Genomic DNA, 144,179 nt, shown 5'->3' on the forward strand with positions numbered 1-144,179 from the left:
TTTTACTTTGTTAACCAATTTTTTGTCTGGTTATACAAATACAAATATTTATTTATTACAACAAAATACAAATACAATCAGTGTTTGGGTCTCTTTTTAAGCAAAGAGTTGCCTGTAGTAGGAGGTCCCGCTCTTTCATAGCAAAAACATAATAATAAGGTGTAATAATAAACAAGTTAATCAACTAAGGGAAAGAAATCTACTAACAATAATAACATACTAAAACTTGATTTATTTGTAATCTAAACTTAATGTGCTGTGTTTGTGTGGGTGTGTGGGAGGTAATACGCTGCTATAAACCAGCTAAGCATTAGTTACATAACTTACTTTAAGACTTCTGTCAGAATTTGTGTCGATGATATCAAAAAAAAAAAAATCAGAGATATAGCCTCGAACAATAACAGCGCTGGCTGAAAATACGAAACCCACGAGTACATCTGAAGCCGTCATCTGCTTTTTATTGTTTTAAACATGGAACGCATTTGAAATTTAAATGAAACTGTATTTTGATTCACAGGTTTCTTATTAAGCTAAAAATAACCATTTTCATTGACTTATATTAAATTTTTGCCACGCAATGACAGTGTTCAGTAAAAACTATCCGAATAACAACAAAATATAATAAGCCATGTCATCTACAGTACATGATTGTTTGTTGCCAAAATAAAATTAACAAAATTAATAATAATTTAATAAAAACAGCATATCCAAACTAAATTAATTAACAAAATTGTGTAACTAAGTTGACGTTTTAATGAATTTGCTAAATAATAACGTTTCAACTCCTGATTCCTGCTCCTACTCCTGACACGCCACAAGTTAGGATATTATCCCCACCATCTGGATGTGTGGCGTTCCTCCACGGTGCGGTTTTCAAGGAGCTTTCTTCCTCGTACTACAAACCTGTGGAATGAGCTGCCTTGTGCGATGTTTCCGGGACGATACGGCATGGGTACCTTCAAAAAAAGCGCGTACATCTTCCTTAAAGGCCGGCAATGCTCTTGTGATTCCTTTGATGTTGCAAGAGAATGTGGGCGGCGGTGATCACTTAACACCAGGTGACCCGTACGCTCGTTTGTCCTCCTATTCCATAAAAATAAAATAAAATGTTCCTGCCTCATGTTCCCGTCCGAGCTTCTAATGAGATGATTAATGTTGATATTTTACATCTATGACGACCTTTTAATAGGCGATTGGAAGTCTAGTTGATTATTGTACGGGAATGGTGAAAGGTGACAATAACAATGGACACCTAGTGAATAAAGCGTTTTTGATTCTACAACCTAACGCTGTAATTGTTTTTATTGCGTTGTTTTTTTTTAATCTATACGACATGTATATCTTTAAAAAAAGAGCATATACATAACAGTATATTACGCACCTAGGAACGCACCTCTCACCCGCGGAATATTGTCACCAGAGTCGAAGGCGAGGGTTACAATCTCGGGTGGCAATATCCTACTTATCTCACGTGGTGCGCATACGATATTTTTTACCAACTGGATGACAAGCTCGCTTTAAGCCCCTGGTGCGAGGAACAAAAGTTGTCTTGCTGGGAGAGAATCAGCCACTTTTTTCCCTCGTACCAAGGACTAAAAGTGAGCTTTCCATCGAGGTGGGAAAAAAATGCTTATAGCACTCCAGTGTCTCCTTTGGTATTGCAACAGAATATGTTTTTAAGTGATCACTTACAGATGAGCATTGTCAGCGTTGGATCTCCTCTTCTATTAAAAATAATAAGCAATTTATAAGGCTAAATTGTGCGTTGATTAATAATTAATAACATCCAAAGTAAATTATTGTCACACTTGTGAACTTATGAAAGTTTTAACCTTATTTTTAAATGATATTACGACAATTTCAAAATTATTTTCCTCTGATCTTGCTATTTATTATTAAATTGAAAACTTATTAAGAGCCGTTTTGTGCTGAAACTTGAAGTAATGCAAAAGGGACACTATAACAGACAAACATTATGAATATAACATGATTACAAACAAGTTGTAAGTCAGAATAATAATGTTTATTCAAGTTAGAACTTCTTCAGCATAGTTGGGATAACTTACGACTCTTAAATCTGAATAATAAAATATAAAGTAACTTTTACCAAGCTGCTAATAAGCTGCTCCTTTTACATAAAAAAAGGCTTTATTTTTACTAGAACTGCTAATTTTATTAACTTTTACACAAAACGGTTATAACCATCTGTATAGCCGTGTGGTTAGCGATCCTACCTGCTAAGCTAGAGGTCCCGGGTTCCAATCCCGGTAGGTGCAAGCATTTATATGATGAATATGGATGTTTGTTTCCGAGTCATGGATGTTTATATGTATTTTTTTATTTATTATGTGTATGTTTATATGTATTTATATATGTTTAAGTAAGTATATTGTATTAAATATATCGTTGCCTTGCAACCCATAACACAGGCTATATATGCCTAATTTGGGGCAAGATAATTTGTGTAAAAAATGTGTCAAAAAAAAGTGTGTCAATATTTAACCAGAGTGAATTTCCGATATTCAAAGACAATTCACGCCTTAAAGAAAAAGGATATCGAAGTGATAGTGATTCTTATGTCAAAGAAAACCTGACTATATTATTTGTGTACACATGGAAAAATATCCCTTGTGTTGAGGTGCATAAGTGTCAAAACACAAAATTGTAGTTTGTCTGTTTTAGGATAATTCAATCTTGTAAACTGTAGAAGCAGCATGTGAAATTGTCGCACGTCTACATGTTAACTTACACTTAACTGCACTTGACACCATCTGCTCTGGATGGTCATAACATAGCATTGCTTAGTTGCTTACAAATTCAAATTCAAATATTTTTATTCAAAATAGGATGTGAAATCACTTATTGAAAGTAAAAAAAACTACCACCCATTCCAAAGTGAATGCCTCAGGCCTGAGAAGAATGGGCGCAACAAACTCAGCGGGCTTTTTTTTTTCATCAAAAATATGTTTTACAATTAAAGTAACATTGTATAATTAAACTTATTATTTAATAGCCTGAGGGCGGTCGCTCCATTCCCAATCTGTGGTATCATTAAGAAAGTCATTTATGTTATAGTAACCTTTACCACACAAACGTTTTTTAACAATTCTTTTGAATAACGTAACACCTTTGTTTTGAACATTTTCTGGGATCTTGTTGTAAAATATACATATACATCGCCCCACAAAAGACTTACTAACTCGACTTAGCCGAGTAGTAGGCATCATCAGTTTATGTCTGTTTCTGGTGTTAACATTATGGTTATGACAGTTTCTGGCAAATTCACTTATGCAAAGCACTTACATTTCTAGTTAGAATTTATGTAGTTTGATCTTAAGATAACTAAGTAATAATTTAAATAAGAAATGAAATGAAATTTATCTTTGATGTGCACCACAAAATAATTAAATATAACATTTATCAAAAAACCTAACAAGCAGTAGGCGGTCTTATCGCTTAAAAGCGATTTCTTCCAGGCAACCTGTACTGGCTAAACCAAAATAGTTTAAGTTGACAAGATCAAGACAACAGTAGGTGGTGCAGTAAATAATACCATTTAAAGAACTAATGAATTAATTAATTGTGAGCAGTAGGCAACTACTCCATAAAATCGTGTTAGTAATTTTTTTGTTGGTACATGTTATAAAACTTTTGTGTTGTAAAGATTAAGAAGAAATAAATAACATAAATGACATTCTGAACGATACCACAGATTGGGAACGGATTGACCAACCCCGAGCTATTTAAAAATATTTTTTTTAGAAAATTTTAATAATTATTTAAAAACCCGCTTACTTTCATGCGCCTTTTCTTCTCAGGTTTGAGACATACTTTTTCGAATGCGTAGTTTTTTTGTTCATTCTAAGTAATATAAAAATAGAAAATACGTGGTTTCGCACACTATTTGTATTTTGGTATTAAGAGGAAAGCTTACACAGAACAGATAACATCTAACTGAGGTTTTCAGCTTGAAAACAAATTGTAAAGTTAATTTCCTACGGGATCGCGTTTACAGAAACTCAGCCGATAACTTTGGAGTTCGTATCTTTGAGGTATACGCATGATTACGTTTATGTAATTACGAGTACACATAATATACCGAATGACATTTCACGAATCTTATGAACGAAAGAGAAATATGGTGTATATACGAGGCCATAACATAGATTGTGTGAAGGCGGCCATAGAGCGTAAAGTTCCAAAGTATTCACACGAGACTTATCTATTGGACAGAGCTAACTAACGAAACTGAAGACCGGAGACGGCAGAGTCATTTTGTCTAAATACAAATTTTTGAGGGAAGTCGAGTAGTGCTACGGATAGCCATACACGACCGCATGGGCACGTGTTACCAAAAAGGCAAAAGACCCAAGAACCAAATTAAACCGACACTATGTTGAAAATATCCCAGATGACGGCTGTGCGAGATTATTATGGCCCTAATATAGCTTAAAAAAACAAGGCTGGTGGAATTACAACTGAGCTTCTGAGGGCTGGTGATATTACAGCTCAGCTTCTGAGGGCTGGTGATCAAAATGGGCGATGAAAACGCTTTTGAAGAAGTTTATACTTGTGATTACTATACATATATTTCGGGTTATCACGAGTACTCTCGTGCGCAGATTTGACGACTTCCAGCCTCTAAAACAAGCCGGATTCTGAAAGGGCTTTAGCACCATAGAGCAGATACATACGCTGCGGCAGGTTACACAAAAGACGGAGGAATATAACCAGCCACTATGGTAGGCAATCGTAAACAATGAGAAACCCTTCGATTCGATCGTTACCTGGGCGGTGTTACCGTCTTTCTATAGGTGCCACTTTAATTATCGATATATCGACGTGATTGTATGAAATCGCCACCACCTCAGTCTGTGTCCAGGATTAGATCTCGAAGCCTATCCGACTGCAGCAGGGAGTCAAACAAGGATGTCATATCGCGGAAGTTGTTCACCACTGCATTAGAAGATGTCTTTAAGCTTCTGGCCTGGAACGGACTGGGCATCAATATCAACGGCAATACCAGTGTATGCTACCAGTGATGATATACGAAACGCAGAAAAGCTCGAAGTTTCCCTGCGAAATCCCATCGAATCAGAAATGAGGAGATCCGTAAGAGAACCAAAGTCACTGACATAGTCCTAATGATTGCGAGACTGAAGTGCTAATGGGTAGGGCACATAATTCGAAAGCACTTATGTCCTCAATGGCAACCACGTACCGTAATTCTTAGTGTTGGTAAGCCCCAACAAGATAGACCAACGATCTGATCAAAACCGCCGGAATACGTTGGATCAAGGCAGGGCAGGACCGGATCTTTGGAGGAGCCCTTGTTCAGCAGTGCTACAGTTTTCCAGCTGATGCTCTTTTCTTGAAGGTTCCTAAGTCGTATCATGTCGTGAAAACAGAGCATTGATAGCACATGTCTTTTTATTTTAGAAATTGGTTTTATCAAGGTCTTTAACATTTGATTCAATACCACCTTGAAATTGTAGACTTTTGCAAAATAATCAACAAAGTAATTACAAAGTGAACGGAACCTAACATAATAACAGAATTGAGGCTGGCTCGCGGTGAAGGGCCGTCACTAGCAAACGGTTTCCTAAATCAGATTGCATTTTGCGGCAAAGCACTGCTTAAACGGAATAGCGAATGAGTTTTAAAATAATTTGCATCTAGTTAGTGTTTCTGTTGAATTGCATGAGTTTCAGTTGATTTGTTTCATAACTAAGAATGCAGATATTATTTTTAATGAGGTTTTAAAACACAAATGCAAATAAGAATCGTTATCATATTTATCCTATATTTATTCTTAGCAAAACAATGCTTATAAGCATATTTATAATCCCTACTAATATTATAAATGTGCATGTAAGTTTGTTTGTTAAGCCGGAGCTACTGTAGCGATTTTGATGAAATTTGCTACGGCGATAGACTAGAGCTTGGGGAAAGACATGGGCTACACTTTATCCCGGAAAAATCCATGGTTCCCTCGGCATTTGTGAAAATTTAAATTCACTTCGATAAGCTCTAACTATACCGATAGTAGGTTTAGTTTACCATAGCAGTCTTCATCAAAATAAGATTTATATAATATGTTGGGAACGGGAGTGAAAACGGGAACCGGAACTAGAATGAAACTATAATCTTCAATTCCAAACTTGCTTATTATTTTAAAAGCCCTTTATCTACGCGGACGAAGTCGCAGGCATCAGCTAGTACTAAATATAATTATAAAAACTATCACTTCAAGAATTGTACTTAGAATACTGGCAGCATTTCCGTGTTGGATGGCTAGACTGATCTGTTGACCGAAATAGCTACCAGCATTTGGGTTTCCAGCTTTTGGGCACCACGGCCCAAGTGTTGCAATACCAATTTTTTTCAAATGAAAATAAGGGATGAGACGAGCAGGACGTTTAGCCGATGGTATGGCATTACAATGCAGAGCCACTCAGGATTCTTGAAAAACTCGAAATTTCTGAGCAGCACTACAATTGCGCTCGTCACATTGAGACATAAGATGTTAGGTCTCGTTTGCCCAGTAATTTCACTAGCTACGGTGCCCTTCAGACTGAAACACAGTAATGCTTACACATTACTGCTTTACGGCAGAAACAGGCACCGTTGTGGTACCCATAATCTAGTCGGCAACCTGTGCAAAGAAGCCTCCCACCAAATGGCACAATAATGTAAGACTCACTAAGACCGACATATTTGCAACTGTCTTCGACATCAGTACCAACTGTAGTAGCTTGAACATGAGAACTATATAAATTCAATTATGCCGATGCAGTTATAAGTAACAGGTTCTTAGCAAGAACTAAAAATCTTATTCAGCGGCTACAAAATATCTGCGATAGATATTGTTTTAAAATCCCTCCTCATGAACATGTCTCACCATATCTTAACAATGCTAAAATGCTAAAAATGGAATATCGGACACAATTGCATTTCGCCACTCATCTCTCTGGGGCTATAAAAAACAAAATTCCACAGTATCTTTATACAAAGTTACGATGGTCTGCTGACAAGCATGTGTCACACTAGAGCTTCTCCTTACCTGCTCTGTGTACCCCCACACAGATCAGCGGCATTCGAAGGAGGCTCTTGTCATAATTATTCTGAAATATGGAATTACTTACCTCCTCCCCTTCGTAATATAAAAAGTGTTTATACGTTTAGAAATAAATATAAAATGTATTTGTGTTAAAAAATATTAACGCCGCAAATCTCTTTCATAGTTTTAATGAATATATTTAATGTGTATACGTATGCACGTTTATTATATATATTAATCTTTTTTTTTTCAAATATAAAATACTGTAAACTATTTATTTATTTGTATATTTATTTATCCACTAGCTGAGCCAGCAAACGTTGTATTGCCGATATTAAAACCGCGATACAAAAGTAACTGTTGATCTTAGATGGGTGAAAATTTGAAGTTGTTTGTATTTTGTAATGCTGACTCATAATCAAACAAATTTAAAAATAATAAATAATAATTAAAAATAATAAATTTGGCGTGATCACCCTTAACATTTAGGGGGATGAAAAATAGATGTTGTCCGATTCTCAGACCTACCCAATATGCTGTCAAAATTTCATGAGAATCGGTCAAACCGTTTTAGGGGAGTTTAACTACAAACACTGCGACATGAGAATTTTATATATTAGATTAATTGACCCCTTATACTTTATTTTGGCATAAGAAATAAAATAAATAAAAAAAACGATATGCACACAAAATTTCATACAAATTGGTGCATCCGTTTCGGAGGAATTTGGTAACAACCACAAGAATTTTATATATTAAATAATCAATATGTATCTAGGTAATAATTGTTACGACCTAGCCGTCTACTATAATATTATTTTTTACCTTACGTTTTCAGTACTATATTTATTTATTTATTACATAATAATGATTGTATTTAATAATGGAAGCACTTGTGGCTGTAATCGCGACGGCCGCTTTATTGAAGGTAGCTACTGAAAATCAGTGTTGGGTGATACCCAACTAAAACCTTTTTGGGACAAAACACTGCAAACACCACCTTATTAAGTTGATATAGAATAAGCCTTACTTTAGTTTTTTCTTTGTTTTAATTAGATTAGGCATATTATATTAATTTTTTATATAAGTTTTTCATATTATTTGATATTATAATTATATTGTAAATGTTTACGTGTATTTGTAGTGTTTGTTCCAAATAAAGATATACTTACATACTTAGAAAGAGCCAGAGCTTTTTTTATACCTTAATATATATATAAATTACGCGACACGTTGTTTGTCCGCGATGGACTCCTAAAATAATGAACGGATTTTAATGGGGATTACTTCATCGAGTGCAGTTTAGTCCAACTTGAGAGATAGGATAATTTATATTTCGATTTGGAACCCATAATTATTTTTATTTCCGATATTTGTTTTGTATGGACATATTTTCTGTGAGAGACGAGAGAGAGAGATTTATTGACGCACTCTTTGACAGTTCTTCTGTTAAACAATTTCATTTTAACAACAGGGAACATTTTTTACAAAATGATTCTTGATGTTTTTAAATATTATTGGCAAATTCCTATAAAACAGTATTTTTTTATTATCAACAGAACAACGTTTGTCGGGTCAGCTAGTATAATATAGTTCATATAGGGAGGGAACATGAAGCTCACGTCATGGGGAGTGGTGAGGTAACTACCCATGGACATCCGAAGCATCATGAGAGAGATGTGTGACCTTTAAGGTGGGGTTTAGATCTTTTCTTGAAGGTCCTTATGTCGTATCGGTTCGGTAAAACAGTAGCCAGTAATTAATTCTACAAAGTGGTTTTGCTGGGCAAGAGATAGTTTGCAAAACGCGTGTTTGTTTTGGAATGCAACAAGGTACTATTACTCATAAAAGTTTGGACACAAGTTGCACTGGAAGCCATAAGGGTCGTCCCATCAAAACGATTGCGATGGCCATTTGGCTCTAAGAAACTATCGAATTGTCGCCAACATTCGACGTCACAATATTTTATATGTTGAATCCTGATCATAGCTCGACTGAAGTTTTGCCGGAAAGTAAACGCCACCTAGGGGTGCTGTGGAGAGTCTAGGAGCGTGAATGTCGGCATGCAACGAGTAAGTCTCGACTCTGCTGCCAGTGTCCGTATGTTTCTTTTATTTGTAAAACTATATTGATGGAAATACTTAAGTCATATTTCTGGCTTCTTATATCATTTTTTTTTATTTGGTTAACTAAAAAGGATACACTCTAAATATTGCATAAAACGGGCGAGTGTCTCCTTCTGGAAGTAAACACAGCATGCTTTTACATGTGTTCTAGATTTTATATAAAACTAAATACAACAACTTAAGCTATAGATGAACACAATTCAACCCCCCAGTCTCCAAGCGAATAAACCGCTTTTTCTAGGAGAAGTCATCTGAACCTAGGGATTGGCGGATTGAATATGTCTACAAACTTCATTATACAGAGAACAAATGCGATATAAACTAGAATGTTGACCATAATTTGTGCGTGTTGTGGGTAGACTGTGTAATGTTCCTCGTTTGCTCAAGAGTGAAACAACTAATCTTTACTATATATCACTACACCCGGACACGTCCGCACGCAACCAATAGCCGATTAGAACTGGCCTTCCGCAAAAAAAAAATCTAATTCCAAATTTCTATATTTGATATTAAAATATATATACAAAATTACTTTAATCTACTTATTAAAGCAATTTAAAATTAAGCCTTATATATGTAGGTATCGGAAAACTTATTTCTACAACCCTATCGACGTGTTGGGGGATAAAACTTTATTATTCTTAAAAACTAATACATGAGGTTTGTGGGGGGGGGGGGAATCCAGTAAACTGGGAAAACTTGGCTATTTGCTATGATATCACGTAATATTAATTGTAACGGCTGCAATGCCATGTATCCGCAAAAACTTTCGAAAAGAGTCTCAAAACAATCCTTCTCCATTGGTGCCATTATATTATTCAATTATCAATATTGATAGCATATAAAAAGATATATCTAAACAAAAAAAAATATAGGAAATGAAACTTAGAAGTAACTATTCAGAATAATAATACAAATTATTCATAACTGCATAGCCATTACAACAAAATTACACATTATAAAATACGGCGGGCTTACTGTTAGCACTGAGCAATCCGTCGGATATCCGGGAAACTCGAGATGGGGCAAAGTATCCGGGTTACATGAGATTTAGAACCTCGACGGACAATATTTGCTCGCTCGAAATATGAGTAATGTGTTTGATTTGCGATAAAATCGAGTTATACTTACGTTCAGAGCTTATGTAGTTTGAAATAAGAAAACATGAGAGTTCTGCTAATATCTGGGATGTAGCTATAGTAATCGAGGGAGAAAGCGATTCCAAAAAAAGGTTGTTATTATAAATTAGTTATTTTAAAAAGATATCCCTCTCTTCTGGGATTAATTATAATATTAATAATAAAGCCTTATTTATTCCATAACTCCTGTACCACAAAGCGAATTATAAGTAGTATTAGTAGGTAAGAATAAATTCTAATTGTTTGGTGTTAGTAAGATTAACTAATCTTAGTTGCTTATGCTTCTATATCTTTGAGATTTGAAACTCCAGTTTTTTTCAAGGTATTTTATTTTTGCATTTATACATCCAGTCTTTTCCTGCAATCTCTATTGTTGCGTAGCAACGCTGCAACGTAAATGACGAGAGTGTCAAACTTCAACACATTGTTAATTTCAACGGACCCGTCAGCAATACTCGTAGCTCAGCGGAAAAGTGTTTACTTTAGACGCTGTAGACCCGGTTTCGAATACACCTTACCAGTGTATGGGTTTTATTAAGTTAATGGAAATTTCTAGTAAATTCAGGATCAAACCGAACAGAAAAAAAGGGATGAAAAATGTGTAAGCAGGATAAAAATAGTTACAAGAATTTTCTAGTACAATTTAAATTTGAAAGATGGAATGGGAGAATCATTTTAAAAATAGAACAGATCCGGGGGTATATAAGCCGTACTAAGCGTGGCCTACGGCAGTTCTAGTTCTGACTCGAAAGTGTAAAGAAGAAGAAGAAGAAAAGAAGAAGTAGTGAAAAGTGGAAGTGTTCCAAGAAGAAGAAGATAGAAGAGACTTAGTGTTGGGTGCGGTGTGATGCGTTGACCGCCGCCCACAAGAGGAACAGCGGCAGACCGGCGAAGTGAAAGTTCAGAAAAAGTGAACGCAAATAAAAGACTCGTTCCTATAAGCGGAGTATTATTTCCAATCCCCGACCCACTCCCGTGTCACTATTATGTCATCAGTCGACTATTTGGTTGGTCTGCCAACTCTTCGTTTGCCGAATGTCGGTACGAGTATCATCTTTTGTATTGTCCATCTGCTATCAGTATGTCGTGAATTATATCCTGCCCATCTCCACTTAAGATTCAGGGCTCGTATTAATGCAGCTGAAACTTTTGTTTTTTGTCGTATCGTCTCATTTTAATTTTTTTATGTTTTTTGTTTATTTTCAAAATGCTTATTTCCATTGCTCTCTGTATAGGTTGTACCGTCTGTTTCACTTTATTTGTGTATGTTTGACACCCATAGTAAACTCGGCAGGAGGCAGGTATCCATTACAGTTCTCTTCATGTTCTTACTGAATTTTCCTTTTACAATTTCTGTAAATGACCAAAACTTGTTACATTTAATATTGATTCATCTTTCTGCCTCTTCTTCGTTGTTTGTTTTACAAAACTATTTACATATTCCACAAAGTTGCTATTTTTATCTTAATAGGTATTTTGAGGCTGTTAGTTATTATTTTTGTTTGAGTTTTATTCATTTGTAGTGCTAATTTTTGGCTGGGATTAACTATGGAACTTATGTTTGTAACCAAGAAAATATGAAAGATGCTGGACCCGCACCTCTCGAGCTCCGTCCAATACTTCCACATTAGAAAATTGACTTGAGATGTCGCTCTTTCAAATCTAAACAACAACAAAAATGAACGTTTGGGTCAGTTGCTAAGAGCGCTCGGACGAAACCCCAGGCTCGAGTCCCGCATCGTTCAAAAATTTTGGTTAAAATTTAATTTGTATAATATTGTTACAATTTGCGTTATTTTATTTTGTTATTAACAAAAGCCTTAGTAATAGTTTAACTAACAAATAAAAATAATGCAGTTATTTTCTAAAAGTAAAACATGAACAATTTTAAGCCAAAAATAACACAAAAAGATGGCTTGATCATTTTTTTTTTAATTTTTCATTTTTTCATAGAATATAATATCAGGTGCATAAAAATTGGGATCTGAGTGTTGAGTCACTCAATAATTAAGGCAGTATACAATTTTTCCCACTTATCCCATTTTCGCATATCCGGATACGACTCTATTCTAAGCGTGTTTAGGCTTACGGGAGGACTTAATTACCAAAAATTGTAAACTTAATCAAACCTATCATTACGTTGAAATGTACCAAGAATATTGGCAGCATTTCCGCGTTGGATAGCTAGGCTGATCCGTTGGCTGAAATAGCTGCCAGCCTTAAGTCTCTCGTCATTATTATTATTATATTATACTGACGATGACGACAGTTTAAACTTTATATTTTTCAAAGCTGTGTATTAGTAAATTTAATAAAAATAGCTTCATATATATTTTAAACATCGTTAATCATAATTCAAATAAAATCTCCGAGACCCGCTATCATTATACACCAACCCCATTTACTTCGAGTGTTTGTATATACGGAACAAAATGTGTTTCTTAAGTAACGCAAACATAACCCACTTATAATGATACCTCTTGTGACTCACAGTGTATTTGTGGATGCTGACTCAATAATATAGTAGCTATCTATTCATATGAATGAGCGGGGAAATTTAATGGATAACATTATTTTATAGTACATGGGGCACAGTTATGCACTTTTAGCTAATCGGAACTATTTGAATTTCGAATGTTATATTTTTTGAAACGATGCAACCTTCTTAGTAATAAAAAAAAACAATTGGCGGGAAATCATTTGTCGATTCGTTTTTTATCACAGATCAAAGTTTTACGTACGCAAAGAATTGGAATAAAGTCGAAAAGACTTTAGAGCGATGATATTTTATGATTTTAAAAGTTCTCTCTCTCCGCAAGACTGTGCCGTTCGTCTTCAAAATGGTAGTCTTTTGAGAGAGAAGCACCTTGCGTGAGCACCGTGAGGCGATTGTTTGTTGAATTTGAGAGAGGTCGTGTTTCTTTACATGACGAATTTCGTGAAGGGCGGCCTTCAACTGCCGTCAACGAAGATAATGTGGCTACTGTTAAGCGCCTAATTGAAGATAACCCGCGGATTATCTATGGGACAATTCAAGGACTATTGAGGATTGGTATGAACCAAATTCAGAAAATTTTACGCGAAGAATTGAAAGTTCGGAAACTTTGTTGTCGTAGGATCCTCATGACAGCGGAGCAGAAGCGGGCTCGCGTGGAATGGTGCTCACAGATGCTAATGAAGCTGTTTATGACATTGTCACAAGAGAGGAAACGTGGATTTATTGATTTGAATCCGAAAAAAAACAGCGATCATGTGAATGGGTGTTTGAATATGAGAACAGTCCAACAAAAGTTTTTACATTAGATTTTTGCGTTAAACTTAAATTTTATTTGAGTTAACTTGACGTTTCAAGACCTTTGCAGATCTCGTTTTCGGGGGGACTGAAACGTTACTAACGATCGGAAATAATACTTTTTTTAACTTCAGTCTTGTAGTTTTAAACACACTTGATTTTTGCAATCATAAAAATACATCCGTATAAAAATAATCAATTATCCAAACAATGGAATGAGCTTCCTTACGCGGTTTTTCCAGGACGATATGTTATCCTAGGTGCCTTCAAAAAAACGTGCGCCTTCCTTAAGTAAGGCTTGGGGCTACTGAAAAGCAATGCTTCATTGGCGCCACGTCACTGCAGCTAGATATTAAATTAGCTATTTGTACCTTTTTTTAAAGTAATGAACTGTGTTATTTATTAATTTTATTATGTCTCAGACTTTATAATCCATTTGTTATTCAAATGCGTGGTTTTTTATCAACAATTTTTTAAGAAAAACTTCATTAGAATCGTTGTGATTTGAAACTCAATGAAACGAAAAAGCGAGACGATAGAGACAGGTAAATGTATAGGATTCAGCCGGCGAGAGAATGAGATAGAATACATTACACATTCTCGGTCTCTTACAATGATTTCAAGCGACAGTAAAAGAGACACACATAAATTCATAAGATGTTATGTGGGAGAAAATGAGATAAGCAGCATTATACTGATAACTATGATCATTACTAAAACCTACAAATATCCTCTTCCCGAAATTGTACATTCGTCTCATTATCTTGAAGCTAAAATTTTTTAAAGTGTCACTTCTGACCGGCAACGCTCCTTTGATTCCTCTGGTTTAGCAAGAGAATGTGGGCGGCGGTGGTCACTTAACATCAAGTGACCCGTACGTTGGATTGCCCTCTTCTTTCATAAAAAATAATAGTATTAGTATAATTATTAAGTGAAATTTATTAACTTTATTCTCCCAACAATATTTAAAAGCATTCATTACACAATATGTATTTGTGTCAATAGAATTCACACTGTTACTCACTAGGTAGTTGCAATTGCAAAGAATAGTCGTGGAAACATTCTGAAAATAAAATTTTACAAAAGTTTGCAAGCTTCCCGAGCGTACTGCATACTATACGCCTGTGTGAGTTTCTGGAATTTTCCGCTAGAGTGCGCCGTGTTCGCATCGTTGCAGAGGTGTGTTTAATAAAATTAACTACAATACTCTGTTGAAGTTGTATATAATTTCATAGCAACGCTTTTGTGTTAGGCTTCAATTTAATATGTCTTGATTTATACTGCAAACTCTCTTTGCAAGCTTTGAGATAACGTTTTGTAGAATATATTCAATTATACTCATCCTCTGCAGAATGATTATGCTTATATGATAAGATGCATGTTACTTTGTCAGGCCACCCAGCAGATAACTATGATATTAGCTACTACATCCATCCTATAATTTATGTGGCGCTTAACTGCTAGATAACACTATTTAAAATGAAACGATGAAAAAGACAAATGATGTCTTTATTCGATAGATAAGTAGCAAGTAGCCTACGCGTAACTTTACTTGCACATTGTAAAACTGCACCTTAGACTAGTGCAGTGAATGATTTATTGACAATCATAGACTACCCGCGACATCACTTACGTAGACTTCATTTACGGCCGTTCCCAATATTCAGTCTATCTCTTACTTGAGATAAAAATCGTAACTATCGTTGAATTTTCTGTCCCAATAAACTTATCGACGGTAACACACCTTATCCGTACAGGCTGTCTGTCAATGGAACGACGTATAGCTTACCAGCGATAGAAGTTTGTATGAAAATTGCAATTCACGCGTCCCAATATAAGGCGATAAGAATGACTTATCGGGTATATTGGAACAGCTTCAGATTATTGACAGCTTATTACTGACAGTCGTAGGTAGTAATTTATTTCTCTCTGTAGATAGTATATTGGGAGCGGCCGTTAGTGTATTATATCGGATTCTGTCAAATTCTGTAAAATAGTCGTCTTATAATATGAAGTATCTACGAATAAATTCCCCATAAAGGCAGTATGGACTTAGGACGGAAAAAACAGACAGATAGACAAAATTTACAAAAAAATTCTTATTATATTTCTATTTCCGGTTAGTATTTCTAAATGACTTATATGCTTATAGGATATCGCTTTATAAAACATGATATTTTTTTATTTTTTTATGAAATAGGAGGACAAACGAGCATACGGATCACCTGGTGTTAAGTGATCACAGAGGAATCACAGGAGCGTTGCCGGCCTTTTTTTGATGGTACCCATTCGTTTCGTCCCGGAAACACCGCACAAGGAAGCTCATTCCACAGCTTTGAACTTGTAGTATTGCCGTGCTCTATTAATGACGCCCAGCTTCTTCGAAGCCAATTTGGCTTTGCCCTCCAGATGGCCACGGAATTGGCAATCGCTCGAGATTTCGAGACCCAGTATTCCGATACTAGGCGAGGCTTTAAGGGAAGTGTTGCCGAAGAGCGGTGATACGACAAATGGGTTTTTTTGTGGTAAACGCGCAAACTTGAGTATTCTGGGGGTTAAATTAGACAAGGTTCAATTCACCCCATTCCGTGACCTTCTCGAGAGAGGACTCGATAGAAGACACAAGTTTCTCCCGGCACTGGTCGACGTTTTCCCAAGAGAGACCTGCATGGCCCGTGTATACGGCATCACCAGTGCTGTCGTCTGCATAGCAATGTATATTGGAGATGTCCAACATATCATTGATATGCAGAAGAAATAGCGTGGGAGATAGCACACAGCCTTGGGGCACTCCAGCGTTCACGGGCTTGGGATTCGAGCAAAAACCGTCGACAACGACTTGTATGCTGCGCCCAGTGAGGAAGCTGGAGGTCCACTTGCATAAGCTCTCGGGAAGCCCAAATGATGGAAGTTTTGAGAGGAGCGCCTTGTGCCATACATTATCAAAGGCCTTCGCTATATCCAGGCTAACTGCCAGGCCTTCCCCCTTCCTTTCAACAGCCGCCGCCCATCTTTGTGTTAGGTATACCAGAAGATCACCTGCCGACCGACCATGGTGAAAGCCGTATTGTGGGTGACCCTCTAGATATACCAAACTTTGGCGACTAATTATGCTCTCCATGTTTTTGGAGAGCAGGGAGGTTATAGCAATAGGCCTGTAGTTTGTCGGATCCGAAACGTCTCCTTGCCCTTGTCCATCATTCATCATTGTCAAACGCGTTAGCACCGGCGTCAACTCAGGGGCACACGTTTTAAGCACGATTGGAGAAATGCCATCCGGCCCGCTCGACTTCCTGACGTATAACGAAAACAGAGCTTGCCGAACAGTTTTCTGTCTGAACTGTACTTCCGGCATAGAGCTCTTACACCGCGTGGTCGGCGGTGTTTTTCCATTGTCGTCAAGAGTCGAGTTGAAGGCGAAAAGAGCGCACAGGAGATCGGCTTTCTCTTTTGCCGTATGGGCCAGGGTGTCATTCCTCATGTGCAACGGCGGCATGGACGGCTGGTTGAAGTTACCAAGAGCAGCTTTAGACAACGACCAGAACTTGCGTGTTCCGGTCGGGTAACTGGAAAGCTGCTCGCCGATTTTGACGACGTGCTTTGACTTCGCACGGGCGATTCGCCGCTTAAAAAATCTGGAGGCACGGTTATATTTCCTCTTAAGAACTTTGCAGTTCGGATCCTATGTGCCCAGCGCCACAACCCAAGTTCGATACGCCTGTTTTTTGCAGTCAGATGCTGCTTAAACAGACACATCGAACCAGGGCTGTGATCTGCCACTGATCGGTACTACAGAGCTTGGTATAAAAGTATCCATGCCCTGCAGTATCACATCGGCTACTGCAACGGCGCAGGCACTAGGATCATCCGAAAGGAAACAAACCTTGCCCCAAGGGTAGGATGCAAAAAAGGAACGCATCCTATCCCAATCTGCTGACTTGCAGTGCCAAATGCGGCGGGTCGCAGGTGATCTGCGACGTTGGCGTCGGATGGGCACTACACTCCTGACCAAGGAATGGTCGGATGTTCCGAGAGGGGCGTTGACAGAGACCTGGTAACTATCGGGATGTGTAGTCAGCAGAAGATCTCATAATGACGGCATATGGCTATCCACATCCGGGAGCCGCGTTGGCGACTCAACCAATTGGGACAGACCATACGCCAATGCAAAATTATGCACAGATCCAAGCCATTCGGCATTGTGCCCGTTGAAATCACTCAAGACTACGATTTCAGCTCAGGGGATCTGTGCAAGCACCATAAAATCGTGTGTAACAGTTAATTGCGTGATTCAGAAATGAGATTAAAATATACAATGCCATCTAGCAAAATTTTGAGGATACTTAACAAACTGAATTGGTTGGGTCTAGAAATTTTTCGACCTGAAAACCAAGAAAACACGTTATTCCGTACAAATTTAGAAAAATCGTTCCTTAATGTTCACCTACGTCACTAAGGAAATATTTGTGTAACTTTTAGTGGTTCTACCCAGCGGTTTCTAGTTTTATAAATAATTATGTATAAATTCTATAATATTGTGTAGAATTATAAATTGTTCAGGTAACGCAATAAATATTATTATTTTTGCTAATAATAAATATATTAACACACTTTTACACAAATTATCTTGCACAAAATTAAGCCTGTGTTTTGGGTTACAAGACAACGATATATTTAATACAATATGCTTACATAAACATACATAAATACATATAAACATCCATGACTCGGAAACTTACATCTATATATCATTTTAATGCTTGCATCTCCCGGGATTCGAACCCGGGACCTCTAGCTTAGTAGATAGGAGCGCTAACTACTTATACATGTCGTATATATATGCTATATTTTATAAATATATTTTTATTTATTTATTTATTAAGGAAACAAACAGATACATCACTATAGTACAAATAAAGTTAAATAAATATACAAATTACAATATTGGATATATCCTAGAATAGTTTCACTGAGAACACTTTCAAAATATATGTAAGACGACTTCGAATCTGTCTGAGATAATTATTTTAGTTTTTCAGACATTTTATATTAAAGCCCTGTTTCATTGTCATAGAAAAGAGTTGTGGAACTTTTTGCTGTAACCAAAGTAATCCATCAAAGTGCGATACAGTTTGCTATATGTCAGGATTACTTATACATTCACCGAGTTAATCTGGAAAATTCCGCTTACGTCGTACGTTTTTTGATGTATTGTGTGCTGTTATATACTTTTTGGTTTATACATTATTTATTGTCGAAATACACAGTTAGTACTATGTATTCGGATATGGCTTATCTGGCTATCAATGAAATGCCTTTAAGTAGTAACTAAAACATTTTTTTAGTGACTCAGAAGTGGTTTGCATTACTAGCAAATATTTGGTGGTGAATATTACATATAAATATATCTTTTAATATAACATTTATATCTCGTAATATGTTAGAAACTTTTTTCGCAATAGTAACTTGTTTTCATATAGAACCAAACTGTTGAATGATGCTTGAGGAGTGTTTCCAGTTTGATGGAAAATAGGTAGGCTTCTGTGATTAGCCCATTAGCTTTACATTTACTTTCTTAAATCCTAAAATATATTCGTGATTGTGCGTGTGATGTGATGTGATTCCACTGACAAAGAAACAATGTCAAAACATTCCAAACAAATAAATATTAATTCAAAATAGGATATGAAATCATTTATAGAAAGTCGGAGTCAGTCACGTATTTAGAAATGAATCTCACAGACCAGAGACGAGCGGGCCCAAGAAACTCAGTGGGCTTCTTCTTTTTCAACTTCATGCTAATAAAATTAAAAATATTAAAAAAATCGGAAATATCTATTGGTTTCACCCCGTTTTTCGAAAATTGGGTTTTCATCAGATCTCGACGTTTTAAGGTCCTGGGAAACTTCCCTGACTATTCCCGCGTTGGTGTCCGTACGTCCAGTCGATTCCAAAAACGAATCTTTTAACATTAAAAAATCACGACGATCGCCACCAAGACAGTCATAATCAGTTGATTCGTTCGTGAGTTGTAAGCACAAATTAGTTATCTAATATCGACCGAATTGTACTACATCATAACTAAATCCATTATTTTGAAACAAACGTAGGCAGTAAATTCCACAACCACACACCGTCTATTTTCGTTCGATCAACAGACTGATTACTGATTTGCCTTAATTAATATAAATTACAAATTCAAACTTGGAAGTTTATAAGAGGCGCTGTAATTTCATTAGTTCCGTACGAACAGGCCTAATGCAAAGCGGAAACGCTCCTCCCTTGAGATAAACTCAATTAATTCACAAGTCTCCGTCGATGAAAGCCTTTCAATTTTTAACACATTTACACAGCGATCGGAAGGGCTCTATATACTCGATTTTTCCGATTCAATTATGACTCGGAAATTTCGAAAGCTTTTATAACTAATTTGACTCCGGTTGAATCTTTTTAGTAGTTAGTTACAAAGGGAATGCTATCAAAAATATGCTGTTTAATTTTTGTTTTTTATTGTTATAGGTTTTTCATATTCTAATAATAGTGGACTGTCACGGACGAGTAAAAAAAGAAGAACTCCGCGCCGTGATATTAGCAAGTGAAGCACCTTTACGCTAGTGTGTGTACGGTTACGGGGGATACCATATACACAATTTTTTCTCCCTAGAATAATCATTTATGGCCACAATTACTTTTTTAGTATCGTTTTTACACTTTTTCACAACGCACAACGGCATTTTTAAAATATTTTATTGCGACACAAACTGATCTGTCGGACGATGGCAAATCTCATAATGGCGGCCGATCGGCTTGTATTAGTGTAAGTGTGTGCGTGGGGCTATGTATTTACTCGTTTACCGGCTTGTTTTGGTGCTTCACTATTATGTAAGATGACACGGAGTCCTTCTATTTTTACTCGTACGTATGGACTGTATGCTATATAACGAACGTAGGTATTACTGGTCCAGTGATTTCCTTCAAACTAAAATCACTTTGTATGTGACTGACAGAACAGCACAACTCATATGCCTGTACTGAATTGCTGGCACGAAGAGTTGCTGCCACTACGTGTTCGAGCAGCACTTGAAGTTATTAGTTACTTTATTGTCCAAACACTAAATCGGCCGGTAGAATGAAAGGGATTTTCGATTTTCACACTCGACGGCGAGTGCGGTGTAATTAATTATGTATTGTGAGCAAGTGTGTATGCTTGTATTTATGTGTGTATGTATGTTATTAAGTGTATAAGTGAGTACATTTGTATGTATGCATGTATGTGTGTTTGTATGTTTCTGATTGTCTTTGTGGTGTATGTCAGTCGATCCGTCTGTCTGTGTGTGCCTGTGAGTGGAGTGGTTTGAATTTAAAAAACTCCAAGTGCGAGTCGGAATCGCCCATTAAGGGTTTTTTTTGTAGTTCCTTGTCACGATTTATGACGTATTGAAAAAACTGCTAACTAGATCTCGTCTCGGACACACACATTCTACCACTTTGAAAGTGTCTCTCGCGCAAACTATTCAGTTGAGAAAAAAATGATATCAGAAACCTCAATATCATTTTTAAAGACCTATACATACATATGGGTTTGATGAAAAAATAATTTTTGAGTTTTAGTTCTAGGTATGGGGAACCCCCAAAATTAACTGTTTTTTTTTTCTATTTTTGTATGAAAATCTTAATGCAATTCACATAATACAATACTTACCACGTTTCAACAGTATAGTTCTTATAGTTTCGGAAAAAAGTGGCTGTGACATACGGACAAACAAACAGACAGACGGACATGACGAATCTATAAGCGCGGAACCCTTTTTTGCCATTTGGCTACGGTACCCTAAAAATGAAATGATGCACGAACTACGGTACTATGAGACTATCTCTTAAATAATTATAACATTAATTTATTTATTCTGGTCAACTTTATATTGAAATTCAAACGTAATGGAAGTTGTACTTAGCGGTTTTTCAAGAAGTTTCAAAAACAGGACTGATTCTCAATTTGGCTGTATTTTTTTATATTTACTGTATACTTTGTGCTTTTCCAATGTGGCGGTTAATATGAAAGGCATAAAGGCATAAAAGGCATTTATTTTCTCAAAATTGATTCCTTTAGAATTCTTTTTGATGTCATTTCTTATACTACTAGATACTACTACCGCTTCGGAAACTAATGGCGCTCTAAGAGAGAAGAAGCGGCGCAAGAAACTCTCCCAGCATTCTTTTTTTTGCGCTCTTTTCAATAAAAATATACAATATTGTACAGTCATTTCTATCGCTATAAAATAATCACAATCTAGTCCCAGGCTGTCCGATCATTCAGCAGTGGAGTAATAGGATTTACGACAGAGCCATTTTTTTATAAAACATTTAAATTTATTTATAGATAATGCCTGAACAGTGGCTGGGACTTTATTGTAGAAGTGTATACATTTACCCTTAAAGCTATTATGAATCTTATGAAGCCTACTAGAATTAGTTACAAGCAATCCCTTATAGTGTTATAATAATGAAAATCACTATTAAGAGCAAAAAGGTGACGATTTTTGTGAACATATATAAAATTTTCATAAATGTACTGACAATGACCAGTCATAATATTCATTTCTTTAAATGAAAAGAAATGAAAACTAATGACCTTCATTTTTCCTTGACCTACATGATTAAAATGATTTTGATTTGATTTGATATTCTCATTTAGGTATATAACGATAGCATTAACACTGTTATATAACGCAAGCCAAATAAGTCCGTAAATGCGATATAAATATTTAAACACAATATAATATAAACAGTTATAAAAGATCGCATGATATTACTATGTCTGAAAAAACAGAGTTAATTTGCAATTCTATTCTAGCTACCTGTGTATAGTAATCCGTTATACATTGCGGCTTTAAGCTAGGCTTAATATAGCTACGTTGAAATGCGCATGGCAAGGTATAACTTGTTGGCTCCACGAGTTACCAAACTCGGCAGTGCGATGCGGTATCGCAGCCGCCCGACGCGTGTACGCTTTCCCGCGACAATTTTCACGCCGGCCGGCGAGAGCGAGCGATTCGAAATTCGAATTCCTAATTTATTTTTTTAAACGCATTCGAATATAAATTGCCAGTAATAATATCTGTCATATTTGAGTGATATTTCTTTAATTCTTCTTTTAATAATTGATACAGTTTTTGATTATTATTGTTATGTAAAATTAAATTTGAATTTTAAAGACTACACTTAAAGTAAACGTATGCTATTATGGACGATTATTGATAGACATTTATGGTGTTTTATAGAACTTTGGTACGGTTAAAAAAAATTGAAAATGGATACAACATGAAACTTGAGTTTTTGCCGGTTGAAGTGTAAAAATGAACTGGAAAGTGAAATTGAAAACGTTTGAACTGTGAATTCGTTAGCAATGGCGTCAAAAAGACTGTTATCATTGGTCTGGGCAATTTTGCTTGCGTTGCCCCTGGCAACGGGCCATCTCAACGTACTTATCAGCCAGGCCGAAGTTATGAAACTTTTAGGTAAGAAATTAATTCTGCAAAGCTAATTCAAAAGTTTTCAAGTAACTCTCGAGATAATTGTACTCGACTACAATTGGAGTTTATCTTTAAATATAATAAAATATATTTTGACAAGACGCACTTATCACGTATAAATATAATTATTTTTTAACTTCTGGTATTTGTTTTGAAAGTATTTTTAATATAAAAACATGTTGTTATTCTTTCTTTTATATACTTTTTAATTGATTCAATATTAGCAGATACAAAATACAATAATATTATGGAAATATTAACAGATTCCTTTACTATAGCATTTTTTTTAATTTATATCCATACTACTACTCCTATAAAATAAGCCTAATATAGGTAGGTAGGTATTTTGAACCGAAACCATTGCCAAAAGATGACGCTTAGTTTTTTATGAAAAGAAAGGGCGAGACGAGTAGGAAGTTCTGCTGATGTTAATTGATACGCCTATTACAATGCAGAGCCGTTCAGGATTCTTGAAAAACACAAAAATTCTGAGTTGAGAGAGCTCGTTACCTTGAGACAAGATGTTAAGTCTCATTTGCCCAGTAGTTTCACTAGCTACGGCGCGGCGCCCTTGAGACCGAAACACAATAATGCTTACACATTACTGCTTCACGAAAGAAAATTGCGCCGTCGTGGTATTCATAATGTAGCCGGCATCCTGTGCAAAGAAGCCTCCCACTGGTGAAGACATCTAATAAAAACTTAAGTTAAATCACTGACATTATAAGCTTGGCTTACGTTATGCATTCCGTATTACTAATGTCTGTTCGTCGGAGTGGTCATGTCGTTCTTTGTATGTGTGCAATTTTTCATTATAATTGGGCTTACTGTGCTCGAGTTTGCTGAACATAAACATTCTCTTTTATATACAATTTTCCATCTGAATCTAAATAACATTACAATAAATCATTAATAGTAAATAAAGCCAGTTAAACAATAATTCTACGTCAATGAAATGAACTACTTAATGTTTTAAGGTATCGTAATCTGTTACATCGGCAAGGCCATGCAATTCACTATTCTGTTTATTATATCTGCTAACCAACTTAAAGAAAGGAGGAGGTCAATTCGATGCAGTCATCAAAACCAACTTCACGATTTGGTTGAACCACGGACTAGTAAAAAAATAAGGACTCCGTGTCACCTTACATAACAGTGTAGCACCAAAACAAGCCGATTAACGTGTAAATACATAGCCCCATGCACTTACGCTACTACAGGCCGATAGGCGGCCATTATGAGAATTGTCATCGTCTGTCACAGATCAGTTTGCGTCTCAATTAAGTATTTTAAAAATGCCGTCGTGGGTTGTGAAACAGTGTTAAGACGGTGCTATATAAGTATTTGTGGTTATATATGATTATTTAAGGGAGAAAAAATTGTGTAACAAGTATCCCCTGTAACCGCACACACACTAGCATAATGGTGCTTCACTTGCTAATATCACGGTGCGGAGTGTTTCTTTTTTTACTCGTCCGAGGGTTGAACTATAGATTTGCTGGAGGTCTTGGTCCGCACGATAACTGCTGGCTAACAATACGAGTGTAAGTTGTTCGAGGAGGTTGTTGATTATAGGTTTTATCTTTCTTGTTTTCAATATAGTTAATATATTTGACTCGTTCTACGCACTTCGTGTAGTTTGCCGGATGGTTTTCTTGACAAATACAACACTGTTCATCGATGCGTCCCATCACTTTACACTTAGACCATTGAAATGTTACAATTTAAGGACCGAATACTGCATTTTTTAGAGGTCGCAATTTTATTTTTGGGACATAGGTGAGCTAAGCTTAAATCCAAGTTTGTGGGGTTGCAGCTTTTTTCCCCGGCCGCCATCTTGGAAAAAGGAGTGCAAATACCTTTTTTGCGATATATTGGAAACTATGCGTCATACAAAAAAATCGTAAAGGCATAATTTGTAGCAAACTTTATTACCTATAAATATGTACATTATAACTTTTTGAATTAAAGAAGTTAAAAGCAAAAAAGTGAGAAAACGGCGTTTGCACCCCTTTTTTCCAAGATAGCAGCCGGGGGACAAGAACTACAACCCCACAAACTTCAGGTTAAGCTTTTATTGACACTCCACATACGTCCCAAAAATTAAATTGTGATCTCTAAAAAATGCAAAGCTCATGTAACATTTCAATGGACTAACTTTGTCTAATAACTTGTTTTATATGTTCACTTAGCCGAGCAACTACCAACCAATTTTGTAAACGATCACTGTGTCAAGTGTTTAGGAAGGAACTTTTCATAAGAAAACACAGTCAATATGATATGAGTTCGATGAAGTCTTCCTTAATACTGACACGATAGTGGGTAAGGGATTGGAAATAATACTCCGCTTATAGGAACGAGTCTTTATTTGCGTTCACTTTTTCTTAACTTGCACTTCGCTGGTCTGCCGCTGTTCCTCTTGTGGGCAGCGGTACCTTCAACGCGTCACCCCGCACCGAACACTAAGTCTCTTCTATCTTCTTCTTCTTGGAACACCACTTTTCACTACTTCTTCTTTTCTTCTTCTTCTTTACACTTTCGAGTCAGAACTAGAACTATATATATATACCCCCGGATCCGTTCTATTTCCAAAATGATTCTCCCATTCCATCTATAAATTTAAATTGTACTAGAAAATTCTTTTAACTATTTTTATCCTACTTACACATTTTCCATCCTTTTTTTTCTGTTCGATTTGATCCTGAACTTACTAGAAATTTCCTTTAACTTTACAAAACCCAAAAGATTCCATACACTGGTAGGTGTATCGAACCCGGGTCTACAGCATCTAAAGTAAACACTTTTCCGCTGAGGTACGAGTATTGCTGACGGAGCTGTTGAAATTAACAATGTCTTGAAGTTTGACAACTCTCGTCATATACTTCGAAGCGTTGCTACGGAACAATACCATACTAGCTTAGATTGTGTACTGTTTAAAATCTTTTGTATAAGTACCTTTTTTGAAGTGAGATCTTGCCCTTATGAAGATTTAGGCTGCAGTTTCAAATTTTGGTCTAGATTTTAGTTTCTTCATTATTTATTATTTTTATCTGTATTTTACTCAGTGTAAACAGATAAGGAACGGACAGGAACTAAATATCATACAGCGTTTCTTTCCATAGTGCAGTACCTTCTTTGGACACGTATCAAGACGAGGTAGCCAGTCCATAGTTCGCCTTATCTACCATGTAAAGTGGGAGGCATTAGACAGCGCGGAAGGTCATATGCGATGTACTGCTCAGATCAAATCTGCCGTGAGCGGCTCCGTGCTTAAGTGCACTCGAAAGACCTCTAACAAACACTGATGGCGAAAAATCTGAAATGTTTCATAAAAAGTGATGAAACTGAAACTGTATAAATATAAATTATCCTATATTGGATGCATCGAATTTATTGTTTGTGTAAGGATGCTTCGTGAACATGATGGTCGTGATTACTATCACAATTAGTAATCACATCAATTAGTTGCCTCGTTTTATATTTTTGCAGTATTTAAAGTATTTTTTTCTGGTTTTGTCTATCTAGATCTCGTCTAAATTTAAGTGAAAATTTATAGTTATAGTAGTTTTATAGTCACAGAAGAAGAAAAAAATCAAAATTGTATATTTCTTTGAGTTAATAAGTGAATCTTATTTTCTAATAAGATGTGAATGTAATCAAATCGTTTTACGAATGAATTTAGAATACTGTCACAGCCAACTCGTTATTATGAACGTTTCGAAGAAATAGCGGCAAACTGCTAGTCTCTATTTTCAGCAACGCATGCATACTAAAACAAGTTAACCGACGTTTCGTATGCAGGTGTAAAATGATAACTCTTCTTTTTTAAAAGCTGCTTAGTAAATACATCGGAATTATGAAACTCCTCTATCCATTGTAATTATTATGACGGGTACTCACGATATTTATTTTATTGATTTGATGCCGATATTTGCCTGTCCAAAAAAAAGGTTATCACGGTTCTATCAATACAACCTTAAAAATAGTGGCACGGTAGTTGTCATAATAATTATCCGAAACCTAATTTGACCCTCGTAAGATAGGTTTCGCTAACCTACAGCCAAATATATTTTGTTTAGCAATGCTCTGAACAAAATACTTGATCATATTCTAAGATCGAACATGAAAGAAAAGTTTTTTTTTAAATCTTCTAATGTATAAAATTCTCATGTCTTAACCGATTTGTATGAAATTTTATGTAGGTAGGTCTGAGAATTGGCCAACATCAATTTTCCATACCCGTAAATTAAACTACCTACCTACCTACCCTAAATATTAGTTCTTAATTTTTTTTTTATTTTTATTTTATTATAATTTAAATTTTATCCCATCAACACCTATTTTGTATCGCGATTTTTATATTATTCTATTCCATTCACAGATCCGCAATAGGGGTGCAAGATCGAATACAATAATTGTAGTACGATAAATTTTATGTACGATATATTTGGTAGTCTGAGAATAGTTCGCCATCTTATACCGGAAAAAAACTTACATTTTTTTTAATTACTTTAATCTTCTATTTCTTTATATGGCAATACAACGTTTGCTGGGTCAGCAAGTTATTTTATAATAAGCTAAAGTAAAAGAAATAAATTCAAAGTTACATGAATTTTAACTCTTGGGAGTGTTCTCTCAAAGACTCGTTTGCTCTCCTCTTCTAATAAAGACAAATGAGCATGCGAATCATCCGATGGTAAGTAATAACCACTATTCAGGTTCTGAAGCAACACATGAGGAGTCACAGGAGCCTTTCCAGCCTTTTACGTAAGTGTACACGCTTTTATTGAAAGTCATGTTGTAACTAAACGGGAAACACCGCAAAAGCTAGCTAGCAGTTAGCACATTCCAGAATTTGATTGTACGTGATGGTTGTATGAACATCCTTGGAAACAACATCGTGGAGGACTTTTCGTGCGTATGGCATGAAACAGAAAATACGAAGCAAAAAATCTATTATTTTGGTTCTTGTCTCTGACACTATCAAAACATTGATAGGACCTGTCGCCTTACTATTGACGTCATCCCCCGTTTCAGAAGATCAAAAAATGTAATTATCTACCCCTGATCTACCCCCAACCATTTATATTTGTTGTACAAATTCGACGTATTTCGTACGCAATTGGATTTGTTTCCAATGTTCCACGATAACGTCACGTTGGACAACGTTTTATTGAACGCATTGCTTATTGATATACATAATTTATAAGTATTATATTTTATACAAAAATTGTTTACTTCAGATATTTTATTATGAAAAGACACATAACATGACGAAATAAATACATACAATTCATAACGAACAATAATATAATTAAAAGAATAAGCAATTTTTTTTAAATTTTCGATAAAAATCAAAAGAGGTTAACATATTATATGAATAAATAGCCTTACATGCTACAACTACTACTAGAGTAGGTTGGATGAGGGCGGCGCAGTACCGATCTTTGGGGGAGGCCTTTGTCCAACAGTCTGTGTCTTTCGGCTGAAATGATGAAAAAAATGATGATGAATCTAACTACGAACGAACTACTAGCAATATTTGACTTACAAATTTTAATTAATGTAATCTGTGCTTATTGGTCGAATAACTAAATAAAAAATTAAAAAAAAATATCACTAAAAATATTAAGTAAAGCTTATCAATAACAGCTTCTTAAGTCATACATTATTATAAATCACCTCTCATTAATTTTCATTCATACCAAAAAATTCGTATCGTATCAAACATTGGAAACAGTTAGCGCACTAGTGCTATATTACTAGAGGGAGCATTCGTATTGGGATCTTATTAGAGATAAAAGAAACTTATGCGCTATGCATACATAACACAAGAGACTCATAAACCATGTCCTGAGACAAATGCATGAACATAAAAATAACGGTTTGTGCATGATGGTATGACGTCGTTATGATATTTCATAGTCTACTCTCGTAGCTGGAATTCTTTGCGGGATTGCAAAGCTGAACAACATAATTAAATGGATTAATGGCGTTTTTTTATTATTCTTTTTTAATGTTGTGTTAAGACGCATCAATTTGTTTTTATTAATAATTTTCTTAAGCACGTTTAAGGTTAAATATTGCTATGATAAACTTATTCGATTACTGTTGTATTCATTAAGAAAAAATCAATACGAACCAGTTTTTTATTAAAGTGAAAACTTGTTTAGGCACTGACGCGCTGAGGACTTTATTTAGCCGGTATAGAATGAGACTAACTAGTCACGCTCGGCTACAGGCTACATCATTTAGGTACAGTTGGTTTGAGTAGACTAAAAGAGACTCGAAAGAAGATTGCTCCCGTACCTTATTTTGTAGTGTAGCAATATGTGTTATGCCGCCAAGCTAATTGAGTAACGTTAAGTAACCGCGGTACCGACGCTGGGTTGATTGACGACCTGTATACCTACTTTGCTAGAGGTCCCGGGTTTGAATCCCGGTAGTTGCAAGCATTTAGATGATGAATATGGATGTTTGTTTCCGAGTCATGGATGTTTAAAGGTATTTATGTTGTGTGTATTAAGTGTTATTATAGTAAGTTTACTATAATAATCCTTTTTTGTCATGTATTATATTATGTATTATATATATATTTCTACATCACTAAAAAGAAAACGACTTACTTACTAATGAAGTAAGCTACGTATTTGACCTATCGTAATATTCTTAGATTAAGGATTGGTCTTCGCTGCGCTTGAACTAGGTAACGCGAGCGTAGTAGCAATGTGCGGCAACTTTTACTACGCCCTAGTGGGCGTACTCGAGCCAGTCTCGAACAATGTGTGACGTTGACGTGCCCCATGTTCTGTTAAACTGAGGTAGCCTATGTCCTTTTCCAGGCTCTTGTCCATCTATGTACTAAATTGCATCAAAATCGATTCAGTGGTTTGGGCGTGAAAGCGCAACAAACAAACTTACATTAACACTGTAGTACTCTAAAATAACTCAAATCATACCGTTTTACGATTGAGCTCGTCAATGTATCAAAAACAGATTGAGACTTGGTTAATAAAATATATAAAAGCCCGCACAAATACGGAATAAGTAACCCGATACAACTTCATTTATTTACCAAATATAAATCATTCAAACGACAAATGACAGTGGTACGTGTCAAAAATAATAGACTAAGCGGCAGATGTCGCTCGGGGGGATTAATGGGAGTTCAAACATCAATTTGGAGCGAGTCTTATCAGGAGCAAGCAGGGTAGGGTGCAAGATGCCGCGCGCTGCATACAGTGAGATAATTGTCCTTTTTGTATTGCAACGCCATATTGAAGGATATTGCTAACCAACCTCTTTATTGAGTGAGAGTTCAATTAAATTCTTTAATCATTTGTTCCGTTACAACCAATGACGTTCTATACATATAGAACAAATTACGTCTTAAAAGGCATAAAAGGCATAAAAGGCATAAAAGGCATTTATTTTCTCAAAATTGATTCCTTTAGAATTCTTTTTGATGTCACTTCTTATACTACTACCGCTTCGGAAACAATGGCGCTCTGAGAGAGAAGAAGCGGCGCAAGAAACTCTCCCAGCATTCTTTTTTTTACGCTCTTTTCAATAAAAATATACAATATTGTACAGTCATTTCTATCGCTTAAAAAATAATCACAATCTAGTCCCAGGCTGGCCGATCATTTAGATATTCAGCAGTGGAGTAATAGGATTTACGACAGAGCCATTTTTTTATAAAACATTTAAATTTATTTATAGATAATGCCAGAACAGTGGCTGGGACTTTATTGTAGAAGTGCATACATTTACCCTTTAAGCTATTATGTATCTTATAATTATAAAAACAAAGCCGAAATATGGAAAATTACACCATAATAAGGTTCGACTGCTGTATCTAAGCTGTAAGAGACATTTCTTGAGAATGAGTGACGCTGATCATGGCCACATAATATATAGGAAATGCCTATGACTAATGAGCATTGCGTGAGTGTCTCACTGTCTCAAATTTTCATTATTTCTATTGTTTTTATTGTTTTTTCGAGTTTTGTCTCCTTTGCTATTTAATTCAGTCATGTTATTATATGTTAAATTGTTTTCGAATTTAATTGGATATTTTTAGAATTATAATTATTTAATATTAAAATATCTTAATTTTAGAATAAGTGAACTCGCTATTACTCACATAAACACTTAAGTTTCATGAGGATCGCTTAAATTGTTTAGTAGTTTATTTCTTGTATATTTTGAACAATAAATAAAAAAAATCTATCTCTACCTTAGATCATTAATATGTCTTTAGACATATCTATTACTACCCATGTATACGTATATTCAAATAATAACCGTTTGTGAGGTTTATAATCAGGTGTTATCTTATATACAGACTCTAGAATTTTGATGAAAATAAAAAAGAATTCTTTGTAAGAATTAGTTGTAATTTTCCGATATGACCCACTTGTTGCCACAACCACACGCTGCGTGAACTAAACACATTAGGACCCCGCGGTGAAAGCCTTATTGAGGGCAATATCAATAAAACTATGATCGCCACGCGTGAGAGGTTACATTTATATATTGATGTGTGTTTTATATTTGACTTTACTGGATGGAAGCTTAGATTATGGATTGGTCTCCGCTGCGGTCCAACTAGATACAGCACTACCTAAGAACAATAGCTTTTTTATTACGGCAACTATTAGATGCTTGTGTGCGTGGCACCTTGACACTCAATTTTGTAACATACGGTTCATGTTATTTAATAATAAATAATTAAAAGTTTGACAGAACATGACGTTGTGTCACGTCACACGTTCGCCACGAGACCACACGAGGAAGGCTCGAGTACGCCTACGGGCGTAGTATTAGTTGCCGCACTTTACGAGTTTGCCTGCGCTATCTAGTTGGAGCGCAACAGAGAACAATTATTTATATAAGGATGGAAGATTCTATTCAGTTCCAGCTTCGCACGACACGCCACAGGTTAGGATATCATCCCCACCATCTGGATGTGTGGCAGTCCTCCACAGTGCGGTTTTCAAGGAGTTTTCTTCCACGTACTACAAAGCTGTGGAATAAGCTTCCATGTGCAGTGTATCCGGGACGCTTCGACATGGGTATCTTCAAAAAAAGCGCGTACACCTTCCTTAAAGGCCGGCAACGCTCTTGTGATTCCTCTGGTGTTGCAAGAGAATGTGGGCGGCGGTGATCACTTAACACCAGGTACTCTCTTTTGTCCTCCTATTCCATAAAAAAAAAGTTTTAGTGCACCAATACAAATAACAAAAGAGATATCGTGATCGTATGCAAATGTGAAAGTGACCCCTAACAGATGTTTTTTATTGTTCTTAATGTTTTCGGTTTTCGAATACTTATGTTTCTTTTTATGAAAATAAGGTACGAGACGAGCAGGATGTTCAGCTGATGGTAATTGATACGCCCTGCCCATTTCAATGCAGTGCCGCTCGGGATTATTGAAAAACCCAAAAATTCTGAGCAGCACTACAACTGCGCTCGTCATTTTGAGACATAAGTTGTCAAGTCTCATTTGCCATATTTCTGCCACGAAACAGTTATGTGTGAGCATTACTGTATTTCGGTCTGAATGACGCCGTAGCTAGTGAAATTACTGTACAAATGAGACTTAACATCTTATGTCTCAAGGTGACGAGCGCAGTTGTAGTGCCCATCAGAATTTTTAGGAATCCTGAGCGGCACTGCATTACAAGGCGTTACAAGTACCATCAGCTGAAAGTCCAGCTCGTCTTCTCCCTTATTGTCATTAAAAAAAAATTAAGATTAGTAAAAGGTAACAAGGTGTCTATATTCCATATTAAAGTTATCCACGTTAAAGTAATGTGATAGCAACGGCAGGGCAAAGTCCATACAAATTGGTTTAACGACGGTTAATTAATCCCTTCCCGTGATTAGTGGTGTCTCGTGTTTTGACGCCTTCTGATCTATATCTACCGTCATAATCAACGATTTATGACTTTGTTAAAACGTTGGCGTCCCTAAATTTGAAACTTGATATTTTTGTATCGGCTAATGTGTTAAAAGAATAACAGGGTTTTGTATAGATTTAAAATATGTATTAGCGTTAGTTATCAACGTTAGTTTTTTATATCTAGTGGCCATATTTGATTTTTAAATTGAAAAATAAAATTTATAGTTTATTACTTATAACTAATTACTATGTTATATAAAGAGTTGTGAATTAATATATGAATTTATTATAATAATATTAACTACACATAAGAAAAAGGTAGTTTCAATTATAAATCAGGAAATACTCTTAAAAATACCAAGAAAATGATAAAACAGTTAACAATAGCATAGAATGCATAAAAGGAATTTATTTTCTCAAAATTGATTGCTTTAGAATTTTTTTTGATGTCATTTCTAATATACTAGATACTACTACAGCTTCGGAAACAAATGGCGCTCTGAGAGAGAAGAAGCGGCGCAAGAAATTCTCCCAGCATTCATTTTCTGCGCTCTTTTTAATAAAATTATACAATATTATACTGTCATTGCTTTTGCTATAAAATAATCATAATCTAGTCCCAGGCTGTCCGATCACTTATATATCCAGCTGTGGAGTAAGAGGATTTACGACAGAGCCATTTTTTTATAAAACATTTGAATTTATTTATAGAGAATACCTGAACAGTGGCTGGGATTTTATTATAAAAGTGTATACATTTACCCTTAAAGCAATGTCTCTTTCAAAAAAACTTAGTTAAGTGTATTAGAATAAATTACGTAAGAGTAAATGATTCAATATTAGTATCAGCATCTCTTAAACTATTTGTAAAAGCTTTACAAAAACTTAAATTTTAATAAAGTAATTCAGTGTCTTGTTTTAATGTTTCTGGAATGTTCTGGTGATTACAATCTTACAATCAAACATTACAATCTTAAAGCAATCGCAGTTGATTGCGATATTTACTTTTTAGTTATGAATAAATCAGATAATTAATAAATAATAGATATCTATTTATTTTCTCCTCACAAAGATCTTAAAGCTAAAACAGTACAGTGGTGTTACATTTTTTAACACCTAGTATTTTGTGAGGAGCTGGTGTCTGAAGTAGGTTGACCATGTATTATAGATCACCTCACCCCCAGATATAAGGATCACAATGATTAAAATAGTATACATCTGTACTAGTAGCTAGAAGAGCATTAAACAGATAATTATCATCAATATAACAGCGTTCGATACAGGTAACAAATCTCTTATGAATAGATTCAATAACATCAAATAGATGGTGTATCAACATCAAAAACAAGTGGAGTTTATATTATAAAGGGACAAGGTTTTTTAATATATAAGGATATTTACTCAAGTAAAACACCTTATAAATAAACGAGCTGACCCGGCAAACGTTGTTTTGCCATATAAATTATTATTAGTGTTCGACCGTTTTTTCTCAAACTTATTTTTTAAAGCCCACAACCACGACCACAAAAAAGTATTTTAATTTTTCGGGTTGATATATAATATAGATAAGACACAAAAATGTGGTTTCTATTGGCATTAGAACTCAGACCCAGAACACAACATATTTTCGCCATCGTCATAACTATTCAAATATTTGTCCAAATAACGTAGTGTAAAAGACAAAAATCATCTATTTCTTCTTCTTCTTCTTATCGAGTCGACGGTCACCTCAAATACGGGCAGCCCAAAAAGCCGCAACCATGATAGCTCGGTCGGTAGCCTCGTGTAGCTCCTCGTTCGTACATGTTGTGGGGCACGCAGGGCACCCAGTCATGTGCACAACGGTCTGTCTTTGGTTAGCAATCCTACCTACTGAGCTAGAGGTTCCGGGTTCGAATCTCAGTAGGTGCAAGCATTTATATGATGAATATAGATGTTTGTTTCCATTTCATGGCTGTTTATATGTATTTATGTATGTTTAAGTAAGTATATTGTATTAAATATATCGTTGTCTTGTAACCCATAACACAGGCTATATATGTTTAACTTGGGGCAAGATAATTTGTGTAAAGGTGTGTCAATATTATATTATTATTATTATTGTGTCCTCTCTCATAGGAAAGTTTTGATATAGCTGCGAATATATCTGCAATGCAGTACAGACGTATATATATATGACGTTCATCTATGGAGTATTAAGACCATGTATTCTAATGATGCATTATCATGCGTCATAATTTAATCATAATAACTCATACAGACACAATTCACGCACACATTAATCAGCCGAATAGCCGATAATATCTCCCCGTGGAGCTTCGTTAGCGAAATGACTTCATGATATATACGCGAGGTTTATCATTTTTGGTTCAATTTACCTTTGCTCTTGCCACTGGGAGCCGTTCAGTTCGACGTTTCGAGTTATTACTGTAATTATTTGCTTTTTTGCTTTTAATGGGATTCGGATGTTGCTCTTAAGAGCTGGTAATGTAATAATATTCTAGTTTGTAACGAATTTCTTTGATAACTGTGTATATATTACAAGTACTGACCAGACAAACGTTGTTATTTTGCCATATTTCTTTTCTCCTTCGCACAGGATGCCGGCTAGATTATGGGTACCACAACGGCGACAATTACTGCGGTGAAGCAGTAATGTATAAGTATTACTGTGTTTAGGTCAGAAGGGCGCCGTAGCTAGTGAAATTACTGGACAAATGAGACAACATCCTATGTCTCAAGGTGACGATCGCAATTGTAGAGCCACTCAGAATTTATGGGTTCTTCAAGAATACTGGACGGGATTGCATTGAATTGTAATGGGCAGGGCGTATCAATTACCATCAGCTGAACTTCCTGCTCGTCTCGTACCTTAATGTTATAAAAAAATATTAAATTTAAATATCTCACGCCTGCTCATTGCATGAATAAGTCATATTATGTAATGGAATGTCATTGATAGGTATTGACATATAAATACTACTTACGGCCGTTCCCAATATTCAGTCTATCTCTTACTTAAGATAAAAATCGTAACTATCGTTGACTTTTCTGTCCCAACCAACTTATCGACGGTTACCTTATCCGTACACACTGACTGTCAAAACGACAATTTGTATGGAAATTGCGTCCCAATTTAAATCGATAAGAATGACTTATCAGGTATATTGGGACAGCTTCAGATTATTGACAGCTAATTACTGAAAGTAGATGATAGTAATTTATCTCTATCTGTAGATAGTATATTGGGAACAGCCGTTAGTCAAAAAATATAAGTTCCGGATAAGTATCCAATCGTAATTTGAGTTTATTTGAACCAAACTGAAAATTATGACAAAAATGAAGAATAATAAGCTAATATTATACAACTCAGCCTAAGGAGCAAATGCGAAGCAAGGCTGACTGTTTCCGAACTGTCAGTCAAAAATGGCTACATAAACAATAGATTCGCTTTCTGTTTACAAAAGGCATTTATTTTCTCAAAATTGATACCCTTAGAATTCTTTTTGATGTCATTTCTAATATACTAGAAACAACTACCGCTTCGGAAACAAATGGCGCTCTGAGAGAGAAGAAGCGGCGCAAGAAACTCTCCCAGCATTGATTTTGTGCGATCTTTTCAATAAAAATATACAATATTGTACAGTCATTTTCATCGCTATAAAATAATCATAATCTAGTCCCAGGCTGTCCGATCACTAAGATATTCATCTGTGGAGTAGTAGGATTTACGACAGAGCCATTTTTTATAAAACATTTAAATTTATTTATAGATAATGCCTGAACAGTGGCTGGGACCTTATTATAGAAGTGTATACATTTACCCTTAAAGCTATTATGTATCTTATGAAGCCTACTAGAATTAGTTACAAGCAATCCCTTATTTCTAGTGTTATATATATCTTGTAGTATCTCTATTCTTCTCTCCCACAAGCTTTATTTGTATAAACGCAGTATTAATTCATTTTACAATAGCCATAACATGTGTATAAAATTGTATAACAAATTGCCTGGGGACTTGGAAATACCTAAAATATAGCCTGTGGTTGGTGGTGGTTGCAAGACAACGATATATCTATATAAAAATGAATTGCTGTTCGTTAGTCTTTTTTTTTTATGGAATAGGAGGACAAACGAGCGTACGGGTCACCTGTTGTTAAGTGATCACCGCCGCCCACAAACTCTAATACACGACAACGGCAGGACCGATTTGGCTAATTTTGGTCTTGAATAATTTGTGGAAGTCCAGGGAAGGTTTAAAGGTTGTGAAAAAATATGAAAATGGAGTGAAATAAAATAAATAATTTTGTTTTTCCTTTGATGTGTCCCCCGTTATTCAAAAATCAAATTAAAAGAATAATTTAAAATGAATAACTGATTAGAATTTTTAAATCTTTCTAACTTTCTCAGGAGGTAAAAAATAAACTTAATTTTAGCTAACTATAGTTGGTAGATTAACTACAGTTGTTAACTATCTATCAGATTATTTTTATGTAGATTGATAAATCTTAAGTTTTGTCATAAATTTAATTTCTGAACACAACCATAATATTTGATAACCAACTAGGTATATGTTGATTTATATATCGTAAATATATAATTAACAAATTAATAAAAAACTATATTTTATTTATTATATACAGAAGAACGTCTGTCGGGTCAGCTAGTATTTAATAAAATATACTTACTTAAACACATATAAACATACACAAATACATATAAACATCCATGACTCAGAAACAAACATCCATATTCATCATATAAAAGCTTGCACCTACCCGGATTCGAACCCGGGACCTCTAGCTTAGTAGGTAGGATCGCAAACCACTGGCTATACAGTAGTATAGTAGTAGTAGAATATGTAATACCTAAGTGTTAAGTTTTCGCAAGCTTTTAATATAAGGTGTGTACTCTACACATTGTAATATTTAAGATCTGGACATACCCTATTCCAAAGCAAAAAAAATAAGTTCATTTATATGGATAATATAATGAATAGAAATTAGCTTCAAAAATGAAAGTGTACAAAAAAAAGTATTTAATGAGTAGTTACTAACCCTAGAATAAGATTTCACTGACATTATGTTGGCCACATATAGCCAGAAATAAATTATATTATTATTATTTCATTTACTAAATTTATCATAAAGTATTAAAATTAACAATTTATTCCACGTAGGAATACTTAAGATATGCATTTAAGAACTTATCTAAGTTACTTAAAATGCATTTCTCAAGTTCAAATGTTTACTAGTACACCTTTTAGCGTTCAGAGTGCACTCGTGCGTTTATACTTCAACTAAGTGCACGGTCGTGATAGAAAAACATTGTTTACTTTGACTTAATTAAAAAGTGGAAAGGTAGTTTAAAACTGAGGAAATTTATGGCAGAATCTTAAACAGGCTATTAAAAGTAATAAAGTATTTTTATATATTCATTTAAATGACCAAGATTAATCAAAATACTTTCAAAATAAGTCAGGGCGTGAGTTGAATTAGTTCTATGCACATATAAGGACATATTATCATTCGCAGTCTGATAGCGGAATGGCAAAAGTGTGCTTAAAGACAATGTATGCTCATTTTTCTCCTTAGTTAATCAGAACTGAATTGAATAAATGTTTTACATTGCTGCTTATCCACCAAGATTATTTTCAGCAACTGGAGTAAATGTGGCAATGTATAGACATAGCAATCGAAGCATATTATCGTGTAATTTGTGGCATGTTCCATATTTCGGCTTTATTTTTATATGTCTACTAGCTGACCCGACAGACGTTGTTCTGTACATAATAAATAAAATACTGTTTTTTATGAATTTGTCATTAATATTTTGTAACATCAAGAATTATTTCGTAAAATATGCTCCCTGTTGTTATAATGAAATTGTTTTACAGCAGAACAGTCAAACCGTGTGCCAATAAATTCTCTCATAGAAAATATTATCAAATCAAATCAAACCAAAATATTTTATTGCAAGTCACATTTTACAGTAGGATGGTTGGTACATTAATGGGCAGACAATATGTGACGCCCTGCAAGGGCACAGCAACGTTATACATAAAATAAATAAGTCTTATACATTTTTTACATTTTTATACTATATTGTAACTAATTCTCACACTTGCAATTAAAAAATTCGGGTAAATCGTAGAAGCATTTTGAAACTAAAAAATTTTTAAGATGTCTTTTAAATAGAGAAGGCTTCTCTTTATTTTTAATTTCGTTTGGGATGTGATTATAAATTTTTATTGCCATGTGATGAGGGCTCGATGACACTAATGACATACTTGTTTGGGGAATTTTTAATTTGTTTAAATTTCTATTATTTCGCTTGTTATTTGGTAGTGTTGAGTATAAGTCCGAATGTTTTTTAACAAATTTACATGCTTCTACGATGTAAATTGAAGTAAGAGTTAAAATTTTGTGTTTAATAAAATATGGTCTACATGAATCCATCTGATGAATATTTTCTAAAATTCTGATACATTTTTTCTGTTGAATAAATATATCTTTTATTTCACTACAGTTTCCCCATATTAATATTCCATATGATAATCTAGAATGTGCATATGCATAATAAGCAGCAAGGGCAGATTTGAAATCTGTTACGCGTTTTAGTTGGTAAAGAGCATAAGTAAAAGATGACATTTTGCTTTTTAATTTCTGTAGATATGGCTTCCATGTCAAGTGTGAGTCTAAATCAATTCCCAGTAGTGTATTATGTCCATACAAAACAAATATTAGAAATAAAAATAATCATGGGTCCCAACTCTACACAAAAACTATCATATCTCTTAAGTTGGCCTTTAGCTTCAGTTTACTGCACTCCATGATGTAATCCTCATTAAAATCCGTTCCTTAGTTTAAGAGTTCACAGGAAACAAACATCAGGACAATGGATTTATATATTAATTTTATTAAGATGCCAAACCATTAAACTAACTTTAATATTATATATTTTTTCTATAGTGATGTTAAAATCCACTGACAAAATCACGCACTAAGAATTAAGTTTTTAAAAAAATATGAGAAAAAATTTGTTGTTTGTGTGAAAAAGTGTGGTAGCCATCAAAAGAATAATCAAGTGACAAATACTTTTTTTTTTCTTATTATTCATCTTGATGATCCTGATCTCAGAATCAAAGACCAAAGTTATTTCACTGTTTTGCGACCCGTGCTTGATACGTGCAAATTTTCAATCTAGTCGTACATCTTGAAAATTGATCAAAATTAATTCGAAATATTTATTATCTTATAATATTAACAGATGATAGACGATTTATATCAAATTGTAAATGATTATTCCAATAATGAGAAATACTAATAAATCAAATCAATTGTTTTCATTGAAAATACTCATTTATTTTAAAATATAACTGTTTTTCAACTTTTTGACGATAGAAAGGTCTGTGTAAAATAAAATAAAACTACAAAACAAGTAATTTGCAGTAATTATTAAAAATTGTTTTCCTAGCTTCCATATAAATTTACTAAAATTACTGTAACTATAATAATCACTCTTTTGCTACACATAAAATAATATACACTCGAGCGCGCATTTAAGTCGCTCGGCAAACAAGTGGCATCCAATATTTAGAGATCCCAATAATTATAATTTGAATATTATTTAGTTTATTAGCGGCAAATTCTCTATTTTTCCATATTATTATTTCCCATTTATGTGCTATCGACAATATTCAGATATTTTATGCTTTTTACGACATAACTTTATGACCACATTCTTACCTGTGTCGTAATAAATTCGGAGGTTTCATTTTATATGTATAGATTTTTCAGTGAACTGTGAATAAATGATATTATGCCTGCTATGTTGTCATTTATATTGTTAACTTAAATTCACAATCAAATTACTAATTTTGTACATAAAAAAGTCGGTTGGTAAGTTACTTGTATAATAAAGTTATATTTATTCATTGTTTTGGATCATTTTAAACATTTAATTCTGCCTACTACTCGGCTGAGACGATTTAGTAAGTCTTTAATTGTGGGCGACGTATATTCTTCTACAGCAAGATCCCAAAAAATGTTCAAAACAAATGTATTACGAAATTCGAAAGAACTGTTAAATGAACTCTATGTGGTAAAGATTAATATCACGTTAATGACTTTCTTATTAATACCACAGATTGGAATGGAGCTATTTTTTTAGTAGGGGATTTAGATGCACTTAAATCCTAGGATGTATTGTGCCCCCTGTTTGGGCTAACGCGGCTACCCTCGACTTCTCATGTCTAAAAAAAACAATGAGCTGTGGAAAAATCAAGGCTACTGACTTGGAAATGTGTCGGGATTTAAATTGTATTCTCTAGACCTATTCCTTTTGAGAATCGTAGGATCCTCAGAGGGTCCAGGCATGGCACGTCCTCTGCTTTGAGTGAAGGTGTTTTTAGACATCCCAGCCTGATTCTGGCGATGGCCTCGCACTCCAGAAGGCTGGATAGGAGCTACCACCGTCAGGCTATTTCAAATTATTATAATTTGATGGTATTGAAATTTATTTAAAAAAAAACATAGAACTCAGATCAGAGCTTTCACATCCGAATGGGTAGTTTTTGACTTTCAAATAGTGATCCAAGTTTGAATAATAGATATATTTTGAGTTTGAATAACATTTCCCCTTTTCCGATCACTTAGATATTCAGCTGTGGAGTAATAGGATTTACGACAGAGCCATTTTTTTTTATAAAAATTTAAATTTATTTATAGATAATTCCTGAACAGTGACTGGGACTTAATTTTAGAAGCGTATACATTTACCCTGAAAGCTATTATGTATCTTATGAAGCCTACTAGAATTAGTTCTAGTGTTATAATAATGAAAATCACTATTAAGAGCAAAAAGGTGATGATTTTTGTGAACGTATATAAAATTTTCATAAATGTACTGACAATGAACAGTCATAATATTTATATCTTTAAATTTTTCTTTGAGAGTCTGTCTATAACCAAGCTGATATATAGCACGAACAGCTCTCTTTTGCAGAGCATACACTATATCAATGTCAGCAGCATGACCCCACAGTAAAATACCGTACGTCATGATGCTGTGAAAATAACTGAAGTACACTAATCTAGCGGTCGCAACATTCGTGTACTTTCTAATTTTTCTAACGGCATTGTATTTCAATATAAAAAAAGATAATTCTATCAATCTCAAGACTGTAACAGATGGTCCTCAAATATATTTTACCCTCGAATGACGCCATTATTATGCTGAAAACGGATACAGATATTAAGAGCGACCTTTGTGATGAAATTAACCGGAAATATACAATATTTCCGAAAATCCGGAAGAACGGCTCTTCTTATCCATCAATATTTGGTTAGATTCTTGTCTGTTTGTTGTGGATTCAATTTTATGTTTAGTTAGGATTGTATTAACAAACTAAATATTGATATTATTAACTTATAACATAGCAGATTTATAATGTATTAATCTGTCGCAAAGGAAATTTTCGTCAACAGTGAGTGACATGAACTGTGTTTATTATAAGGCAAGTAAAAATTATAAATAGAATTTTAGAGTTAATTTTATATCTTCACTTGAGTGTGTGAGAGTTGTGGCATATTTCTTTTATTTCCCAGTCTGCAATTTTTTATCACAATTAATCTCTGGAACATATACACACATATATACTAGCTGACCCAGCAAACTTTGTATTGCCGATATTAAAATCGCAATACAAAAGTAACTGTTGATCGTAGATGGGTGAAAATTTGAAGTTGTGCGTATTTTTTAATGCTGACTCATAATCAAACAAATTAAAAAAAAATGTCAAAAAATTTAAAAAACAAATTAGCGTGGACCACCCTTAACATATAGGGGGATGAAAAATAGATGTTGTCCGATTCTCAGATCTACCTCTGCACTCAAAATTTATGAGAATCGGTCAAGCCGTTTCGAAGGAGATTAACTACAAACACCGCGACATGAGAACTTTATATATTAGATATAATAGAATAATAGGTAGAAACCTTAGATCATTCATACGTCTAGATAGAACATGTGGCACGTCAACGTCACACATTGTTCGAGATTGGCTCCAGCACACCCACTTAAGCGTAGTATTAGTTGACGCACTTTGCAACTACGCCTGCGTTATCTATCTCAAGCGCAGCGGAGACCAATCCTTAGTATAATACCGTCACATTCTATTTCAGTTTGATAGTCAAAGAAAGCATCTGATATAAAGAAACTTTAACTTTAAATATACTTTCTGCAACTGGCGGTTACAAAGTTGCAAAAATCCCTAGAACGTAAAAATAAATCTTCTTTTTAAATTTTGCTTATATTTAGATTTAAGTCACATATATTTCAATATTTACTTTGGTCGCTGTATCGGATTGAATTTGTTTCTCATAAATATTCAAATGCAATGTGCAAATCTAGCGCGACCCAACTGTGTATTTAGTGCATCTAACCCATCTAGGCTAGATAGACTATCTGTAGATACAAGGATGTGTACAATACATATAAAATACAATATATGAAATAAAAAAATGCCGTATGACATTTATATAGCAAACTAGCTGACCCAGCAAACGTTGTATTGCCGATATTAATATATAATATACAAAAGTAACTGTTGATCGTAGATGGGTGAAAATTTTAAGTTGTATGTATTTTTTAATTCTAACCACCATTCTCAAACCTACCCAATATGCACTCAAAATTACACGAGTATCGGTCAAGCCGTTTCGGAGGAGTTCAATGTTTAACACCATGATACGAGAATTTTATATATTAGATATTCCATAAAAGACAAATTTCGTTCTGAATTAAGCTTTAATTGATAACTTATCTTACCGTTGTCATGTCTAAAAATTTGCATTGTTTTTAACTGACTTCAAAAAAGAAAGAGGTTCTCATTCGACTCTATTTTTTATGTTTGTTACCTCAGAACATCTAATAATTATTATTATCTTTGGAGTCGGTGTCATCCAAGGTAGGTTTGTAGCTACATTAATAGTTATAGAGTCGCAAAGATAGATATATTTTATAAAGATTTACAAGATGTCTTAGAAACTTCACATAAGAATATTGTTTTAATGGGAGACTTTAATGGACAAATTGGACAGAGACATTTAGGAGAGCAATATACAGTAGGAGAACACGGGATGGGTAAACGCTCTAAAAATGGAGAAAGACTCGTTACATTCTGCATGCAAAACAAATTAAGCATCTTAAATAGTTTTTATAAAAAGAAGGAGAATAAAAAGTGGACATGGCATTCTCCTGATGGAAGCTACAGAAATGAGATTGATTTTATAATTACAAATAACGTCAAAGTTTTTAAAAATATCTCAGTTATTAATAAATTAAACTTTAATACAGACCACAGAATGGTTAGAGGTGCTATATCTTGCACATATATAAGAAAGAAAAGAAGATACCAGAAAGAAGCAACAAGCTTAAATTGCACGGGTAACGCCAATAACCTTCTTAAAAATTTAAATAATCTATTAGCTCAAGGCATTAATACAGAAGATAAATATGATCATTTGGTAAAATTAATTAAAACTGAAACTTTTAAAACAAATAAAGAAAAGAAGACAGTAATTTCGGATAAAACAAAAGAATTGTTGGATGAAAGGAAAACCTTATTAGTAAACAAGAAAGACAATAAGAAAAAAATAACTGAGTTGAGCGAAAAGATTAATGAGAGGATACGAAAAGATAGAAAGGTGAGAAGAGAAACAACCTTAACAAAATATATTGAAAAGAATGGTGGAGTAAAGAAGGCTTTCAAAGAACTGAACAATAAAAAGGATTGGATGTCAAGTTTAAAAAAAATGAACGGAAATCTTACTAACAAGAGACCAGATATCCTGAGAATCGCTACGGATTACTACCGGAAACTTTATAGCAGCAACCAAAATGCAAAACGTGATCGTTGCTTCGAAGACTTTACAATCACAGAACCAGTGCCTAGCATTCTTCAGAAAGAAGTAACAAATGCTATTAAAAGCCAGAAATTAGAAAAAGCTCCAGGGCCAGATCAAATAACTAATAAGCTCCTTAAAACCATATCACCAATTATTACACCACACCTGACACATATTTTTAACAATATAATGGAAACTGAAATGATACCGGCCGATTGGACGAAATCTACAATAATTTTGTTGCACAAAAAAGGAGACAAAGAAAATATTGGGAACTACCGTCCTATAAGCCTTATGTCCAATATTTACAAAATTTTCTCGAAACTACTATTAAATCGTATCTCACCCATTTTAGAAGAAAATCAACCTAAAGAACAAGCAGGCTTCCGGAGTAATTTTTCAACTGCAGATCATATACACGTATTAAGACAGGTTTTACAAAAATATAATGAGTACAACAAAATATATTTCATAGGATTTATCGACTTTAATAAAGCATTTGATTCTCTGGAACATGATTACATTTGGGATGCACTGCGAAAACAAGGAGTAAACAACAAGTACATTCGTCTTCTCCAAAATGTATACCTGAACAGTACTGCACAAGTCAAACTGGAGACAGCCGGAGAAGAGTTCCGCATCGAGAGGGGTGTCCGTCAAGGCGATCCTATTTCTCCTAAGCTCTTCACAGCAGTCCTAGAGATGATTTTCAGGAACCTAGAGTGGGAATGTTTTGGCCTAAATATAAACGGCGAAAAATTGAACCATTTACGATTCGCAGATGACATCATTCTATTTTCGGAGAGTGAAAACTACCTAGAGCAAATGTTGCAACAACTTGCAAATGAAAGTGCTAAAGCCGGCTTGCAAAAAAATGCGTCCAAAACGAAAATCTTGACCAACTCATCCGGCCCAACTGGTTCGATAGTAGTTTACAATGAAACAGTAGAATATGTCATAGAATATATCTATTTAGGACAGTTAATAACCCCTAGAAATAACATGAAGCAAGAAATAGACAGACGCATTTGTAATACATGGAAAAGATACTGGTCTTTGAGTGAAATCATGAAAAACCCCGAAATACCTATAGGAATAAAAAGAAAAGTCTATAACACGTGTATACTCCCATGTATAACATATGGATGTCAAACTTGGGCTCTAACAGACCATCTCTCGGAAAAAGTAAAAGTGTGCCAAAACTCCATAGAAAGAAGCGTAATTGGAGTTCGGAGACGAGACAAAGTTACGTTAGAAAACATAAAGAGTCAGACAAAATTCAAAAAACGCACACAAGCTCTGTCAAAAGCAAAAGTGGAAATGGACTGGACACAATCTGAGGGAAGAGAAAGAGAAATGGACAAAAACCGTTACAGAATGGTATCCAAGAGACGGGAAACGAAGGAAAGGTAGACAGATTAGAAGGTGGGAGGACGATTTTAAAAGAATAGCAGGACCGGACTGGATGAGAGTAGCCAGAGACCGAATAAGTTGGAAGTCTTTAGAGGAGGCCTTTGTCGAGAGACAAATTACTAGTTAAGATAATTTAAGTTTTATTTATAAGAAAAAAAAATTAAGTCACTAGTAATAATAAAGGCTATTTTATTTTATTTATTTTATTTATTATAATAGTTATAGGTGAGATGTGCTTGTATCGCACGCGTGACGTGACGAGGCGAGGGGCGAGAGCGGAGTCGCGGCGGGAGGACACTGATTCAAAAAATAACAACAATTGTAATTAAATTATATTGTCGTAATAATTTGATTGACTTTTAGGTAGTCTAATATTTTTCTTTTAATTTTACTTAGAAGAACTGTTAAAATAAGTTGCTTATTAAGTTGTAGTTGAATACGTAATTATTTTACTTTGTAGTGCATATAAAATTGTTTAGGAATATTTTTATTTTTGAAGTCAGTTGTTTTATAAAAATATTTTGTTATCAGTTTTTTATAATATTATACTTGTCCTCTCTTTTTACTATAGAGATGTAGGAATGATGTTTCCTTAGTAAATAATTAAATCAGATATACAATCAATTAATAATCAAATTAGTTTTTAACCATTCTTTCGATTGGCATTATAAAAGTAAGGGTGTTTTTTTTTTTACATTTCAGTCGTTTCGATTCCCAGACGAGGCAAGTAATCAAAAAAAGTAGAAAATCTTTGAATGCAGAAGTACTAACTTTTAAAAATAACATAAAGTCTTCTTTCAGTAAAATAGCCTATCTTCCATATTTAAGGTACTTTCCCTTCATGTCCCATAACTTTGGGACACCTGTATACTGAAATTTGCTAAAACATACGGTATGTTTGTTGCTTTTTAGTTGTTCTATCGCTAGTTTGCTAGAACTCAAGAAGTTAAAGGCACTTTTTTGATTGAAATTTAATATTTAGCATATCCATCGAAGAAGCGATAGATTCTTGATCCACAAGAATAATTAATTAAGTTATTTTATTGCCTCTGTTTCTTGAAACCCCAGAGTTCACCTAGTGTGACCAACATATACTTTTCCTATACCTTTAGTAGCTATGTAATAGAATTGTATATTGAACATAGAAAATTGAAAAAAAAAAATACTTATTGTTCAAGTTATAGAAATGAAATAAAAACTCTTAACTTAAATTGAATAATTGAAGGTTTGTGTTTTATTTATATATCACAAACAGAATCAATCTCTTGAAAAATGTCTAAATTATAAAAATTTACAAATAGCTTGCGATTGATAAGAGTTAACACACGGTATATTCCACAGAACAGGTAAAGCATATTCAGTAATTTAGTAGATAAAAAAAACAATGACGATTCAATTTTTGGTGTAACATTAAAGAAAAATTATATTTATAATATACCATTTAAATTATTAGTTTAACTAAAATGCATAATATTATAATAATTTTTGGTGTAATTGAAGCATCTACTATACTTGTTACTCTTTTGAGATTTTTTAACCGACTTCAAAAAAGGAGCAGGTTGTCAATTCGTCGGTATGTTTTTTTTTATGAATAATAATCACTTTTTTTTAACTTACACAAGTAAGTTTAATCAATGAGTAATTTCAGTATATCAATTTACATGCATTGTATAAAATAAAAGAAATGTAAATTGCTGACACTGTAAATATAGATTTAAAGGAATGGTAATAAGTTACTTGGCACTTTTTCTCAATAAGGTTCAACTTTTTTGGAATTGGTAGTTAAATATTTTGTCATTCATAAGTGTCATTTTGAACTAAGTTAATAAATGCTTATTCTTTTCTTACGGCCGTTCCCAATATTCAGGCTATCTCTTACTTGAGATAAAAATCGTAACTGTCGTTGACTTTTCTGTCCCAATAAACTTATCGACGGTAACACACCTCATCCGTACACGCTGTCAATAGGACGACGTATAGCTTACCAGCGATAGAAGTTTGTATGGAAATTGCAATTCACGCGTCCCAATATAAGGCAATAAAAATGACTTATCGGGTATATTGGGACAGCTTCAGATTATTGACAGTTAATTACTGACAGTAGAAAGTAGTTATTTATCTCTATCTGTAGATAGTATATTGGGAACGGCCGTTAGGTATTGAAATCATCTATAGTAATACATAATTAAAAGTAATCGCATAAAACATCCATGTTGGAACACAAAATACGTCAAGTTTATGACTGTTTTTGCTCGGGCACAACATTTGACTAATAGCGCACATGTCTCCCACACACGTCGGTTCCCACGGGCTTTTTGAACACCTATTTTATGTGGTTTTGTCGCGTTCCGTACCTTCCACTCACGTTCAAATTACGCGGTTCAAATTTTACTTCATAAGTACAATTTGTACTCGTTCAAAATGTCGTATAAAACGTTGTAATTATGAGTAGAATTATTTATTTCAGTTTTGTTTTTATTATTTACGGGGTGTGTGGATTGATCTATTATACTTTATAACTCTTGGTTTCATAATAAGATATTCTATTTAAAAATAAGTTTTGATTAATATAATAATTTTATTATATATCACCCCTGAATAGCGTCTGGGATTTTAATATAAAAGTGTACACATTTACCGTTAGAGGTATTTTCTATCTTGTAAGCCTGCTCGAAGTAGTTACAAGAAATTTCATATTTATGTGCTATCACAATATATATATACTTATGTATTAATTACATACTCGATATTCTCACAAATTATCTTAAGAAAACGATATACTTGAAAAGATATGTACATACTTAAATATACACTTAAATAGAAATATACATACAGGACTCGAAAACATAAATTATAAAACATCCATATTCATCATATAAATATTTGCACGTACCGTATACGAAATTCAAATTAAAATATATTTATTCAAAATAGGATTTCAAATCACTGAACTTCCAAAACTACCACCCATTCAAAATAGTGTGCCTCAGACTTGAGAAGAACGCGCATGAAGGCGCAAGAAACTCAGCGGGCTTTTTTTTTAATAAAAATATGGATTACAATGTAATATCGTACAATAAACATTCATTATTTAATAGCCTGAGGGAGCTCGCTCCATTCCCAGTCTGTGGAATTCTTAAGATTATCATTTGTGTTATAATAAACCTTTACCACACAAACGTTTTTTAGCAATTATCAAACTTGTAACACATTTGTTTTTTAAATTTTCTGGGATCATGTTGTAAACGCATATACGTCGAAACCGGAGCTTCTAGCTCGATGGCCAGAGTCACTAAGCACTGAGTACAATCCGCCTACATAAGCCTGAAAATTGATATATCATGAAAAAGTAATTACTTAGTAAAATTAAAATGCTTCTGTCGCCAAGAAACTGTTGAGTCACTTTATAAAATGAAGCCATTATTTAGGTGTAACGATTTTATCGTCGAAAAACATTCAAAGGTCTGCCATTTGCACGCCTGGTGTCGACACCTTTGATGGGTTTCTTCGGGATTATTCCTTTGGTACACATTTTTGAACTTGCAAAACATTTAATACGGAATGAGTGATATTAATTCAAATATAATCCTATTACCTATAGGAGTGAGGCTAAAAGCAGTGAATATGTATTGGAACATAATTTAGATGTGTAAAATCTATAGGTACAAATATATAATGAAGAGCTATTTTTTTTATGAAAATAAGGGACGAGACGAGCAGAACGTTCAGTTGATGGGAATTGATGCGCCCTGCCCATTACAATGCAGTGCCGCTCAGGATTCTTGAAAACCTCCAAAAATTCTGAGCGGCACAACAACTGCGCTCGTCACCTTGAGGCATAAGATGTTAAGTCTCATTTGCACAGTAATTTCACTAGCAGTTCGAAACACAGTAATGCTTCACGGCAGAAATAGGCGCCGATGTGGTTCCCCTTAATCTAGCCGGCATCCTGTTAAACGGAGCCTCCCATTGGTTCTTCGGTTATACTGCAAAAACTACTGAACCGATCGGAATAATACTTATACCAAAAAATGCAGCGCGCTTCTGAGAAGAATTTTATCGTGATTACTCATCTGGAACCTATATTTTTTGACATAGACATACCTATATATTCGATGTAATATAATTCAGTCAATGACATTTCATTACATATGATAATTCATACAATGAGCGGGCACCGGGTAATTATTCATATCGCAAGACAATGTTTGCCGGGTCAGCACTTGTGTTTTATATTTAAATAATAATTTTAACATATTTCTACGTTTTGTGTTTTGAAGAATATTGCGTATAAATAAATCTGTAGCCTGTCGTATCCTTGAAGTGACATTTGGTACAAAATTTTACATTTGCCCAACAGAAGAATAAGACCGCTTTCGCACTACGTCCGATCAGAAGTCGATCCGTACCCGTAAAAATACAGGTAGTAATCTCATACCGAATTCGGATATTGCTTACGCACTAGTCCGATCTCTGATCCAATTCCAAGCAATTCAGGGGCCTTTTTTTGGCATTTTACGCGAAGCATCACCAGAGGTAATGCTATTTGTACATACGAAGGCTCAGAAGAAGTAAATAATTCTAGGTGTATCTTCTCTTGGTGGACCGACGTTTAAAAGGAGCTTTTTACAACCACCAGGCAGTGTTACGTCAATACGATAGGCAATTTTATAATTACTGCGGAATGAGTGAGCTTTCGATTTTACTTAACAATACATAAAAAATAATATTTTACTACAAGACACAAAATTTAGACAAATTATACCGCCAGAAGAAATGCTTGCAGTCACATTAAGGTAAGTAAAACTCAGTTCTTAATCAGACAATATTTATTATTGTTAACTTATGAGTACTTATGAAGGTAGAGCAACACTACACATACCTGTAATTCGGATGGGACGCAGTGCGCGAGCGTTCATACAAATAATACTATAGCTACTTCGGTCCGTCGATAATCTTCTCCGGAACTGAGTTGACGGAAAGAAACCGGATGACGGAAGCTGGATCTAGTGCGTAAATTACTATAGAAATTGTTCTACGTCTACTCCGGACCGTGTTTTCATGGGTACGGATCGGATTCTAATCGGACATGTGCGAAAGCGCTTTTAGTGTGAGAAGCGAACATATTCATGTTATGCTAATCACATAGAAATTTTAGCAAGAGAAATAAATTTGCTTATTTAAATCATAACATAGATAATTCTAAACATATATATACCTGGGTGTGACATTTGACCAAAAGCTTACCTTTCACGACCATATAATAACAGTCACTCAAGAGTCCTTCATGAGACTGGTTTTCGTATTAAGGAATGCGCGCGATTTCCACAGCGTCAATATTATACAACTGCTTTACAGTACCCTTGTGCGTAGTAAGCTTGAAGCGAGCTCGTGCGTATGGAATCCCTACGAAGTAACCTACTCCCTTATGCTGGAGAAAGTACAAAAAGCATGAACAATAATAATCAATGAATACTCGGCTAATACTTACGCAGTTACATGTAACCATAGAGAATAAAATATACAATGATTATTCTGAAAAGGTTCTATTTTTTTTATAAAATACAACTTTTAGTATTCTTAAGATTACGCATTAGATTATTGTAAGGTAGAAACGATTACATTATAAACTAGGGAACTGTTAGAAGAATATATATGTTTTTTCAAAATATTATACTTATAATTAGAAAACCTCCCCGATCAAAACTTCCCGATATGAGCCTATTAACATAGGAAGAGTATAAAACATCATCGTAAAATTATCTACGAGTAATAATATCATATTTATTTATTATCATATTATATATACATAACATATACATAACATTAAATTATGATTTTCAAAACCACGGGTAAAAAAGCCACAGTGAAAAAAATTGTTCTTAAAATAATCCAATTAAAAGAAATTAAAGAATAAAATGAAATAATAAAGTTGAACATTTTCAAATTATCAGCATAAAAATGATAGGTTTGTACCGACCGGTTTCAGAAAAAGTATTTGAAGACTACGAAAACAAGTTTAAATATTTCGTGATAGAATTCACAGATAAAATTATAGCGACAATAAATGTTTCACACGAAGAAAGTAGGGATACAAAGGCAGTTAGTTCGATAAAGATTTAAAATATCACAGCAAAAAGTTATCAAAGAGAGAAGATTTTGCAAAGGGGCGATAATTTAAAATTTTAATGAGCACTAACTGGAAAAGCAAAAAACGACGGAAATTGATATTGTTTTTGTATAAAAGTGTCGGCTTTTTAAATATTCAGCGAGTATTATGAGAGCGTGATAATATTTAAAGAAAAGCAAAGAAAAATTGAATCTCAAAGAATATTGATACATATTTTGAAGCGCAAATTGCGATCTGAGTTAGTGCTAGTAATAGTCATCCAATGAGCTTTGCATGTTTTTCGATGGTTAGGGGGAAGACCGGACACAAGCTTAGGTTCTTCGTGGCTGTCTATTGTTGTAAGTATTTAACACGACAGCAAGTAAAACACAGTATTACAAACACATGGTATAATAATCAGCAAGAAACTTTTCACTTTAAATAAGAACGTTGAGTTCTTGGCATGCGCGTACGACACAACCGCCTCGCTCGATAATTCTTCCCTGACTGCTGCTCGACGCTCGCCCGGCGCCCGCTCTAGCCCGCACTCGCACTGCACGCCGATTACACTCGAGCTAAGACTAATACCGAATCATCTTCGTATTCATTTCTTGTGACATTCTTGACTACGACATAATATTATATAATAATATGTATAAATATATATTCCTTGTGGCTTACAATAAAGTAATAAAAGAGGAGACAGTTCGGATCCGGCAAACTACAGGCCTATTGCTATTACCTCCCTGCTCTCCAAAATCATGGAGAGCATAATTAACCGTCAGCTCTTGGTATATCTAGAGGGTCACCAGTTGATCAACGACCAACAATACGAGTTTCGCCATGATCGGTCGGCAGGTGATCTTCTGGTATACCTGACACATAGATGGGCTGCGGCTATTGAAAGCAAGGGGGAAGGCCTGGCAGTTAGCCTGGATATAGCGAAGGCCTTTGATCGTGTATGGCACAAGGCGCTCCTCTCCAAACTTCCATCATTTGGGCTTCCCGAGAGCTTGTGCAAGTGGACCTCCAGCTTCCTCACTGGGCGTAGCATACAGATCGTTGTCGACGGATATTGCTCGAACCCGAAGCTCGTGAATTCTGGAGTGCCCCAAGGCTGTGTGCTGTCTCCCACGCTGTTTCTTCTGCATATCAATGATATGTTGGACACCTCCAACATTCATTGCTATGCAGACGACAGCACTGGTGATGCCATATAGAGGGGTCATGCAGGTCTCTCTCGGGAAATCGTCGACAGTGCCGGGAGAAACTTGTGTCTTCTATCGAGTCCTCTCTTGAGAAGGTCGCGGAATGGGGAAAATTGAACCTTGTTCAATTTAACCCCATTTGTCGTATCACCGCTCTTCGACAACACTTCCCTCAAAGCCTCGCCTAGTATCGGAATACTGGGTCTCGAAATCTCGAGCGATTGCCAATTTCGTGGTCATCTGGAAGGCAAAGCCAAATTGGCTTCAAAGAAACTGGGCGTCATTAATAGAGCACGGCAATACTTCAAGCCGGCCCACATACTAGCGCTCTACAAAGCGCAGGTCCGGCCACACATGGAGTATTGCTGTCATCTCTGGTCTGGCGCACCCCAGTATCAGCTCGATCCATTTGACCGCGTGCAACGCAGAGCAGCTCGAATTGTCGGGGACCCAGTGCTCTGTGAACGGCTGGATCACTTGGCGTTGCGTAGAGACGTCGCTTCATTGTGTGTCTTCTACCGCATTTATCACGGGGAGTGTTCCGAAGAGCTGTTTAACCTGATTCCTGCCGCCGAATTCCACCTTCGCACGACACGCCACAAGTTAGGATATCATACTCACCATCTGGATGTATGGCGGTCCTCCACAGTGCGGTTTTCAAGGAGCTTTCTTCCACGTACTACAAAGCTGTGGAATGAGCTTCCTTGTGCGGTGTTTCAGGGACGATACGACATGGGTACCTTCAAAAAAAGCGCGTACACCTTCCTTAAAGGCCGGCAACGCTCCTGTGATTCCTCTGGTGTTGCAAGAGATTGTGGGCGGCGGTGATCACTTATCAACAGGTGACCCGTACGCTCGTTTGTCCTCCTATTCCATAAAAAAAAAAGATTTTCTATTATTAAATAGCCTCGAGGGCGGTTGCCCCATTCCCAATCTATGCTATAATTAAGAGAGTCATTTATTATGTTTAACCGATCTTTACCAAATACACGTCTTTAAGAATTCTTTTAGTTTTTGTTACACTTTTTTACATTTTCTGGGATCATTTTGTAAAGGCATATACAGCCAACACTTAAGCTAGTAGGTAGTAGGCATAACACGTATGTTTGTTCAATTTAACATAAAGGTGCTTCTAAGATGTAGCATAAGTAAATTGGTTGCAATATATGTGTCACTCAACCGTTCAGTTGAAATTTTGGAGTGTAAACTTCTTCAGCGGCATTGATCACTTTTCTTGGGATGGGTATAAAATATTAAACTCGCATCAGGACACGTGACCCATTCGAAAATTTGTAAGACAGTCGGTGAAAATATTTATGTGAATAGATTGATATTTAGATTCTAGATAGCATAGTAATGTGTTTAATAATAGTTAAATTATTTGAAATCATAAATTAAATACTCAATTTGTTTTTTTTTCAAAGTAATAACCCTCACTTCTGGGATTAATTATACAAATTAAATTTATTAACCAAAACTTATGATAGATGTGGGACTCGAACCCGCGACCTACGTTCCGTTCGAGTGCTCAGTTGGTAAAAGCGCTCGGAGAGAACCTTATATAATATAAGATACCAATAATTTAACGTGGAGGCATTTCCATTAGTCTCTATCTTTCGCAACTGTCTTCTAGTCTTTAATCTTTTTTTTTATTATATCGTTATCCCGTGGAGTTACCGGTCTACCTTTCCTTCTAACACCAGCAGGGCCCTCAACTAATAAAATGACCAAGAATATTGTTAAAAAATGTGAAATGATAACCAAAAATATTGATGCGGCTAAGTCACAAGCATAAATAATACTTATAAACTTTGCAATTACAAGTAAAAAAGTGCATCGTAAATTAAATTAAGAAAATTGGATTCTGTCTTCGACACTACGGCAAAAATTACGCAAATGAGGATTGTAAGAAAATGAGGTCACAACTAAATTGAAATTTATTGCGATAACAAAAGTTTGGAAAGCTGCTGTAAATTATTTTCTCGCACCATCCACATTTCTCATTAGATTTATGGTTGAAAAATATGTTAGTTTTATAAATAAGTGCGAAGCTTCTGTTGGAAAATATCCCAGAATCGTCTTAAGCTTTTCTTGATCATTTTGCATTAAGATAGCCTTTATTGCTAGATATTAGATGTAGTAACATGTTTTATTATTTTTCCTCTATTTTTAATTTTTTATAGCTTGTTGCTTGACATAGACCACCTCTAAGACCTTCCAGTTCTCTCTACCGAGCTTCTCTACTCCAAACTGGTCCAGCAACCTTCTTTATATCATCTTTCCACCTTAGTATCTGTCTGCCTCTCAGTTCTGTTTCTTAGCATCTGTTTTACTCATGCAATCTGCAGAGAGGCAGACATATTGCATTAACATGAGTAAAACTTAAATCATTTCTACTCGTTTGTGACTCAAATTTTATTATTATTTTACATGCTGAATGACCGACCAAATGGATTTAATTAAGCCTTTACAACGTCTATTATCATATATAACTCTAACCAAACTAGCCAAATGTACATACATTAACTTTAGAGCCCAACTAGTGGTCTAAACTCTAATGCTATCCAAATTACAAGCGTACAAACCGTATCATTTTGTAATTACCCCGGAATGGGCTATTACGTTAAACTGGGATGCGTGCTCGGTATGGATATGTATGTACCGTTGGAAAATTTTACACAAGGGTATACAGAATACTGCCACCATTATTTATTAATAATTTATTTGCAATCTAATATACCTAGTCTGGCCATAATTAGATAGAACATAAATAATTAGATAATATTTGAACGATGTCGCCTATTTTAAAAGATGTCTTAGGACTTGCAGCCTATAAGAGACGTACTGGTCATTTCTTAACTGATAATTTTAAAAGAATAGGGTGATAAAATCGAAACAACTACTGAAGCGATACGCAAAGGGAGGTCATAGAATTTTTTTACAATTGAGCAACATTTTTACAATCAAAATTACCGTATTTATGCTGAAAGCTCTAAGAAAGCTTCCCAATTAGTCGACAGACTGCAACGTGGGCACTATCCGACTTCAGTGATGGTTTGGTGGGGTATCAGGTATGAAGGAGCCATTGAGCAATACTTTTGTGAAAAAGGTATCAAAACATCGGCACAAGTGTATCAAGATACCATTCGTGAGATGGGAGTGAAGCCCCATAACAACACCACGCTGAGTCTTGCTGGAAGGACCATTCTTGGTTAATGAACAACACCATGTTCAATAACCAAGAATGGTCCTTCCAGCAAGACTGCGCCGGGTCATAAAGCTGGTCTGGTCAAACTGCGGTCTACGCAGTCTTGGTTGGAAACGAACGTTTTGGACTTCATCAGAGCTGCAGACTGGCCGTCGCCTAGTCCCGATCTTAATCCGCTAGATTATGATTTATGGTCAGTTTTAGAGAGTACGGCTTACTCTAAACGCTATGATAATTTGGAGTCCGTACGATTGGCAGTGAAGAATTTTCCCATGGAAAGAGTGCGTGCTTCTATCGATTAACGGGCTCAATGTTTAAAGGACTGTATTGCAGCCAATGGAGACCACTTCAAATAAGCTTTTTATATTTTAAATTGTTTTATATTTATGTAAAAATAATAAATAATATTTGCAATAGAAAATTTATTTTTTCATTGTTAAACAATTAATTAGTATTTATGGCAGCATTTATATCTGAAAGAAAAAAAATCTATAAGAAGTCGAATAGTAATAACATTAGTAGAGTTAAGGCTTGGAAAACCAAACCATATGCTATTAATAATCAATTAAAAATACTTATGGCCTGAATTAACTGTTAATACCGAAAATTAATTATAACCGCTTTTCTCCAAATAAATATAACTAGCAGTTTAAAAAATTTAGTATTAAAGTGTATGATAAAACTAAACGTTCGATTAATATTACTCTAAATAAAATAATTTTTATTTCCAAAAATGCTGAAAATATAATGACATCGGTCTTAATTTTTTTTAGTCATTAATTATTATTAATTAATAACTATATTGACATTAACGCATTTTCTAATCGGATGTTATCCAGCGTTCCATCAGGGGTGACCTTACTTGAAATCATCCATGTAGACTGCAGATGTCATCCAAATATTTATATGACCTTCATCGTCCTTGGATTGCAGGCCCATGAGGATGCGTGGATTCACTGACCTCTATTATATACCACTAGACTGGCGGCTGTCAAAGTACTTTTGTGCCTGTTTGATATTCGCCATTTTGGATATACATACAAATGCAAAAATACTTCAGAGTATTGTACGTTCCTTCGCAGCCATTTGTATTATACGTCAAAATTAGTTCTCTTGACGCTCGCGAGTGGCGCTTCAAATAGGTACAAAATATTTGCTGTCATATGGAACAGCCTATAAAGTGGTATTTATACGGGTCAGTGGCGTGAATTACATCCGTTTAGCTGGCAGATTACATATTCTAACAAAAACATTTGCGCTGTAACAACTAACAAACAGTGAGTGCGGACGTATTTGAGAATAAAATGTCAAGCGAAGACCATGTCCATAATAAAAGCTATTGACAGGAACAAGACATAAAAAAACACATATTTCTGTATGATCCATGTAATATATATTATGATTTATTTTCAATTAGGATAACTTGGTTTTAAGGGGTCTCTTCCATTATAATAATGAATTTATGTATCTGCATTTTTCTTACAATAAATGTTTATTTCCTAACCTTAACTGAAGTGTTAATTTATTGAAACAAATTAACCCTAAAATTATTAGGCTACAAGCTGCTAAAGCAAGGCCTCTTACTGAAGTTTGGACAAATTTGGAGTCATTACCTATAACATGATTTCATGTTCTCACGCCAAAAGACAACTCGCGACTGATTCGCTAGTTGGCGCGCGAATGACATCCGTGCGGTAGAAACACAATCCAAAGATGGAAACCAAGCTCACTCCAAGGTGACCTCTGATGGAACGCTGGATTGCATCCATCTAAAAAGTACTTTAAATACATCTGGTACACGCTGGTCACTCGGCATCGCCCTATGAGCATCGTCACTGGCATGTATTAACACCTTAACATCGTAAAGCTTAAAAAAGACCAGACTGGACACCATCTGGATGTGTGGCGGTCCTCCACAGCGCGGTTTACAAGGAGCTTTCTTCCACGTACTACAAAGCTGTGGACGATATGACATGGGTACCTTCAAAAAAAGCGCGTACACCTTCCTCAAAGGCCGGCAACGCTCCTGTGATTCCTCTGGTGTTGCAAGAGATTGTGGTCGCCGGTGATCACTTAATAACAGGTGACCCGTACGCTCGTTTATCCTCCTATTCCATAAAAAAAAGGACTGATTTCAAAATGGACTCATAGTTCTCCACCAGAAAGAAAAGGAAGGAAGGAAGGCTCCTTTGTACAGGATGCCGGCTAGATTATGGGAAACACAACGGCGCCTATTTCTGCCGTGAAGCAGTAATGTGTAAACATTACTGTGTTTCTGTGTTTCGCCGTGTTGTGTCTCTAGGTGACGAGCCCAATTGTAGTGCCTTATTTTCATAAAAAAAGCTGTATCTAGAAATATCAGTGATATATTTTTGATGTACCTGTAATTTGAATAAAATACGTGTTATATGACATTATTCAAATTCAAATATTTTTATTCAAAATAGAATTTAAATTCACACATTGAACTTTATTGAAATTCTTTTGAATAATGAATTGGTTAAAAACAAACTCATGTAGGTCAAGGAAATGGCACTTATGAATGTCAAAAAATATTTTTTCTTATTGAATCTACCGCTATTTCGTAAAGGATTGAGCTAATGAGAAGAAGTAGCAAGAAACTCATTACAGTATATAGTATTAAAATATAACCCATGCAACATATTCAACACTCACCTGTCGCAATAACTAGGGAAAATGAAGCCCTCCAACAACAATACTAAACCCTACATGATTACCACCTCACTAGCATGTAGACACGGGGAGTATACAATTAGAAAGGAAAACTATCTCATAAAGACCATGTCAATAAAACAGATATTCGTTTTAAACCTCATTAACAGAAGAACTAAATTCGCATGGCGATAAGAATTAAGGTTGCAGGCAGACTAGCGACATTTAGGTATTTGGTCTCGACAGGGACAACTGTGTCAATCACAAAAAGTACAACTGAATTTTTCGTGTTCGTTTTAGTGTCTTTTTATTATTTCATTTATTGGTAGTAAAATTCAGAAGTCTATCAGAATTTATGTTTGGCTACTATTAGTGTGACACCTCCTTGTGCCTCTATTACAGGAACTTTTGCGAGGAACTTTCCCGAACCGATATGGCTCTTGGATCTTCACACTTAGAGCTTACTCCCAATCAACATAGTAGGCCTCCTACACATCTCTTGAGTCCTGGATTGCGAATATCCATGGGTGGTTACCTCACTACTTCTCATCACGTGAAACTTGCCCACTTTTGTATTACTAAAGTTCTAAAAAACAATAATATAAATTAGAAATGACATTCAACATGACGATGTCAGCTCTTTTTCTTACATTGTTGGGTGTATGGAATGGACAGCTCTATTAAAAATCTGAAGAATAAAGCAGAGAAATAGAATTCGCTCCGTGAGGTGAGCGCGAAAGCGATACCAAAAAAAATAAAGCTTCCAAAAGAAATTTCAGATATAACTATTCAAACAGGAGAAAGATCAGACCAAAAGGGGTCAATTGAAAATTTACACGAATTATCCAAAACTGGAATCTGGAACCCAATAAACAAATATACACATACACGTCCATCTCCATAGTCCGTCGCAAGTGTGAACCCACCAAGAAGTGTGCAAAAAAGTATATAATACTTTTGTACACTTGGTTACAATTAGGGTTCTCTCCGATGATTTGACTTTATTAATGACAACACTTTTTCTTCACGAGTTTCTCCAATCCCTGTAACAAGTTGACACTGAGATACACCACGGTAGGGCAGTTTCCTCTTACTCTGCAACTGTTCACAATCAGACGCTAATAGATGCTTTATTCTCGAAAATGTAAGTCATGGCATGAATAGGGTCGGACGACCAATCTAAAAATTTTTCAGGGTCTGAACTTCTGGTAGGATCTAGGCTGGTTGGAATAATCGGTCAATCCTGCACGCAGAACAGTCGCAATTAAGGAGTCTAATTGCAAAAACAGGAGTCCCATTACAATTACCACAGATAACATTACATACCGATACAGCGAGTGATCAATATATTATTATCAATCTTTACAAAGATACCTGATATCAAATTGTAGCTTATTTTCTGAAGACAGAAAATATCGCACGTCTGTGGACGCCCTTACACAGCGCGACAGTTTCATATTAGCGCCTTTCACTAAATACAAAGACATAGCTGCGGGGCGCCTCTACCTTCCTTGTCATTAGTAAGTTTTATTATAATGAAGCATTGTTTCAAGCGACTAATTGTATTGAAGCCTACACATCCTTTGTAACAGTAGGGTGGTACGGGAGAATTGGTAGGTAGAGTTACACATTACACGTACACATATTGTTGATATTGCTAATTATAAGCATATGCAAACAAGATATAATTGACTAAATGCTTTGAATATACATTTAATAAAGTGATATTTATTCGGGTTTTTTGGTTCGACTTCAAACCTATCAATATGTAGTACACACAAATAATAGTATTTATTAATATTAAAGGTAAAGGTTTGCATAAGATATGTATTAAATAAAAGTAATTAAGTTATTTATACTGTTTAGTTTTCGGGAGTCGGTTTAACTAAATGTTGTGTTTTTTTTTTTATTTTTTACTTTTTGTGTCAGTTAATAATAAATTTATAATCAACCTGAATGAAAACTCCTAAGAACCCGTACACAAACTACAATAACATCCATGTAAACAAAAATATTCATAAAATTAAAACTACTAGGCTAAACTATGTAATTTTTATGGGACTAAATAGCATCTATTCCGAATCGAACTAAAAAAGAATCACGTAAATTTGATCATATCTCAGCGTAATCAGTGTACATATATAAAAAAACCGATCGAATTGAGAACCTCCTCCTTTTTGAAGTCGGTTAAAAACAAAGATTCTATAAAGTACTTTAGTGGATTCATACTTCTTTTAGAACATAACGGTTACTTTAGCTTAGGATACTTAGATATATATCTTAATCTATGTAAATTACGTGACACGTTGTTTGTCCGCGATGGACTACTAAACTTATGAACGGATTTAAATGGGGATTACTTCATGGAGTGCAGTTTGGTCCAACTTGAGAGATAGGGTAGTTTTAATTTCGATTTGAGACCCAAAATTATTTTTATTTTCAATATTTGTTTTGTATGGACATATTTTCCATGAGGTAATTTAGTGACGCACGGTTTGACAGTTCCACTGTGAAACAATTTCAATATTAGAAAGGGAGCATTTTTTACGAAATAATTCTTGATGTTTTGAAATATTATTGGAAAATTCCTATAAAACAGTAATTTTTTTTATTATCTACAGAACAACGTCTGTCGGGTCAGCTAGTAGACTATATAAAGCGCTGTATTCATAGATTTCATCACTGAATCATATTTTTTGTACTATGTACCAATCTGGAAAGACATCATTAGAATTAAAAATAAATCGATGAAACATACAAAAACCTGACAAACTCTTCTTTTAAAAGTCAGTTAAAATAGATAAAACAAAGTAAATTCATTCTATTCAAAAATAAATGCTGTTCAAAGAACGTTACAAAAAAGCCGAAATTAAAATGGCGGATGATCCAATTCAGCGTCGTGCGTTTGTATCGAGGCGATAAAGCGTATGCGATAGTCAAACGGGCTGGATATGAAGTGCCACTTTACAACTGATGAATCACCCCTGCCGTCTCCCCCTCGGATGTGTTAGACACCCTTCACTGTGAGTGCAACTGTGTTTATCTTAGAAAACATCTACTAGCTCTCGAGGTGGGTAAACTAGGAAGGTTTTTATTAGATGTTAAATACTCTGCGGGATTGCGTTGCTTTAGGTAGGTATGGGTTAAATCTTATTGGTATGCTAGCTGACCTGACAGACGCTGTTCTGTAACAGAAAAGAAAATGATGTAAGTATTCGCGAAATGCAGTCTTAAGACACTGGTAATGTGTAATCAAAGTTGATTATATTAGTAATAAAATGATAAGGATTAATATCGTACTTGTGTAAACAGCTTTTATATTACCGCTTTTTTTATCGCCAATTTCTTAAGTATTTAAAAGGATAGTATGTAATCTTTAGGAGATAGACTTATTCTATCGTGGATTTTCAGTAGACCTATATAAGATACACAATTCCACCATACATTAGTTTGTTATGCCTCAAAGGGTTTAGACAGCGTTTCTGTTGAAAGCTCCCAGATGGCTTCTTTTTTCCCGAAACCACCAAGAAATATCGTATATCAAATAATATACTAAAATATTCCTTGAGAATCACGCTATCCATTGGTGAATGAGTTGACATGAAAATCGATGCGGTAGTTGTTGAGTTTATCGCGAACAGACAAACAGACAGACATGGCGCTGGACTTAGTTTTATAATATTATGTAGTAATAGTGATTGAAACTCTTACATATAAATATAACTGGTACGCAAAAACCTAATTTAAACATACAGTAACAATTACGCGCCTTTTATTCCTTTAAATAGTATATTTTATTCGGTTCGTAACGTATTTACATTTTAAGTATATTTTAACGTGCTTTTCATTCGCCAACAGACGTCATATTTGTTTGAAAGTCAAGTATCAACGATTGATGACAGTATATTTTTGACAATTAAAAAAAAATATCATCCGAAATAAGAAGATTTCTATGAAGAGTTAGAGCGTATTATAATTAGTTTTGATCCTGTTTTGTTACAAAAAATAAATACTAAAAAGGACTGATTTCTTTTTGTAAAAATTATTTTCAGTTTATTGATATTTTTATGTTTAATAATACAACTGTAGATGAAAATAAAATAGTAAACACCAGAAAGTGAGGGATATCACTTTAAAATAACAAACTATTTAGATACTTTTGATTTTTTTTGAAAAGAATTCATTCATTCATTCGAGTTAGTTAGCACAAAATACATGTAAAAGCGCATCACATATCATATTAGATATGTGATTAAATGACGTTAGTACTTACGTCTACATAAACCCTCTCATGCAAACAACATACCTACATTCCTATTAAAATATTATATAAACTTGATTCTGCAGGAAACGTATTCAGTGAGTGCTCTTATATTCATTCGCTTTCACAAAATATCCAGATAAAATTTTGGCTTAAAACATTTTACCTTTCCGAATATTCGAGAAAACGCTACTACCAAAATCATTCGGGTGAACTGCAGTAGTACTTTTCTCTTTGCCCAAGCAAATAGAGTTAGTTGGATAATTTGACGCACTTCACTCCCTTGGGAATCGAACTAGCAACTGGGGAGTGCACACCATTTGCTCAATGCATTTGGAAGTGTACATAACCTATAAAAATACACTTTCAAATATGAGCTCTACATTTATTAAAATAGAGTGCACATTTAACTTAAAGTGATAAGGTACTTTTCTAAATTAGAATAATAAGATTTTTCCATTGAATGCATTTGAAATATTGATGACTAGACGGAATGTATTTTTCATTTTGTATTCAAACTAATGGAAATTCAATTATGGGTTGAATTCTTACATTAATTTTCATTCTAAATGTACAATGTTACATAGAAAAACTTAAAACTTACTATTGCAGTTTGAGTTTACTTTAAATATTACGAAAGCAAAACAACCCGTTTTAATCACGATTATTGTTTTAAATGAATTATTATCATAAGATCTTAAGTGTTAATTCTCTAACACGTGTTTCGAAGTGATTCACATATGCCTCTATTCGAGGCATTTTCAGGAGTTTTGCACTAGCTTAATAAATAAATCGCCGTATCAAGTGATCCACTAATTACAATAATAACTCTAAGCCGTAAGCTTATTCCCACACTGATAGACTAAAATGTAATTATACAGGGTGACCGAGAAGTTGACGTCCAAAGCTAAAATTTGAAAGCCTTATGGTGATGGGTGTCTGAATCACCCCTATGTATGTTCTACGATTTTGCGTAGTTTAGGAGATAATAATTTTTGTCCCCTTTTATCCGCTCTTTTCACCTTATTGTGGTTTAGGACTTTTTTCTAATTTTTTTGAACACTTTTAGTTAATTTTATGTTGATAATTATAAACTACTGTTGCAATAACCATGTAACAAAACTATGAATAGTGTTAGAAAATGTGGAACGAGTTTAGAATTGAGTCGTAAGTTCAAGAAAACTGCTCCAGCTAAATTCATGAAAATGTTCAAGGTATCAAAAATAAAACTTCTAGGCTTCTAACTATTTTTAAAAACTTCCCAGAACATTGGCCAATAAAATGAACCAAATTCAAATTTTAGCTTTGGACGTCAACTTCTCGGTAGATAATTATGGATCCCAAATCGCAATAAAAACTATCCTATCTCTCAAGTTGGACTTAACTACATGAATACTACTCCATGAAGTAATCCCTATTAAAATCCGTTCATTAGTTTAGGAGTTCACTGGAAACAAACATCAGGACTGTATATATAAATTTTAAGATATGCTACGAATCTGCGAATTTTCACAAAATCTTATTTAAAAGGTTGTCAAATACAACCGACAGGCAATCGTGACAATCTATGATAGCATCTCATAATTTATACAGAGTCGCATTGTCTTTTGGTTAAGATATGGGGTGAGGTAGGGTAAGCAATCTTCATATGAAATCGACATTGATATATTTCAAATAAACTGTCGTATATTCTGGCAAAGCTTTACAAATATGTCGAAATAGTACAGAGGCGGAGACGAACGTTTAAATAAAATGCACACATATATAAGTCTATTACAGTCTAGTTGCGGCCAAGGCTTGTAGTACTTTTCTTAAATAATGCTTAGAAATTAAATCAAACGGCTCTTATCACCTCTTGACAAACGAACATGACAAAAAACTTGACAGACAAATTCTTGAATTCATATTGAAGCTTTAAAGGTATCCAATATACGATAATTTATTTATAAAGTTAAAAAAATAAAATAAAATTCTTTATTGGTTTTAACAAATTCTCCGTAATAAATAGTGGCAAGAACCTCCTTTTAAGCATAAAGAATGCTTGTGCCAGGAGGCTCCACTCTTTCTTAGCCTTAAAATGACATACTTAGAGAACATAATAATATTATAAAACGTGTGTGTGTGTGTATGTATAAGTGTGTGTGTAAGTGTGTATATGTGTTAGCGTATGTGTCGTAAGAGTAACTCAGTATCATCATAATTTTGTGGTAGTATCCAGGCGAGCAATGCAATTTAACATTTATGGGCGTTTCTATTATATATATGTAACTGTTTGTTTATTTTATTATAAAGAAATGCCGCACGACATTTATACTGCATGCTATAGAACTCCGTCCTTAATGGTGTAACAAAGGCAACTTTGTCTTTCCTTCGTTTGTGTTCAATATTAGGATCGTATGATATTATTTTATGTAATTTCAGAACACATTGTACAATATATAACTTTCTCACAGTTAATAGGTTACAAAGCTGATACAAGCGTTCTGTAGAAAAACGTTGTCGCTTAAAGTGCATATCCTTTAAAAGTGCTCTTTGGGCTCTTTCCACTTCCAGTAATCAAATTACTTTAAATTAATTATTTATTACTTTTTATGAAATAATGTCTATTATTTCAGCTCGACTTATATATGGAACTAATTTGTTATGTATATTACAGCCTTTGTAAAATACTCTATTTGATTGAAAATATTGACCGTTGACTTTCTTATATTTTCTTCTCAAGAGTTCTTTAACTTATATGAAGAAAAAACGTAACGTGATTTTATCGATAATGTGAAACTTAAGGATACAAGCTAAATTATTACACAAAATTCTATATGCAATGCAATATTCTATATAATCATCTTAAGATTATATGTAATTTGATTCCTCGGTGTCTATTTTAATAACAGTACAATAAGTGCTTCTGACTGAATAAAACATAATAATTTAATAATAATACATTTATTTTTAATTTACCAATATATTAGCAAGTTGAATTTCAAATATTTTCTGTTGTGTAAATAGGGATAATAACTACCAAGTGGTGGTGGTTTTACACAGGATGCTGGCTAGATTATGGGTACCACAACGGCGTCTCTTTCTGCCGTGAAGCAGTAATGTGTAAACATTATTGTGTTTCCGTCTGAAAGGCGCCGTAGCGAGTGAAATTACTGGGCAAATGAGACTTAACATCTTATGTCTCAAGGTGACGAGCGCAATTGTATTGCCACCCAATATTTTGGAAACAGCTAAGCCTAATTATAAGCGATTCTGATAATAAAATTGTAAATATTGTATGTTTTATGCAGGTCTCGACGCAGAGCTGTACTACGTGAGAGAAGGCGTAGTGAACAACTACGCTACGAGCTTCGTTGTGCCAGTACCAGCACATATATCCGACTTGGAGTTTATGTGGCAAGCGACTGGACGAAAACCGGTATGTTGGACAAACTTACAATACCTATTGACGTCAAATTGGCCCAATCCATTCTAAAAAGCTTTCGTTTTTTTCCTGGTAGAGAAGGATACACAAACATATGGGTCACCTGATGTTAAGTGATCACCGCCGCCCACATTCTTCTGAAACACCTGAAGTGAGTCCCCAGGTGTTGCAAGAGCGTGTTTTTAAGTTACCTATGTCATATCGTCCTGGGAATAATGCACAAGAAAGCTCATTCCTTGCACACAGCCACATTGCCACAGTGCAGTACTATTAAGCCACGTTTTTATTAGGAGACATTTGTCCCGCAACTCTGTCGCTCGACATGAAATTCACTCACGTGTCCCGCGCGATGTCGCCAGTCGATGCTCTGCGAGCGTCGACGCGCGCGACCATCGTGTATCTCGACAGTCTCCGGACAGGCTTTGAGTGGTGAGAAAGTGTGTCGCTTTGTGTATGTGAACAACACTACTTCCTCGGGCGATATACTGATCACGACTGGCCAATGTGAATGAGTCATATATCGCGGGACATTGTTCCACAACTTTTGCACAGACCTGAATGTCGAGCGATATGTCTCTGCGACATGTCCCCTAGTGAAAACGAGGCTTTACTGTTAAAGTACTAGTACTAGTAATGTTATAGAACAGTACTTTAACTAGTACAAATGACATTTCATTACATACCATTACAATTCATACAATTAACAGGCGTATGATACTTAATTTACATGGCGAAACAACGTTTGCCGGTTAACTTGTTACGATATTATGCCCTTTATCACACAATCGTTGTCAACTTTTCATTCGTTTAAGAATTAAATTCAAACACAGATATTTAAATAAAAGCTATAACATCACGTTGTATAGAAAATGTTCAGTTTCAACACAGTCTTATTAATTGTTCCCGTTGTTCGCACTTTCCAATTTAGCTGCAGAGATTAAATTTAGCGAAACAAAAGAGAGCGCGTTAGCGACAGCTCCTCTGTGGAATTTCTTCGGCGACAGTTATTTACGAGTCTTAATCGATTATTTGATTATATCTTTTGTTTTTATTTATTTGATTTAAGGTTTGGGGAACATGGCAAACAGTTAGAAGTATAAATTTTATTTTGAAATTAAAGTTGTTTACATAGTTTAACTTGATATTTTTTAAAGTTTAATCTGGGATTAGTCGACTGCCTTCCTAGAATACATCCTTCCTTTACACCCTTATCCTTGCCGCGGATGGGCTTAAGAGGTCATGGTATTTAGATTGACGAAGAGCTGATCAGCTTAATTCCTTTTGATTTCTCAATTTCACACTGCATAGTTGGAACGCCAACATAATAGAGGATCTGGAAAACCATGGGACATGGAAAATATTTATTTCGTAAATGAAAATTCTTCACATAATTTAATGTGAAAATATGTCGAGATTAAATATTTTATGTATTTAGTCTTAATTAAACACTCTTCACACAGTTAAACATAAAATTGAATATGGAAAAATTTCGATATTAAATATTCATCGAATGAATTCTTAAATTCAATTGTTGTTAACACAATTTTACATGAAATTTAATATAAAAAAACATTTCAAAATTAATTTATTGTATTTATTCTTAAATGAAAATTGTTCACATAATTTTAATGAAATTCATATTATTAATTTATTGTTTTAGACGAAATTGTTTAGTTTATTCTACAGTCGTATTTTATATTAAGTAGTCTATTCTATTACTGATATTAATAATGAGGAAATGAATAATACATTTAATCTTCGTTAATATCTCCTTAATAGTTGAAAGCTTAATAAAACAACTTTGTTTATTATAATCTTTTAGTTTCATTACATGTTTAAGTAAAGTACGTTGAACCATTTACATTCTTTGTTCGAAGGACCGATGTATATTATAAAAGGTTTTTTCTTAACAGCTTCCCTACGTGATGAGTATCCATTATGACGTACGAGCTGCCAAAGGCGCCATGCTGCCGCCACAAGTCAACATATCTGAAAAAGGCTTTGTTCCTACAAATCTACAGACTTTTCGGTAAATATCATGCTTATTAATACAATGATCCGTTGGTAGATTGAATTAACCGTTGTTTTTAATGACTATAAGGTACGAGACGGGCAGGGGGTTCAGCTAATGATAATTGATACGACCTGCCCATTACAATGCTGTGCCGCTCAGGATTCTTGAAAAATCCAAAAATTCTGATCGGCGCTACAATTGCGCATGTCACCTTGAGACAAGATGTTAAGTCTCATTTGCCCAGTAGCCCATTTCACTAGTTACGGCGCCATTCATACAGAAACACAATAATGCTTTCAAATTACTGCTTCACGGCTGAAATAGGCGCCGTTGTGATACCCATAATCTAGCTGGCATCCTGTGCAAAGGAGCCTCCCACTGGTAAAAACGTTCTTTGAACTCATAAAAAAAATCAAAATCACTATTTTTTTATGGAAGAGTCACCTGTTGTTAAGTGATCACCACCGCCCACATTCTCTTGAAATACCGCAGAAGTCACAGGAGCGTTGCCAGCCTTTTATCTTTTATTTTTTTTATCGGAACACTCCCCGTGATAAATGAGCTAGAAGACACACAATGAAGCCACGTCACTATGCAACGCGTAGTCGATTTAGCCGTTCACAGAACACTGGATCCCCGACAATTCGAGCTATTTCGTGATTTTGATTTAATATATGTATAAATTATATTTTAATTCACTTTATTTATTAATATCGCATGTTATAATCTGTTATTACTTTGTAGTATAGATATCCATCATTATTTGATTTAATTGCGGTGTTTTTATATTATGGCGTATTTAAGTGGAGGCAGTATTGCCTATTTTTTATGAAACTCTACAAAATTTTATGATCCAGGTGATTCGGTTTAATGTAGGGAACACTAGTTCTCTGTTCCCTCTAATAAACCTGTCTGTAAATATAGGTTTCATTTTATTTAATTAATAAGGTTTCATAAATTTTACTTCGACTATGCGTAAATATTTTGATTTTGAGCTACTTTAACGTCATATCTACAGATATAGTTAAATATATTTTTTAAATAATTTGTGCTGTAATACATCTTGCAAATATAATACAACTTCTCTCAGAGAACTTCTTTTCCAAAAAGAGTATCTGTTTTATTGTTTGTGTATTATTAGAACAGGTTCTTGTTATTCAATTTTGAGTGTGAATGCGGATTTCATAGTTAAATATTTTTTCGGGTATGTTAGTCAGTGTGTGTCAAATTTTGTTGACTTGTTTATTATTTATGTTAAGTAGCTCTATTTTTTTTTTAAATCTTCTTAATGGCTCTTAATATTAAGAAAATATATATTTAATTGTTTAAATGACTATATAAACATATAAAATATATTGTTAACCATTTTATATACCGCACTTACTCGTATACCGAAACCGTAATAGGATTGTAATTATATTATTTATTTATTAAAAGAATCTGGAATGAAAAAGTCATAAAGTTCTTCTGTGTTTTAGTAAGAATGTTTCTTTTTGTGTAGAGTTCGTCTGCCCTGTACTGGAGCTCTAAGTGAGGAAATCCTCGTCACAATTCAACTTAATATCTCATCAACGGATCGTGCCAGTAAAGACGTGCGACTAGTCTTCAAGAGGAACAAAATCTGTTTAGCTGGTGAGCTACTTTAATTTATTTATATAACAAAATCAAAGAAGTATAAATTGATCCCTTGAGATTTATAAAAAAGCATATGCCGCACAGAGTATATTGTGCTAGAAAATCTCTCATCATTATTTTTGAGACCTAGTAAAAACATTATCATTAATATAATGTTTTATTTTATGAACGGTGGCAATGCTTGGACAAATTGTTTAGAAAAATTAAGTTATAAAAATGTAAAATTTAAATTGACGTCATAAAAGAATTGTTAGATTGCATGTTCATATGGTTTTGCTAAATTCACTTAATAAGTAACATACGCAAACATCAAATATTTTTGGATACTGTCAATGCTTTTCATTACATATACGTACGTAATTCAACATATTTATTTAAAAAAATGTATTATTTTATTAATAACAGTATTTTCTTTCATTAACGCGAGGTAACATTTTTATTATTTTATTAATTACTCGATCGTTTTGTGACTTTTTCAGAGGGACATCCTCCAGAAAGCTTTTGCGCAAAAACTAATGTAAAAACAAACCTACAATTACGCGCGTTATATTCTCTTAAAAGTGTCTTATTAAAAATAGTTATATTTAAATGAGACCTGATAGTAAACGCACGACTGTTTCTGTGAACAGCTCATTCGATACACAACAATTTTCGTTTCATTTCCCATTCACAGTACACTGCCAGTACGTATACAAGAACCTCTCGTACGCTCATAAACAAATAAGCCAATTTAAAAAGAATAGTGATGTACATAATGTCAATACTCGAAACAGACATAAACTCGCAATTCCATATACTAGGCTCCGTAAAATTGCTTAATCTTATGAAGTGGATTGTGTTATATTTTATAATAAACTCCCAAATGATATTAAAATATTACGTATTAAAAAGTTTAAATGTATTGTAAAAAATATATTAACATAACTAAGGCCTTTTATAATGTGAAAGATTATTTAAATGATAAAGATAGTTGTAATTAATGTTTCTAAATTTTGTTAATGAATATTGTTTTACTCATTTAATGATATTTATAAACTAGTTTAACTGCTTGTACCTCTTTTAAATTTAATATTATAATATTAACATTTATAGTAACCATAATATATATTAAAACAAATTTATTATTAATTACCTCATTTTTTATGATTTTTCCGTCGTTAAGATCTTAATGATCTTCTTTTAACGTTCAATTTTTTTTTTATTTATATATATATATTTTTTAAGAGTTAAATTCAAAAATTAGATCTATACTGCATTTATTTATTTATATTCATGGACTTATATTCATAATTATAATTTAAAAATTTCTAGTCGCTGCTACTCCCAGACTCAATAATGTTGGGGCTACTGAAAACCAGTGCTACATTGGCACCACGCCATTGCAGCTTTTTACTGAGTTAGCTCCATTTGGTGACATTCACTGCCGCACAGTACCTTTTTCGTTTTAAGCTATAAATTGTATTATTTAATTTGTTTTATTTGTTAGTTCTAAGAAATTATTACTTATTTTGGTTTGTGTCATTTTAATAATTGTGTGGTGGTGGTTTTTGTTATCAATAAATTTTTATTCTATTCTATTCTATTCATTTGAATGCTATTGTAACTTTTGTACTTCATCCTGACTTGCACTAAATAACTTATAAAATTTTAACAGTGAATAAAGATTTTTTTACTTTGACTTTGATTCACCATCTGGATCTTCAGACATTGCTTGTAATTCATATTCTGTATAATAAAATGCGATGCTACAGACAACTTTTCCCCAAATAAAGCAAAAGTATAATAATACAAATAATTTATACTGTCTCAAAACACGTATTCTACAACAAAACCATGTTCTACTTACTTTTAAAACCTACTGTAAAACTTAAATTACTAACACTAGTTACAAAAATTAAAAAAGTCTACATACTTTAGTTTGGTAAGTGTACATAAAAAGTTGATACGAAGTTGCTAATGCTAGGACGTGCAGATATGACAAGCAATTTTCGTAATGGAATATTATATTTTCCTCATTAATCTCTAGAATGTATTAAAAAAGTTTCCAACAATAATAGCTTTACATTTTTTATCAACGCGAACGACTAGCTGCTGCCTCCGACGGTATCCTCGTGAACACATTAGCAAGAACACAGGAGCAAAACCTACCTATATACCTGTATAGCGTGAAAATTTGTGTAGCCTTATATTGTCCCGGCCTCTTTAAACAATCACACTTCTTTTATATTTTGTTTAATTCACACTATAGTTTTATAAATTAAATTCTATTTATTATTCTGGTGTGTAAGCTTTAATATTGTAAATTTTCATCAAAATCTATTCAATAGATTTTGCTTTAAAGAAGTTCATACATACATCCAGATATACAAACTTTCACATTTATAATATTAGTAGGATTATTGTAGGAATTCAATAAGTAGGTAAGGTAATAAGGGTAAAAATTTAAATGTACTAGTTTTTTGTATTTAAAAGTAGGTATTTTTAAATACTTCTAGTGATCAGATGTGGTCGGAAAATATGTTTAAAAATTTTTGTCAAAAGAGGCTCTGCTGTATTGTTTAATCTTAATGATGAGACAGCATGTAGTATATAATATGATTGTTATTGGCAATTTATTATATAAAACATTATATATCAGGTCTCATTTAAATAAAACTATTTTTAATAAGACACTTTTTAAGGGAATATAATGCGCGTAGTTGTAGGTTTGTTTTTACATTAGTTTTTGCGCAAAAGCTTTCAGGAGGATGTCCCTCTGAAAAAGTCACAAAACGATCGAGTAATTAATAAAATAATAAAAATGTTACCTCGCGTTAATCAAAGAAAATACTGTTATTAATAAAATAATACAATTTTTTAAATAAATATGTTGAATTACGTACGTATATGTAAAGAAAAGCATTGACAGTATCCAAAAATATTTGATGTTTGCGTATATTACTAATTATGTAGAAAATTGGAAAATTTCTGATTAATGTGAATTTTGTATGCAAGTGAATTTAGCAAACCATATGAACATGCAATAAAAAATTCCTTTATGACGTCAATTTAAATTTTACATTTTTACAACTTTATTTTTCGAAACAATTTGTCCAAGCATTGCCACCGTTCAACGTTATGTGTCCTATTATAAGTAATAGTTATCTCTTAGTTATACATTCTTATACAAATACTTAATGTGAGATATTTAAAATGGTTATTGATAGTTTAAGTCTTCTGACTATTCAAAAAGACTTAGGTCTATGAAATATACTTGCAAAATACTCCCGAGACCTTTTTTAAGATAAAATCTAATAACATTACATATTTTTTTATTACTGAAATATTCTGATGGCCATCACTTCATTCTGAAGGCGTAGCATCGCTTATCAATTATCTTTGCCAACTATACTTTTAAAATGTGTAAAATGTTTACTTTGTATTGTTTCGATTCCATTGAAGAGTAAAACACTTTGCCCAGCAAAAGATTTAGTAAAACAGCTGTTTGTAGAGCTGAGTAGTAGGCATAATAAGTTGATATTGGTTCCCGGTATTAATATTATCCATATCATAATTACTGGGAAATCATAGCATCACATTGAATAATAATAATAGTGTAAACTATGTAGGTACGTAGCGGACGTAGCGATCGTAGCAATACCAACACTGATCGTAGCGTAACTCATATGTTAATGGTTGATAAACAAATTAGTATTCAAATACATACTAATTTGATAAAGTAACTATTAGCTACTACAGTAATATTTCATAAAACCTGTTTTCCTGTGGGCGGTACTACTGCACAGGCAGTTTTATTTGCTGTGAAGCCATAATATGGAAGTATAATGGAGTTCAATTTTAATCATGCCGATAGTTTGCATATTGGCTGTATTATCATTGTTAAAACACTAACGACTAAGCCTTAAAAATTTATTCATTGATGTTATATATGAAGATTTAACTATAATTCATTAAAACGCACTTTTAATGCAGAAGGCCTGGCTAGCGATATAAAACTCGACACTTAAAGATTAAATTCTTTATAACATAATTTGAAATGGTGAAAACATATTTCGCAGATATAACTGCGTATTACCTAATTGTTATTTTTGTGAATATTTCTACAAATCAAGCATAAATGCCAAAAAAATATATCTTGTAAAAAACCAAGTCTCGCAACTCCGTTGTTCAACCATATAAAGTTGTGAGATGCATGTAATACCAAATCTGTCAATTTATTTAATCCCTATTTAAGAGTCCTTCTGTCTTAACTTATTAGGTAATTAGTTCACCAAACAATATCTTGTAGTAACCATTTCAATATCGAAAATATTTTATGTCACAAATAGATTAGCTTCATATGGTTACTTGCTTGCTAGGGTTTCTTGCTACTTCTTCTCATTTATTTCAAAACTTTACAAAGCAAAAATTCATTAAGAAAATATTTTTTTTTTGACATTCATAAGTGTCATGTCCGTGACCTACATGAATAAAGTGATTTTGATTTGATTTGATTGTTATGACTGGGATTAAGCATGATCCATGACATGAGCTATATAAAAATATCCCATGTAATCTAATCTCTGTCTTTCTAACCCATTTTGGATACCAACAAAACACCCTCACTCAACAAACCGTTGAATTTACTGTTATTATTATTGTTAGAGACAAAGTGTACGGGAAAGTTGGTTTTTATTGCTTTATGTGTTTTTAGTATAGTCAACGGTTGTAAAGTGATTTGTGGGTGGGGGAGCGAAGTTGTGGCATTTGAATAAGACTCAATTGAAATGTGAGTGGGACTTATTTATGAGATTAGTTCGTGGATTCAGATTCGTATTACTTATTCTTTCCTATTCATTACATTCACTATGTTATATGAGAGATATTTTGGCAAAAATATACAATTTATTGAGCAAATCTTTTAATAGTTTCAACGTGTTTATTTTCGAATCCAACTCCATCGTTTTTGTGTGTTACAAAACGCAATTGTTACAGTGGCTCGTAATCTGATGTAATCCATGTTTTTTCTATAATATGGAGTTGTTTTATTCAATTTATAAAAAATACAATAAATATTCACGAAGGAATGTATAATCTGTCCAAAACATAAAGTAATTTATTTATTGGAAACCCAACAATTGTACGGTTACATATTTTACTTAAGTCACTCAGTTCAAATAAAGCAGAAAACATAACTTAACATAACTTATGATTAATTATAGAATTTGTCAAAAATATCGTTACACTTTAACACAAATTATCTTGCATCACACTAGGCATAGCCTATGCAGGTTTTTAAACATATATATACATTAAAATACAATATAAAAATCTTAAATCCAAAAACAAACATTGATATTCATCATATAAATTTTAGCACCTGTCGGTATTACTGGGCTATATGGGTTGACATTAATTTATCATTCAGCAGCTCATTCATGCATTAATTACTACTAATAGTAGGGGTTACAGAAAACATTTAAGTTACTTTAGTAATGTAATAGTAGAAGTTATGACATAGAGTTTAAAAATAAAGATATAACTTAATTTACCACTTTATAATGGAACTTAAAACTACAATATATTTAACTGTTGTTAGCTAGTAATTATTTGACTATCGTGGTCTTTAGTTTTAATGACGAAATTTATTCTTAACATAACAAAACAGATGAGTTATATTTGAATATCAATAATCTGGGAATCGCTAAGTTGGATCGCTAAAACGATCTATTTCGTTTATTTTCCATTCTTGGCCTCAAACTTCAGGTAATTTTACAATTTACATCTTGATTACAATTCAAAAGCGACACTAAGCACAACTTTGCCTCCAACAGTGCTTGAGTAAGTATGGAATAAGATATTTAAGGTAAACTTAAACAGTGATAATACGCAGTTTGTCTTGGTATATGTTATATTAAATTGGCATTATTCATAACGAACATTTTAAATAAAACTCTGGTTGACTTCGCAATTATTATCAAATAAACATAAAATAATAGCTGATGCCTGCGACTTCATCCGTGTAGATAAAGGGTTTTTAAAAATAATAACCAAGTTTGGAATTGAAGATTATCTCATATCCTATTCCAGTTCCGGTTCCTGTTTTTGCTCCCGTTCTCGACATTTTATATGAATCTTATTTCGAGAAATTTTGCTATGGAAAACTAAACCTACTATTGGTATAGTTATAGCTCATCGACGTGAATTTCAGTTTTTCCAAAATCCCGCGGGAACCATGGGTTTTTCCGGGATAAAATGTAGTCTATTATCCCAAGCTCTATTCTATCGCTGTACTAAATTTCACCAAAATCGTAACAATCATGTAAAAGCGTAACAAACAAACATACATTCACATTTATAATTATTTGTATGGATTGGCAAACATATTATATCTTTCATAACTAATAAGATTAAGACAGCGGTGCAAAGGCTCAAGATAGGCCACCAGCTGTTGGTTAGTGACCAAACCATGCAAAGCAAGTTGCAAAAAGATGTTCTTTATCGTCTTACGGCCTTTCCCAGTATACTATCTATATATAGAGATAAATTACTACCTTCTACTGTCAGTAATTAGCTGTCAATAATCTGAAGCTGTCCCAATATACCCGATAAGTCATTCTTTTCGCCTAATATTGGGACTTTTATCGCTAGTAAGCTATACGTCGCCCCATCGGCAGACAGTGTGTACGAATAAGGTGAGTTACCGTAGATAAGTTTATTGGGACAGAAAAGTCAACGATAGTTACGATTTTCATCTCAAGTAGGCCACAACCGGAGATAGACTGAATTTTGGGAACGGCCGTTAGTGTGTATGTGTATTGTAATTAGCACAGAGTACGGATAGATATTTACCTATTTAGTATGATAGGGCGACAAATTTGTATGCGACCATTCCACAGCAGTCTCAGGCGTATTCCTTCCCCGCAACACCCCTGCTACCCGTGGGACGGTCGCGCTCGAAATTGTCGGACTATAGTGACATGGTAACAGCGGTCTTAAATGACTACAAATTATCAACAAAAATTGTACCTGGCAGTTGCGGCTGACTGAGACCTGGCAACCATATTTTTTTCAATTCTTGACATAATTTCCTTTAAAATGACGTACAATTTATTAAAAATAACATATAGATTTTTTAAATCAAAAAATTAATTATACTTAAATAAATTACAGGTACCTGCGGCCAATTTTTTATAGGCAACCTATCGCTAATACTCCCTAAACGTTCATTTAAAATTAGTTAAATCAAAAATACACGTGCCTGTAGAATGGAGCGGGAATCTAGGAATATCAGAGTAATATATATATAGATATATATATATATATATATATATATGGGGAAAAGCACCAGTAAGATGTTATATATATATATATATATATATATATATATATATATATCTATATAACATATATATATATAACATCTTACTGGTGCTTTTCCCCACTTTGTATTTTATCCAGATTCACAGCATCTGTACTATTAAAAAAAATCACTCTTTAATTGAATAAATGCAAATAGTAGTTTGGTCAATTTCAATTCACATACTTCTTGATAATATATGAAATCTTATAGATGCCTAGACTTTGTTTATGTGTTATTTTTTAAAAAGATTTGGTAACATAATCAGTGTGAGGCTCCTTTCCACAGGAAGCCAGCTAGATTATGGGAACCGCAATGGATTTCTGCCGTTAAGCAGTAATGTGTAAACATTACTGTGTTTCGCTCTGAAGGGTGCCGTAGCTAGTAAAATTACTGGACGTGAGACTCAACATCTAATATCTCAAGGTGTCGTCTCGTCCCTTACTGTCATAAAAAAAGCTATTTATAAAACAATTAGCCAACATAGAACCCCGATAATATTTTCGCTCAACTGCTACAGATTTACTCTCCACAAATCACTCCCTCGCATTCTTTATTAGCATGTAGACGTCTCGGTAAACGCAACAGGATATTTTGCGAGGGATGAAGACGTATTATGAGGGTCCTGGAGGCTTCGTATCCCCATTTTAATGTGTTTACAAGGAAGTATCGATTGTTCAATTGTACTGTTATTTGACTTGGAAATTTCCACCCCTCGACGAGCGCCTATTGTGCGTTTATCAAATTTTATTTGAAATTTTAAGTGTTTTCGATTGGATTGAATGTTTTTGTTTTTTTTAAAGGTTAGTTGAAGTACACTTTCACGCTTTTATGATTGGATCAGTCTCTGTATTCAAATGTATTTATTAGAACTGGGATTCCATTGAACATACTTTATATAAGTGAAATGATTTTATGTTCATTCAGGTTTTTAATTTTAATCGAATTTCTGAAAATTATGAATTTATGAGTGATTTTAAGATCAAAATTAAACTCTTCTATTGTTTCAATAAGTGAATATACAAATTAAGGTTATGTAAGATATTTGGGTTCCGTCCGAGTACTCTTACCAACTGATCCAACCGTCCGATTAATGCGAATACCGTAAATCTTGGTATGTCTTGTACAACTCTCAGGTCATGGCTTCAACTACAGGATGCAGAATTCGAGTGGCGCGGGTTCGATTTAGAAGAGTTCAGAATTGAGGGATTATATACTAGCGGCTCCCTTGCACAGGATGCCGGCTAGATTATGGGTACCACAACGCCTATTTCTGCCGTGAAGCAATATTGTTTAACACCATTGTGTTTCGGTGTGAAGGGCACCGTAGCTAGTAAAATTACTGGACAAATGAGACTTAACATCTTATTTCTCAAGGTGACGAGGGCAGTTGTAGTGCCAATCAGAAATTTTGGGGTTATTCAACAATCCTGAGCGGCACTGGATTGTAATGGGCTGGGCGTATCAATTACCATCAGCTGAACGCATTGCTCGTCTGGTCTCATATTTTCATTAAAAAGAATATCACTTAAAAATAACAATCTTTTCAAACTGAAAGCTATATTCATAGAAAAAAATATTAATATAATTTTAGTATGATACTGTACTTTCTAATCGGTTTTCTTATTCTAGAAACCAATTGCTTCGATAATTAAAAATAAACAGTTTTAAAGACGATAAAGTAATGTAAATTTAAAGCCTACTGTTGCGATAGTAAACAACATTAACAAAATTATGGTTTTATGAAAAATGTTCGTCCTATATTAAATTTTAATAATGTTTTAATTAAATATAAATAGGCCGATACCTTCTTTAATTTTTCCGGCTGATATCGTCGTAAAGGAAGGGGAGGTATTTAATAAGCCTTGATTTCTAAGCGAATCTTTCTTTCGTATTTCTATTCTCTCGGTGTTCGTTGAAAGTTTTTCTATTATACTTTACGTTTTATTTGGTTGGTTTCTATTTTAATTTTAATATTGTCATGTCTACAAACTTTGCCTGAGCTATAGTACGTTAATGTTTTGTTTAAATATAAGTTATCATTCGTGAATATATAAGGGATTCATTTGAAAGTGGTATCACTGAGGCTAAGCTATTAATGCTATTATTTAATTAAGATATATTTATAGTCCTGGTGTTGTATTGAAAATTTAGTACAACAAAACAAATCTTATAACTATATTTACAATACTATTATAACGTAAAATTAGAACTATCATTACGTTGAAACGTACCTTTATCTTTACACAGCCACTTTGTGTAAGAAATTATCAGCTGCAGTATTCCCGGACCAACATGACTTAGGGACCTTCTAGAATAGATCATACTCTCACCTTAAAGCCTGGGAAAGCATCTCTTGAACTCTGGTATTACAGTGTCGATAATGGGTTGGTTTATGACTTAGCATAACATGAGCATCTTGTATATTCGACCCTCTCATTTAAAAAATAGTAGGTACATTAAGTTTTCTTACACCTTAAAAAAATAAAAGTTACCCCCTGAGCAAGACGCTTTAAATAAAGTTAAAATTATGTAAACATTAATTAAAGAAATAATTAATTAATTAATAATAATTAATTAATCAATTAAGGACTCTTGCGCACATTCAATAAGGTGTAACTCAGATCGCACAGAGCAACTAATCAACATTTTTATTCACCTAGAAGTTGCCTCTCTTTCTATCGCGTGACTCTTACCTCTTCTGACGACATTAGGGTTGACTTCTTTACCTAAAAGTGTACCTACCTAGTATGAGGTCATCTTATAAAAATACGTCAGTTTTTTCTGTAATATAGACATGTAATCGTAGTTTAAAATCAAAACTCTTTCGTTGTCAAATCTCCATTAGCTGCAGATAGTAATGTATGTGTTGGAAGACCACGACATAGTCAAACCTACTTAGTATATAGGAAATAAATAGGTAGCTATCATGAATCGTAATTTCATTATGATAATAATCACTTAAAATTAGATTGTATCAGCGTCTAAAGGACGCCTAAAAAATAAATTTCGGTCGCCATGACTTTAATATGCATTGATTTGTTTAAGTTTCTTCATTTTTAAAATATCGGTCGGAACTGTGAAGTTGGTGACAACAAAGCGCGCGTGCGTCACAGCTTGCTAGTGAGTCCCTACTGGCTGGCTTACTCTGTAGAGGCCACCACACGTACTAAGGATTTCAATACCTACACGGGGAGTGAGACAGGCCTGACATCGTTAAGAAATATTTTAAAGAAAAGCTCAGAATTCGTGATAATAGGATTCCCTAGATACAACATGACACGTGGACTCAAGTCATTACTCTTCTAGGACGTTATCCGCCCTACTACTACACGACACTACCAGAAGCTATGGTATTAAGCGAGGTTTCATCCATGAGGCATTCGGTTATAACTCGAAGATAAGGTTGCAGAAATAAGTATTCTTATAGCTACATATAAGGCCTTACGCTTATTGATTAGATAGTTAGCACTTATGTAAATATTCAATAGCCAAAAAAGATATTTGTAATCTGAATTTATTTTTGAGGTATTTGGCTACCTTAACCAAAATCTTACTAATAATTTAATGTTTTGATGTTTGTTACTCTTTCATGCCAAAAAGCTTGAACCGTTTTGGCTTTAAGTTGAAATGGTTCATTGTATTAGTCTTTAGCCGACCTATATATTATATAGGTTGTATACATACATTATCACTTAACATTCAGGCATAGTATTTTTGTTGCTCTATAGAGTGCACGCGGATGACAGTACGGGTAGCAACTAGTACTACCAGTGGGAGGCTCCTTTGCACAGGATGCCGGCTAGATTATGGGTACCACAACGGCGCCTATTTCTACCGTGAAGCAGTAATGTGTAAGCATTACTGTGTTTCGGTCTGAAAGGCGCCGTAGCTAATGAAATTACTGGGCAAAAGAGACTTAACATCTTGTGTCTCAAGATGACGAGCGCCGTTGTAGCGCGCGCTCCTCAGAATTTTTGGGGTTTTTCAAGAATCCTGAGCGGTACTGCATTGTAATGGGCAGGGCTTTTCAATTACCATCAACTGAACGTCCTGCTAGTTTCGTCCCTTATTTTCATAAAAAAATAGTTACATATAAACAATTAATGGACAATTTTTCAATTGATTTAATCGTGTTTTGTATTTTGTATCAGGAGTATCGACGGTTGTGGACAGGAACGAGACGGCACGACTGGCAGGCGACGCGTCCCACACCACTGGTGGGGTCTTGTTTGCCGCGGGAGGCTGTGCGGCAGCCGCTCTGGCATTACTAGCCGGTGCAGCCGCTGCGGGAACGCTGTATAAGAGAGGAAACAAAGCAAGACATCATGATTCCATTCAGTAAGTCAACGCTAGATACTTAAATTTATAATAAAACTTTAATATTCTCGAAGAGGGAGTGTCCTTTGTCCTCCAGTGGGAGGCTCCTTTGCACAGGATGCCGGCTAGATTATGGGTACCACTACGGAGTCAACGGCAGTAATGTGTAAGCATTACTGTGTTTTAGTCTGAAGGGCACCGTAGCTAGTGAAATTACTGGGCAAAAGAGACTTAACATGTTATGTCTCAAAGTGACGAGCGCAATTGCAGTGTCGCTCAGAATTTTTGGTTTTTCAAGAATCCTGATCGGCACTGCATTGTAATGTGAAGGGCGTATCAATGACCATCAGCTCAACGTCCATCTCGACTCGTCCCTTATTTTCATAAAAAAAGAATTGAAAATCAAAATAAAATATTTCTATTCAAATATGATTTAAAATCACTTATTGAACGTCAAAATCTACCACACATTAAAAAATGTTTGGATTAAGATTTAAGAATGTTCATCACCTTGAATATATCAAATGTACTGTACTAATACAGATCCAAAAAAAAGTGTGTATGTGCTTATGTATGCACGCAAGAAGTTGTACTTCTTTGGCCTAACGAAACAAAAATCATTAAAATAATATATTCCGTGCTATTCTACGTTTTTAGACAGAACAATTATGTAAAAATCTTTCAAAGATGGCTTTGACAATTAATTCTTAAATAATGAATACGGCTGTATGGACTTGAACCGTTTGCCTGTCCTAATAATGGACGAAGAAACCAATAAAAATAATAACGAATGACGCAAACGTCAGAAAATTTTAGGAACCTGTTACTTATGTGTTACAGTGATGCGCACGCATCATAAAATTTCACTATTATAATTTTTTCATTAATGCCACAGTGTCTTAAGACGAAGGTTTTTAACCAATGTGTGTTAACAGTGATGACATACGGAACACAGACGTGGTCGCTAACTATGGGCCTTATGACGAAGCTCACTGTTGCTCAGCGGGCAATGGAGAGGGCTATGCTCGGAGTTTCCCTCCGGGATCAAATCAGTAGGAGAACCAAAGTCACTGACATAGCCCAAATGATTGCGAAACTGAAGTGGCAGTGGGCAGGGCACATAGCTCGGCGGACAGATGGCTGTTTGGGCAGTATGGTCCTCGAATGGCGACCACGTACCCGAAAACGCAGTATCGGTAGGCCCCCCACAAGATTGACCGACGATCTGGTCAAGATCGCCGGAGTAGGTTAGATGAAGGCAGCGCAGGACCGATCGTCGTGGAGATCTTTGGGGGAGGCTTTTGTCCAGCAGTGGACGTCTTCCGGTTGAAATGATGATGATATTTTTATCAATACGCGCCCAAAGAAGTATTACTTCAAAAAGTCGATTAGAACTTACCTATTTACAATTAGTGATGTGACTACGACCCTTGTCTGAAGCGTATTAGTTGATGGATGATAGGCGAGGCTTTATCGATACATAATAAATAACCCGGCGACGTTTAATTGCATCGTTTTATGTTCAACAATGAAAAGCGCTTTGTACAAGCAACGTTTTGTTTGAATACAGCCTTGTCATTATTGTGTTTCGGAATAAACAGAAACCGCGCAGTGTTTTGTTTCAATCATTTATCACTTAGCTTGTGCTTCCTGTTGGAAACTAGTAATTACTTGTTATGTAATATGCACTTTATAGACACATAATATTATTTTTTTTCGAGGGGATTTGCCAGAATCGTCACCGGACTCCGTTATTAGTTTTTTTTTGGAAAGGAGGACAAACGAGCGACAACTGGTGTCATGCGATAACCACCGATGTTTTTTTTTTAATTTTATTTTTATGATAATAAGGGACAAGACATTTAGTTGATGGTAATTGATACGCCTTGCCCATTACAATGCAGTGCCGCTCAGGTTTCTTGAATAACCCAAAAATTCTGAGTGGCAATAAAAATGCGCTGTTCGCCTTGAGACATAAGATGGTAAGTCTAATTTGCCCAGTAATTTCACAAGCTATGGCGCCCTTCAGACCGAAACACAGCAGTAGATAATTATAATAAGTAGAATAACACATTACTGCTTTACGGCAGAACTAGGCACCGTTGTGGTACCCATAATCTAACCGGAATCCTGGAATTCCTATGCATGTCGAAGTGTCTCCACTTAGGCATAGAGAATGCAAGTAGTCGAAGGCTCCGCTCTTAATTTACATTACAGTTGTACAAATAAATATAGAGAAGGAGCTAGGTTAGTCAATTACTATTAATAGCCATTCCCAATATACTTTCTACAGATAGAGATAAATTACTACCTTCCACTGTCAGTAATTAGCTGTCAATAATCTGAAGCTGTCCCAATATAACCAAACTTCTATCCCGGGTAAGCTATACGTCGTCCCATTGACAGACAGCGTGTAGGGATAAGATGAGTTACCGTCGATAAGTTTATTCGGACAGAAAAGTCAAGGATAGTTACGATTTTTTATCTCAAGTAGGCCACAACCGGAGATAGACTCATTATTGGGAATGGCCGTAAAAGAGATAAATTGATAGAAAAAGAAGTGTTCCGTACAATTGTATAAATTTTTTAAAGAAGTATTTTCAACTATTATTAATATTATTATTATAATATTTAAACATTCGCAAATTTAATTATCTATCACGGCCGAAGTGACCAAAATTGTGTATGCGCTGTTCAGACACTATATTAAACCTCCGTTTCGTACATACAAATTAGGAAAAAGGAATATGTTATAAGGAAAGGGGTACTCACTGAGCTCAGCTTCACCTCACTTCTTCACAGGGCGCCCTGATTTCACTAGCGACGATTTCACAGTTTACTAAAGTTTTATGGTAATGAAAAAGACTAGGCTCGCAGCGTAGCCGCATTATACATGCAATTTTTACACACCCCGCGCACACCTGTGCGTAGGACAAGGAAGGATATAGGCATTAGGGCTAGGTGAGAAAAGATAGGATGCATTGTGCGTACTCATCGCGCCTCGCTAATAAAACGGCCTAATCACATATTGTTTTTTATTATAGTGGAAATAGTATTGCACCTAAACTATAACAGCTATTATGATGGAACCCAGAATTACTCTTCGAAATAATCTATTTGTTCTGTATTGTAATTAAGTCCAATATTGCAGCACGTCATATACAACGGCAGCATATGGCAGTCATCAAAACGTTTTGCTCCGCTTGGACACGCTCGGTCGACCCCCCAGCTCAACGGGATCCTACGCCACCATCGCAAGCCTGCATAAGTTCCCCTTCGGTAAGGATTACAACTCGCTTCACTGTATCTTAGCTACGTGAAACGGAAGTGGAATTAGTGTATACATATTTATGGAGACGGAATAGAATTGTGTTGAATCAGGCGTTCCAATATTAAGTCCATTGCAACAGTAATAAACATATTTATAATCCATAAACTAACAATTAATATTGTTTTATTTTTGGTAACTCTAGTCGCTGGCTAACTCTCGTAACCAGTAGCGCATGATTGACAGAAGGTAACTTTAGTTCCTCAAATCACCTCAGCTGTTATAAAGACTTTTAAAACTTGTCTAAGAATTCAATTCTATAGCTAAGACGTTCTTTATGTTAGTCACCGAGTTTTAGTGATGCCCAATTTTTGAATTCATGATCAAAATTTGTTTGGATACAGTGTATCAATTTGAATGCCCATCCCAGTGTAACGTGCTATCCCCACTTCAAATAACGCTTATTTTAATCTGCAATTAGAAATTGATAAATTATTCATCTAAAAACATTCTAAGACAGACACATTTCAACTCATAAATATCAATCCTATCTTATATATAAAATTCTCGTGTCACAATGTTCGTTCCCGTACTCCTCCGAAACGGCTTGACTGATTCTCATGAAATTTTATGAGCATATTGAGTAGGTCTGAGAATCAGCCAACATCTATTTTTCATATCCCTAAATGTTAAGGGTAGTCCAAAAGAAATTTTCTTTTTTAATTTTTTTGAATTTTTTTTTGAAATTTGTTTGATTATGAGTCAGCATTAAAGAATACATACAACTTCAAATTTTCACCCATCTACGATCAACAGTTACTTTTGTATCGCGATTTTAATATCGGCAATACAACGTTTGCTGGGTCAGCTAGTAATATATAACAGCTAAAAAGTTACTTTTAAGTTGTTACGTATTATTTAAACAAAAACGCTTTTATAAGCTATAATATTTACAGTAATATAATAGATGTAATAAACTTAAATTTAAAGTCTGTAAGGCTTTAAGCGGATCATATTTTCCAGTATGAATTGTACGAATACGTAAATATTGCTCGGCCGCACAAATTCATTTCCATTTTAATTCAGTATTTTATTTTATGCATTCAGCGTTTACAGTGATTACGTACACTGTTAAATCTCGCATTTCAACTGCGATATGTGTTGTGGCTTATAATATTTCCGACTTTTTATTAGTGCTGTGTATTTTATTAAAAGGCATAAAAGGCATTTATTTTCTCAAAATTGATTCCTTTAGAATTCTTTTTGATGTCATTTCTAATAACTACTAGATACTACTACCGCTTCGGAAACAAATGGCTCTCTGAGAGAGAAGAAGCGGTGCAAGAAACTCTCCCAGCATTCTTTTTTTGCGCTCTTTTCAATAAAAATATAAAACATTGTACAGTTATTTCTATCGCAATAAAATAATCACAATCTAGTGCCAGGCCGTCCGATCATTTAGATATTCAGCAGTGGAGTAATAAGATTTACGACAGAGCCATTTTTTTTATAAAACATTTCAATTAATTCTGAAGTATAAAACATATTTAGTAAAATTTTTATTACGTTATTGTATTAATAACTATTTATGAGGTAATAAGTACTCATTAATTGTCTTTTACATTTTATGTTTAGAGATATAGCTATATTTAGATTTGGAACCACAATGGGTGTGGCGTTTATCTGTAAGAACATAGCACTATGTCAAAAAAAGTAATGATATTTTTTTTTAAACTATACCGTATAATTTTATTATCACGTATTAAGTATGTATTATATCTTACGAAATTCTTCGTGTGCAATTCACACTTTAGACAGACCGGTACTTTTTATATAGAATTTTTTCATCTATCAAAAACCTTCTGCTACATGGTTTTCAGTAAACTTGTGTATCTCATATTAGTACTTCTTAGAGATAGTAAAAAAAAACTCAATTTTTCTCATCTTACATGCCAATTTTGCACTTGTTAATTACGGTAATACAATTAGATAGGTATTAAATACAATTGGAAAAGGTTTTTGTTAAAACTTTAATCTTATTAATTAAATTTCTTTACAAACATTTACTTTATACATCTCATAATTGAAATTTAATTAATTCACGTCAATCGGGCGGTCTGGTTATGAAATGGGTCTAAGTGAAATGCTTAAGGTAGCTAAAATATTATGATACATGTTGTCTAGTAGAAATGTTATATCAACAATATGTTATGTTTTTAAAGTGATAACCCTCACTTCTAGGATTAATACACAAATAAAATTTGAAAAACAAAATTTTATGAACGATACGGGATACGAACCCACGATCTCCGGCCTTCCGTGCTGGTGCTCTAACCAAAAGAGCTAACCGTTCGAGTACCGCCTCGTTATAAAATTCTGTTTGCTTTGTTCAACTCTCAGTTGTACCGTTCATAAAATTTTGATTTTCAAATTTTATTTGTGTATTAATCCTAGAAGTGAGGGTTATCGCTTTAAAAACATAACATATTATTTAGATTTACAAGAGCGACATCTCAAGTCTATTTCCTAATATGCAAATATTGGGGTTGAGCATGTTATCAACTGTAAAGTGGATCCTGTAAATGAAGCCACAACCTGAGAGTTGAACAAAGCAAACAGAATTTTATAACGAGGCGGTACTCGAACGGTTAGCTCTGTTGGTTAGAGCACCGGCACGGAACGCCGGAGGTCGTGGGTTCGAATCCCGTATCGGTCATAAAATTTTGTTTTTCAAATTTTATTTGTATGTTATATAAATATCGAATGAATATAACATTAGAAACTTTCTGCCTCGACAAACAATTGAATGAGCACCCTTGCTTGGTGTTTCCAGGACGATGCTCCTATAATTCCTCTGGTGCTGCAAGAGAATGTGGGCGACGGTGATTACTTATAATCGGTTGACGCTCGTTTGTCCTCTTCTGCCATATTCAAATTTAACATTCAAATCGCAATATTTTTATTCAAAATAGGCAAATAGGAATTAAAATCACTTAATGAACGTCAAAAACTACCACACATTCAAAATAGTGTGCTTTAGATCTGAGGCACTCTAATTTGTCTGGATCTGATAATAAACTAGATTTGCGACATGCTAATTTTATACAAAATGCGATATTTGACATTAAAATGTAATATACTTAAACTAGCTGTCCGACAGACGTTGTTCTGTAGATGATAAAAAAAATACTGAATGAAAATACTGAACTTATAAGAATTTGCCGATAATATTTCAATACATCAAGAATTATTTCGTAAAAAATGCTCTCTGTTGTTATAATGAAATTGTTTCACAGCGGAGCTATCAAACCGTGCGTCACTAAATTCTCTTATAGCAAATATGTCCATACAAAACAAATATTGATAATAAAAATAATTATGGGTCCCAAATCGAAATAAAAACTATCCTTTCTCTTAAGTTGGACCAAACTACACTCCATGAAGTAATCCCCATTAAAATCCGTTCATTAGTTTAGGAGTTCATCGCGGTCAAACAACGTGACAAGTAATTTATATATATTAAGATATAATATACAAAGAGGCAGTGAAAATTATATAGATAGAAATAGATTAAAGCATTAAATTAACAAACGAAGAAAAAATATATTTGAAACATTTATTTTCAGCTCCACAATTTATCAAAGTATACATCTGTGTCAATTGGTTTTTCGTTATCATTAAAGAGTTTACAAGCACGCTTAATAAAAGAATTTGCACCATAAAGTATTCTACTACACTAAATATAAATCAAATTTAGAATGCGATATTGACGTTCACGCCTGCGATGACTCTAAATTGTATCCTATTTAGTAGTGAGGGGACGTCAACATAGCAGTGAGACGCTGCTTTGCACAGGATACCGGCTATATTATGGGTACCACAACGGTGCCTATTTCTGCATTACTGTGTTTCGGTCTAAAGGGCGCCGTAGTTAGTGAAATTACTGGGCAAATGAGACTTAACATCTTATATCTCAATGTGACGAGCGCACTTGCAGTGTCACTCAGAATTTTTGGGTTTTTCAAGAATTCTGAGCGGCACTGTGCTGTAATGGACGAGGCGTATCAATTACCATCAGCTGAATATCCTGCTCGTCTCGTCCCTTACTGTCATAAAAAAAGCTTATTTACAATTTTGTTGGAAACGACGGAATCAACACGATCACGGCGGCATTAAATGTCTGAAACGTGTGACAATAATTCAGTGATTCAGTGTTAAGTCAACGTAATAAATCCAGTTCAGAGGTCCAAAGTATTTACAAATTTTCTTTGTAATCTTTATAAGTGGTTATTATGACATTTAAAATAAGCGTTCCATACTATCATATCTCCGGCTCCGTGGGAATAAAATATCAGCCGGAGTATTATGCCATGCCTGTTATTAGATAAATATTAACAGCATGAATTGCTTACTAAATTTCTGAAATAGATACAGTGGTATCAGTGTAAGAAGTGTCTTACTATACTAGAGGAGAATTTATCGACTATATTATTGATGATTTATTATTTATTTAAAAGGCATCAAGGCATAAAAGGCATTTATTTTCTCAAAATTGATTCCTTAAGAATTCTTTTGGATGTCATTTCTTGTCATTTCAAGCGGTGCAAGAAACTCTCCTAGCATTGTTTTTTTGCGCTCTTTTCAATAAAATTATACAATATTATACAGTCAATTCCATCGCTATAAAATAATCATAATCTAGTCCAAGGCTGTCCGCTCACTTAGATATTCAGCTGTGGAGTAGTAGAATTTACGACAGAGCCATTTTTTTATAAAACATTTAAGTTTATTTATAGATAATGCCTGAACAGTGACTGGGACTTTATTATAGAAGTGTATACATTTACCCTTAAAGCTATTATGTATCTTATGAAGCCTACTAGAATTAGTTACAAGTTTCGTTGTGAGCATGCCTCTAGAAAATCTAAATCTCGTAAATTTATCATACACGTAATTACCTAATTAGAAAATTCAATTTATTTATCTCATTTAATAATGATAATATTAGTTTGGCAGATGTAAAGAATCGTGGGCACTTATGTCTGGAATAATTGTAAATGTCCAGAAAATAAATGCTGTTAGAACATTTTCATATTCGAATTTCAAACACCTGTCAACTCCATACTGCCCGTAAGCATACAGAATTGTTCGAAAAATTTAAACCTGATATTCATTCTCTTAGAATCTTTATTGAATGCAAACCAAATATTCAAATGTTACTGGTGTTTTTTTTTTATTTAAACATTGTATTTACGTTGCAGATAAGAGCGGTTTGTGCTATATATCGACAGTCAATCGATTTAAACATAAATAATGAACTATATTTTTGAAATAAAATCTTCTTCAGCCGCGTTGGGCATTTTTGGTAGGGGAAAATCTTATAGGTTCGCGTCACTGATATGCTATTATTTATTCTTTATTTAACTTATAGTTAGACGCTTTTTAGATAGGTGAAATCTCGTGAGTTTGCGTCACCGAAATGCTTATAGCAGTATTATAGTAGATATACAGCTGACGTATTGTGCAATTTATAGTGCTGTTAATATCTTATAATAAGTAAAGTTGAATGGATTTAGTAAAAAGTTCAATGTGTATATACTGTGCATTGTTGAAATAGTATTTTTGTTTGATTAATATATTATTGAAAATAAGTTTAAAAAGTAAAAAAATCGACTGTTTTGAAACATTATGAAATTTCAAATTTTAATACTTTAAGTTCTAAGTTAAAATTTTAATTTTAAAAATAATATTTTTTTTTGTGGAAAAAATTTTGGATTTTCCAAACTATTTCCTAATATTCTCACTATATATTTATTAATAATTTTAATGACGTATTGCCTCTTTATTTCATCGACATCTTGATAATCACTTGATCCGTTTATTAATATATAAAAAGAGGTACGTAAGATATCGAGGCATATCTTTTCGAATACTATAGTATTACTTTACTATAGTATATTATATAAACATTTTAACTGTTGCTACTCAATATATTATTCTTTATAATGTTATGTATGCACATTCACATAAGTGAATTTGCTAGAAACTGTCATAACCATAATGTTAACACCAGGAACAGACATAAACTTATAACTGCTCGGCTAGGATGAATTAGTATGCATTTTATAGGGCGCTGTATATGCTTTTACAATAAGATCCCAGATAATGTTCAAAACAAATGTATAAAGAAATTCAAAAGATTTGTTAAAAAACCTTTCTGTGGTAAAGGTAACTATAACATAAATGACTTTCTTAATAAATTTTATTGTACGATAATAAATTGTAACCATATTTTTTTATGAAAAAAAGAAGCCCGATGGGTTTGTTGCACCCAACGTTGGAACGGTTGGTGGTTTTTGACTTTCAATAAGTGACATCATACCCTATTTTGAAAAAAAATATCCAGGATATACTGATTCTAGGATACACTAAGTGATTGTAAAATAATAATAAATTTGTTAACAGGCAGTCGACGATCACCGTCTCCTTACGCCACCACGCACATTTCAGAACACGTATACGCGAAGCCAGAATCCAGGGTGTCGTACTATGCTGCGTCTAACTTAACACATGTCTCCCAGGTAAGTTCTGTGAGATAGCTATACTATACAGAATGTCCCAAAGTTATAGGACATGAAGGGAACTTTCCCTAAATTAAAAATAAATAACTATATATAGTTTATTTTGATTTGAGTTAAAATTTCAATATGCGTTTATAAATAAAACTCAAATATTTTACGTCGCTCCTTTCTTTTAAAATACTATATTACTTAAGAATAGTTATTAGTTTTTGGCCATTGTTTCGACTAGCATCATAAAAGTAGTGTTTTATTACATTTAAGTCGGTTTGATTCCCAGACGAGGCAAGTAATTTTTAGAAAATCTTTGAATGCAGAATTACTAACTTCAAAAATAACATAAAGTCTTCTTTCAGTAAAATACCCTATCTACTATATTTAAGGTACTTTCCCTTCATGTCCCATAACTTTGGGACACCCTGTATACCATTTTAAATAAATCACTTTAAAAAAGATTAAAACGCGTGTTAAATGAACTGTGTTTTAAGTTTAGTCTTTGCGTAAAATTTACATATTTATTATTATTTTAGATAACCTGATGTTTCGTGACCATTTTCCATTGAGGAATGCCTCCGGGTTAGTTAAAATAATGACAAAATGTTACTTTTACGCAAAAGTTAATGTTAAAACACGGTAATAATTACACGCATTTTAATCCTTTAAAAAGTGTTTCATTTAAATAATATGTAACACCCGAGTTAATTAAAGAAAATACTACAATATACTAGCGTATAGACTAATAAAGCATGCGAGGAGAAGAATATCTACAACCGAGATATAGAAAGATAGTAAAACGACTCCAAAAATTACAAAAATCGTAACTAGAAATAGATTGTATAAAAATACGCAATTATTTTTATACTTTTTAGTGCATATTGTATCTATTGTTTTTGCATATATACTAAATTTTTCAACGCAGCAATGAACGTAAGCGCTTAATTGAAGAGTTCCGTTACTTTGCCATAGATTCCGTAATCAGAACCTAACAAAACTCTCACCAAACTATCTTTGAAGTTAATCCTTTCCAATAAAAAAAGAATCATCGAAATCGGTTGGCGCGACATTGAGTTATTCGTAAATTTATCATCCAATTTGCTATACGTATGTATAGCAAATTTAAGACTTTTATGATTTTTCTCATAGATGCCATTGTCATATCTGGACCAAATTACATTGGGACTGCACGGGAAGCACCAACTTTCAAATAAAAAAAGAATTATCAAAATCGGTTCACCCAGTCGAAAGTTTTCAGGTAACAAACATAAAAAAAATACTGATGAATGGAGAACCTCCTACTTTTTTGAAGTGGGTTAAAAATATGAAACAACTTGTTAATCTTTTACCTTATTATGAAATAAAAAAAAATGATTTCTGACAATATTATCGGAATAAATACATTTTATCAATAATACGTTTCAAATAAATTGTTATTCCTGTTTCAAAATAAAGCAAACTTTACAAGTCGCTATCTTCGTTAACGCCTCTCCGCTGAACACTTATTCATATTTCTCAAGAAATTTAACGTTTCCTTAAATTTACGAACAAAGAGGGTTGCAAATTAAAAACCAAGCCTCGTGCCAAGCCTAATAATGAAAACATAAATAACTAGATGCGGCTTTGCTTGAGATAATTTTAACAAGTTATTACAATGTAACAATATAAGGGGATCGGGCGATTTATTGATATTATGTTCAAAATATAATAATATTTGCTGTGAAATAATTAGAGTTGAGGACTATTAAATAATTATAACTAATAGTAGTATTATTATTAGTTTACCAGTGGGAGTCTCCTTTGCACAGGATGCCGGCTAGATTATGGGTACCACAACGGCGCCTATTTCTGCCGTGAAGCAGTAATGTGTAAGCATTACTGTGTTTCGGTCTGAAGGGCGCCGTAGCTAGTGAAATTACTGGGAAAATGAGACTTGACATTTTATGTCTCAAGGTGACGAGCGCAATTGTAGTGCCTGTGAATTTTTGGGTTTTTCAATAATCTTGAGCGGCACTGCACTGTAATGGGCAATTACCATCAGCTAAACGTCCTGCTCGTCTCGTCCCTTATTTTCATAAAATATTAAATAAAGTATATTATTATGGGGTAGTGCGGCCGATATTCATACTATCTTTGTGCTGCAGAAGAGGGCTATTCGCGCTATTTATAATCTAGGTCCTACAGAATCATTATGAGAATTTTTTTAATAAATAAACATTTTGACCGTTAATTCTCAATATATTATCGATAATGTTCATAAGCACATTGAGGAATTTGTTAGAAACTGTGACAATAGTAATGTTAATACGAGGAACAAACATAAACTTGTTATGCCTACTACTCCGTTAAGTCGAATAAGTAAGTCTTTTATTGGGCGATGTATATGCTTCTACAATAGGATCCCAGAAAATGTTCAAAAAAATGTGCGACGAAATTTATAAGAATTGTTAAAAAACGTTGGTGTGGGAGAGGTTACTATAGCATAAACGATTTACTTAATGATACCACAGACTGGGAATGAAGCGAACACCCTCAGGCTCTTTAATTATAAATGTTTATTGTTTTTGTTTTTGACGTTTAATAGGTGATTTTAAATCCTTTTTTGAATAAAAATATTTGAATTTTAATTTAACCTTGTATCAATTTTTTATCACAAAGATTATAAATTTCATCTTTAATTGAAGAAACACGATGTTAGGGCTGCTTTATTTATTTATTTTATTATGAACGTTCTCTCCTATAATAGCTTCATATTTAATTTTGTTATCGACGTACTTTATAGAACTAGACTCCAAATCAACTATTAAAAGGTCATCAAAATTGTCCGAGCGGCGTTGTATATTCCTATACTGTAACATATACATATGTCACTCATTCAAATAAACACCTTAATCCGTGGCAGTAATGTTCAAAGTCTTTTGTATACGCTCATTAGGAGCTCGGATGCGAACACGAGGCAAGAACATTTTATTAGAAATTGGTATGTAATTATTTGGCAAAATGATAAAAAAGTCAAGTTAGTTACACAATATTGTTAATTTAAAGGGGGCACTTACCTTAAATACGGTACCCCATCCTTTTTAAGTTTGAATATACTGTTATTTGGATCACTGAACACTTTGTCATTGCGTGTTGTTGTATTCAAAGCGCGGAAAACTCTGCCGATAGACGCGGAGGCAGAGTTTTGCTCCAGACAATTTTTGACCGTGAGTGAAGTGTTTATTGTACGTCAAAGTTGTCTTATTTCTTTCTAACAAAATAATTTTTATTTGTGTTAAGGAAAATTAGGCATAGTACGAGTATATGTGTAAAAAGTAATTTATATACATATAAACACAATATACAATAAAGTAAAAACAGTACATTGAATATTTCTTTAAAGATTGTCTGTTTTCTACGAACAATACTGAATCCAAAAAGTACTTTATATAATTTTTGTCTGTTTATCTGTATACAAAATATTAAGTGTCTAAAATTTACTCAAAAATAAAGAAATAAAATTAAAATAAATTTACAACTTTGTCCCGTTCCACCACAATATATATTTATTTATATTCGGTAGGTATGTCAAACAACCTATTTTGGTCCAATATCAACTAATATTGCTAAAATATTTTAAAAAAAAACCGTTACTGTTTTCTTTCGAACAAACTACAATATCAATGGAATTCGTAAGATCGATTAAATAATTCCGTTTGTCTGTATGTAATAAGTATGATAACAAGAAGTCTGGACAACAAATAGGTCACATATAATAACGCTAGATGCATAGTATTTTTGCTACTTTATAGCAACTAGTCGCGTGACGTCACGGGCAGCAGTTAGTACATCTCTCTAGTATATAAAATTCTAGTGTCCCGGTGTTTGTAGTTAAACTTCTCCGAAACAGCTTGACCGATTCTTGTGAAATTTTGTGTGCATATTGGGTAAGTCTGAAAATCAAACAATCAAAATCAAAATTTTTCATCCCCCTAAATGTTAAGGGGGTGGTTTAACCCCAATTTTTTTTAATTTTTAGGAATATTATTTATTTTTTTATGATACAACATTAAAAAATACATACAATCCTAAATTTTCGACCCTCTACGATCAACACCTATTTTTGTATCGCAATTTTTATAATATTCTATTCCATCCACAGATCCGCAATAAGGTGGCAAGATGGCAATCGAAGACAATAATTGTATTACGATAAATTTTCATTTATCTAAGATATATTTAGTGGGTCTAAGAATCGGTCGTCATTTATTTTTTATTGAATTCTTTTTTAATTACTTTACATGGCAATACAACGTTTGCTGGGTCATCTAGTATTATACAAACATTCATGACTTGGAAACAAACATTATGATAACCAAAAGTTTGGACTTTACATTAAAGGCTTAAAGGGATTTATTTCTCAAAATAGATTCCTTTAGAATTATTGTTTTTGATGTCATTTCTAATATAATAAGATTTTATTTATAGATAATGCCTGAACAGTGGTTGGGACTTTATTATAAAAGTGTATACATTTACCCTTAAAGCTATTATGTATCTTATGAATCCTACTAGAATTAGTTAAAAGAAATCCCTTATTTCTAGTATTATAATAATGAAATCACCATTAAAAGCAATAAGGTGACGATTTTTGTGAACGTATATTAAATTTTCATAAATGTACTGACAATGAACAGTCATAATATTTATTTCTTTAAATTTTTCTTTGAGAGACTGTCTATAACCAAGCTGATATATAGCACGAACAGCTCTCTTTTGCAGAGCAAACACTATAATATCAACATTCACTGGGATTCAAACTCAAGACCCCTACCTAAATAGGATCAAGAAAATTGAATGATTCTCTTCTAGAACATTTACTTCACGTGCAATAACTTAGTAAAGAAGATCGCTAATTGTATTAAGTTAATATCACCTGAAGGGGTGTTGCAGCTCAAATTGGATCCTTAATGAGGTAAAGAGCTCATTTCACGAGCAATTCAACTTGAATGAACGTTGGAAAAACTTAGCAGCCTTTGGCTAACATAATTCCACATTATAATGACATTGTTAGGAGCTTTACAGATACTTAAGAATATGATACTTATAGTTTGAAGTTATATATTTTATTAGATAAACATTTTAGATAAGATGAAGATACGTATTAATAAAAGTAAGAATTTTATAAACGTATGCGCTTTTAGCAATAATAAAATTTAATTTATATAATAAAATTTAATATACGTTCACAAAAATCGTCACCTTTTTGCTCTTAATAATTGTGCTAATTTGGATTCGGGATTGCTTGTAACTAATTCTAGTAGGCTTCATAAGATACATAATAGCTTTAAGGGTAAATGCACTTCTATAATAGAGTCCCAGCCACTGTTCAGGCATTATCTATAAATAAATTTAAATGTTTTATAAAAAAATGGCTCTGTCGTAAATCCTATTACTCCACTGCTGAATAATATCTAAATGATCGGACAGCCTGAGACAAGATTGTGATTATTTTATAGCGATAGAAATGACTGTACAGTATTGTGTATTTTTATTGAAAAGAGCGCAAAAAAAGAATGCTGGGAGAGTTTCTTGCGCCGCTTCTTCTCTCTCAGAGCGCCATTTGTTTCCGAGGCGGTAGTAGTATCTAGTAGAAATGACATCAAAAAGAACTCTAAAGGAATCAAGTTTGAGAAAATAAATGCCTTTTATGCCTTTTAATATCTATTTCCAAACATAAAATAATGAAGACAAACGGACTTTTGGATATTACGTTTGTCCAACTCGATTTAGTTAAAAATAATTTAAGGCTAAGCCATCCGTGTAAAAGTATGTAAATATTATATTTATTGATTAAAAAATCTTATAACTATATTTACAATACTATGATTTCATAAAATTAAAACTATCATTACGGGGAAGCGTACCAAGAATACTGGCAGGATTTCTACGTTGTACAGTTAGGCTGATCCGTTGACCGAAATAGCTGCCAGCGGGTACTGGGTTTCCAGTAGCCCTTTAGAGGCGCGTGTATTGTACATTCTCCGCGCCTCTAGGCCCCATGGGTTAAGTGTCTTGACACCAAACGGCACAAAGATGTAAGACTCACTGACACCGAGATATTTGCGACGCTTGCTGTCTTCGGCAGTCGAAGCAGCTGGCACAGCAACAACTGACGTAACTTGGATGTGACTAATTTCGACTAGTAACTGGTGTCGATGCAAGTTGCGTCCGCCACGAGAGCCCTTCCCCGTGCCCACGCTACTATTGTATATTTGTAGTTGAATGCGTTATTTCCATGTAACATATAACCTACGATGGTATCAAAAGCAGTCCAGCAATTATGCTTTAGATTTTAATCAAAAAACTGTCAGAACAGACACTAACACCTGAAGACAATCATTAATATCGCTGTAATTGGAATGTCAGCCTTGCGGACTACAACCATTTCGTGGAACGGCTCTACAAATCTTGAAAATTGAGACTTGAATTCTAGTGTAGCTCAGACAATTTGCTGTGATATTGCGAATCAGAAAACATAACAGCGTGTTTGTGCAGTTATTAAATTAAATAAAATGAATTTCATGTGTTTCTTTGTAAATATAATATTAAATATTATTACAAAATAATGGAGATTAAAGTATCAAATTGCCATTTATTCTAATAGGTACTTCGAATTGACATAGAACCTTCATGGTTTGTGATTTTTGAGTAAAACTTTTTTCCCACAATACCTATGTAGTTCTTCTTTTAAAAAATGTGTAACATTCGATTATTGACACACAGTAATTTTTTTTATTAAGCTTAGACAAGAAAGATGGATACTTCGAAAATTCGAGTGATTTTTGAATACGAGTTCTAAACTAGAAGGAACTAACGCGGCAGAAACAGCTTTCAATATCAATGTTGCGTTTGGAGAGGGGAGAGCTAATGAAGGCACCATGCGATTTTTGTTTAAACGCTTTCGTGATTGAAACTTTGATTTGAAGAACAAAATTCGTGAAGGACGCACTGGTGAATGACATTGAATTGAAAGAGATGGTGGAAGCTGATCCGAGCCACACTACCCAGGAATTAGCGGCATGGTTTTACCATATCTTACTAACAATATTTAACTTTTGCGTAAATTAAATAAAATAAAAAAATATGAAATATGGATGCCTCATGATTTGATTGACCTGCAGAAAGAAACGCGTGTTAAGCCTTGTGTTGCCTTGTTGAATCGATAGAGATATGAAGGAATATTGGATCGAGTTATGACAGGCGACGAAAAGTGGATTTGAGGAAATAGTTCTGTGCCTATTATCAGCACATTTAAATTCAAAATAGAATCAAAAATTATTGCCTATTGAACGTCATAAAACTACCACCCATTCGAAAAAGTATGCCTCAGCCTGGGAAAAAAGGGCGCAGGAAACTCAGCGGGCTTTCGTAACATAATATAACAATAATAATATAGTGCAATATAATTTATTGTTACATAGCGTGAGGGCGGTCGCTCCATTCGAAATCTGTGATATGATTTTGAAAATCATTTATGTAAGAATTAATTATATTTAGAATTAGTTATACAATTCTTTTGAATTTGGTAACACATTTATTTTGTCCATTTTCTGGGATCATTTATGAGCATCTTCACTTGTGCATATATTTTTTTATTGGATCTCAGATTATATCGAAGCTATGTCTTGTTTGTGTGCGTGCGTTACTGAAAACAGAGGTTAAGAGTTCCCCGCAATTTTCCGACGTTGTCACAATTTATCTAGACGTATCTAAGACCGAGTGGCATCATATTTTGCCCTGTACTTTCCCAGGGGCATAAAAAGAATAGGGGAGTCCCAGGCCCATGGGTATCGTAAGAGGCGACTAAGGGCTTTTTAGAAGTGGGAGAGTCACGCAGCCGTCTTTTAACGTCAGCACAATCGGGCCAGACTCGTCCGGGTTAATTACCACACTCGCACAGAATACCGGCGTGAAGTAGCGGCCTAGTGCCGCTATGTTTCGTAAAGGTTAGTGTCGAGGACCGGAGGCCATTCCCCCCCCCCTTCCCCAACAAAGATTATTAAAGCGGTCCCTAAAGAGATAGTACCCCAGGAGGGTACCGGCTCTACCAGAGTCGGAGAATCCCTCCCCGAGCACTCTAGCTCGGGCTGCCCCTCGTATTCTGGGGAGGGCACAGTACCGCGCATGACCAAGGACAAACGAGGCAGTAACACCACGGCACCCCGCTCCACACTCAACGTGGACTTTTGCAATATCAGGGGAATTCACTCCAACTTAAGCGCCGTCCACCACCACCTTGAGACGGCGAAGCCGGCCTTGTGTTTCCTTACGGTAACGCAGATATCTCGACCTAGCGATACGTCATATTTAACGTACCCCGGGTACAAAATTGAGCACAATTTTTGCCTCATGCCGAGGTATGTGTGTACGTTAGGGAGGATATCTACTGTCGCCGTCTTGGCAATTTTGAGGGTAGGGACCTGTCCATTCTCTGGCTCCGCGTAGATTTAGAGGACCGCGTCCGCATCTATGCGTGTGTCTACAGGTCCCATAGTGGTAACGCAGAAACCGATCATCTCATGGGCTGCGTTCAAGCGGCAATTGACGACGTGCTTGCACAGATCCCCTCCGCTGAAATCGTAGACTTGGGTGATTTCAACGGGCACAATGCCGAATGGCTCGGATCACGTACCACAGACTACGCAGGGCGATCTTTGCATAATTTTGCATTGGCGTACGGTCTGTCCCAATTGGTAGAGTCGCCAACGCGGCTCCCGGATGTGGATAGCCACATGCCGTCCTTATTAGATCTTCTGCTGACTACACATCCCGATGGTTACCAGGTCATTGTCGACGCCCCTCTCGGAACGTCCGACCATTGCCTGGTCAGGAGTGTAGTGCCTATCCGACGCCCACGTCGCAGACCACCAGCGACCTGCCGCATTTGGCACTACAAGTCAGCAGATTTATTTATTTATTTATTTATTGGTTCCCATACAACATACATGTATTAATAATTACAAAATAACGCTAGTATAAGTAAATCATTATTAACATATACGTCAATTAAATGGAAACACTTATGATAGTAACACGTGATATTTAACTTAAATAAATGAAGAGTTATATAAAACAATAAATAATTTTATGTTACTATCATGACTTAGGAAAATGCATGTAACTTGTTAACTGAGATAAAATAAACATAAATTTAAAACACACAAACTAAAATTATATCCTACATACTATAAGCATAACATACAATAAAGCGAAACTGATACATATTTCAAAAAACATAAATATGAAGCACATAAAGATAAGCTAAGGCTCTAACAGGCGCAGAGTGTCTAAAACTAGGCGTCGAAAACTGCACAGACTATTAGAAAAAATATCAATACAGTTATTGATATTTGCTAAGTCATTATATGAACGAGATAATCTATTAACTGGTGCATTATGTGATGTCCACAAGCGAGAAGTTGGAACAAAGAAAGTCCTTACATTTCTAGTCCTACAAGGATTACAGTATAGTGAAAACCTGGACAACAGTTTAGTATGAATATGATGATTTACAACTTTATACATGTATATTAGATCAATTAATTTACGGCGCATTTCAAGTGAGTCTAGATTAAAATATTTTAATCTAGCTTCATAACTATGCAGTGATTTTCTAAGTTTGAAACGGTTACACAAAATTCTCAAAAAACGTTTCTGAACATTTTCCACGGTATCAATGTGGTTTTTATAAAAAGGTGACCATGCTACTGAACCATATTCTAAAATACTACGAACCAGAGATTTATATAATATTACAACACTATGTTGGCATTTGAAAGGTTTTGAAATGCGTAAGATAAAACCTAACATCCGATTTGCTCTTTCAGCAGTAGTATCAATGTGTTCAATGAATGATAGTTTTTTATCAACAATGACACCTAAATCTCTGGTAAATTCTTTATGACTTAAAAGTGAATTCGAAATGTGATAGGAAAAATTTACGCTATTTATCTTATTAGTGAATGTGGCAACATGACATTTGTCAACATTTAGTTTCATTAAATTATTATGGCACCAAGTACTGAGAGCAGAAAGGTCACGCTGTAGATTGAAACAGTCATCAATGTTTTCAATTTTTCGATTGGGATAGGATGCGTTCCTTTTTTGCATCCTACCCTTGGAGCAGGGTTTGTTTCCCTTCGGATGATCCTAGTGCCTACGCCGTTGCAGTAGCCGATGTGATACTACAGGGCATGGATATTTTTATACCAAGCTCTGAAGTACCGATCGGTGGCAGATCACAGCCCTGGTTCGATGCGTCAGTTAAAGCAGCATCTGACTGCAAAAAACAGGCGTATCGAACTTGGGTTGCGGCGCTGGCCACAAAGGATCCGAACTGCATAGTTCTTAAGAGGAAATACAACCGTACCCTCCAGATTTTTTAAGCGACAAATCGCCCGTGCAAAGTCAAAACACGTCGTCAAAATCGGCGAGCAGCTTTCCAGTTACCCGACCGGAACACGCAAGTTCTGATCGTTGTCGAAAGCTGCTCTTGGTAACTTCAGCCAGCCATCCATGCCGCCGTTGCACATGAGGAATGACACCCTGGCCCATACGGCAAAAGAGAAAGCCGATCTCCTGTGCGCTCTTTTCGCCTCCAACTCGACTCTTGACGACTACGGAAAAACACCGCCGAACATCCCGCGGTGTCAGAGCTCTATGCCTGAAGTACAGTTCAGACAGAAAACTGTTGGGCGAGCTCTGTATTCGTTGGACGTTAGGAAGTCGAGCGGGCCATATGGCATTTCTCCAACCGTCCTTAGAAAGTGTGCCCCTGAGTTGACGCCGGTGCTAACGCGTTTATTCCGGCACTCTTATTCCAAAGGCGTAGTCCCTGACTCATGGAAGTCAGCCCTTGTCCATCCGATCCAAAAAAAAAGGAGACAGTTCGGATCCGGCCTATTGCTATTACCTCCCTGCTCTCTAAAATCATGGAGAACATAATTAGCCGTCAGCTCTTGGTATACCTAGAGGGTCACCAGTTGATCAACGACCGACAATACGGCTTTCGCCATGGTCGGTCGGCAGGTGATCTTCTGGTATACCTAACACATAGATGGGCTGCGGCTATTGAAAGCAAGGGGGAAGGCCTGGCAGTTAGCCTGGATATAGCGAAGGCCTTTGATCGTGTATGGCACAAGGCGCTCCTCTCTAAACTTCCATCATTTGGGCTTCCCGAGAGCTTGTGCAAGTGGACCTCCAGCTTCCTCACTGGGCATACAGGTCGTTGTCGACGGACATTGCTCGAACCCGAAGCCCGTGAATGCTGGAGTGCCCCAAGGCTGTGTGCTATCTCCTACGCTGTTTCTTCTGCATATCAATGATATGTTGCACACCTCCAACGGAATACTGGGTCTCGAAATCTCGAGCGATTGCCAATTCCATGGCCATCTGGAGGGCAAAGCCAAATTGGCTTCAAAGAAACTGAGCGTCATTAATAGAGCACGGCAATACTTCAAGCCGGCCCACATTCTAGCGCTGTACAAAGCGCCGGCCACACATGGAGTATTGCTGTCATCTCTGGTCTGGCGCACCCCAGTATCAGCTCGATCCATTTGACTGCGTGCAACGCAGAGCAGCTCGAATTGTCGGGGACCCAGTACTCTGTGAACGGCTGGATCACTTGGCGTTGCGTGGAGACGTCGCTTCATTGTGTGTCTTCTACCGCATTTATCACGGGGAGTGTTCCGAAGAGCTGTTTTACCTAATTTCTGCCGCCGAATTCCACCTTCGCACGACACGCCACAAGTTAGGATATCATCCTCACCGTCTGGATGTGTGGCGGTCCTCCACAGTGCGGTTTACAAGGAGCTTTCTTCCACGTACTACAAAGCTGTGGAATGAACTTCCTTGTGCGGTGTTTCCGGGACGATACGACATGGGTACCTTCAAAAAAAGCGCGTACACCTTCCTTAAGGAAGGTGTACGCGCTTGTACGTAGTACAATCGTATCTGTACGTTGCCGGCCTTTAAAGTTTTTAGTTAAAGTTAAGAAGTGAAATATCAAGTGAATATAGAATATTTATTTGAAACTATTGATAGGTCGCTATTTAGCTATTTAACATTAACAATAGCTTTAACTGGCGAACATTGGACGGTTACGGTTAACAGTTAATGTCATGACGTCATCTAAAAATGTCAAGTTGTGAAGCTCATTTCAAGCTTAACCGGTACTTTGACTTGTTATTGCTTTAGTTAGCTGATGCAACCCAATCTGAGTGTTTTACTATTGAAATATATTTGTAGTGACTTCGGGTTGGACTTAGTATCCCGTAGCACAAATTTAGAGATAAAAATATTGTATTTATGTATAATTTATAAAAATTGGTTAGGAATGGTTATGTTAGAACAGTTACCATAACGCACGAGCCGAGCGTAGCATGCCGCGGCAGCGGCCGGCAAGTGCCAGAACCGAATTCTAGGCGTTTCCCTTTCTTTCCTACCCATTTACAAATAAGGGAGGGGGGACCTTCCCAACCCTTAAAATCTCATAATTTTAGGTAAGGTTATAATGTTTTCTTCTCCGTAACGGTGAATTACCTAGTAATAAGAGTGGTATTTTTATAATCGTGGACTAACGCTTTATCAACTACAATATCCTATAACTTTTACCTCCAAATTCTTCGGGATACTAAGTTTTAACCGCGACTTCTGTGACACTTCGTTTATTGTTTTAGCAAACGATAACAAAGGAGCGGGTAACTGACCCGAGCGAACAGCTCCGTTTGCTAACTACGGCCCGTGCAAATATTCGATTGGAGATCCTCGTACACGAAGGCACATTCGGTCGTGTTTACAAAGGGGTGTTCAAACGAGGGGACACTTACGAAGAGGTGCTTGTTAAAACAGTATCAGGTAAGCTATTACTGTTATACTAAGCTTTATGATTTGTTGTGAAACATTATTATATTACATTGGCATAGGTATGTAATTTCGAGACGAGATTGCTAATTAGAATTATTTCGAGAATTTTCTGTACCTTTGTCCAAGTAGCATTCGGCTATATCGCCCTGCCTTAAACTGTTAAAATCTTCAGGATATGATTACTCCGTAACAAATTTTTTTTGAATCATTTGGGTTACCTGTTAGAGAATTACAGACCGTTACTTTCCCGATTGTGATTTTTTTTTAATTTATGTCGGATTTTCCAGAATCCAAGTCCAAGCTATTTATATTTCCTCGCGAATTTCTAATTCATTCGAATTAAATTATTAATTTGTGCTATTTATTTATTTAGTCCGCCACTTGTTTTTTAGTATAAAACAGATTTGGTGGAAAAATTTATTCATTAAGTTAATTACTAGGTTACTTATCATAAAAGAAATAAATAAAATAAATTGATTTAAATATATTCCTGTCGCCGAATTCCACCTTCGCACGATATGCCACAAATTAGGATATCATCCCCACCATCTGGATGTGTGGCGGTCCTCCACAATGTTTTTTTTCTTACACGTACGACAGAGTTGTGGAATGAGCTTCCTTGTGCGGTACCTTCAAAAAAATCGTGATCCTTAAAGGGCGGCAACGCTCCTGTGATTCTTCTGATGTTGCAAGAGAATGTGAGCGGCGGTGATCGCTTAACACCAGGTGACCGTTTGCTCATTTGTCCTTCTACTCCATAAGAAAAAATATATATTTTAAAAATTAGACATAATTTAGGGTTATTAAAAGACGCTACATAAGGTCGGCAACGCTATGGATTTTACATTTCCGAAATTCGAAAGTCGCGAAATATGAACAATGTATAAATTAATAATATTACTCGCAGATGCAGCATCAGCGATGCAGGCAGCGCTTCTTGTTGCTGAAGGGCTGAGATTCTGTGGTTTGGTTCACGCGAATGTTTTGTCTCCAATGGCCGCCTGTGCAGAGGAAGCCAGGAAACCCTTACTGGTTTACTGCTGCGTTTCACATTCTTCTAACCTTAAAAGGTGGGCGCAGCCTAGCGAAACTCTCTAAGAAAAAAGCGATTCACTCGATTGTATGAAACGTGCAGTCAGCGATAGATTGACGGATGACGGCTATAATCTTGTTAAAAAGGAGATAGCCAAAATCCACTACGTTTTATGCAACTGGTAGCTTTCAAACTTAGACGGTTTATACTTCGTCGTCAATCGCCATACTGTAATTACTACTATTTCAAACTTATGTCAAATGACTGCACGTTTCATACTACACTAAATTTCAATTTTTACTCAGGTAGTCCGGCTCTTATTACGTAGTATTTACTTCCTTTTTGGCCCCACATACCAGTCAACAAATAACATATCAAATACTCATATTTAATACGTTTCATACTTGATGAAAACTTTAAAGAATCTGGGTATTTATTTTGACGATGCGGGACTCGAACCCGTAACCTTTCCCGTTCAGTGCGAGCGCTCTTTCCAACTGAGCCAATTGTTCCAGTGACGTATCGTTCATACAATTTTGTTTTTTGTTTTGCTTATGCAATTAATCACAGAAGTTAGAGTTATCACTGTAAAACATAACAAATTGTTTGGTATCGATTAAGTAATTGAGTGACTATGCTCGTCACTTTGAGATATGAGACGTTGTGATAGACCAGTCATCACTATTTACGACACTGACCTAACCGCAACAAAATAATGCTTGCAAATTACTGTTTCGTCTAGCTGGTATTACGTGCTATGAAGACCCCCACTGTTAAAACAACTATTACTATCATCATCATCACCATCATCCGCCGGAAAGCCGAAAGACGTCCACTGCTGGACAAAGGCCTCCAAAGAACTCCACGACGATCGCTCCTGCCCTCATCCGACGTATTCCGGTGATCTTGACCAGATCGTCAGTCCATCTTGTGGGGGTCCTACCAACACTGCGTCTTCCGGTACGTGGTCGCTATTCGAGGACTTTACTGCCCCACCGGCCATCTGTCCGTCGAACTATGCACCCTGCCTACTACCAATAAAATAAAACTAAAAATCTTTATTATTGTTGGTACAAATTTTACATACTAGGAACTAATTAAATTGTCATTACTTTGGTACAGCTTGTCTTTCGACAAAGGCCTCCTCCAAAGATTTCTTTTCTGTCCTGTCTTTTGCTGTACGAGTCCATAGTTGCCCCGCTATTTTCTTGATATCGTCTTCCCATCTCATACACTGTCTACCTATATTTCTTTTGCTGTCTGGGGGTTCCCCTTCAGTTATCTTTATATATATAATTCTTGTGTGCGTGTGTATGTCACTGAACTCGTCCTAGACGGCTGGACCGATTCTAATGAAACTTTCTGTGTGTATTCAGGTGGATTCGAGAATGGTTTAGATTCACAATTGAACTAACTCCTAAACGGCTGGACCGATTTTGATGATATTTTTGTGTGTTCCAGTGAATTTGAGATCGGTGTGTGTCTTCAGGTGGATTCGAAAATGGTTTAGATTCACAATGAAACTACCTCCTAAACGGCTGGACTGATTTTGATGACTTTTTTGTTTGTTTCAGTGAATTTGAGATTGGTTTAGATTCTCAATTCCGCCCATATAATATAATTCTCCTACTCATGTGTATGTTAGTGAACTGCTCCTAACGGCTGGACTGATTTTTCAAATTTAAAACATGTGTACAGGACAACGTCTGTTGGGTCCACTAGTTATTATTATAAGTTTTGCTCATTTCTTTGTCTTTACAATAACATTATGCTAAATATTGAAGTTGTCTTTATCAGGTTCCTTACATCGTGCAGACTGGGTCAGCAGGCATCTCCAGCCACCAGGGAGTTGGTGGAACTGGGTGCCCAAGCCGCTTGTGGTTTGTCCTACCTCCACGTGCAGAGGGTTATCCATGCAGACTTCGCGGCGAGAAATTGCATGTAAGGCATAAAAATATCACTATGCTACTTCTAATACTATCACTTTGAAATGTCGCTCTGAGATGGAAGAAGCGGCACAAGAAACTCTCCCAGCATTCTTTTTTGCGCTCTTTTCACTAACATATATAATTTTGTGCTGTCATTGTTATGTATATAACATATCCCTCAATATATAAAAGTAGATATTTATAACTGCTTCTAATCTTCATAGTAAATCCGTATTCATTTACTTTCGTTCGACTTACTCGTGTAAGGCATGGAGAATTTATGTTGTATCACTTAACATATTATAATATTGTAATTGTCATGATTTGTAAAACGATGAAGCTGTAAATGTTGATTTTGAAGAATGGCAATAAGTTTCTTGCCACTTCTTCTCATTAAAGCTTAACTTTTTACAAGGTGGTGGTAAATATAGCAAAAATAGTTACAAAAAACTAAACAATACGCCTTGTTTGAAATGATAATGGTTAAAATTTAAAATGATCATCAATTTCTGCCTAATAGAGGAAAAAAATATATAAATTAACAAAAATCTTTTTTTTGCAAATTGAAAAATGGTATAATTTTGTCAAATTATTGCCATCGGTCCTCGATAAATCTACAAAGTTTGAACGAAATCTGGGCGTTTAAAGTGCGTCAAAATCGCGCCCAAATGACTCGGTTGCAAACAAACATACATACAGCAGCTAATAAAAAGCGTGTAAAAAGAAAAGAAACACTTTGACATTCATAAGTGTCATTTCAAAATAATATTTTTTACGTTTATATCGCCTGTTAAAAGATGAGTATAAATGTATACTCATTATATTTTTTTTTATGTTGTGCAATGGCACTTGATGGTGATTACTTATCAGCTCCACATACCAGACATCAAAAACAATTAAAAGAAACTCTTAGATCATTTATACGTCTAGATAGACTATGATAGCTGTGAAAACGTCGAAAAAATTTGAATTTAGAAACAACCTATATTTTGAGCAATGCACGCATACTAACACAATCTGTCAAATCGCGAGTGTTAGACGTAGCTTGTCACGCATACTAAACGAATATTCATGGCCTGTTTTTATCGGTTGTCTAACAGCAAGAGGCGCGAGCACATACTCATATTTGATACGAAATTTCATAGTGGGCAACAAGCCTTAAATCCATATTTTAAAACTCAGACACTTGATGAAATCTATAAAGCATCTGTGTAATTTTTTTTTTCTATTCTAAAATAGAGTCGACGAGAAGCTAAGACTGAAGGTAACTGATAACGGTCTATCCCGGGACCTCTTCCCGGATGATTACCACTGCCTGGGGGATAATGAAAATAGACCCGTGAAATGGATGGCGCCGGAGTGTTTGCTGCACAACCAGTACACCACTGCTTCGGATGTGGTAAGACATATACCAGTTTGAGGCTCCTTTGCACAGAATGCCGGCTAAATTATGGGTACCACAACGGTGTCTATTTCTACCGTCAAGCAGTAATATGTAAACATTATTGTGTTTCGGTCTGAAGGGCGCGGTAGCTAGTGAAATTACTTAACATTTTATGTCTCAAGGTGAAGATCGCAACTGTAGTGCCGCTCCGAATTTTTGGTTTTTTCAAGAATCCTGAGCGGCACTGCATTGTAATGGGCAGAGCGTATCAATTACCATCAGCTGAACGTCCTGCTCGTCTCGTCCCTTATTATCATAAAAAAAAGATATCAGCATATATCTTACAGGAATATTGCAAAACTTCTTTGATGTTGTTTTCTGTCGAGGTAATTAGTTTCATTCCACATGATAAAGTCAAAAACGATATAATCAAAATCAAGAACACATTATGAAAATTTTAAACAGAATTACACTATTTTTGGAGGTACGACCTTAATTACTAATAGAATATCTTCTGCGCTTTGAGGCTTGCAACCTTGCCAAAACAGCTTCGAAATTAAGTCTTACAGGTACATTGCGAAATTTCATTGATGCTGTTTTCTGCAGAGGAAACTAATTTCATACAAAACGATAAGGTTAAAAGGATATAAACAAAACCAAGATCACACTATGTAAAGTTGAGACAAAATAGCATTATTTTTGGAGATATGAGCATAATTATTAAAAGAATAGCCTCCGCGGTTGGTGGAATAGAAATCCCACATCGTAGAAGATATCCTGAAAGTAAAATATATTACGTAAAAATTGTGCAATATTTTAATTAAACAAATTACTTTTTTAACAGTGGTCGCTAGGTGTAACGATATGGGAGTTAGCAACACTAGGCGCAGGACCTCTTGCGGAACTGGATGCGGCTGATGTCGGGGCCTTCCTCACTGGAGGATACCGACCCTCACAACCGCTCAACTGTCCGGATGAATTGTAAGATTTTATTATAATATTCCAAGTAATCAACTTAGAAATTTTTTTTTTTAGATATTTTGGTGAAATGACTTAATATTTTGTATAAATAAACCACTTTTTATTTCCAAAAAAGGGGCACTTGATTCATCAATAACAGTGGATGAAACACTTATTTTTGTCTTTAAGCATGTCGGTCTCAGTGAGTCTTACATATTTGAGGCATTTGGTGTCAAGGCACTTGGCCCGTGGGGCCCAGAGGCGCGGAGAACGTACAAAGTACTATCTTCTCGCCTCAATAGGGTTACTGGCAACCCAAGCGCTGGCAGCTATTTAGATCAACGGATCAGTCAAGCTACCCAACGGATGGAAATGCTGCCAGTATCCTTGGTACGCTTCACCGTAATGATAGTTTTAATTTAATGTAATATAGTTATTAGATTTGTTTTGTTTGAATAAGTTTATTATGTAAGATAATCTATATTCTTGTTTCAATAACAGGTATGGTATAATGTCCTGGTGTTGGACAACATCTCCCGCTTCCAGACCAACCGCTCCACAGATCCTTGCAGCTCTACACGACTTCAGACAAGCCCTAAATACTTATATTTAGATAAATTTTGATGCTCAAGGAGTAGGACTTTTCTTGTGTTCTACGTCAAATAATCCTTATGTCAACTCAGCTATCGTACTTAAAATTTGATAATCATCTCTGGGAAAAAGAATGGCCGGAAATGCATACCAATAAAATTTAAGGACAGAACTGTGTCAAACACAAATTTAAGTCGAACTTATCGTATTATTTTCCATTTAAATTTATCTGCTATTACTTTCTTTCTTCTTAGTTTCTTCTTTCTGTTTAGAATTTAAGTACCAAAGTGCCTGAGAATGAATTCTGTTTTTGGTTTTATAATATAAATTAATTTGATGGGGACCAAGCTAACGGCCCTGCTTGAAGGAAATATTTGCAGAAATAAAACGGCTTAGGAATCCGTCAAAAGGACTTTGAAATATTTTTTTTTATTACGACCAATACAGAAAATGTGTATGTGTTACGAGTACAGTTAAAAGTAGAATAGAATCAACGGAATCTATGCTTCGTACCAAATTTTAATGGTGATTAATGTGTCTAAATGAATAAGAAATAAGTGTAATTAATTTCAAGTTGTACATAGTAAATGTTATACATAAGATGTAACATTAAGTATTCATCACGGCGATACCGACATAGTACAGTATGGTAAATATTTTATCATGTAATTTAATATATTTTGGTAAAACACGTATGGCATTCAAGGGTAAAATCAGTTATTGAAAGAATTTTCAAATTATTTATTTATAAGCTGTAGTTTTTTTTTTGGATTTGTTCATGTCCAGCAATAGAAATTATGATTTTACGCCTTTTTTTATTTTTATTTTCAATTAAACCTTTTTCTGTACTTTATTTTGCATGCCAACAAATTTATCTAGATATTTTGTGTTTTTATTAAAGTGATAAATAATATTCAGTGTAAATTTGGTATGATAATACTACTCTCCCACACGTTGTTAAGTTAAAATGTGTAGGATTTGGAAACAGACTTATAATAATTGATGTTTTTAATTAGGTATACTTTAAATCTATTCACGTAATATTGGTGTCTACAATATCCTCCTAAATTAAGTAAACAATGTATATATCTATTTTATAAAATGTAAATACGAAGTCAATGCAAATGGAATTTACACGAAAATGTAATGTTGCTAGGTTAGGTTAGGTTAGTTTCAGTTCCTGAGGACATATGAAAGTCCGTCCGGACATGTAAGGATTAACACCAAAACAGTAGCTAGTCATAGACAATTCGTTTCAAGGGTTCGAGAGATTATGTCTACATAGTTTAAAGTCAAATAAGACTTTAAAAATCGCATTTATAATTCTTTGTTTGCTAGAGAGATGGTTTAGCACTTAGATCATTTATACGTCTAGATAGAATGCTACAACTTTAAAAATGACAAAAAAAAGTAGAGGCTGACAGTTAACCTCTATTTTGAGCAATGCACGCACACTAACACAAAATGACATATACATCGCGAGTGTAAGACGTAGCGTGTTAAACTAACAAACAACTAAAGTAATAAGCCTGGGCTGTTGTCATCGGTTGTCTAGCAGCAAAAGGCTCTATCTAGACGTATAAATTATGTAAGGTTGAACAGTTCAAATTATTTTTACATTTAAACGTATTTCAAATAATGTAGCAATATTGCTAATGATAAATAAGTTATTGAGTAACCTTATCCATAATTAACGTATAATCTAACAAGTTTGCTTACAATTTTGCTTTGAATTCCACAAATATATCACATTACAAATTTTGCAGTGAAAGTTAATACGATGCCATACAAATTGTAAAAATAATCCCTCGAAGCCACATTTCGGCGGAGTCCGTCAACGATTTGTCTATTATATCAAATGTTATACATAGGAAAATATACATAATAATAGTTATTATAATATTGTGATTTATTTTATTAGTGTGCAATAATATATAAACTTTTTTTTTACGGGTATGTTAGTATGATACCCGATCCCATAGTAACACAGAGTAATTACCAAGTGTTGAAATCCAGAAAGGATTTATTAACTCATGTTTATTAATATGGAGTGTTAGGTACCGGTAAAGAATATATATAAAAAAAAATCCTGCGTACACATGTCAGAGGCAAAATCTGCATTGTGCACGAACCTCTAAGCTGCATATGAAGTCCTGGTACATGTAGCTAGCATGACACATGGTTTCAACCGCTATAAAAGACATTACTATCACCGCTACCATATTTATGTTCTCCTCGTGTCTATGTAGTAATACTTCGTGCGCATGGCGTCAGAATATGTTAAGGTATACTCGCGCCATACATATTATGACAATCTCAACTATGATCGCCTGGTACCAAAATATAGTATAATGCTTCCTCTCCTTCTTCATCTCATTTTCTCCCAAGTTAAATCTTATCAATTTATGTGTCTGTCTCTTTTTACTGTCGCGCTTTTTCGTTTCATCGACTTTCAAATCACAACGATGCTTATGAAGTTTTCACTTCAAAAACCTGGCTTCGCTTATCATAATAATAACTTTATAATTAAACAAAAATATTTGGAAGATTATAATATGACAAGATTTTAAGCATTCGTATTTTAATATCTAATTATCAACAGTTGCATACAAGACTCTATAAAAGATTCTGAAACTGTAAGTATAAACAGGAAGCTATACTGCTAACATTAAAAAAGCCAGTCCTAGTAACCATTTCATCATCCAAACGAGTGTTGTAATGTTGTACTGAATTTCATTACAACACTCGTTTGGTGACATTAGGAGTTTTAATTTTGACAATAAGCTAACTGTTTTAGAATCTTTAATAGAGGATTTAAAGCATGGGTGTAGATAAACTAATTTCCATTACTCATTGCCTGCGAACCTAAATGTAATAATTGTGTTATTTCTTTTACTTTATAGGTCTGTTATGGTAACTATAGTGTAGTTTCTCATTACTTTGGTATTGATTTTGATATTATGAAATACATCGGATAATTGCCGGTAGTAGGTATAAAAGATTTATCTTATATGTCACTTATTTTATTTCTTGGGATCGGGTCATCTCTTTATATCAATGATTGTTATTTTAATTTGCTATACGTTTTTGTTGAATTTTACAATTTTTGACTTAAAACGTTTTGTCCAATAAATTTTATAACCTTGGATAATTTATACGTCTTGATTAGACTGTGACAGCAGTGATCACGTCGAAAAAATTTGCGGCGAACTGTAAATAATAGAGACTATTTGCAGCAACGCACGCACGCTAAAACAAAGTGACTGGTATGTCATGAGTGTAAGACGTAGCTGTCATGCACACTAAAGTAGTAAACCCGGCCTGTTTTCATGCGTTGCCTAACAGCAAGATGTACTATCCTGACTTTTTTAACTATAATATATATGTGTTACATTGCTTAACAGAAAACGAACTTGTTAATAATTTTATTTATTTAATATAACTGAAACAATTTTGCATGGACTATAGTCATACTAAGAAATATTGTTATAGTTTATGTATTTGATTAAATTTATAAACAAACTAAATTATTTTGCTTAACTTCAATTTTAACTAACTTACCATTGATCGAAATGTAATCTATACTTTTTATGAAACCTTAATATTAAAATATAAATGTATTTTAAAGCCGATAAAAAGCTGCGGTTGAGTAGAAGACCTATGATCGAACTATTTCTATCGAGGCTAGCTTTTCTAGTCGTTTAATGTCTATTCGTATTGGCCCTGACTTTTATCTTGACTAGTGTCGTTGAATTTTTTGAAGTGAAAAATAGAACGGCGTGGCTAGTAAATAGCATTACTCAGTGCTCAAGGTCGGTGCCAGGCTCTATCTATAATGGTGCGTACAGATTGGTGAAACGTAACATGAAATGTATCATGCAATAAAAGGTATTTATTTTCTCACAATTTAATCCTTTATAATTCTTTTTGATGTCATTTCTAATATACTAGACACTACTACCGCCTCGGAAACAAATGGCGCTCTGAGAGAGAAGGAGCGGCGCAAGAAAATCTCCCAGCATGTTATTGCTATAAAATAATCATAATCTAGTCCCAGGCTGTCGGATCACTTAGATATTCAGCTGTGGAATAGTAGGATTTACGACAAAGTTTTTTTTTAATAAAACAATTAAATTTATTTATAGATAATGCCTAATGAAAGAATTCGCCGTACACATCGCTGGAATGTAATATGAAATGTAAATGTGTAAATGTAAATGTACACTTTGTAACAATTTCTCATAGTTTGGATATCTTATGCGCGCAAAATGAGCATCTCACGCGCACGCTACGAGCATTACAAGCCACCGTCCACCAAGATCCGTGATTTGTCGGTTTTTCGAACGAACACAAACGGACGTGCTCACGGCCGAATAGCGGAAACAGACGTACGCAGGAGGTTCGTATGTCCAGGCTTACTACGAACATGCCATGAAAGGTAGAATAATGCATTTCATGTTTTTTCACCAGTCTGTACGCACCTTAACGCGTTATGGATTATACAGGGTGTATAAACTCTAGGCATCTTATGCGCTTTGATCTATGGAGTATAATTTGCATTTATGTGTGTATTTTACTGTCGTGTTAAATATTAGATATTATTGATGTAGTTGTTATAATGTAATTATTATATTATTGTGTAATCCGTTACTTTTCGAAACCCACTATAAATCACCAAAATCGCTGTATTGCTTCTTGTTTAATATTTTTATTAAAGTCATTTAAAACTCAGTTAATTATTCTTAACTACTATACTCTTCATCTCGTTGTTTGTGTATAGATATTGGTGTCAAAAATTTGCAATGTAAGATCTATTTTATACACAATTGAATCTAATTGATATTAAAGTATAAATAGTTTTTTCTTATAATCAAATAATTGATTGTCCATTAATTACAGTAGGTACATTATAATCGATCAAATGTATTGTTAGTTTTAAAAAAATCATCAATATAGTATATATATTAACATACATCATATTTTATCTGTATTGTCTAGTCTCAATATAAAAATGAGTTAAGATAACGCGTCCAAATTCTTAAAAATTGTATTTAAAATAATATTTGTATTCGGGGTACATGGGAAGTAATGGGTTTTTCGATTGAAAAACAATTTTCATTTTACCAAAAGCCTTCATGACTGTTTTTATTATTGATTATTAATTTATTGAGTATTTGAGGCTAGAGTATTTTTGTTGCATCACTTTATTTATTAATATTATGTAAAATTATGAAGCTTGAAGTTATTTTTATTGCTATAACATTTAACCTTTTGACGTTTTACTTACGAGAAACTTAGCTGAGTGTAAGATTAGTATCGTCTTTTATTTTGTTTTTATAGTAATTTCATAACTTAAATTATGCTAAGCTAAGACAGCCCAAAAAGTCATGTTCGCATTTTATCTCACTCGGCTAAGTTTTACATAAGTAAAGTCTGAGTAAAGTCTTAGTACGCTCTATAGATCACAGCCTCAGTGTAATTTCTTTGACCAAACTCAATAAAGTGATTTTGATTTGATAAAATCAGATAAAGAAAATGTGAAATTGTCATAGCTTTTATTATTATATTTACACCCATGCTTTAAATCCTCTATTAAAGATTCTGAAACAGTTAGCTTATTACCAACATTAAAACACCCAATATCGTAATAACCATTACATCATCCAAACGAGTGTTGTAATGTTGTTCTGAATTTCATAACAACACTCCTTGGTTTTTTTTTCGATTGCTTCATGCGCAAAGAGTATCAACAAACAGCCACGTTCTTATTGCTCGATGCGTGGTATCTGTATCAATTTCAAAAAAAGAACATTTTCGTTTACGTGCGTTCCACACTACCAGAACGCCACGTTCTGTGGCGCGCCGTAAAAAAAAAGTAGATTATTCGAAACCCCGTTATTCTTCTTGAAAAAATGAGCGATTGCAGTTATGACAGCACACCGCCGGATATTTTAAACGCTGCAAAAGAACATAGTATTCAAGTGAATTTTAATAATTGCACAATACAAAATGTAAATTACTACTAAAATAAATAGTTAAGTATTTCATTAACACTTAGTTTATTTGTATAAAAACAGTAATGGATGATATTAAGTTACTACTAGGACTGGCTGTTTTAATGTTAGCAGTAAGCTAACTGTTTCAGAATGTTTTAAAGGATTAATATTCTGGGTGTAGTTAAAGTCTTGTATGCAACTGTTGATAATTAGGTATTATTTTTTAATAACAATAACATTTTAATTAAAATTATTTTTAATTTTAAAATTTTAATACCCCTTATTACACAACAGTTGCATAAATAACATTTTACACTTACACTTTTTTCAATAATAAAACTGTCCCCCTGTCTATTGTGTGTTTTAAATAAAGGTCAAGTTCAAGTTTTTATTCGTAAATACTATTACACGTCATACATACTTTAATACGTAATAATACAATTAACTTATAAATTCATTATATGAGTAGAACGAGCGCTCAATGAGCCACCTTTTAAGTGCGGGATGCTTTTTCCAGGCTATGTGGGACTGCGGTTCTTATCTTTAAGCCCGTGTACCAAGAAATTTAAATATGAAATTATGATGTAAACTTATAACTCTTCACCACACAGCCCAATATATCTATAATATATCTAGCATCTTTTTTAATCGATATATTATCACAATATAATAATAATATTATCTCAATATTAGTTTAGATCTATCGGGCTGCATAGGCGAATCGTTTACCCAGAATATGTGATGTGTAAGAAAATAATTTTAGAAGTGTTTAATGTAAGTGAATGTACTAATTATGTATCGAATACGGCTTTTGTGGAATAAAATAAAAGATGTTATTTTACAATATACTTGAGTTGTTTTAGTTTTACCATTAATTAGTAGTTTACTGATTTTTATAAGTCCCTAATTAATATTTCGTTAAAATTAGCATTGAAGCAGTAATATGTAAATATTATTTTGTTTCGGTCTGAAGGGGGCTGTAGTTAGTGGAATTACTGGGAAAAAAGACTCAACACCTTAAGGCCTCGATTCACTTGGATTAGTGATTAGTGTAGGTGATAAGTGATTAGGAGATAACAAGTATGGACAGCGACTGATTAGTGCAGGTGATTAGTTGGCTGCGTAGTAACGTGATTAGAAGCGTGTTATATTTTTTTGCGAGTGAAGTGCGAGTAGCCACGTCCCGCGCGCCCTCCCTTCCCCCTCACTCGCAGTGTGCCTGCCACTAAACACGAGAGCAAAGTAATATTCCGTCGTATCTTCAGCAGCCAATTCCTTAAAGAGTTGGTAGCTTGCGCCATAAATGGGTCTTCTATTAATCCATTTTCGAACCCATATTTTTTGTCTTGCATGTTCAGCTTTCAAAAGTTCTTCGGTTTCAGATACCACCGCGTTTAATACTTCTTTAAGTACTTCTTCCAACTGCAAGAGCGCTTCTCTATGTTCGTCCATACTTGCTGATCGACACCTAACAACTGAATTTACTAAACAGAGACACTAAACAAGAATTGGACACTACTTGCACTATACACCTGCACTAATCATCCTCAATAACTAATCACTTGCACTCGCACTAATCAAAGTGAATACAGGCCTTTATGTCTCAAGGTGACGAGCGCAATTGTAGTGCCGCTCAGAGTTTTTGGGTTTCTCAAGATCCAGAGCGGCACTGCATTGTAATGGGCAGGTCGTACCAATTACTATCAGCTGAACGTCCTGCATCTCATGCCTTATTGTCATAAAAAATACCATTATAAGCCCAAGTACATATCACTGATTGGTTTTTTTTTCTATATGTGTAATGCCAGAGATCATGAAATGCGTTACTGACCTTAGCAGTGAGTGTAAGCTCAAAACTTGTAGATTTCTAAGTAGTATCACAAGCCTCCGATCTTTCCTTAATGAAAGATAATCTTCTTGAAGGTGATAAGATATTTAAATTTGATCATATTTCTGGCTCTGATGTTATAAAAGCTTGTAAAGCAATCAAAAATAAAGCGACAAATGATCTTTGGGGCATATCTGTTAAAGTTAAGTATTTTATTGATATTGTTGCAATAGAGTTGGTTGTAACATTTATCACTTGTATAGACTTTAGTGAATTTTCTGACCTAATGAAACATAGTCAAGAATTCAAATCAGATTGTACCAGTGACCCTACTAATAGTAGGGTCACTGGTAAAAGTGGTAAAGTAAATTTTAGGGTAGTAAGGATAAGTGCATCAATACAGATCACTAACGTTTTTACTTGCGGCCAACAATGAGAGGAACTTAGCAGCCATTTTTTTATATGATGTAAGTAATCAACTCATTTGTAAAGCCACAAGAGTCTATCTGCTGAACTTTTCTTATACATACTTGGCATTAACAAAATTATTACTTTTTAAACAACGTCTGTTGGATCCACTAGTGTAGGGTAAACATTTCTTTGAGTATTCGTTTTTATTGTCCGTGGCGCTCAGGATTCTTGATTGTACCTAAAATTATGGGCTACATCGCAATTTCACTCGACAATTTGAGACATAATATATTTAGTCCCTTTTATCCAGGAATTAAACGCTACGGCATAGTTCAAACCGCAATGCGCAATACAGATCTGAGGAAAAGTCATACAGTTCGGTCGTACACTTTAAACTACATAGTTTTCGTATTGCCCATGCACGTTACTAAAAAACTGAACGATTAGTCAATCGTTGAGCTATGGTTTCATGGAAGCACGTATCTTTTTTAAAAAATGGCTCATGAAAAGAGACGCCCATATTAGGTTCTAGAAGATGCTGATCGCTACTCAGTACAAAGGAAATTGGGTTTTTGAAAAAAAAAATTATTGATTTTTTTTATGTATTTTAAAACTTTATTATTAATAATATTGATATTTAATGCAAAAAACTTCAAAAAAAAATTTTTTCAATTAATTATAAACAATTAAAAATTGATGAAATTTAAATAAAAATCACGTGACTATAAACGCGCCATGATTGGTCACCATAGTTGTGACGTCATAATGTTATAGCTATTTAATAACAGTACAGCGTTTACGGCTATTACACGTGTCTAGACAATAATATTAAAAATTTATTGCTAAAATACGAGTTGTTAGTTGGTTTCGATTAGCTATGTGTGATAAAGGATTTATTAAGGCAAAGTCTGATAATATTCCTGATGCTGATATATTTATGATCACCGATTTTTTAAAAAATGACGTTCGGTTTAATTCTGCTGAAGTTCGAGGTGCCAAGGCATCAAGGTAAGTTTGTTAAAAAATAATATAATAAATGAAAATATTTAATTATTTATTCTCCATTACATTAAATATAATTATTTATTTCATAAATTGCAGAGCATCGCGTGAGAGTTACGGCGACAAAGCTATAGGTTATGTTCAACTAAGTCGTAAAAATAATATTTGTATTGTGAAAGGATGGGTATGTCCAGAACACCGAGTTCGGAGTAAAGCTTATTCAGTTACTTTAACTATTAATGAAAAGTCAAAAAAAAATCAGGATGTTCAATGCCATGACTGTGCAGCTTCAGCAGGTAATTTATACTCCTATTAAATTTAAGTTTTTTGATGTTGTAAGCAATAATAATCTTTTATATGGTGTCTACAGGTGGTTGCAAACATGCATTAGCATTACTTATGTGGACCCATCGTAGAAGTGAAGATCCGACACCAACAGAAGTCGCTTGCTATTGGAAAAAATCTCGATTATCAGGCATTGGTACAGTTATAAAATATATTGAAGCAGAAAAACTGACAAAAAAAACCTCTACTACTCCTGTTGAAAATTTTCCGGATAATAGTACATTTTTACAAGAAGTTGTCGAATTTGCCAAAAATCAACAAATAAATTCTCAAATTGGGCAATTAAATTTTGATTTAGAATCCAAAAAATCTTACAATTTATCGTTACATCGATTAATTTTGGATTTTAATCAAAATATTGATTTGCCATTTGATCAGGAGTTGCCTTTGTAGTATTCTTACATAATGGTACAAAACAAGAACGATAACTTTTGAGGTTCGACATTTTTAATATAAATTTAAATATTTAATAATGACAACAAAATTAAATAGATCAAAACACTGTATTTATTATTGTTCTATCAACTGCAATGAGTGAAAACTAACATTATGACGTCACACGCGCTCGGGTTTGTTCGGGAGTTGTCGGCGTGTCTTCGGTACTGGATTCAAAAATTTTTTTTATTTTGAAATAACTTTTGAATTATTGCAAAAAAAAAAATAGTTTTGTTATAAAACTAATATATAATCTTTCCATTTATCACAAAAAAAATTTTTTTTCAAAAACCGATACTACCTAAATCATCATCATCATCATATCAGCCGGAAGACGCTCACTGCTGGAGAAAAGTCTCCCCATAGATTTCCACGAAGATCGGTCCTGTGGTGTCCTCATCCAACCTATTCCGGCGTACTTGAGCAGGTCATGGGTCCATCTTATACCTTAGGGCCTACCAACACTACGTCTTCCTGTTCCAGTACGTGGTCACCATTCCACGACTTTGCTGCCCCAACGGCCATCTGCCTGTGGAGCTATGTGGCCTGCCGACTGCCACTTCAGTTTTGCAATCATTTGGGCTATGTGACTTTGGTTTTCTTACTTTTCTCCTTATTTCTGATTCGATCTCGTAGGGAAACTCCGAGCATAGGCCTCTTGCACCATTATAAAGAGTCATTGCACTCTGCGCAACCATGAGCTATTTCATTAGGCCCATAGTTAGCGACCACGTCTGTGTAGTCAAATGAATATCACGTTTTATTAAGTTAAATAAACAGAATTATACCTGTGCATTAATTCTTCACGGCAGAAAAACGCGCCCTTGTGCAAAGTTATCTCATACTGGTAAAAAGTATACCTCAGATTGAATCATGAATTGGTGTCACAATAAAACATAGCCTACACGTCGCAAATTTAGAGGTGAACGCTAAAAGTCACTACAGTTTCATACGACTGAAACTTTCGGGTCACGGGTCACGAGTAGTAAATCAGTGCTCGTAATGATATATACCACATTATCCAATTCTGCACCGTACCCCAACGTAATTAGACCAAAAATTGGCTGCAAGACTTTTATTTAATGTCTATTTATTTGTCACGCACTAAGCACCACGTGGAATGTGGATAACCATTCGTTTTTACTTAGTGAATTAGTGGTTTTGATGGTGATTAATTGCGTTTTCGATTCGATTTAATTGAAAATCGATTGTTGAATTAGGCGTACACTTCAACGAACCATTAATTTTACTTCTGACAGCTGCTGAATAAATTTGTTCTCCTAATGAATTCCCGATTCGATTTCTTATAATAATCGAGCTAACTTACAAGTTTGGATCAGTTTTAAATATTGATTTGCTGTTTTTGCTCAACATTTTCTATTGATTTATATACAAATACCTACATGCCTTATAAAGCAATTTCTTCGTATTTAAATACACAGTAAATTAAAAAGGACAATAAAATAATGTTTCTACCAGAAATAAACATAAGCTATACCTACTACGGTGACGTAGAGTTGTAAGGCTTTTGTTGTGCGATAAATATGCTTTTACAGCATTATTAACAATTAATAAAAAATACCTTGGTGCCTTTCAACTTACTAAAGCATATGGGCTATGTTTCACCGGGACACCATGGCGGCGCAACCAGTTGCCGCTACCAACAAAATATTTACAGCTCTATAAAGAATTATTCACCTGGTGTCCGTTTGGTTGGGCAACCAAATATAAATACAAATACTTTATTTTGTCTCAAAAGAAAACCAGCTCGGATGCGTGCACAGAATGTTACTGGTCGCGCCGCCACTCTGATCGCGCCACCGCTAATTACTATACAGCATTATTGGTGTCTTAATCACTCAGCCGCCGGTCCAGCTGCTAGTTATACGTCTAGATAGAGTCTTTTGGTATTGGAAAACCGATAAAAACAGGCCAGGAATGTTTGGGTGACAAGCTACGTCTTACATTCACGATTTGTATGACGTGATTTTCTCAAAATAGAGGTTAGTTCTAAAGTCTAGTTTTTTCGACGTTTTCACAGCGGTCATAGTCTATCTAGACGTATAAGTGATCTCAGGTTTTAGGTTTATTATCGAAATCCAAAGAAAACCATTAATTTAGGATGATTATTGCTCATCAGATTATTCGATTGAGATTCAAAAATGAAATGCTAAGTCTCAGTATAGTGTGGCGAATCTGGTGTCTGTATGGTGTCTAGTTTGGTAGCTTACGGACACCACGTTGGAGTGATCCATTGCACCGCCATTGTGTCCCAGTGCAATATAGCCTTAAGTGTTTGTCTCTCGTTTCAGCGTTTGACGAGTGAACAGCACCTGTAATAGCGCCGCGTATAAGGGTGAAATATGTATGGAAGTAATTTTGTAAAACTAAGCGTAATTATAAGTAAAGGTCATCATTAACAACTCTCATCTGTCCCCTCTCCATGGATGGGTGAAAAAAAAAAATAACAAGTCAAGAATTAACAATGACGCTCAATGGAAAAATTTATGCGACATGATGAATCCAAGGATGTATCTCGGCATTTTCGTAATATGTCACTACACTTCTGGAAGATAGGTGCGATTATATTATAATAAAAATATATATATAGAGCAGGACGTTCAGTTGATGGTAATTAATACGCCCTACCCATTACAATGCAGAGCCGCTCAGGATTCTTGAAAAACCCAAAAATTCTGAGAGGCAAACTAAATGAAAGAAGTTATTTGTGTCATATTTTATTATAATATTAAAATTGACAATTTAATTGCTTTCTTATTTTCAAGTATTAGATATTACAGAAAATTGTCTTTAAAGCATTAGAACGTAGTAAAGTAGTAACAGCAATGTGTTGCTCAAAAACTCTGAGCCCTTTCAATTTAGTTTTGAAAAAATAATAAAAATTAAGTCTATAAATAATAATATATCTATAATTATATCTATAAATATTATTATTTTATTATTCATTATTTACTCTGTTACTAGTGGTAGGCATCTTTGCATAAGATGCCGGCTAGGGTACGATACGGCACGGGTACCGGGGCACTGTTGTGGTACCCGTGATCTAGCCTATTACTGCTTCACGGCACAATAGGCATTGTGCCGTGAAGCAGTAATGTATAAGCTTTACTGTGTTGCGGTCTGAAGGGTGCCGTAGCTAAAATTACAGCGCAAATAAGACATCTTATGTCTCAAGGTGACGAGCGCAGTGAACCGCTCAGAGATTTCGGGGTTTTAAAAAACCTGAACGGCACTACATTATAATCGGCAGGGCGTATTAATTATTAATTATTAGCTGAACGTCCTGCTCGTCATAAAAAGAAACACTAAATATACATACAGCGTGGCGCTATATTGGCGACATTAAATTAACTCAAGAACTATCTAACCTTAATCGTAAAAAAATAATTTTAATCACCGTTACGTGGTCACATAAGATGGCATGAAGTAGGTGTCAGTGTCAACGCTAATGCGCGGCTACTAGATTTCCTACAGGTTGTTCCAAAATGATATTAAGGAATATTTTATATTTCATTTTTGAATATTTTTTTATGATTAAGGTTAACCCGGCGTTCGTCGCTACCGGGTAAAAAATACCACATGGGTAGTAAAAATATTCATATTTCTTTTTCTACGTAATCTAGCGACTAGCCATTTTAAGTACCTTTCTGTATAGAAACAAGAGATCCCCTCCCCGCGTGTCTGACACTTAGCGCCACGCACTCGGACGCCACGGACGTGTGAAGTGAGTGTGGGTGAAAAATACCCGGTAAGCTGATTCACAAAAAAAAAACGCATTTTATAAGTAGTCTATATTTTTGATAAGTTACAAGAGAATTTTATCTATTTTTAAGATTTGATCTCATTTTGCATGAATCCAAAGAAGAAAATATTTATTTTTTCATTTTTTAATTTAATATGAAAAATGTTAAGATTTTGGTTCCAATGTATGTTCATTAAATGAAAATAAAGATTTATTTCCAAATAAATAATGTGTTTAATTTATAACTAATTCTATAAAAAAAGTCAATAATGCTATAAAGTTCAATATAAATAAATACTAAATTAGGCATATACAAACAATATGGTATTTTTAACCCGGTAGGGGGTATTTGTGTTCGTATTTGCCTAGTGACGAACCCCGGGTTAAGTAGTTCTGCCCGTATGTTTATTTAATGACGCCATAGTAGCGCCACGCTGTACATATTTTAATTCTTTTATTATACTGGTTTTGAAATAAAAAAGGTATGAAATTCCCTATGAGATGACCGCAGCAATCCAAACAGGCATTACTCACTGAAGGTTCTATATAATAATAACTAATTAAAATCCAGTCAACCGAATAGCATTGCATAATCCGATTGCACGATGACATTTGAAATAAATTAAATTCGTCACCCTTTGCCCGTCCAATTCCGAAAGTAATTTAATTAAATCGATATGGACAAAGCCTTCCTCGTCAGTACTCACATAATCTGATTATTTTTGCCGTGTCGTTTTTGTTTTGTAAAACATTTCACGGTCTGTTTAATTCGCTAATTGGTTATTGAGTGCCAAATCAGTAATATTTTACTGTGCAAGCATCATTTTTCAGTTTTTGAAATTATAATACTTATGGCGCGTTTGGGAAAAGAAAACGTTAGTGAATTTTATCTTACATTGTTACAGATCAGTTGGAGGCTCCTTTGCACCGGCTAGATTATGGGTACCAACAACGGCGCCTTTTTTTCTACCGTGAAGCACTAATGTGTAAACATTACTGTGTTTCGGCCTGAAGGACGCCGTAGCTAGTGAAATTACTGGGCAAATGAGACTTAACATCTTATGTCTCAGGGTGACAAGCGCAATTATAGTGGCGCTCAGAATTTTTGGGTTTTTAAAGAATCCAGAGCGACACTGCATTGTTATGGGCAGGGCGTATCAATTACGATCAGCTTAACGTCCTACACGTCTCGTCCCTTATTTTCATTTAAAAAAAATAATTTATGAATCCAAAAGAAGTGATTTTTTTTAGTAAAAGAGGCCGCCAGTAATTTTGGCTATGCAGTTTCATTAACGTGACAATCTGACACTAAAATCATTATTTTTTTCTACATTATTCTAATGTTTTGGTGCGAAAATAACTGATACAATAGTGGCCAAGTAATATTTATACCAACTATCTGAAAGCGCGCTTCGTCAATAACAGCCGTTTTGAAAGATAGACGGACCAAATATTATAAGCAGAATTAATTTTATTAATATTATATAATAATTCAAAATGTCGATTTTATTTTATATTAAGTCAGCTTTCACAAATTAGGTTTATTTATGTTTAATAATGAATGTCAAAAGTTATAACATTTTAATATTTACCTGGTGGCAAAGAAAATGGTTAAGCTTAAGAAATGACAACAATATTATATATATATATATATGAATTTACCGAAAATTCTCAAACGTGATGATTTACCCGATTAAAAAATAAAAGAGAATATACTTAAATTAATATAATTAATCAATCCACATCATATAAATATTATGAAGATATAGATTATAATCTGATGGATGTTTCTTTCTGAGTTATGGATATTTATAATGTATTAAAGTAAGACACTCTGGCTACTTCTCTCTTCCTCTTCCAAGTTACGTCAGTGTGTGCTGGGGCTGCTGCTTCGACTGCCGAAGACAGCAAACGTCGGTCTCAGTGAGTTTCGGTCAACGGATCATATAGGTAAAAGATTTCTTTTGTTTGAATAAAATAAATATATTATTATTACAAATATATTATACAGTTTTATTGCATCCCATAGCATAGGCTATGCCTAGTTTGGGGCAAGATAATTTGTATAATAGTTTATCAGTATTATATATATTATTAGTAGGTATCGCACCATGTTGAAATTTTTCGGAAACCGTAATCTAATATAATATAATATAAGGGAAACCTGTTATTGGCATTATTATTGTAAAATATTATTAGTTATTTATCTAATCTGTAATATGCTGTTGGTTTTCTTAATAAAATAAAATTATCATTATAATATTAATATTAAAATTAACATCATGAAGCAGAAGAGTTCTCAATGACAGGTTCATTATATCACCAAAATTAGCGCCCGTTCACGAATATACATTGAATAAAAAATATTCAATCTTTCTATACAATCTTTATAGAAATTGTAGAGTTATTTTCCTGTGTCGCCGCTACGAAAATGCAATCTTCCTGTATACGGGAACAAACAGGCAAAGAGCGAGCGGCGCGACAAAGTGGCAATATTCCATCTCAACGAGGCCTCTAAAGTGAGGGTACATAACCGAAATGGAAATACGAGAATAATTAACGAGGAAAAGAGACGGACACAAGTTATTAATTGGGACAAAATTGACTAAAGCTCGGAGACGTGTTTTTGACAAATTTCGCTTTGATATGGCGATTACTTTCACCTCAACGCTTCGAGGGTCGAATCTTAAGTGAGACGGGATAAATAACATCTGAGACAGTTTAAAAAATTGACATCAATTTGAAAATAGTGCGCGCATAATTTTTTTTTCATTCTCAATTATTTTGAGCATCTAGGATTTTAAATGTAATACAGTTAAAATTAACCTCACTAGAGTAATAAAAAAGTAAGAAAATAATTTTCACTTCTTTACTCTAGTCATAATCATAATATAACGTTAGAAATACGGAATTGATTGTAACTTCTACTACACATGAAAAATAATGGTTTTAATGTATTTTTTTTTTATTAAAAAAAGTGTGTCTTTGATAATTTATACGTCTAGATAGAGCCTCTTGTTGCTAGAGAACCGATGAAAACAGGCCCGGTTTATTACTTTAGTGTGCGTGACAACTTCTTACAGTCGCGATTTGTGCGTGGCTTTGTGTTAGTGTCGCAACTGTCAATTTTTTCAACGTTTTCACAGCTGTCATAGACTGTCTGGACTTAAAAATATTAGATATTACTTAATAATAATAATAATAAAAGCCTTTATTAACAATCTATAAATAAGTGCAGTTACATTTCTAATCTTAAATCTACTATTTTAATTTGATTATATAAAAGTACTTATGTAATAATTTACTATATTAGACACCGGTTTCTAGATTGTTTTGCTTTTCAGCATAGGCCTCCCCAAGTTTTCTCCACAAAGATCTATCTCTTGCTGTCCTCATCCAAGTCGGACCTGCCACCTTTAGAATATCATCTTCCCATCTTCGATGCTGTCTTCCTTTATTTTTTGTATTATATCTTGGACACCATTCTGTCACTTCTTTAGTCCATTTCTCAGTCTTACTTCGTATCATGTGTCCAGCCCATTTCCATTTCAGTTGTTGGATATGATATTTTATATCTATGACATTGGTACATTCATTACATATTACTTACTATATATTTAAACTAATAAACAGCCATCGACCTATATCGGAATATAGCAATAGCAATTGTGTATTTTTTAAGGAACCCAAAAAATACTCTATGAATTACTCATTCAGAGCGCCATTTATAAAAAAAATAATCGGACAAGTGCGAGTTAGACTCGCTCACAGAAGGTTCCGTTATGATATTATTAGGAACCTGTACTTACATAAAAAAGGGAAAGGTTTTTTTTTTTTCATTTTTATTTAATCATTTTTTTTTCATCATCTTCAATCAAAACCTTTTAAGCATGTGCTTTGGCACAAGCAATGAAGCCCTTTCACTATACTTGTAGTGTAAATGGCCGTATCTGTTTATAAATTAGTTTCTTAGAAGATTGATATTTTCACAGGTTCAAGAGACTATAGGCTATAAGTTATAGAAATAGTTTTCTTTTCAGGTACGGGACCCTAAAAATATATTATTTTTACGTCATATTATTACTATGAGACAATAAGAGTATTTTATTCATTTGTATGCATGCTTGTACATGCATATTATAATTTTATCAGTTGGAGGCTCCTTTGCACAGGAAGCCAGCTAGATTATGGGTACCACAACGGCGCCTATTTCTACCGTGAAGCAGTAATGTGTAAACGTTACTATGTTTTGGTCTAAAGGGCGCTGTAGCTAGTGACATTACTGGGCAAATGAGACTTAACATTTAATGTCTCAAAGTGGCGAGCGCAATTGTTTTCAAGAATCCTGAGCGGCTCTGCATGGTAATGCTGGTTTAATAATGGTTTTAAGTTTAATATGAAAAATGTTAAGATTACGGTTCCTTGTAATGTATGATCCTTAAATAAAAATAAATACGTGTAGATAATAAATATTTATTTGAAAATATGAATATAGAGCAGGACGTTCAGCTGATGGTAATTGATACACCCTACCCATTATAATGTAGTGCCGTTCAGGTTTTTTAAAACCCCAAAATCTCTGAGCGGTTCACTGCGCTCGTCACCTTGAGACATAAGATGTCTCATTTGTCCTGTAATTTCACTAGCTACGGCACCCTTCAGACCACAACACAGTAATGTTTATACATTACTGCTTCACGGCAGAAATAGGCACTGTTGTGGTACCCGTGATCTAGCCGGCATCCTTTGTAAAGGTTCCTTCCACTGGTAACTGAGTAAATAATTAATAATAATATTTATAAATATAGTTTAATGACTTTATTTCTATTATTTTTATTAATACTAAATTACAAGGGCTCAGAGTTTTTGAAGCAACACATTGCAGTTACTACTTTACTACGTTCTTATGTTTAAAAGGCGATTTTCTGTAATATTTAATACTTTAAAAGAAGAAGACAAATCAATTGTCAATTTTAATATAATAATGAAATATGGCACAAATAACTTCTTTTAAACTCCCTTACAATAGACATTCAATTAGTTTTCAGATTGTTTTTTTTAGATATGAATCATGACCCGAAGACCTCAAGAGAGGATCTTCTGTAGCGTATCGATCTTCTTTTTTATGGGACGAGATGAGCAGGACGTTCAGCTGATGGTAATAGATACGCCCTGCCCATTGCAGTGCAGTGCCGCTCAGGATAACACTACAACTGCGCTCGTCACCTTGAGGCATAAGTTGTCAAGTCTCATTCGCCCAGTAATTTCACTAGCTACGGGGCCCTTCAGACCGAAACACAGTAATGCTTACACATTACTGCACGGCAGAAATAGGCGCCGTAGTGGTACCCATAATCCAGCCGGCATCTGGTGCAAAGGAGCCTCCCACTGGTAAACATTGTCAATTTATTAGGAGCATCTTTTTCAGTCTCAAATACAGACAGTCATTTTCGTTGCATTGCATTAAATGTTAGAAAGCATAAAAGGAATTATACAGACATATAATATAAAATCCTATAAAGTGCAATTTACACTATGTTATAACTATACGGCGGACATCTCGACGGTGCTCTCAAAATCGCTTACACCGTAAAACAGTGTTTATGACTCTGACTACAGCTGTCTTTATGACATAAAGTGGACTTTTGAAATTGTGTTCATAATATGAGCTTACAATGTTAACTAGTGCAAATAAAAGTGTGTTGCCATTTGTGCTTCTAGTATGATTGTGTTTTGATTTTATTCTAGTATTGTTGGAACAATAATATAATATTAGTTTTTTTCAAAAATGCATGGAAATTTAAGCATTATTTTGACAACCTTCATCAAGGGAGTAATTTTGAAATTTTTATGTTCACCAGAATTGTCCTATATTTTAGAACTACAAATTTTAGCATAAGATTAAGAAAATTGTACTGTATATGAAGTGGTACTTTAGTAAATAAATATATAAATCTTATATATAAAATTCTTGTGTCCCGGTGTTTGTTACCAACTCTTCCGAAACGGCTCTGCCGATTTGTATGCAATTTTGTGTGCATATCGGGTAGGGCTGAGAATCGGTCGTCATCTATTTTTTAAACCCCATACATTTAAATTATTGATTTTCTTTTTTTTACTTTATATGGTAATACAAAGTTTGCTGAGTCAGCTAGTAAATAAACAACGATAAAACAAAATTGCTGTACTGGCTACATACATGCGCGCAAACGGCAAAAGATGTATGTAAATCGATATCTATCTTTTAGCGACCAAATAAATTACAATATGCTTTACTCATATCTGACGTGTAATTTGAAAATGGAACGATCTTTTTTAAACATGGTAACCAAGGAGATAAAAATATTAAAAGATATATTTAAGACATTATCTTATCAAGACAAAACAAGGTTTGTAATTTGTTCTTATGTGTAATTCAAGTGTAATTATACAGTAAAACATTAATTATGTACATTATTACACAGTGAAACTGTTTAAGGAGAATAATTATCCAAATGTTTTGAGTATTCTTTAGTGCTGATTCCGCCAATATATTTTGTCTTTTAAACAATCCGACACGTGTTTCGCGTCTACACGAGGCAACCTCAGGACATGTTGACTCGCCAAAACCGCCAGATTTTGAAATTGAAATATTGGCGGAATGAACACTAAAGAAAACTCAAAACATTTGGATGATTAAGGATTTCCGCAAAGTAACGCCTACTTCAATAAATTTTCGAGAATAATTATGTCTTTATTTCTATTTCACTTGATTTATTTTGTGTTTAAAGATGTATTTGTATTTGTTTCTAATAAATAAATATACAAATAAGACAGTTGAAAAAAAAAATACACCGAAAATATTTTGCTCTCAAAGATAACTGAAACTTTACAAATTCACACAACGAACGTCAAGGGAATCAAAACATATTCCGCTTTTAAGAAACTTTAAAATGAGCCAAACATATTTTCCAATAATAATTTTCTGCGATCGCAGGGGAAAAGCGATTTCCTGTTAGCTTACAATGAGTTGCAATATTCTCAGTTCTATAAGTACGTAGATATCTCGGCAGTTAACCTGCTGTTTTTGCACTTTTCCTCCAATATCAAACCCCACGTCGTGTCGTTGACGACTCATCGGTTTCAGGATATTATGAAAAACTGGGTCTCTAAGTGTCAGTGAAAATTTAATAATAGTCAGCGTACTTTCTTTCAATAACATGTTCAAATTCAGATATTTTTATTCAAAATAGGATTTCAAATCACTTATTGAACGCAAAAAAACTACCACCCATTTGAAATGGTATGTCTCAGACCTAAGAAGAACGGAGGGAAGAAAGTCAGTGTGCTTATTTTCTTTTTCCTTTTAAGTTACAAAATAAAATTTAGTATCGTACAATAATAATTAAATAGCTTAAGGGCGTTCGCTGCATTCCAAGACTGTGGTATAATGAACAAAATCATTTATATTATAGTAACCTTTACCACATAAACTTTTTTTTAATTAGTAGAAATTGACGACCCATATAGCCGAATGGTTAGTGACCCTGACTACTAAGCTAGAGGTCCTGGGTTCGAATCCCGTTAGGTGCAATCATTTATATGATAAATATGGATGTTTGTTTCCGAGTCATGTTTATTAGTATTTATGTTTAAGTATGTATATTGTATTAAATATATCGTTGTCTTGTACCAATAGTACAGGCTATGCCTAGTTTGGGGCAAGATAATTTGTGTGAGAATGTGTCAATAAAAAAAAAATGAAAAAAAATCAGCATTATATATATACATAAAATATTATTATTAGCGGATTGAAGCCCGTGGAAGTAAGATTGAATTTTAGGATTGATGTGGAATTAACGATTGATGGTTAGCATGTTCAAAGGCTTCTGACAATAATGTATTGTTTAGTTTTTAATAATTCTTCTTAAAACTGGTTGCGCTTTTCTAAAACCATTTTTTTTTCTAGTTAAGGAGTCAATACATGCTAATGACCTTGCTCATAGAACGAGGGCGGGTGACCAGGGCGTACGAGTCGTATAATAGGTGAAAATTAAATCTGTCCAAGGAAACTTCTGCCCGCCAGCCATTCCGCCACTGCACAGGGACGATGACTCGCTGGCCTATGACGTGAAAGAGAAAACTGATCTACTGGGCTCCCTCTTCGTGTCCAACTCGACTCTGGATGACCAAGGTCTAACACTGCCGCATATTACGCGGTGCGAGTTAAACATGCCGAAAGTAAAATTACACCGTGGCGCCGTGCTTAAGTGGCGCTTTTCAACTTGGAAATTCATAAATCGAGCGGACCCCATGGCATTCCCCCGATAGAGCTGCGGACATGTGCTCCGGACCTTACCCGTCTTTTTCGGCTCTCCTACTCTTCAGACGTAGTCCCGAAATTATGGAAGAAAGGTGTATGCTCGGATCCGTCCAACTATCGCCCCATTGCCACTACTATAGCAGCCTGTAATTGTTTCCACAAAGTGGCTGTGCGTAGTAAGAAATTTCTTGGAAAACGTGGTTGTGGAGGGCTACTGTTACGTTTTTCCCAGGTGTCAGGCATACATATATGGAATAGGTGGTAGTTGTTGACTTTCAATAAGATATTACATCCTATTTTGAATGTGAAATAAGCTCACCAGTTGGCGCCACTGGAAAATAAGGTCTACTATCGGATCCGATTGTTGAAAGTACAGTACAGTCAAAACGCTTTACGCCCCAAAAATCAAAGTATAGGTTTAAAAAAATATATTTTCTATATTCAAAAAGTAAGTAATGGTTATTCACTATTATTTGATTATAAATTTCTTTAATGATTTTGTTTAACTGCCCAGTCTGTTCAATATCAACGAAATAAAATTTTCAGCTCAGCATCTATAGAAAATTTTACACCAAAAGCCACTGTAAATCGATAAAAATTGCATAATTATTATCTAAATTCGATTCTGTTTAGCTCGTTTAATTTTTTTACATCATCTAAATCTTAGATAATTATTAAAAATACGCCTCTACACGAGGCATCTTCATTAGATGTTGGCTCCCCAAATTTTGAGAGAGAGAGACTCTCATTGAAAACATTTCGATAATTACCCATAATTAGTCGAGTGATCAGTAAGTAAGTACAAGTACAGTGCTCCCAAATTAATAATACGCATACAGATCTTCGCTAATGGGTGTATTCCCGGAAACACCCGAATCATTCAATCGTAAGAGCCCTAAACAATGCACTTGCATTTTGCACCTTATACGAAAGAAATAGGAGTCAAATCATGAGTTCACAATACGATAACAAATCGGGCGGTCGGCTGTGGACTGTGGTAGCCGGTCAGTCAGTAGTCTTCAAGTATTGGTGCTGACTGCACGTGTTCAGTCTATATGGAATTATATAGAGCTCCTATTACACACCCCTCTTGTTTTTATTATTGTAATATAATTCTACTAAATTATGCAAAAGTAATGCATTTTACCACTCTATATAGATATCGTCTCCCGACGGTCGGGAAATACGACCGTTGCCGAAAAGTGGCGAAGATCTGTATGCAATTTGGGAGCACTGTAAAGCCCAATGTGAGTCTTCAAGTTTGACATTTTGGAGACTTCGACACTAGCGCCTCTAGCGGTGTTTAAAGTCACTATCGCCCCATGACCGTACATTTACAATCTTTCATCACAACTTTCTTATTTCTTGTACCCTTGAACCTCAATCTGATCTGTAAAGTAGATCATGTAGATGAAGCCACAATCTGAGAGTTGAACATGCAAGATTTTATAACGATACGACACTCGAACGGTTAGCTCAGTTGGTTAGAGCACCGGCACGGAACGCCGGAGGTCGAGTGTTCGAGTCCCGCATCGTTGATAAAATTTTGTTGTTTTCCAAATTTTATTTGTGTATTAATCCTAGAAGTGATGGTTATCACTTTAAAAACATAACAAATTGACTCTTTCTGATCGTTAAACGTACTTACATTACGTATACTCGTAATTTGTGCACCCAATCTACTTTCGTTTATTTTTTTTCGTTTTCGAATTTTCTAACAAATACAATAAGTATAATTTAACTAGAACCATTAATATATACCAGATTCATAAAAGTTATTGTGTGTATATATATGTATGGATATATACATATTTATTTATTTATAATCGCTTATAAAATGCTCACAGAATACCTTTATTTATTTATGGTGGTGTATGTGGATGATGCAGCTACTGTACTCAATAACTTTTGTATTAATTTTCATTTACTTTTTTGACTTACTCGTGTAAGACATTGACTATTTGACGTTTGAGTGTGTCTGTTGCATCATTTTACATTTTACATATTATATTGTAATTTGAAATGATTTGTAAATCGATGTTAAATCTTGATATAAAAGAGTGGCAATGAGTTTCTTGCTACTTCTTCTTATTAGCTCAACCCTTTACGAAGTAGCGGTAGATTTAATAAGAAAAAATTTTTTTTTTTACATTTATAAGTGTCACTTGCGTGACCTACGTGAATAAACTGATTTTGATTTGATTTGATTTGACTTAAACAAAAATTCATCTAATAGGCAAAAAACTTAAAGTCTTCCCATTTCATCACAAGTAAGATAATTTTGATGAAATTTTCTTGCTTGTGTTATAAATACTCTTTTTGTAGGTCGAGTCCTCCGACGCGTCGCCACGGGGTGTAAATGGAGAAATTTATGAGAGTACTCGGCTACAACCATCAATCCCTCTTAACACCTAATAGCGGCTCTCCATGTATTTGTCACGATGACATGTTATAACTAAGACATTAATTCACAATACTATAAGAATCGACTAGCTAAATATGTCTATAGCTTCTGCTGGTATAGATATCATTTTCGTTTTATCGGTTAATTTTTTTTAAATTGAATTATTTGGAGAACTAATTTTGGCGCACTGGCAACTTTATTAAGTGTGAATATTGGTGGTGAATATAGTGGTAAAACAACCTTAAGTCTATCAAAAGGCATAAAAGGCATTTATGATCTCAAAATTGATTCCTTTAGAATTCATTTTGATGTCATTTCTAATAATTACTAGATACTACTACCGCTTCGGAAACAAATGGCGCTCTGAGAGAGAAGAAGCGGCGCAAGAAACTCTCCCAGCATTATTTTTTTGCGCTCTTTTTAATAAAAATATACAATATTGTACAGTCATTTCTATCGCTATAAAGAAATCATAATCTAGTCCCAGGCTGTCCGATCATTTAGATATTCAGCAGTGGAGTAATAGGATTTACGACAGAGCCATATTTTGATAAAACATTTAAATTTATTTGTAGATAGTGCCTGAACAGTGGCTGGGACTTTATTATACAAGTGTATACATTTACCCTTAAAGCTATTATGTATCTTATGAAGCCTACTAGAATTAAGGCAGACTCACTCGGTATTTGAATTCAAGAATTAATATTTAAAAGAAATTGTTGTATTTCGCATTTACTCACCTGGAAGTTTTTACTTCCGTCGTTTAAGCAATATTAGTTACGTCGTAATATATTACGTCCTAAATATATTATTATGCTCAACGTAATTTGAATACCTTTTAAGCCATATCGATAATTATCATTATTAAAAAGCAGACCAGAGAGAGACATTTTTTTTAATTTAAATTTTTTGGAAAATTTATTGAAGTACACGAGTCTCGTGCCAGAGTTTGGCGAGGCAACATCTCCTGAGGATGCCTCGTGTAGAGTGTTGAAATACGTGTCAAATTGTTTAAACACAAATATTGGCGGAAAACTAAAAACATTTGGTTAAATATTTTGGCTTAAGACTTTAAAAATACTCATGATTAATGTCACTGATAAACACTTATTAATGAATAACTACTTGTATGGAAGTGAAATCAAACAAAATACTTTAATGTAATTAATTGCCTACTGTTTTATAATCTCTAGGAAGTATTACGTCCGTTATGTACAGCAACCAACAGAGTAATAGTTATTTATGCAACTGTTGTGTAATAAGGGGTATTAAAACACAATGATAATAGTATCACATGAGTGTTTTAATGCCTAATTATCGACAGTTGCATACAAGACTTTATCTACACCCAGAATATGAATCAACTTAAAGATTCTGGAACAGTTAGCTTACTGCTAACATTAAAACACCAATCCTAGTAGTAACCTAATATCATTCATTACTGATTATATACAAATAAAGTAAGTTATTTTAGTAGTAATTTACATTTTGTATAGTGCAATAATTAAAATTCACTAGAATATAATGTTCTTTTGCAGCGTTTAAAATGAATCGCTCATTTTTTGTAAACAAAACAATAAAAATATCTAAGAAAAATTACGGAGATTCGAATAACCTACTTTTTTTTTACGGCGCGACGTTCTGGTAGTGTGGAACGCGCGTAAACGAAAATGTTCTTTTTTGAAATTCATACAGATACCACGCATCGAGCAATAAGAATGTGGCTGTTTGTTGAAACTCTTTGCGCATGAAGGGATAAAAAAAAACATAAGAGTGGTGTTATGAAATTCAGTACAACATTACAACAATCTTTTGGATGATGTAATGGTTAATAACATTGGGTGTTTTAATGTTGGCAATAAGCTAACTTTAAGCTTTAATAGAGGATTTAAAGCATGGGTGTAGATAAACTACTTTTAAGCGGTTGCGTGAGGTAGGTAAAAAAATATAGTTGCCGCTCTTACCGGATGTTAACAAATTATTTGCTCGAAGAATTATTTTTGCATATGACAATAAAATAACCAACTAATCAAATATAAATAAAATAAAATAAAATAAAATAAAATAAAATAAAATAAAATAAAATAAAATAAAATAAAATAAAATAAAATAAAATAAAATAAAATAAAATAAAATAAAATAAAATAAAATAAAATAAAATAAAATAAAATAAAATAAAATAAAATAAAATAAAATAAAATAAAATAAAATAAAATAAAATAAAATAAAATAAAATAAAATAAAATAAAATAAAATAAAATAAAATAAAATAAAATAAAATAAAATAAAATAAAATAAAATAAAATAAAATAAAATAAAATAAAATAAAATAAAATAAAATAAAATAAAATAAAATAAAATAAAATAAAATAAAATAAAATAAAATAAAATAAAATAACATAAAATAAAATAAAATAAAATAAAATAAAATAAAATAAAATAAAATAAAATAAAATAAAATAAAATAAAATAAAATAAAATAAAATAAAATAAAATAAAATAAAATAAAATAAAATAAAATAAAATAAAATAAAATAAAATAAAATAAAATAAAATAAAATAAAATAAAATAAAATAAAATAAAATAAAATAAAATAAAATAAAATAAAATAAAATAAAATAAAATAAAATAAAATAAAATAAAATAAAATAAAATAAAATAAAATAAAATAAAATAAAATAATATAAAAAAAAAAAATGGCTTTTATTCCCATACTAAGTTACATAATTACAGAATTAAGTTATGCTAAATTTAAAAATTAAAACTTATAAATTATTGTTAGGAAACTTAACTTAAGCCTAATATTATAAGAACTTAAAAAGAGAATAGTTTTATGTTAGTATTCTTTTTTCTATTTCTTAATAATAAATGTTTAATTAGTAGTATGGGCCCCTCTTTGGGTGAAGGCCTCCTCCATTTTTTTCCACACTATTCGGTCTTTGCCCAATATTAGCCAGTCTTTTCCAGCGTATTCAATCACATCATCAGCCCGCCTCTTACACGATCTTCCAACTTTTCTAATGCCCACCGGCCCTTTCCATTTCGTTGTCTTTATCATCCATCTGTTGTCTGTGAGTCGTGATATATGTCCGCCCCATTGCCATTTTAGTTTCAATGCGTGGGCCAGTGCATTTTTTATTTTTGTTCTTTGTCTAATTGGAACATTTCTTATCTTTTGAATTTTTTTATTTTCAATATGCTCTCTGTGTCGTTCTAATTTATTGTTTTACTTTATTCGTGAAAGTCCAAACCAAATATATCGAAACGAAATGATTACGTAGGGGTCATGTTTAACTGCAAACGCAGTAACTAACCACACCTCACTGAAGCAAGCCCTAAGCCACACAGACGCGTATTCCTGTAGCCATTGCGCAAATTTACGAGTGAACGCCAATATGCATTTTACGATATCGGACATATTGCCCTATGGCGGGGACTCTACAATTTATGGTAACAATAGAACGTGAGGAAAAAGTTGCTGCAGGTGCAACTAGATTTTACCGTTTAATTCTGAGTTATTTCTCATTTATAGTTACAAAATCTCATAACTTTAGTTGTTGGAAGTAACCAATATATTGTTTAGACGATTTAAAACAAAACATGACAAAGACATATTTTCTGTACAATTATTATGATTATTATTATGGAACCGCCCACATTCTCTTGCAATACCAGAATCACAGGAGCGTTGCCGGCCTTAATGGAAGGAGTACGCGCTTTTTTTAAAGGTACCCATGTCGTATCGTCCCGGAAACACCGCACAAGGAAGCTCATTCCACAGCTTTGTAATATTGTGTCTATATTTTTGACACTTCTTACCCTTTTAATGTACTGCCTTTCTCTTTTATTGTATTACAAATGGATTTAGTTTTATTTATTTTGGTTGCCTGGAAGAGATCACTATATGGTGATAAGGCCGCCATTTGCACCATATCATGTAATTATGTATGTTAGTAATTAAGTTATATTTTGTTAATGTGGTGTCAAAAAGTGTAATAAATAAATAAATAACATTTAACCAGTGGATACGATAGTAAACCTTATTTTCCAGTGGCACCATATGGTAGGCTTAATTCAAATAAATTAAAAAAATTATTTAAAGTCAATAACTACCACCCATTCTAAAAGGCATGCCTCAGACCTGAGAAGAACGTAACAGTAGCCATCGCTTATTACACGATTTTTATTATCTTCACCTGTATGTATGTATGTATGTTTGTTTGTAACCAACTAACTAATTTGTGCGCGATTTTGACCCACTTTAAACGGCCAGATTTCGTTCAAACTTCATAGATTTATCGAGGAAAATACATTAATTTGATAAAATTATTCCATTTTTCAGTTTGCAAAATAAGATTTATGTTCATTTATATAATTTTTTTTTCGTCTATCGTCGTTAAGGCAGGAATTGATGTTAATTTTAAATTTCAACCATTTTCTTTTCAACCAAAGCGTCTTTTCAAGTTTTTTTTTAATATTTTTATATTTTACTAAGAACAAGTTTAGTAACCATATTTTATATAGAACTTAATTACAATTTCCCATTTCCATGTAGCCAAGTGAGCGGAAATGATATAAAGTAAACAAAGTTAACAGCAGCTTTTAACCGTAACTTGATATCGCTCGCTTTTACGAAACAAACTTTGTAAAGTTACTGTCTGAGTACTCTGAGAGTAGTTAGTGTGTGAGTGTTGAATCACCTTTTTTCACATTCGGACTATATATAATGTCTCTTAAAATAAAGTTTTACAAATTCAAATATTTTTATTCAAAATGGGATGTGACATCGCTTATTAAAATTCAAAAAATACCTATTCCTATTCTAAATCGAATGACCTGAGAAGAATGGGCGCAACAAACTCAGCGGGCCTTTTTTTTGCATCAAAAAAATATGTTTACAAAGTAATATTGTACTTTAGAATTGTATAAGTATTGTATTGTAGACTGATACTAAAGGTGACCAGAGATATAGCGTTGAAATAAGACACAATAGTTAAATTACCAGAGAAAAAAAATACTAATTTAAAAATTCATTCAACATATTTTTCTTAATTTCAAATTTTGATTATTTCAAAGATTGCATATATACATTTTAGTGGTTGAGACTTCCCAGTATATTGTCTGAGGGCACTTGTATTGGGAATTAAAATAAGTCTGAAAATTAAAAAATAAATAAAATCTAATAATAAAAATAAAATAAATCTTCTAAAAAGTAAACATAATCCAGTGAACTATAATCATTGATGTTTATAATAAAAAAACTCATAATTTATTTATTATTATTACAATTATGTGTTTCGTTGTGTAACTTAATTAGAATAATCAAATCCAACTTCAATTTATTCACCTGTTATTAGAGTAATACTTGAACAATAAAATGGCTACGTAGATAACAATCTGTATTTAAAAAATATATTTGTAATATTGTGTTATTTATGTTCTACTGAATACAATTTATGGCATTTAACAACATTTTCATTTTGTATGATTTGAAAAACTCTACAATAAACAACGATTGAAATGTTTCAAATGGATTGAGAAATTTAAATTATTTTTTGTGTTTTCTTAGGATATATCTAATAGATTTCACAAAATTATTTTTACCTATCACCAATGGATACACATAGACCTAACATATAGACAAATCACGTCATATAAAAACAAAGCCGAAATATGGAACACATCACAAATCACACCAAAATAAGTTTCGACTGCTATATCTATACATTGCGACATTTACTCCAGTTGTTTAAAATATTCTTAGTCAATAAGCAGTAATGTAAAACATTTATTCAGTTCAGGTTAAGTATGTTGAATTTAGAACAAAAGTGCGCTTACTTTAAGCACACATTTGCTGCTCTGCTATCAGACTACGAATGATATGTCCTTATATGTGTATAGAACAAACCACTCGATTATATTATTTCTAAATTTACAAACTAACTATAAAATTACAAATACAATCTAAATTTAATGTACGTTTCCCCTGAAGCAAGGTATCTACAAACAAACAGGCAAACAACATATGTCCTGGTTATTATAGGTAATACTTCATACAAGTACCTACATTGGCAAGAAGGGTAATCGATGCGTTACCAAGACAGTACGATATGGTGCTTCAGACGAGGGCTGCAAGAGGCTTCTTGTTGTGGCCCCGAAAGTAGCGAAGAAATAGAAACTATTTTATATAGCTAACCTTAAAGCTCACGGTCGCTCAGAGGGCAATGGCTCTCCATGCCCATATCCAGAGGGCTATGCTCAGAGCTTCCCGGCGAGATAGAATTAGAAATGAGAAACTGAAGTAGCAGTGGGCAGGGCACATAGTTCGACGGACAGGTGGCCGTTGGGGCAATAAAGTCCTCGAATGGTGACCACGTACTGGAAGACGTAGTGTTGGTAGGCCTCCACAAGATGGACCAATGATCGGGTCACATTCGCCGGAATTGGTTGGATAAGGGTAGCGCAGGCAACCAAACGTCATGGCGATCTTTAGGGGAGGCCTTTGTCCAGCTGTGGACGTCTTCCGGCTGAAATGATGATAATAGCTAAACATTCGCATATAAAAGTTACGCCTTTATAGTAAGAGCTAGGCCCTGCCCATTACAATGCAGTGCCGTTTAGTGATCTTGCGAATCCCCCAAAATTGTAAACGGAATCACAAATGCGCTCATTACTTTCAGACATGAGATGGTCTCATTAGACCAGTAATTTTCGAAACTAACATAGTAATAAAAACGGAAACAAAGCATTGCTTTACCCGTGCGAGGCTTCTTTGCCCATAATGCCGGCTATAGCAAGCAGTAATGTGTAAACATTATTGTGTTTCGGTATGAAATGACTGGGCAAATGAGACTTATCTCCCACTGAACGTCTTGCTCGTCTCGTCCCTTATTAACCGTGTCCCTTACTTACTCGGAACACTGTGCAAAAAAAAATATTAAAAATAGTAAAGAATATAACAATAAATCGCCAATTTGCGTTTATATATATTACGCATTTACGCTCCAGTGTGAAATTGTAATAAAAATTAATAGATTTAACTATAATGGCTAGACGCGATTTTAATGGCCCAATTTTGGGAACGACGTAAGATCAAACGTTGCTAAGTCACCAAATATCGGAGAACAGACACTCAAACTTCTCTTATTTCGTATTATTCTCGACAATATTAATTTATTGGATGACGGTTCGTTTAACTTTTCTATATTTATTTCTTTGAGAGATTTTCACGCTGGAAAATTTCATTTAAAATATTTTATATGAACCGTATATCTTAACATTACTAGGGACCTTAAGAAATAATATCTTGGCTTTAGGCTCCGCTGAGGTTAGTAGATGAGATGAGAGATACAAGATGAGTGGGATTGTCTGAAAACTGACGAACTGAATGGACTACCCCGCGCGTGTGGTAAGTGGCGACAGCGGCACAGCGGACGACTTGTTGTAGCTGGAGGTACGAAGATTGTGCTGACAGCTTCCCACAATATATCATTGATAATGTTATATATGCAAATAAGTGAATTTGCTAGACACTGTCATTTTATATAAAAGAAGGACAAAAGATCATCCGGCTTATCTGGTGTTAAGTGATCATCACCGCCCACATTCTCTTGCAACACCAGAGGAATCACAGGTAGCGTTGCCAGCCTGTAAGGAAGAACGCGCTTTTTTGAAGGTACCCATGTCGTCATAACCATAATGTTATAACCAGGAACAGATATAAGTCTTTTGTGGGGCAATGTATATGCATTTACAACAAGACCCCAGAAGATGTGCAAAACTTGTATTACATAATTCCAAAGAATTTTTAAAAAACATTTGTGTGGTAAAGGTTACTTAATAACATATATGACTTTTTTAATCTTACCTTAGATTGGGAATGGAGCGACCGCGCTCAGGCTATTAAATACTAAGTTTTATTGTAAGTATTACATATTTTTTATGAAGAAAAAAAGCCCGCCGAGTTTTTTGCCCCCGTTCTTCTCAGGCCGCAGAGGCATAGTTTTTCGAATGTGTAGTAGTTTTTGACTTTCCATAAGTGATATATCCTATTTTGAATGAAAATATTTGAATTTGAATAGGATCACTCAATCCAGTGTCATCCTTTATGTAAGACGTAGACAAACGAGCGTACGTATCACCCGATGTTTAGGACAGGAGCGTTGCATTTCAAAGACATAAACAAAAGATAGATTTGAGTTTTTTTTTTGGGCCAAACGGTATGTCCCGCACAAAATCAGGTCCGATAATGGAATATTGGAGGAGCCGATGTAACTGAAAAAAAAACAATGTAGGGCGTAAAAAACACATGAAGTACTATTCGAAATCCTTGGCATTGCGTAGAAATGTGGGCTCTCTTTGCATCTTCTACAGCACCTATCACGGGGAGTGCTCAAAGATGTTAGGGTTGATAGCAGCAGCCGAATTCCATCGTTACTTCTTTTCCATAATGTCCGTTCTTCCGCATAATGTCCGGTACA

The 144,179-nt window shown here is 34.3% G+C and overlaps 1 protein-coding gene across 1 annotated transcript; it reads left to right on the forward strand.

The window, feature by feature from the left end:
- The first annotated feature begins 22,897 nt into the window (after positions 1 to 22,897).
- Positions 22,898 to 111,595, forward strand: LOC126976453 (tyrosine-protein kinase Dnt). Its single transcript, XM_050824770.1, has 13 exons — positions 22,898 to 23,135; positions 67,129 to 67,256; positions 69,176 to 69,291; positions 70,778 to 70,908; positions 82,405 to 82,591; positions 85,722 to 85,849; positions 92,304 to 92,419; positions 105,130 to 105,307; positions 106,224 to 106,386; positions 108,147 to 108,290; positions 109,517 to 109,676; positions 110,506 to 110,642; positions 111,123 to 111,595. Exons 1-13 carry the CDS (start codon positions 23,024 to 23,026, stop codon positions 111,232 to 111,234), a joined length of 1,812 nt encoding a protein of 603 aa, XP_050680727.1. The 5' UTR covers positions 22,898 to 23,023; the 3' UTR covers positions 111,235 to 111,595.
- Positions 111,596 to 144,179: the final 32,584 nt, after the last annotated feature.

The sequence above is a fragment of the Leptidea sinapis genome, chromosome 40 (genome assembly GCF_905404315.1).
Source record: "Leptidea sinapis chromosome 40, ilLepSina1.1, whole genome shotgun sequence".
In the NCBI taxonomy this organism is placed as follows: domain Eukaryota; kingdom Metazoa; phylum Arthropoda; class Insecta; order Lepidoptera; family Pieridae; genus Leptidea; species Leptidea sinapis.

Coding starts and splice junctions, on each gene's coding strand:
- LOC126976453 (XM_050824770.1), top strand. CDS start 23,024: ATGGCGTCAAAAAGACTGTTATCATTGGTCTGGGCAATTTTGCTTGCG. Junction 67,257..69,175: donor AAGCGACTGGACGAAAACCG/GTATGTTGGACA, acceptor TTTTCTTAACAG/CTTCCCTACGTGATGAGTAT. Junction 70,909..82,404: donor GAACAAAATCTGTTTAGCTG/GTGAGCTACTTT, acceptor ATTTTGTATCAG/GAGTATCGACGGTTGTGGAC.